Source organism: Aptenodytes patagonicus, chromosome 2, assembly GCF_965638725.1.
Source record: "Aptenodytes patagonicus chromosome 2, bAptPat1.pri.cur, whole genome shotgun sequence".
Classification (NCBI taxonomy): Eukaryota; Metazoa; Chordata; class Aves; order Sphenisciformes; family Spheniscidae; genus Aptenodytes; species Aptenodytes patagonicus.
The window spans coordinates 160,842,886-160,987,064 of record NC_134950.1 but is presented as its reverse complement, the minus strand read 5'-3'; the positions used below and the strand labels follow the sequence as shown (position 1 = coordinate 160,987,064).

The 144,179-nt window shown below is 39.8% G+C and overlaps 1 protein-coding gene across 2 annotated transcripts; it reads right to left on the bottom strand.

Annotated features, from left to right (window-relative positions):
• Positions 1-25,465: 25,465 nt before the first annotated feature.
• On the bottom strand, positions 25,466-93,609 carry VIPR2 (vasoactive intestinal peptide receptor 2). 2 transcript variants are annotated; one of them, XM_076331905.1, is made up of 13 exons: positions 93,521-93,609; positions 90,210-90,312; positions 76,630-76,737; positions 68,701-68,798; positions 52,287-52,384; positions 47,688-47,829; positions 44,589-44,739; positions 43,604-43,664; positions 42,230-42,299; positions 36,795-36,886; positions 32,846-32,975; positions 32,718-32,759; positions 25,466-31,811 (listed from the first exon to the last, which is right to left on the bottom strand). In XM_076331905.1, the coding sequence occupies exons 1-13, from the start codon at positions 93,569-93,571 to the stop codon at positions 31,638-31,640; spliced, it is 1,320 nt and encodes a 439-aa protein (XP_076188020.1). In that variant the 5' UTR covers positions 93,572-93,609; the 3' UTR covers positions 25,466-31,637. The 2 variants fall into 2 exon arrangements, with proteins under 2 accessions (XP_076188020.1, XP_076188021.1); XM_076331906.1 differs by having other exon boundaries at positions 47,688-47,727.
• Positions 93,610-144,179: the final 50,570 nt, after the last annotated feature.

Below are 144,179 nucleotides of genomic sequence, written 5' to 3'. Positions count from 1 at the left end.
GATAAAAAAATGACAAGGCAGAACTCTCTAGAACTAGAACAAATTTCCTAATCATCTTTCTGGGATTTTTTTTAAAAGTTCAGTGTGGATATCACTGAGAAATTATCTTTCTTTTCTTGTATATTTATGCTAATGCCAATATCATGGTGTTGATGTATCTGTATGCTGGCTTATTTTTATATATGGCATGTTCTTTACTCAATGAATTCACTCACTCGTTGATTTTCTGTACAGCAGCATATATTTCATTGGATGTTTTTCCCTCCTGCAGAGATAGACATCTCTGAAGAAACATTCATCACTGATTACTGCAGAAAACATTCTTGAATTGTGAGCTGTGTACTGAGTTTCTCTTTCTTTTGATTTCTTGACTTAGCCTATCTGTTTTCTACGTAAAAGTTATTTCCAAGACAAAATCTCTATGTGACCCTTCATTTAATTACAACTGATTATTAGGTTCAATTCTTTTTCTGCTATTAAAGATGCTGCATTATTTTGTTAATATTTCCATTAATAGAGACTATGCTGCAACTTGCTTTTTTATCTTGAAGAAATTATGACTCAAGAGGCCTTACTATTTATTTAAATGGACATTTTTCTAAACAAAAAGGAATAAGAAACCATCTGTTGTACGTAGGTGGTGTTTTTCTGTTGTTAAAGGGAGTGTATGTCTGTATATTGTGAATATACAGTAATATATACGTATATATAAAAAAAAAGTAGAACAGCATTCTGCATCAGGAGCTTAAAGACTCGTATTTCTGTAGCTGTTTATGGAAAATATATTTGAGATATTGATACTTTACTTCAATGCACAGAAATTTGCATCGCCTTGATGGATAACAGACTATCCCATCACTATAGGGTATGTGCTACAACATCCTTGCTAAGTGTGGGGTGCCCTGGTTCAGGTAGAGCACATGAGTTGGCTGTTGGGTGTTCTGGGGAAAAGAGGTGGCAGGGTTTGGAGTGGTGCATGTTGGAGTCCACTGCAACGTAGTCATTGATGATATGTTGCAAGTTTAACATTCCATCAGAACTTTTTTGTGATTTAGTACACATCTTCTCAGCTGCCATCTTTTCTAAAGTGTCTTCTTGTCATCAGTGGTACCTATGTATCTGGAAGGATGAGGTTTTTCCTCTGGGGTCCCAGTCATCCACTGGCATCTGATAACATATTTCTGTCTCTCCAGGGTCACACTGTCAGACTCCATGCCAAATGGCGTGATCAACAAAGTTGCTGAGAAGCCACAGCAACTTTGCTTGACTTGCCTGGTAGTGACCAAACTCAATTGTTATTTTCAGGTTATTAAGAAGAATAAAGATTTTTACAGTTAAAAAAACCCACAAAAAACTACCAAAACAACACAGTGAAACAGTGATTTCGAAAGCTGACCACTGCCTAGACAGCTTCAGAGTCAGCAACAAGATAAAAGACCTTCAGAAAGAAGATCACTATGAGAGGCTGTGATGAAAAACATTCCCATGGTCCCATACATCCAGTATAGGACTATTTTGGACAAAATGGAGAAAAAAGTGTTTTGTCACTCCTCTGGTCTACAGTAAGCCTTGGCTCATTGGGCAGCACCTTTCGGTGATCTCTCACTCCTTTTGGACCTGCCGTGTCTCAGTCTGCAATTGCACATGGGCAGAGAGTGACCTCTCAGTCCTCAGCTGGACACTGAGTGGGCAAAATTTTGCTCTGAACTTTCATTAACAGAAAACCTTTAGGAATATGTACATCTTCAGAAAGGACCTGGTGCATAATGAACTACTCAGGACCAGTGAGAAGTGCTATGGGCCTCAGAAAAAAAACAATTATTCACTCCCTCATCTTCTCCTTGCTCTATACCCTAGACATGACTCTGGACAGCCCACTCCTACACTAGTGAAATGTTTGCCTCCTGCCCTTGGTACAGTGGGAGTGTCCCTCACCCCACATTTCATTTGGACTGCCAAACAAACTATAAGGCCAAGAACAAAAGGTCTTCTTTCTGTCTGATTTTCTGTGAGTATATTTTATTCAGTAGTTTCAAAACTCTGCATATTTTATAAACATTAGCTGGATTTATTGCCTGTGACTTCATGGTCTTCTTCCAGGAATTGGCTCTTTGAAGTGCTTTCCCAGAGAATATTACAACTCAGATATGTCTGTTCCATTGTAAACTTACTAAAACTACTCTATCTTTTCAGATAGATAACACGACCAGTTCCCAGGCTGCTAGAATTTAAACCTGTCTCTTAAGCATGCACCAGATCAGTATAGTGAATAGGTATCCCCCATGTCTTCCCATGCTTTGGAGACTCCAAAGCCAAAGGTTTCTAGGAAAGGAAGAAAATATCTCAAGCTAGTACCTGCTCTAAACCCTGTGAATTGTCTATCCAACTGCAGATGTCATTGCTCAAGGAGATGGTGGTCCTGAGTGTAAAAGAACCCAGTAAAATTGGAGGATGGAAATGAGCCCAATGAATATTGATAAACACAGAATTTCTTTGAAGAAGTATAATGCCCCATGAAGAAAAAGATGGGTCCAGGGGTTCCTGTTTTCATGAGGACAACAGAAAGGAGACAGTCCTAGAGTCACAGTCTTCCTGTCATTCCTGTCCCTGGCCAACTACAGAAGGAGCTGTAACTGTAACACTGGGAACCTATTTCGTACAGCACTGATTTGATTTTAATTAAACAGTTATTTAGACAATTCAGTCACATAAGTAAGTGCTATCATTCTCTTGCTTCAAGACTAACACCAGATTATAAAATGTGGCAGCCCTTCATCCCTCCTAGTGAAGCTAAGCCACTAGACTGAAATGGAAAGGGAGAGTCACAAAATAGGAACCAAAGTGCTGCTTCTTGGTGAGTAGTCTTTCTGGGAGAAGGGGCTTGGGGTATAGCAACACGCAGTCACCCATGTATTTTAGTCAATGGTCTTTAGTACAAAAAACATGAGCAGCAGTGGGAGTCAGGACTGGAGCCCCAGTAACTTCTAAAACATCAGTCTCCGTCTTATTTTCTCTATTAGCCTTTGTGCTTTGCAAAAGGAAATGCGAAAATTCCCTTGCAGAGAATGACAAAAGAAGCCTCTCCCTCTCTCCAGACGGCTATTTGAAAGCAGCTTTTCAGAAGGTGATTCACATCCCAGTCTCCAGTTTAGGTTAAAGAATAAGGGAGCAATGGCCTATCTTCATGACTCCAACCTGAAAAACTAAATTAACAACCTGGGTTCTTGCACTAAAAGTTACTGTCTTGGCATATCTTCTGCTTCTTCTCTAAGTGCCTGTGGTTTTTGTGTGTTTGGTCTGCCATTGTAGAAATAATCACAAAACACTCTAGCTAATTGAAAGAAATGATGAAAAGACAACCCCAAAAGACATTAACAGTATGGTATTGAAATATGCTTCTGGACTGAACAGCTGAGTAAAGTGTAAGCCAAATAAGATCATTTGAACATTATCACTTTGCAGGGTAAACCCACTCTTTTTAAAAGGGAATAAGTATCACTAAAAATGTTTGAGAGTTTGGTTTCAGAGGTGGTAGAAGATGTTCTTTGTACCTCAAGACACTGACACAGAAGTTAGAAAAATGAAAAACATTCACAGATTTGAAAAATGTTAGGAATTCAGTCTTGATTTTTATCCAAAATGCCATAATCCCCAACATTGTTTAACATGGTTTTGCTACTCGTGTAGGTGCCCTTTGTGTTGCTTTCACTGATAGCATCATTATTGCCACAAAATGTATTACATTTTGTTCCGTAATGATTAATCACTCCACTTTCCTATTAACAAAAGCAGCAAGTGGGATACTAGCTTCTTTCCTCCCTGCTGAGCAGAACATTTAATGCAGTTTCCTTACAGTAGACAGTAAGTAGAAATAGAGACTGCTTACTGTGAATTGCTGCGATGGATTCAAGTTTCTTACCTCTGTCACTGTTCTAAGACTGCACGGAGTGCTTGTTAGCGTATTAACTAAAAGGCATTTAATACTGCGTATAGCTATATTGCGTTAAACTATACTACCCGTCTTGTTTTGTTGTAGTCCATTCTGCAGAAACAAATGTCAAAGGTCCATTTTCCCTGTAAATTATAAAACTTCAAACTAAGACATACAAAACCTTTAGTATAGATGTTACTAAGAGCTGACAGACAGCCTCACAAGGTGCATAAAAAAGACCAGAACTGACTAAAGAAGCATTTCTCATACATATAAGCCTTTACCAACAATATAGCAAACATTGTCAAATAGCTCATTAAACAAAATTTGGAGGAAATGAACTTCTGATATTCTTTGTATAGTGTTCCTTATGCTATTGCTGGCATATATGTAGGTCAGTGCTATTTCATTATACAACACTAAATAGCACCTCTTGCCTAAAGACATCCATTTCTGTGGATGTCAAATATCTCGAACAAAACTAGCAAGATGAACAGACAAATGAAATCAATTGAATTCAGCAGCATAAGGATGTGGGTTGTACTTACCAAGATTAAATAAATGGACACTTAAATGACTGCTGTGCGTGAAACGACTTGATTTGTTTCACACATACACTCAGTGTTGTGTTAGCAACATATCTCATGTGAAGAATAACAAAGGAAGTAACTAACTCTTGCATTTGTTATTTGCCTGTGGTAGAAATACAATACCACGGTTACTATTAGTGAAATGCTCTTGACGTCCTTCTGCAACTCTCTCTGATTCTTCTTTCATTTTAGGCTCTATGAAGGCGACATATTCAAAGGCCTTCAACCTTGAGTCATGTGAACTATGCAAGTGGCTATTTGCATGTGTAAACTGTGCACTAGCACACATAAAAGCATGTATTATAACTGAGCTGACTTTTCTAGTCTGCTTGAAAAAATCCCAGCTTGAGTGACGTGTACACTGAACCTTTGTGCCCAAAGAACACTTCAGCCTGTTCTTGAGTGTTGCTTTTAGTACCAAACCATAAGCACAAAGAATTGGAAAATAGAAGCAATGGAAGATAATATTTTTAGCAATATGTAATAATATTTTGCAGGACCAGGAAGTAGCACACTAATACTTAACTTTATGGACTGTTGTGTGCCCTCTTTTCACTCTGTTGAGTTACGTAGCTCTTACAAAATAAAATTTCAGGACCTTTTCAGGTTCTTAACGGTTAAGAGAGTGTTGTAAGGAACTAGACCACTGCAGTCTGGGACTTGATCCAAAGTCTATTTAAATGTCTTGAAAAACAGGTGATGACTGGTCATACTGTATCTCAGGCACATGCTTCATGTGTACAGGATTCTTAATTGAATACAAATGTTTTGCCAGTGAAGCAGGCGCATGAGTGATTTGCTTAGTCAAGGTCTATGAAAAAAATGAGACTACCCTGTCGGCACATAATGGTGATTATCTAATGCTGCTTGGCTTCTGAAGCACTTCCTTGTAACTTGAACTAATTCAATACTAATTCACTGAATACACTGAACCAGTGATATTGTGCCATTAAATTAACTTAAATAGCTTTCTAGCAACCCGGCAGCAACTCGGCTGGCGTTGCATAGATCATAATCGGTTATCCCTGGTGTCTATACAAACTGATGGTTTTTCTGGGACTTTTATTGCTGAGGATGCATCGGTTTAAGTATGAGCTACTGAATGTGAGATTAACAATCCGTATATTCCACTTGTTTTCCTCAGGCAGCTAATGAAATAAATAAAAAACATTAATTATGATTCTTCTTCCCTGGATGTTTGATCTCACAATAATCTTATTAATGCTGAGATATGAAACGATCATAAAACCAAGCCTTGTTTTAAACTCATTGAGCAAATTTTGAGGCTATCCATGAAGAAATTTAATTACCTGCTCTACAAATGGCACACAACAAGCACAATTGCAGACCGCAAGACACTGCACAAATACAGGCTTTGTTTAAAAACTGTCAGAGCAGGCAGATTTGGATTTATCTAAATGGATTTATTTACTTTGACAATTTATGCCTTGACTCAGTTCATCGAAGTACTTAGCAAATTTCATAGATTTCTTTTGGAGTAACCACGTGCTAATATTCACAGATAAATGTCTGCTGAGAATATGTTCACAAACACGTTGCATTTTGATGGAAACCCTCATCAAGCAGACCCACACCCAGGAACTCTTGCTATGTGCATAATACATGATTAATGGGCAAGTGAGAATGGGCCTTGAACGCTGTGAGTGGTTCTTAATGAAGAACACTACAAATAATTTATATTAAGAGGGAAATTTATTATCTGGCATTGTTCAAGAATAATCCTTACTAAATCCAGAAAAAAAAGGTTGTCACGGCTCTGAGAGCAGCCCTATGTCAGGGGTTTTGGTGCTGCTGCCTGGGGCTGCGGGTGTCCCTGGCCCTGGGCTGGGGGGAGAGGCTCCTGGCTGTCCCTGTCCCCAGGGAGGTGCCCGATGCCCAGGGCTGGGGCTGCCCCCGCTGTCCCCCCAGCTTTCCTGGCTGGGGGTGGGAAGGGCCCTGCCTGCCGGGCCCTGCCTGCCCAGGGGCCCCTCTGGCCCCCCAGATCCCCTCCACAGGGAGCTGCCGGCCTGCAGGGCCCCAGCCCTCTCCCTGGAGACCAGGCCTGCAGGGGCAGGTGGGAAGAAACAGCGTTTTTCGGTGATATTTTTCAAGATTTAAAGACTTTATTTAAGAATTAAACACGAAAAAGACTAAGCGCCCCAGAGGGATTCCAGATAACCACATTTTATTTAAAACATCAGTATAGCATTCAGATTTGTTTCACAAATAACTCAACCACTGCTAAACCCCACAGAAACCAAAGAAGTACCTCAAAGAGTCAAGTGACTAAAAGGTAAATTAAAACTGCCAGTTTAAAGTTGCTTTGAGGATTTTCACCACAATGGCAAAGATGGTAGAAAATCATCTAGTGTGGGGAAAAATCGCAACCCTGCTTCATCGATAGCAGCAAATCATTTATGTCTGCGATGAGCCTGATGACAAAACACTTCCATGGCAGAAGTGTGGTATGAAGTTAGGTCCTTCAGGGACTGCAAGGAAGACACACTTCCTCTGAGAAATGCTGATCTGAGTGTCATGCTTCTTATCCCTGGACTGAGGAATACTCTAGAGAAAAATAACCCATTATCTCCTTAAAATGTGGGTTTTGAAAGAAATATTTATTGCAAAAACACAGAAGAAGAAATAGAATGTTTTGTGTCAGAGAATTTAAAGTCACTTGAGTGTACAGTACTAAAATCTCATCTTGTTGAAAGTTGAATTGCTGTAGGTGCAATGGCAAAATAAGCAACAAACAGTTAAATAAAAGCAACAAATGACTGAAGTGTCCCCAAATAAAATTACGTGAACTGTTAAGCCAACTATATAAAAAGGTGAAATTAAAGGCTGTATTCCTCCCCCTCAACGCTCCTGTAGAAAAATGACCTTTCCATCATTGCACGTTTGTTTTTCACAAGTTCTGAAATTATGAAGTATCATAATTGTATGTACACTGCAATTATGAAAAAAAACAAAGTCAGAATAGCTATAGGAAATGCATGTTGGAATGACCATCAAATCAGTATTAGATATAGGAAAAAACAAAGAGCAAGGAAAGAATCTGTAACATGGAAGAAAGGGTGAAGACAGAAACAGAATGGAAAAAAACACTCTTTTCATTATTAAACCAGACTTTGGGAGGACTTGGCAAGATGGATACTGGCTAGTCAAAATAACAGTGATTAAAGAGGTATCTCCTCACCCACATCAGTGCTGGCTCTTGCAGTTCAGGGGCTCCAAAGGTAGCTGTTGCTCAAGACACAGCAGGACTTGGCAGAGAGGGGAAGCAACCACAGACACTCATGTACCATAATATTTTTCAAACTGATCCTGTCATTCAGTTAAACTGAGTTTGGGAAGCCTTGCTTTAGGCTCTCAGATGTTCCTGAAGATAAGACATAGCCTTATCTTATTACCTATTATTAATAACTAGATATTTGTAAAGAGAAAAATAGCAGGATTTCTGTTAGGTTTAAAACTACTAACAACCATTTAATCTGTGTCTCTCTAGAAAAGTCTTTCATTAGATTATTTTTATTCACCTGATTTAATTAACATAAATTCCATGAGATTATTCACCTGTTCATATTTTCCCATTTTATAAACTGTTCTGATAATCCATGATAAACTAATAAGAATGACTTCCTTTTTACTGAAACTCCTCTCACCATCTCTGAACCATTTCTGATCATGACTGTTAGTGAAAAGGACTTCTAGCTAAAATTTGAGAATTAGAATTTCTTCTTTTTGTTCATTGAGATAAAACCATTTCTATTGAAGGAAGGGGCATTCTGTTACAAGCTCTCCAAATATAGCCATACCAAAAATCTGTAGCTGAAGTAACTGCTTTTAGTTATTTGGTTTCTGTTTTTTTCCATTTCCTTATGAATCAAATTATTCTAATTAAGGGCTGTATTGATTTTACTTGACTGTAATTGCAGTATTTCCTAAGACAGGGCAAAATCATGTGAGAAAAGAAGTGAGAGGCTCATCAGGAGATCGATGTGAAAAGAAATGGATATCAAATTCAGCTTTTTATGTTCTGTTTTCCACTGCTTATAAATTACTTTTCAATCAACTCGAAATACTCCTGCTATGCCATACAATGAAAAGAGAGACCAAACGTTCCAGAAAAGAATATTCTGCTAATAGAAGGATTCAGATTCATGTTCAACAATTCTTTTTTGCTCAAATATTTTATGTAAATCCATCGGACTTCTGTACTGTAAAGCTTTCAAGGTAGGGCATTCTGAAAAGAAATAATTGAATACATTATGGATGGTGTTCAGAAATTTCTGATGTATTCTTTTCTGAGGTTCATTTTGCTTCAAGTAAGTTTTATTCTGCAAGCTACTCCTGACAAAAGAATGCAGATGGGGAATAAAACCCCTAGCTGTATGCATATATGGCTACAGCCACATATACGTGAACTATAGCCACTCAGAAAGGTGCCTTTAGATAGTTTTGTGAAAATGCTGTCTTGGTGGTCAGTGGTAGTCAAAAGTCAAAGAGAATATTAAGTAAGGATCTTTAATTAAGATCCTTTAATATGTATTTCTTAACAAACAGAAATCATCACTAAGTCATTGTGGAAATCAATGGTGCACCCACTTCTTTATCGCTGTGTGCAGCTCTGATTCCTATTGGAAAAGGGATGCAGCAAAGCTAGAGATGATACAAAGAGGGAGGAATAACATCTACCATATTGGGACAGATTAAATAGTTGTTGTGGGTTAACCCTGACAGGCAGCTCAGCCCCACACAGCCACTCGCTCACTCTCCCCCAGTGGGAAGAGAGAGAGAAACAGAGGGTAAAAGTGAGAAAACTCATGGGTTGAGATAAAGACAATTTAACAGGTAAAGCAAAAGCTGCGCACACAAGCAAAGCAAAACAAGGAATTCATTCACTCCTTCCCATGGGCAGGCAGGTGTTCAGCCATCTCCAGGAAAGCAGGGCTCCATCACATGTAACAATTACTTGGGAAGACAAATGCCATCACTCCAAACGTCCCCCCTTCCTTCTTCTTCCCCCCGCTTTATAAGCTGAGCATGACGTCATATCGTATGGAATATCCCTCTGGTCAGTTGGGGTCAGCTGTCCTGGCTGTGTCCCCTCCCAACTTCTTGTGCACCCCCAGCCTGCTCGCTGGTGGGGCAGCATGAGAAGCAGAGAAAACCTTGACACTGTGTAAGCACTGCTCAGCAGTAACTAAAACATCAGTGTGTTGTCAACACTGTTTTGGTCACAAATCCAAAACAGCACCCTACGGGTTGCTATGAAGAAAATTAACTCTATCCCAGCCAAAACCAGGACAATATCCTGGCACTTCCTGGTGTAGAAGAGTGATGACTGCAGAGAGGTACCCTAGAGTCAACTCATGAATGGGGCAACAAGGGAAGCATTATTCATAACTTCTCATAACATAAAACTTAAGGGACACCCAATTAAATTATTAGGTTACAGTGTTAAAACAAAAATAATTACTTTTTCAGACAATGCATAGTGAAATTGTAGTACTCAGACTTTAAGGATGCTGTGGCAGTCAAAAAGATATAATTGTGTTCAGTCCAATTCATAGAGGACAAACCTAACAGTGAGTATTAAGCAGTAAGCAGTTGCTGGATGCAGCTTTGACTCAAGATATTCCCAGACTACTATAAGCTGCAAACGGGGAGAACACACAGAGGAAAGAATCATTTTATCCGTAGTTTTCTTCCCATCACTTTTTCCCCTGCATCCACCACAAATTCCTGCCAGAGACAGACTAATCACCTGGGCTTATGTCTGGATTGATATAGTATGGCATTTATGTTCTTATTCTCAGGGAAATTATTCCCAGGTGAACACAAACCAAGGCTGAAGAAGTGAAAATCATCATGCCTAATGTGAGCTGGTATGGCTGCTGCAATCTCTAAACATCACAGTCCAGGACATTAGGAGGTTCAGGTCACACTGCGCATAAATAACATCTTTATGAAAAGGTTAAAAATGCATCTGTAAAAATAAAGCTCTTTGGAGATGTGAATTAAACAGTGTCATCTTGGCAAGCAAATATTTAGAAGAATGGAAAAAACCCTCAACATTATTCATACGTTTATATAAGCAGTAAATGCCGTTTATGGGCAGATGTTATCATAACCTATGCTCACAATCACTTTGCTGTTCTCTGCAATTGCCAGGGCAAAACATTTCTGCAAGAACATAAAGATAATGGCACAGTTAAATTTAGTTGACTATTTTAATCTTAAAATTCAGCCTCTAAACACATGTAATTGATAGTATATGAATGAGTCATGGAAACTTGCTTTTTATGAAGAAAATTACTAATGTTCAGTTCTTGCTCTTCTCATTACTTTTTATATCACCAGTTTCCTTCCAGTATGCAGTTTAGTGATCATTGATCCACAACATTTATAGTAATTTAAATGTATTGCAGATGCCAGGTAACATGGCTCCTGCCATTTCAAAATGCTCATGAGTTTCCAAGCTATTCTACTTCCATTTTTGTTCTTTATGAGCAGGTCATTATTTACCAAGTCTTTAATGATGAACTCCTGCTTTCCTCAAGCTGGAACGCATCCCTTTCACAGACAGCTTGCCAAGTCCTCTGCACCTTGCTTTCAGTCCAGCACAACTGGGAAGGTCAGCTACGACCAGCAGAGAAAAGGCACCGAAACCAGAAAGGCAAAGGAGGTTCTGGGAGATGCACGAAGGGTACGTTGATGAGCTCAGACACTAGCTGATGTTGTGCTGCCCTGCAATTTCTCCCATTCTGCCTTGTAAGGCTGCACTGTCATGGAGAATCATGCTAGGTGCATACTTCCAGGTATACTTCCAGTTATACAGGCCTTTGACTTTGCTCAGAGTCAGAGACAGGTAGAGCTCTGTATATTTTCCAGTTGAAGCAAGCTGAGAAGGAGGACAAGTTGACATTCAAATATTGTTTCAATTAACTTTTAAAATGATAACCTGAACTTTCAAAAATTATGATGACTGTTCTCAAGCTGCACTCAGCCATCAAATCATTTGAGTGTGCTTGCATGCCAGGACAGCCCCATGGGACTGCCAGGAGGGCTGGTAGATAAACCGAGTGGCTTTCGGGTGGAAATGAGCCAGCCACAGCCAGTGGGGCTAGTCATGATGTTGTCACAGGACCCTGAAAAGCCTCAAACTGGATGGAAATAGGGGAAGCCATGGAAGCTGTTATGATCACACCCATTCATATCATTTTTGAGATCCCCTTCTTTTTAGTTATCTAGCATGTGTGGAATGTTACTCAAGGCTCTTGACCACATGAAATATTTGGTGTGCAGCTCACAGGGTCAGAAGCATTGCCACAGTTCAAGTATTCCAGCAAAATGCTCCCATTGCCATAGCTGCATGGGAACTAGTAAACCAAATCTGTCCTCATTTACGATAGTACACATTTCAGGGACATCTCCACTGGTTTTTATAAACAAGAATTGGAAGCTAGAGACTTAAAAAATGGCCCCTTTCTGGCCAGAAAAGAAACACAAATGCATTTCTAGTCAGTTAAATAGTTACCAGTATGTAGCTATACATGTTTCTGAGAACTAGATTTGAATAACTGCATTAAATCAATTGAATTAATTCATCAGCACAGGAGCCAGCTCATGGTCAGAGTGTCACTTGCCATTAAAAGTGCCAACTACAAATTCATATCACTAACTGGCACAGAAAACTGTAAGTCCTCCAGCAAAAAGTCTACAGTCCAAAGCACCAAACTTGTATCACATATCTAGAGAATAGCAGACGTAGTAACTATATGTATGGAAGGAAAGGACATCAGCCAGCCAGCGGCAAGAGTAGTGTGACTTGAAAGGAATGCAAAGGTTTAAAACACCTTTTTTTTTTAAGGAAAAAGTAACTTAAGAAATGAAATAGAAAATGGGAGGAAATCAAATATGAGTTTGCCACAGCTAACTGTGCTGGAAAATCCAATATCCTTGTTTGATAACAGCTGATCTCTTAGGCAAAGAGAGTGCTATACGTACTTGAATTAGTGCAAAACATTTGGCATGTGACTGCCTAAAAATGTGAGTTAGGCAGAGAAGATGGGAATTAGTATAAGCAGTGTAGGAAAAAAGCTGAAATGGCAGGCAATTCTATTTAGGGTAGAGGGAGATATCAGAGGAGTTCCTCAGGAATCAGTCTTGAGACTAATCTTATTTAACAGTAATCATGAATTAAATTCATAAGGCTGTGGTCCAGAAATGTAGGAATTTACTAATGAAACATGCTGATGACACAAAGTCAAGAAAAATCATCCTTATAGAGGGATTTGTTGTGTAAAGAAAATATAGTTACATGGCACTTGAGGAACAAAACATTAGAAATGGGATTAAACATAACGTGAGATGGAATCCCATTGTGCAAAGGGCTGCTACTATAAACTTTGGCTATGAACCAAAGTGCCATCGTTGGAGTTTCCAAGGCTTGACAAAACTAAAGCTGTCATCATCCAGGGTGCCAACAGTTTCCCTCTGAGAGGAGGACTGGACCAGGGATCCAGACATCTTTTCCAACCACATGTCTATGGTTCTATGAGAATGAATGAGAGAATGAAAGACTGATGTATTAGTAACATCATTGACTATGAACTGCCATTGCTACTCTGAGGAAGAACTTGCAGTCCCAGGTGTTTGGTAAGGTATTTCCTGTAGAAATAAGAAGTGATTTGGGAAAATGCGGGTTTCCAAGTGGGATGCTTTATACAGTCGTAGTAACCTGTGCTCAGGAAAGATGATTAATTTTAACTTAAAAAGGTGCTAAAAGAACAAGATAGGACTACAAGTCAGCCAGGATTTGGGATGCATCTGCCTAGACCTTTTAATTCTAAGTGCGTCATAAAACACAAAACAATTGTGGGGGTTTTAAACACAAAACATTTGTGGAGGTTTTAAACACAATATCAAACTTTAGTAGAAGATAACCTAGACCAATTAACATTTTCAAAAATAGGTAAGATAGAATAGAAGTAGAAGATCAAGAAACCTGATACAGAGGGGATTCTGGGGTGGCTGCAGTCTGGACTGCAGGATACATTGCAATGTTATGGTCTTACTTTTTTTCCAAAGCTCTGAATGTTATACAGTTTGAGAGACTCCATCATGCTTATACTGTGATAGCCGGTAAGGAGGGAATGGAGAGTAAGAATTTTCAGCTCTCGAGAAAATCACATTGCATAGACTATCTATCTCCTCCAGAATGATTTCACAAGAATAGCCAATGGGCAGTCTACAATGGTTTTAGTAAACTTGCCCATATTTCTTGAAAAGGAGAATATTGGCAGTCAAATGGCTGATTTGACCTTGTTGTCATCCGGAAAAGGAGTAGGTGGTGTTAATGACAGCACGCTTCATCTTAGTACACTTTACAGGCAACCTTGCAACATGTCAATTTAAAACTTTCAAAAATGTCTATTCTTGAAGTGTCTGTGTTCTTTCTTCCTTATTGGTGTCAAGCCAGCCTGTCTGCTGGTAAATTTGATGCTTGTCTCCATGCATATTTTCACCAAAAGTTCCTAAATCCACTCCAAAATCGTACCCTTAATCCTTTTTGAATTAAAACTTTGGCAGGGGAGGAGGCTATTTCAGAGTATGAGATGTGACTCAGAACAACTCAAGTCTAAGGAAAGCTGAATTCATAGCTAAATAGCAGGGCTGGGATTCAGAAGGTCTGGACTATATCCTGGACTGCCACACACTTCCTGTATGAACTAAGCATATCTAAAACATTCAGTTTTCATCCTAGGAAAAATGTGATTAGTTCTATCAAGCTAATAAACTGGGAGAATTTATTAGCTGATATTTTTCAAGCACTTTGACACACTTGTTTGAGACAGTATACAGCTGCAAAAGATTAATACAAATTATATTTCATCACTGTGCATTACAGGGTGTCTACACCTGGAACTTATTCTGTTCCTTGGTAGGAGACTAAATTATTCATGCACTGCAGATTTTAAACATGAAATATTGGCATAATCTTATCTTTCACTTGATAAAATTAATTTTCTTTGATTTCTCTCTTCATCATTCATTCTTCAGTCCCTTCTCTTTAAGCTACTAAAATTTCCCTACATTCATACTTTACCAATTGCTTCTGCTCTAAGAAAACTCAACTTGTAGCTCCTCTGAAAGGCCACAGGTAGGATCTTATACTATCCCCACACATGGGCACAGTGTGACAAACCCTTCTTTCTGGTTTAAGCAGCCTCTGACCCCCTTTTCCCACCCCCATTTCTTTGCCTACACCAACTCTCAGTGTGCCAAATTAACCATTTGCAGGGCAGCATGGTGAAACTGAGCTGGGAACTGCTCTAAGCTAAAAATAACCATATTTTGCAAGGTGATTTTCTTTTTGGGATAGATATGCACAGAGGCAGAATCATACCTTTGCCAAAGTATCAGAGAGAGAAGGTCAGATTGATTAGCAGCACACCTCATGTCTGTGCTAAAATACTGCGATTCCCTTCCCCTGCCTGCTGGACCAGGAACTTGAAGATTGCTCTGCACCAGCTATTGCTGCTGGTTTCCAGGAGAGAGGCAGAAACCAACCCCTTAGCTCTCAACTCCACTCCAGTGAAACTAATCTAACAAATAATGTGAACTGACAGCCCCTGCAGTATCATAAACAAAACACTTTGATTGCTTAATTAACTGCCTGATCACAGTCTTGCTCCTTTCCAACAAAACCAGTTCAATTGCTCTTTCCAACTCCGTACAGAAGTAAGCTGTGCTTCCTTACACAAAATCACTCAGAGCTGGCAATATACAGGGTATGCTGCATTATTTAAATTCTGGATGTCACCCTCAGAAATAAATACTGTGAGCTGAAACCCACAAATACTGCCAGTATGTCCATGATTGATTCATGAATGGAATAGGATACGAATGGAATGGAGGCCTGAACACTGTGTATTAGGGAAAGGGATATTAGTCAAATTAAGTAGCTTTGTTCCAGTTTCACCACCTGTGATAGCATCTTCAGAGCTTTTTACAGCATCACAGGGAGAAAACAGCTTTGAATCTGGAAAAAAAATGTGCTCTGAAAATTATTCATATGATGATGCAAAAGGTTTTACTAGAGCATTTTCAAAAGGACATGACAGATGAAAGCAGAAATATGTGAATAAATGTGTAAAATGGGCAATATTACACAATTTCAAGGAGAAAATTTTTCTTATTGGAAAAAGAGGTATCACAAAGTGTTCCCTTGCAACAGCAAGAAACAAAGAGGCAAAGTTTTATAACAGACAAATGGGCACAACAAGGCTTTCTAGCCTGCGTGAGCACATGAAAATTCTGGCTTTTGGGTCCTGTCCTTAAAGAGGGAGAAAAGCAAGGGAAGGCAGGAAGAAGTTGCTGCTTTGGACAATCTTAAAACTTCATCTTAACATCACAGAGTTAATTCCACCTTGGTTGAAATTGGGATGAAAGCAACCAAGGAAGGTTTTTATTATTAAATAGTCTATTGCTGTTTTGCAATTATATCTGTTCTTGCAAATCTGTAAGGTTTATGGAACAGTAGAGTCTGAGAAATTTGATGTGTGATGAAGCTTTCCATCCCTCTGGGAGTGGAAATCCTGAGAAAAAGCATTGGTACATCACAGTGTTTTCTTCTGCGTAAGCAGCCTGGAAATTGCTATCTTAAGGGCTGGGGAAGGGGAAGGAACATCTTCCAGTGATCAGCAATAGCAAGAAAATCTCTTGGTGTGCAGCAAAGCAGCATGGAGCAACACAGAGCAATGCTTGAGCCCAGAGGCTCGAAGCCAATAAGGAAATGCAATGTCTTAGTTTGGAAACTTTAGACTGCTGGAAGTATTGTATTATATAGCATGGAAACACCACACTTAGAAAATGCACTGGTCAGCTCAACAACCATAGCTGAAAAGAAAGTTACCCTTTAGAAAGAACAGTCCACGGTGGGGTGGCAGTGGAAAAAAATAAGTCCTGGGGGAGTGTTATGGAATAGTTAAAATGCAGCACAGGGAGCTGGGTGTTGCATGTGTCCAGGTATAGATCATGAACACTTTGCGTTAGAAAGAAACCAAGCAGAGGTTGTTCAGTAACAATGTTTAGATGTGTTTTTCCTGAAGCATGTGGTATAGGTGACTGTAAGATTATTGATTTGATCTAGTATGCCACACTATACTATCTATGATATAGCAATGCATTCAGAAATTTTTGTAAATAAGTAAACAAACAAAAAAATCCCTCTTGAAAGCTAGCAGACATACACACACTACTCAGTTTATAACAGATAGCTGCAGTCTTCATCATTGTTTTACACCGATTATTTCCCTTTGCAGGGACATCTCATAGGATCCAGTTGAATGATGTGTGGATTAAAATGGTATTTGAAGTAAATTTATGAGAATCTGACACTATGCAGACAAATAGAAAGTCAGCCCTCACTTACAAGTTCACATAGCTGTCTGTTCCTGGAACACTAATTTTATCTATAGGCACATCTGTTTTTCAATCACTGTTATTGCTGTTGACTTGGAAAAAGTCACAAGTTCTAGCTTTCTTACTTTTCCTCATCAAAGACATGACTTTAAGTATCTCATTTGGATGGCGTGAGACTTACTGGAGATTTTTAAGTACTTTAAATACACTGTACCATTCTCAAGTACAATCATTAATTGCACAGAAACTTCTGCACTAATTCAGTGTCCCATGTCATTGATTTACATCCTATTTTTTTCAGTGTCCAGTCATCACCTCTGGGTTTGTTAATTTGGTACTAAAACAGCATGTGATAAATCACAAACAATTTTGCTGTGTGGGGGAGAAAAGATGAAAGAAACTACGTATGAGAAACAAGGCTGTAGGAAGAAGCAGGAATTACTGTAAATATCATTCAGAATTACTCAGCTGTACAGGACTACTATTCTTATTATGCATCCAGAACATACAACTGTTTTAAAAATAGGATTGCATTGGAGGTTAGAAGGAAAATCTAGTGGGCTCATCTCTCCGCTTGTTTAAATTCCTCATCATTAAAAATGATCTCATCATTTTCCAAATTTAAATTTCCAAATTCATCATCCTCATATAACGGCTGATTTTTAAGGAATGATAAGTGATACTGGGACCTAGATGGACTTGCATAAGTGTTTACTTGTTTAATGTCAGTTGAAATTCAGTTAGAAGCTAGCTCCGAGTTATTATTCACCAAGAAAAGAAGAAACAAAATCTGGCCTAATGGCCCTCTGCATCTTGGCTGGTCATTCTTATATCTCATGAACAGCACAGTGCGTCCTGTATCTTCAAAATCTGAAACTGTTCTTAATTTACTCAAGCTCTGTCCTTCCACTGTAACGTAGTTACAGGCCTGGTAGAATTTATTCCAAGTAGTGCTACATGAAATCTCTCAAGTTCTTAGTAGTTAACTATGATAAAAGCCATCTTGATTTAAGTAACTCCCATGATATTCTCAAGCCATACATCAGATCCATAATTAACAGTCACCTCAGTACTTGAAACACCATGTCAGGACTTAAAACAATATTTGCAAGAAGATATCTGAAATAATAAACAGAAATCTTGAGCAATGATAGCGAGCCTTTCTGATGTATGAGCCAGAGATCCTGCTGGAATCCACAACTGGGAGGTTATACTGCAAGTTTGGAGCTGTCTGCACTGCTGTCCAACAGCCCCAGATGAGATTGCTGTCCCTTAAAATCAGCCACTGAAATAAGTCAGCTAAAGCCTTCAAAAGAGCTCCCTTAGCACTGGTGCAGCTGATCCAAGCCCTCCCCTTATGCTCTTCTAGTGGGGTGTCAATTTATGTCAACACCAAGATCACCAGGAAGGGGCTTCAGACCCCTCTGTGGGAGGCTCTGGTCGGATGGGTGCTCAAGGCTCTTTCCTGCAGCATGTTGACATGCTCTGGTCTTCCAGCGTTCTGCCTTGGCATTCGCCCTCTTAGCGTGATGTTCCAGTCTCAGTTTCCTGCCCTGAGGGGTCTCATGACTCTTTCATCTCAGCTGTAGCTCTGATCTTGTTTTCCTCCTGCCATAACAATTCTGAAAATGTATCCAGAGACAATAATAAGGTGCAGACCGATGCCAGCAAACAAGTAATGTCTGTATAAATTAAAGGGAAATATGTACAACATCATAAAGTTTTCACAGTATTGCAAAAGAAGAAACTGCATCCTGGAGAAATGCAAAAAATGAGTTACAAACAGATGTTATGAGATGGGTAAGTATTGGTAAGGGATTCTCAAGATCATATATAATTTACATAATTGAAACCATGAAGCATAAGCAGCGGAAGAACAAGTGCTGTTGCTCTAAACTGTGTTTACGATCAGCAAAACCCCGGAACAGCTCCTTAAGATCCGCTGATGTTTTAGGACTTAAATATAGGTTTAAAGCTCAAAATGTACTCAGCTAGATATTTGAATGGGCCTGAGAAAATGTTCTTTTGTAGGAGACGGGCACATATTCCTAGCTGGTACCACACTGTCACTTGTATGCCCCCAGCGGATACAGTAGAGAAGTAGTTGAAAATTTGAATATTTAAAGCAACAAAACTTTACGGTAAACGGATATCCAGATGCTTTTGTTGCTTTTGTTTTTTGTTCATTGCAGAAGCTGAACTAAAACATATTGCAGAAGACTTATTTTAGAGCAGCAATTATTTTCCTGCAAAGAACTACTATGATACCAGGACATCGTGGGTCCCACTTGATGAAGGGCTGTACACAAAGCACAGGTATTTCACCAGTCACAGCTTGTGACAAAAAACTGAAATCTTGATGGGATTTCTGCCCAGGGAAGGTTGTTTAGTCCCTGTTGCTGAGGAATATGAAGAACAGTTTGAATGAGTATGTCAGGAATAGCAGACATAGTTGAGGTTGGAATAGGCAATAGGTTACCTTGCAGGAATTTGACTCTGCATGTCTGAGATTTATGGCTTTACAAAGGCAGATGGCAAACTTTAAGCTGTATTAATAAAGAAACAAAATGTTAGCTATTCACAAGTAGAAAACTGAAGGGCAAATTAATGAGTCATCATAAAAAACTGGCATTCTGCTTAGCTGGTTTTGAGCTATACTTTGATGGTTAGCAGCCTGCTGGCTACTGGGATTAGTGAGTCATTTCCAATTTAACGGGTACAACCTGAACACTAGTGAAAGAGTGAAAGCCTGAATTATTGCGTTTTGGTTTGGGAGAATGGAAGAATAAAGCCATGCTGGGTCCAGAAGAAAATCTCTGATAAAGTGGAAATACTTCAAGCCATATGAAAGCCTAGAGAATTTAATTTTTCCATTACTGATTTTGGCTTTGGGAATCACAGCAAACATAATCCTTCAGCTGACACAGTTAATACCACAGTGTTTAAGTTTGGTGATGAGACCAAGAATCATGATTAATATTAAATGCCTCTCAAATATATTACCTTTTTTGCTTACTGGTGTAAAAATGCTTTCTTGGTCTGGTGGTGTGAAAGGTTTTTGCCTTTTCTGTCTTAGAAGATGAATCAGTGTTAGAATCATGGAAGAGTTTGGGTCGGAAGGGACCTTTGAAGGTCATCTAGTCCAACCCCCCTGCTGTGGGCAGGGACATCTTCAACTAGATCAGGTTGCTCAGAGCCCCATCCAGCCTGACCTTGAATGTTTCCAGATGGGGCATCCACCACCCCTCTGGGAAACCTGTGCCAGTGCTTCACCAATCTCACTGTAAAAAATTTCTTCCTTATAGCTAGTCTCAATCTACCCTCTTTCAGTTTAAAGCCATTCCCCCTCGTCCTATTGCAACAGACCCTACTAAAAAGTTTGTCCCCATCTTCTTTAGAAGCCCCCTTTAAGTACTGAAAGGCTGCAATAAGGTCTCCCCGAAGCCTTCTCCTTTCCAGGCTGAACAACCCCAACTCTATTCTTTACTCAGAACAGTTTTCACGTTGTCATATGTAGAGAGCCAAAAAATGGCCTTCATGTCACTGAAATTATGTAAAATTTCTATTTAGGAGGAGAAAAAATATAGACCATCAGTTGATAGGTGGATTGTACCTGAATACCTCAACTTTTCAGTCTGTATAACTGTTGTGGTTTAACCCGGCAGGCAGCTAAACACCACACAGCCGTTTGCTCACTCCCCCCCACCCAGTGGGATTGGGGAGACAATCGGGAAAAAAAGTAAAATTTGTGGGTTGAGATAAAGACAGTTTAATAGGACAGAAAAGGAAGGGAAAATAATAATAATGACGAAAGAATATACAAGACAAGTGATGCACAATGCCATTGCTCACCACCCGCCGACCAATGCCCAGCCAGTTCCTGAGCAGTGGTCACCTCCCCCCCAGCCAGCTTTCCCCCAGTTTATGTACTGAGCATGACGTCCCATGGTATGGAATGTCCCTTTGGCCAGTTGGGGTCAGCTGTCCTGGCTGTGCCCCCTCCCAGCTTCTTGCTGGCAGGGTGTGGGAAGCTGAAAAGTCCTTGACTAGTGTAAGCACCACTTAGCAACAACTAAAACATCGGTGTGTTATCAACATTATTCTCATGCTAAATGCAAAACACAGCACTGTACCAGCTACTAGGAAGAAAATTAACTCTATCCCAGTCAAAACCAGGACAATAATTTAGCTGCAATCCGGAGCAAAACTGCTCAGGTTTTATATGCAGTGCACATTTCTGAAAATTTAGCTTCTAGTTTAGCTTCATACCTATACAATGGAAAGTTTTTTGGAAGACCATTCACAGTTCCCCATGAAAATGGTCCCGAGGGAGTGATTCACTCAAATGGGCTCTTCAGCAAAGCTCTTGACTTCCTATCACAACCATTTTTCCACCTACCTCATACTACATGTGCCCCCCCCAACCCAAGCTTCCCTTTGTTCTTCCATCTTCTTAGAGTACAATCTTATTTCCTCAAAGTAAGATCCTAGCTTTGACCTTGTTTTATTCCCCAACTTCACATCCTTTTTCTGTATGTTTTTCTTTTAATTTATCATTTTGAGTTAATCCAAATTTTGAAAATGTACTAAAGCAGTTGACTGCAAGTTAGTTGTGAAGGTCAGAAGCCACTTTCCACCCTATGAGCCAACCTAACGCTTCAGTATCCAGATTGTCCAAAGAAACCACTGTTTTTTAAACCTGATGACACATTGCGTGAGGAAAGTTAAAACCACTCAAAAACATTGCCAAATGCTGAGATGAATAATTACAACTCAGAGGAAATAAACTATTCAGCCCAGACATTTGGAGAACATATATAGAAGTACAGTTGTACTATTCATGGTTCACCATATGAATAGGTAATTGGAAGAACTTTTCTAGGCTAGGGATGAATGCAGAGCACAATAGAGGGAGAAGATGAACTTAGACTAAAAATCTCTTTATAGTACTCACATTTTCTTCCAAAGTATCTGTCAACAGCAGTTTCTGTTCATCCAGGAACAAAGGAGCCATGTCAGACTGAATCTACAGCTGAAACAAGTGCCTGAAATAGCATTAATAGAGAGTTTTATGACAGCAATTGACAAAGGATCAAAACCTAATGATTTTTGTGATTCATTTATGTATTTAAACTCTCAGATTTGGAAAAGTTTGTAATTTTTTTCTAACTTCTCCTGTTTCTTTCCAAAACTTTGGACATATTAATGCAGTTAAGATCCCATAGTCTTATGGGAGTGTATGAAGTGCAAGTACATGGGTCATGAGGTTTAATCCCCTGCTGTTTTAGACTCATACCATATTACTCCCTCTAAGCCATATAAACAGGAATCTGAAAGTGGAATTTTCCTTAGATGCCATGAGGCTTTTTCAAAACCTCACTTCTTTGGTGATTACAACTTTCTGACTTCCAGCCTCAGTTTATGCGATGCCAGTCAATATTTGACTTTTCTATGGAAATTTGCACAGGTAGCAGGACCATAAAAAACTCCTTCGGCTAACATTTGTGCATCTAAGAACAGTTGTTACTAATCCTTTTAAATAAACCCCTCCCACTCCTCATTAGGCTGTTTCAAAGCATTGCTATAAATTCAGTATTTCACTGCAGTGAAGCTAGAGAAAGTTGTAAAGTAAGTATCTTCCTACTGAATGTCATGGGAGTGGGACAAATAAAACTAGCGATCACCTGGTTTAAGTTAAGATTCAGATTTCATAAGCAGCTGAAAGAATGGGAAAACCTCAACATATCTATAGCACAACGCTGTCAGACTGCCAATGAGAGGGAAACGTATGCGTGAGGGGCAGCAGCACTGTCAGGGCTTGCTGAACCCGCTGCGGGGACAGGGGTTTCCCCGCTGCAGCCCCTCGCAGGCGTCAGGCAGGTCCTTAGTGCAGCCCTCCCTTGGGGCAGGACGTGAGATATCCCAGAGGCAGGATCAGCGCTCGGACTGGATTTTTGGCTTTGCGTTCAGGCAAAAAGGGGATTTATAAATAGAACACTTAACTGAGATGTTTAAAGTTAGATAGAAATGAACTGGGCCTAAATGACAAAAAACCAGTATTGCCTGCATCTTCCAAACTGTAGTCAGCTCATATTTGGGGCATCAGGACGAGTAACCGGAGCTACACCCTGAGCAAGGTACATGCTGGGCTTTTAAAGGATTTTTAAAAAACTTATTAACAATATTAATTCCATATGTTACAAGACAAAATGGTACTTTCAAGTGTCTAAATTGATAAATTATTGTCCTAATCCAAGAAACAGGATGTTACGGTCTTTATAGGCAAAATGAAAATGATTCTTTAAAGATGTTGTGTATTTGAGGGAAACAGTATTTTTCTTCATGTTTTTATTGTTGATAAGGTCAAGTTAAGTGTTTTTTAATAGAGGCCATATGGTTTGGATACTTACCTGAATAACAGAAGCTAGAATCTGCAGGAATGATTAAATTGTCCAATTCATCACCTGGCTAAGACACAATCATCCTCTACAGCACAATTTTCTGTATTACTCAGATTATATTTTAATTTTCAAATTGCTTCTCATGAATACAGCTCTGTATAACAAAATGTCCCCTAGTAGTCAGGATCCATTATTAATTATATTGTTATAAACTTGCTTACTGATTCCCTCATTATTTGCAGAGTATTTTTTCATATCCTACAGAGACAGGCAGCCAAAGCCCAAGGCACTAATTAAGAGCAGGTGAAGAATGTAAGCAGGAAACCAGGGATAAGCAGTGGCTGAGGGCTATTGCTAAATAAAGCCTTTCTGAACAGAGAATTTCACAGCTTAACAGGATTGTGTTGAGAAGCAGTCTCCATTACAAAGGCACCAGCTCAGAAATACAGAAGGGCTTCAACATAAAGCACAGCTCTTCGTTTTGATTTTTCTTCCAAATCCAATATTCATATTTAGTTGAATATCCTAGGGCACTGGCTGTATACTGTAGGATATTACTGGAGAAATATTTCTTTTCCTATGTGAAAAATCTATAACTAGTTTGATACAACGTATACTTACTTATTAAATGGTTTGATACAATAGTTTAACCTAAATTGCATATCAGCTAGCTCACAATATATTCCAGCCTACGTTGCTAAGGAAAGTTGAGAGTATTAAAATACAGTCAGTTATAAATAATAGAACTTAATTAACAGAAAGCTTTTTTTTTTATTCAGTTGGACACATAGGGTCTGATTATTTGGAACTTTGTACTAACTCAATAGCATCGTCCAGTCCAAGCAATCCCCTTTGCAAACTGGAATGGCCTCTGTCCTACCATGGAGTCACTGCAGTAGAAGTCAGCCCCCAAATTCCACTGACAACGCAGTGTTGCAGGGAGGCTGCACGCAGACTCTGCCTTTACACAGCAGACTGCAGCTTGCGGTGTAGATTGCTGCTTTTCCTGAACACAGGCTCTCAGGCCTCTCACCGAGCGCCCGGTTCCTCCTCGTGGACTGTGTAAGTCTCCTTTTAGACCGTCACTCTGTCACCTAAGGGCCGACCTCTGCCCGGGTACAAGCAAACAGAACTGGAATTGGGAGCTAGATTGGGATTTGGCTTATGTGCTGCCAAGGGGAAACAAGACGTCCTATAAAAGCAACCCTTACTCTCTCCCCTCCCCAATACACTGATTTTTGCTGTTATTCTGGGGACATCCATTTCTCTAGCTACAGGAGTCTGTAAGCATTGATAGTATTAAAACTATCCAGGATTTTTTGAAGGGATCCATTCTTTGCATTTGACAGGACTCAGACTTGCCATGGGAACGTGCAGGTACTGTTGCCAGCACTGATGGGAATCAGTCCAGCTGCCAGCCCCCCTACTCACCTGCACCCTGGCTCTCCTGCAGGTTCAGGCTCATCAGCCCTAAAGCACCTCTCTTGCAGACGTCAAGGTGATCTGGTTGTGGAGCCACCCAATTAGCAATGGGGGAGAGAGGACATGCATGTGGGCAACGACACTGGAGTGCTTTGCAGTCGTGTAATTGAATGTAAAAGGGTTCAGACCGATATGCAGCTCATACAGGCACACACATAAGGTGGGAGAGGATGAGAGCTCAGGTCTCTCAAAGGGTCAGAAGACCCCTCCTGGTGAGGTAGCTTCTGTGATAACTATAGATACACACAGAAGGGGACAGATTCCCTGGTCCGTGAGGGACAGCAAAACAGCACTCCCTCCTTTGTCCCTGGGTGTTGCTGCCAGGGGAAGTACGCTACCCCATGAGGTGCCACCTCCTCCTCCGTGTGCTCACCGCCCTCACTGGCCCCACCAGCGCGGCACCACTGCCAGTCTTGCCCTGCTGTGTCTCTTCCCTCTGCCCATTCCCATGGCAGGAGGAGCCTTGGCCTTTCGTTTTCCATACAATACAATTCAATTTTAATTACATTGCCGAGGAACCCTGAGCTGCCAAGGCAGGAGGACCATTTTCAGTTTTGAAAATATGGTTTGAGAGTGCATCTCATAAACATAAACACATAAACCACATAAATAAAAGAAGTTCTGTGCAAAACCTTTGAAATTTTTATTCTCTGATTCCTCTTCAGTCCATTATGGTGTTATTAACTACTACTATCTCTAATAGCATAAAGATGTAAATGCTTATTTGTTCACAGCTTTATATATAACATATCTCAGAGAAGGCCGTTAGGTACGTGACACTAAAAACTGAAAACACAAAAGAACAAAAGAACGAAACCAGAAGAAACGTATAGTGAATTACAGTATGAAAAGGAAATCTATTTACACACATTAATCTATACAACATCATAGTCTGTACATTTTGTAAAAATTAATCACATTCATTTACATCATCTTTAATTTTTACCATACTTGACAGATAAAAAGTTATTGATAAAGATGACAAAAGAGAATTTCAAAACAATACTCATACTAATATGCCAGGAAAAAAAAAGCTGCAGGTTATCATAAACTTATTACAGTGCTTTGGGAAATAAGGGGGGTTGGGACATTTCAGCCACTGGTTTAGCTGACAATGGCAATGTTACTGACTTAGATTTAACTACATGCTGTTATCGTTGGGCAGAACCAGGTTCAACACGGAGTGGTTAATCCATATCACAGAATGCTCCTTTTAAATGTTATCCTGATGTACTCTTGTAACATACATGTTAGAACACATTATTATTATTTTAATATTGCTTTTTCATCAACAGAATAGCACTGCATACTAACTTCTGCTATTTGGTTATGTCAGGGTAGTACTGACAGCCCACAGCTTATATAGGCACTCATGGTAACATGAAGGTACTTTTGTTAGTAAAAGTATTTCCTGTATCCCAATGCACAGACAGTAATTGCTCGGACAATAACCCTTATATACATAGCGGCTTTCTCTGCAGGTTACTTGCTGGTTCTTCTTTTTTATCAGACATAGTTAATGCTTGATTTTTCATTGGAGATGTCTGAAAAAACTTCTGTATAAAGGGAATTTGGACTTTATTCACAATCGCTTTGCTGAAATGGACAAATTCACAGTCAACAGATGTTTTTTAGAACTCACAGAAACAGGAGACACATAATACAAATGACTCATCTTAGTTCTTATGCATGGAGTGTGAGACGTGCACTTGCCAATGGCCTCATTTCATAAAGCCGTCCCAGGCAGATTCTCTGGTTTCCTGAGGGTCTATGCCTGTCGCTTTCCCCTTCACCATGTTAAAGGCAGAGGGAAGCTTGTCTGGGCCGCATCAGGACATGAAGTAGATGCTACAGAGTGGGGCAGGCTGCCTCCAACTTGACTGCAGGCGGCTTTTTGTAGTGCTTGTTGACACCAATTAGTTATTGCCGCTATAGTACAGTTCCAACGTATGCTTGAACTGGGTAGTTCTGCAGCTGGCTACCTGCAGCACCCATCACCATGCCGTTCAGGTGCAATCTGTTGGGCTCTTGTGCACTCCAGCATGGAGTGCATGGAGTACTTACTTAAATACATGTCAAATTCTTAAAATTTTATGAAAGCCAGCACTGCTTTCAATGGCTAAAAGGGTGCTCTCCATATTCCTAAGGTTATTTTGCAAAGCACATTAATGCACCTGACCCAGACACCAAGGCCAACATATTTTAAAAAGGTACTATTTTATATGGCAAAAAAAATGCCAGCAATAATCTCATTGCATGTCACTAGCCAGTTCCTGGTCAGTTAAAATGACTATGTAAAGTCAAATTTTTCAAAGGTATGACCAGGTGAGCTGCAAGTGGGAGTGAGAAATACGGGCAATGGTGTGTGCACTCCTGAAGGAGGAGATACTGAAATACTTTCTTTGCTTCTCTTGGCCAAAGCTATTACGAATGGAACAGGGCACAGAAGAGAATCAGGAAGAATATTTCAGAAAATGCCTCGCTGTTAGAATTTCAAAATTTTGACATGTTTAGTTTCTCAGAGAGGAAATCAAGACATGATTTAAAGAGTGATTTTCAAGAGACTTCACAGAAAGAAAATTTCTGGTAGTGTAAAGCACTTTGTTTTAGCGTATGACCCCTCTACAAAAGACAAAAAGCCAACCACCTAACCCAAAACAAGACACAATTGTTGAAAGCTGAAGCCAGGCAAATGAAAATGGGACATAAGGCTATTAGCTTTATCATGGAAGGCAGTCAACCACAGGGACACCCTACCAAATGAACTGAGGGATCCTCCGTTGCCTGAACTTCTGAAACCTCCTGCACATTTTTTGGAGGGTAACTTCGGCCAACCCAAGTCACTTGGCTTAAAAAGGAGTATCTGGGTACTATTAGCCAGAAAATGGAATGGTCTTTTCTGGAGAGATTCATCTTACCTAATTTTAGATGTAGAGTGAGAAATCTAAGTACTAGCCAGCTACCCTGGGCTCATTGTATAGTAAGTATAGAGAAAAAGGTGATTCAGCTTACCTACCTTAGATGCCCAGCAGAACATCGGATGAATCATCTTCAGCTAGTGCCTATTTCTCTATGATGAGTACAGAAGGCACTTAAAAAGAGTCTTTTGCTCAGAGACAGACATCCAGCTTTTAGATACTGAAACCAGGGCAGATGAATTTCACCTGAGTTTATCGAGCACCTAGCTGAAATCGACTCTGCAGAGGAAAATTTAAGTCAATCCTTGCTATATATTTAGATTTTGATCACGGTTAGCAATTGGAGAGCAATCTGTCAGTGTGTCCCTCAGGGATCAGCAGCAGGTAATGCTGATAAAAATCACGCAGAAGGAATGGTGCCTCCCTGGCAGCTCCAAGGAAAATAAAGTACAACAATTAACCACAGTACGAGAGTGACTTGTATTACCGTTCTTGTTCAGTAACTTTACATGATGTGCTACTGGCTTTTCAGTGGGGACAAAAAACCAGGTTTCCTGCTCTGAAGACTTTACAGCTCAGTTTGGACACTGATACAACCAAAGGGAGAAAGGCAGTAAAGGAATAAAGAAAGGGAGGAGCACCATGTGACAAGGCCCTGCCGGGAAAGCATATGCTTGTCTTGCTGCCTCTACCTCCTCCCCTGATGCTGCCAGGACTGAGTGAGAACTAGGTTTAGGGATGACAGAAGGCCAAATGATGTTTTCTTACGTTGTGCTTTTGACTCTTAGAGTCACCACAGCGCAGAGCAAGAGCATTTAACTCCACACCCCTGTGCAAAATGCAATGAAAGACAAAGCCGTGAGAAGCTATCTTGTTTCTGGGTGTCGCAAAGATGCAAAACATCGATCAAGTACTAGATTTGTCAAACTGTTTTGCAGCTTTTACATACATTTTAACATGATGTGTATCTGTGTGTGAAAAGGCAGCTGAAAGTCAAACAGGTGATGATGGGGCTGATGCTGTAACTTTGCATAAAATTATTTGGAAATCAGAATTTTCTGGGAGTACAAACAAGTGAGCACAGTGCCCTCTGGGCCTTTACTGACATGAAAATGCTTGCACAAAGCATTATGAAGTTAAACTGTCTCACAGAAAACATATTTTCTGTATTTATATTCTATGCTTTTTAATAGAGGGATGAGGTTGTACAAAGTACTGAACTTTTCACTGGTTTGAAAGAAAAATATATGCAGCGCCTCTCTCCCTTGTGTGCCGTTCTTTGCATGCCCAGATAGTCCTTTACAAACTTAGTGACACCACTATCTTCTCTCACTGGTGCAACTTCATTGTCTCATATGGCATTACTCTCTACATGAAAAGTAGCATCAAGTCCAAATGCATCTGCACCCTATTAAAGGAAACTATGCTGTTTCGTTGCAACTTAAAATGTATTTTCCTATTTAAGCTTTTCTGTCTTATAATCCAGAAATCATTAAAATGCAGATTTTCTCCATGCTCACCTAATTAGAACAAACATCGTTTTCTCTAGGATACAATGAATTATAAACACATATAATTGGTGATGCATCAGGCAGAACAGACTGATGGAACTGATTGCTTGAAATCTCTATTTCTATGCCATCACTCTGTCTGTGTGCCAACTCACTCAAAGAACCTCCTTTGAACATAAAGATGAGTACGCTTGAATGCTTGTCAAGCGTGCCTTTCTACCCTAGAAATTTGGGGAAAAAAGTACATCCTGCACGTCACATCTCAGGGAGCTGAGCAGTCCCAATACCACTTCAGACAAAGAAGCGTAAAGTGCAGATGTATTTAATTTAGGTATAGGAGCAGCCCCCAAAGCTCCAACGTGTCTTCATATATTTGCAGTTAAGAGTTTGTTGATAAGGTTGTTCAGAGATCCAGGAAAAATACTAAAGTTTAGCAGTGGTTTCTGAGTCTAAAGCCTTTGGGAATATATTTAGTTTCAGTATGTGTGTAGGGGCGTATCTTTAGACCCCATGGGACTGTCATTGGGCAGCCTACTTCACTCCAGAATCTCATAGTTACTCCACCACGTGACAGCAGAAAACACTCTGAATGACTGGAGGTGATCAATAGCTTCTTTAAAGTCAAATTTGGCAAAGTAACAATTCATCAAGTGATTATTGTTTAACTCAAATGATACCTACTGTGTAAAGTTTAGTGTCATGTAACATTCACAGTTACCTGTTCTGCAGTACTCATGTGAACCATGGGGCCTTTTCTATCTTTGGTCTGACGTAACTTTGTATCACTCCGGGGTAATCCCACTAAAATAAACTGTGTTTGACTGATAAATAGCTAAATTAAATCAGCCCAAGAGGTGTATGGACACTTCGACAGCTGCCAACAATGTTCCCAGCACTGGTAATATTTTCAAGAATGTACCTGTATGCCTGCCAAGACATGCCCTTGCTGCTGTTCTTCCCTTCACCTGGTAATATTACGGACTTTGGATTCTGCTAGCTCCATACAATCTGTGATCTGAAACATCAGGGCAATTGCTTTTATGGATCAGAGGTACTCATGCAAATACATATTATTCCCACTTGCTATTTAGAGTGGACATGGTTAAACGTGACATGGGAAGTAAACATTATTGGGTTTATTTCTTTCAAAGAGTGCAAATGTTCTGTGCATATTTATAAGAATCTGTCAGTTCTGCATCTTTTTTTACAAAGTGGCTACATAAAAGGCTTGGCGTTGTTGAGAATTCCTTCTGTTTATGCCTTCTATGGTAATTTTTAGGGATTCTGTCTAATTTTTTTTTCTGGAGTCATGGTCAGGGCTAAATTTTAAATCAGCTCAGATAGATACAGAATAGAATTAAGCTAAAAGAATTTACATTAGTCCTTAAACGGGAGTTGTAACTTTATTGCAATATTCCTTGGTTTAGCTGCCAAGTATGTAGTTCTAGAGACATATTTCAATGAAAACATTATATAGAAATGATATTTTCAATGGGTAATACACTATCCAAGGCTGTTTATCCTATGCCAGACTGCTCTAGCAATAAAGCACCTCTTCAAAAAATTCTTTAATAAAAGATCAACACAAATCTCTGATTTTAAACAGAAGAGAACAGCTGGTGATTGCAATAGCACTATTGGAAAATGCTGATGTTTTAATCAAAACTATTACAGTAGCCTTTTCTGTATGGACTGCAAAGGTAGCCCTACTTTCTGCACCTAAACATAAAACCAGGCACTTTTGAAAGGAACAACAGCTTGGAATCAAACTCTGTAGAAAGTAATCTCTGAAATTTATGCAATTAGCCGAGAAGTACTACCTTTTTTCCCTCTGTATTAATAATGTTCGTGATTTCCTGGATCAGCACACTAAACTCCCAGTGCAGTTAATTATAGTCTTACATGTCTCTATTTTTATTTTGTTTTCCATAATTAGGAAAGAATTTCCTAATCCTTAAGGAAAGAAATGTTTCCTTAAGTATAAATAAAGTGTAAGAAATTTTCTTGCTTCGCATCTTAACCTTTTCAACATGTACCAAAGCAGTCTGCGTTGAACAGGATACCAGACATCTATCTTGCAGACGTGTTGGGAGGGTAGAGGGACCATTATAGTAAACGAGTTTTTGAATAGTTACGGCTAGTAAACAGCAAGAGAACATCAGAATTAATATGAATACCATTCAAAAAATCCAGAAAGCATCTGTGGGGTAGGTATCTCTGTTTCTAACTGGTTGGCTGCATAAACCAATTTCCCAAATACCAACATGTAGAAAAGCAAAGCACTAAACTGTACATTTTATAAAGTATCACACCAAGTTGCATAATGAATCATATATCCCACAGTTTTTCATGTTTCGGGGGACCTAGCTAATTTAAATCATGGTGGTCTCTGTCTGCATAAATGACTGAGCCCCTGAATTCCGGTGGAGCTGAGAAACGCTTTCTGATCCATTTCGAGAAATCGAAGAGCTGTGGAGTCTGTAATCTCTGCCTGCTGTCTGCTTCCAGCACAAACTCCGCCATTTTCTTTTCAGCTCCCCTTGCACCTGTGTTAAAAAGAAAATGCACAAGATGAGCTGAAAATGTTCTTGTACGTGAGGAACTTTTCCACGTTTATTGGTGGTCAAATGGGGATCTCTAGAAATAGAATCATGGAATAGTTTGGGTTGGTAGGGACTTTTAAAGATCATCTAGTCCAACCCCCCTGCCATGGGCAGGGGCACCTTTCACTCGATCAGGTTGCTCAAAGCCCCATCCAACCTGGCCTTGAAGACTTCCAGGGATGGGGCATCCACAACTTCTCCAGGCAACCTGTTCCAGTCACTCCACCACCCTCACGGAAAACATTTCTTCCTTACATGCAATCTAAACCTACTCTTTCAGTTTAAAACCATTACCCCTTGTCCTGTCACTACAAGCCCCGCTAAAAAGTCTTGCTCCATCTTCCTTATAATCCCTGCTTTTTATACTGAAAGGCCACAATAAGGTCTCCCCGGAGCCTTCTCTTCTCCAGGCTGAACAACCCCAACTCTCTCAGCCTCTGTTCACGGAAGAGGTGCTCCAGCCTTCTGATAATTTTTGTGGCCCTCCTCTGGACTCACTCTAACAGGTCCACGTCATTTCAATTTTTGGATAAATTTCTAGACTTGCTGCACCTCACTTGCACAATCCACATTGCTTATAACAGAGCTAGAATAAGATCACGTTAGGTAACAGAAGACACACTTACTAACACCTCGGTTTGCAAGGAATTATATTTCAAACAGCTCTTAACTCTTCACCCAACTACACTAATTTCTCCTGTTGCATAGAAACTGCCACATATATATTCTATAAATAGGAATGCAAACGTCTTCTAAAACAGCTTCATGTATCAGAGTGGAATTATAGGGGCACTTATACATTTACTGAAAACAATATTTAACATCCTCAGTAGGAAAGGTGAGACTTACTTCACTGTTCAAAAAACAATACAGGACTGCAACAATCAACCCCTGGAAAGAGACAATATTCCTTAGTTAGTAGGCAGCACCAACCTAGGTCAATAAAACTTCTTTTGAATAAAAACTTTAAAATTTACCTGAAAAGATCCCAAACACAACTCAAAGATGATTTTATAATAATTGGAACTGCGGTCAGGAAATAGAGCAAACACTGTGTAGTGAACTCCAAATAACGGAATAAGCAACAACGTGGATTTTGCAAGTCTCCTGGGTAAATAAAAGAGAAAAGAGTTTAATGATAAGCTCTTCTTTTACTAAGATAAGAACCTGATGCAACGTCGTTTACATAAACCTCGTATGACTTCAGATTTATAAACAGTCTTAGTAAGAGTCATTTATTGCAAATTGTTTTCCTTTCAGGCTTGCTATGAGATTAGCCACATAGTAACCTCATAAATTAACGTGTGGAATTCCGTGTTATACTTGATCTTGCTGACCTCGCACTCTTCCAAAAGGTGGCAAAAGGCTGCAGGGCCTCTCTAAACCAAAAGACCCTTTTCCCGTTGCCCTCTGGACAGCAGCAGGGTGTATGCCCTCTGCTGTGTCTCTTTGACACACATTCAGTTCCCAGCCTGGTTTCATGGCACGGTTTTTGGGGGTGGGGTTTTACTGCATTATTCCACAGGACCACATTCAACAGAGTGCCACAAGCTGCCATCAGATCTCTCAAGATATTTTCTACCTGGCATAAATGATTCAGAGTGGAAAGGAATCATGCCTTCCTGCAAAGTCATTGTTGTGGTTTAACCTCAGTTGGCAACTGAGTACCACACAGCTGCTCGCTCACCCTTCCCCTCCCCGGTGGGATGGGGGAGAGAATTGGAAGAGTAGAAGTGAGAAAAACTCGTGGGTTGAGATTAAAAGTTTAATAATTGAAATAAAATAATAGCAGCAATAATAATAATAATGTAATAATAATAATAATAATAATAATAATAATAATAATAATAATAATAATAATACACAAGGCAAGTGATGCACAGTGCAGTTGCTCACCACCCACTGACCGATGCCCAGCCAGTCCCCGAGCAGCGGCCCCCCCGGCCAGCTTTCCCCAGTTTATGTACTGAGCATGACGTCCCATGGTATGGAATGTCCCTTTGGCCAGTTTGGCTGTGCCCCCTCCCAGCTTCTTGTGCACCTCCAGCCTTCTCAGTCGGTAGAGCACGGGAAGCTGAAAGGTCCTTGACTAGTGTAAGCACTACCTAGCAACAACTAAAACATCGGTGTGTTATCAACATTGTTCTCATCCTAAATCCAAAACACAGCACTGTACCAGCTACTAGGAAGGAAATTAACTCTATCCCTGCCGAAACCAGGACAGTCATACTGACTTGTATAGAAGGTAAAATCTCTCTCTTGAAATTAACTGATGTTAATTTCCTTTAAATGTGCAACCGTATGGTTAGTCTGTACATTGCACATACACAATATGCAAACAGTACCTAGGAAATGTGATCCAGAATAATCTCAACTGTGAGATTTTCATGAGCAATTTCAGATTTACCCCCAAATACCAAAATCTCATAACTATACTGATGGTATTAAACATATACCATGAACTAATTTTTAATGTTGTCAATTACATAATACATTTTAGCACAAGACACTACTGAAGTTAAGGAGAACTTTAAATTATTAAGCACAGCAGCTCTGACAAACTGCCTGTGAAACCACTGAAATTATGAATTGCTAATTATCCCTTATCTGTCACTTATTTCACTCTAATAACATCAGTTTTATATATTATACAGGGCAAATCATGCATGATTATAGATGTCTGGTATCAGATAAAATTCAAGAAGTTATAATCGAGTCCCATAATTCATCACTGTCTCGATGAATATAACTTGATTCAACAATGAAAGGGTGCTGTTGTGAATTCACCTATTTTAACAGAAAAGTCAAGGTATTTCAAGCAGTTTGTTTTTTCTGTGTCAGTCTGCATGGCCTTCCTTTGTTCATAATGTCACAGAGGCTGCATCTGTTTATGTGGAAATAATCAGTTCTGACAGCAAAGTTTCTCAAGAATAGTAAAGCCCTCACATCTAAAGGTGATACCAGTAAGCGGGACACATAGGATTTCCTTAGCAGAAGAAATTCATTTACAACTGGAGGAGATGAGGATGGCAGCAAATTTCCGGTTCCCCAAGTGAAATGGAAAACTGATTTTATTTGAACTTAACCTTACCCACTGCAAAAGTAAAACGAGCAACAAAAAGGATGGAACCAGGTACAAGCAAGTGGGACAGAGGAAGGGAAGAAAAATGGTGACTTGCATGAGTAGTATTCATTTTAGACTCATATTTCACTTTCATTCCATTCTTGTTTTAGTAATTTTTGTCTAGCTGATGTTACTTTCTCTATACTGCACTTACATTTTAGTGAAGGAAAGGGACAGACCAAATAGCCTTATTCTTCTCTGTAGTTTAGAAAATGCATTTGCATTTTGAAAAACGAGCCTTCCAGACCTTTAATTTGCTCTGTAGATGCAGTATTTCTTGAGGAGGTTAATCTACTGTTCCCATGGGCATCAGCTAAACACCATCCAATCCAAACTTAATCAGGCAATCAAATGCTAAAAGCAAAGAATTCACAGGGCTGAATAATGAAGGACAAGGATGCTACTATTGAACATTTTATACTATGAAGCGCTACAGTAAACTGTGGAAAATGATGGGACTGATAGGAATGCCTTGTTTTCATAAAATACATAAATGCCACACAGAAACAAACAAAAGTTCCTGTCACAAGAAGTAAACTTGAGGGGATTTCCAGCCCAGAGGTCGGTCATTGTGCTAAACAGTAATGTGGCAACCGCATAATTTCATCTAGGTTGATTTGGTTCTCCCACATGTTTAGTTAATTCAAGCAGCAAACACAAAAAAGGACCCTTGTAGCTCTACGAAGCAAAGCCTTATGTCAATCTAGTCGTGTCATCTTTTCCATGACACATCAGAACTCTTCACTTTTTGCATCAAATGTGTCACGTTGTTTACAAAACTCATGAGGTCCTCGTTCTCTTCGCTTTAAAGATATGCTTTACTTTAGCACACTGTGTTTTATCTGCTTTTAGGACAGGAATTCAGTATTTTTTAAATGAAGAAAAGGTGTTATCCAGGAGCACATTTTCTAAAGCCACTTGCATGGTTTTGAATTTTCAGTGTTCACGTTAGGTTTTGTCATTGAAATATCATATTAACATCCTGAAGTGTCAAACTCAGTGTCTATATCTGGGTTTTAAAGTAAGACCTACTACAACAGACTCTTGATTCTGGATTACAGTATCCAGCAGCTATTATAATAAACAACAATAAGTGATATGGCAATATAATAAAGAACAAATCCAATTTTAGCAATGTATTTAATTTGCCCCCCAATATTCCTTGATTCTAAAGCTGGGGAAACAATGGATGTTAGGATTTGGTGTTCAAACCAAAACACAAAAGAAGAAAGCCTAAACAGAAATGAAGTTGATCTACAGCAGAAACACTTGTTTTCCTCTAGAAAAATAAAGATGCTATTTTAAATCAACATAAAACATTTTTTTTTTTTATTTTTTGGGAACAACATCACTTCTTTCCAGCTCTTAAAATATAAGTATGTATTACAACAAAAAGTATTTTAGAAATGAATTTTTTTTTAAAAAGTGTTTTTAAGGAGGCTGAAGCAAAGTGTTTTGATCTTGAAACTTCTGTTATGTCAAAATGAAATATTTATACATTAAAAGAAAGATATTACTCTCCATATTGTTTGTATCAGCATATTCATTCATGGATTAAACTCAAATTCAAGAATAGCTTGTTGGTCTTTATGAAATTGCATATTTTTTATTGAATTTAGACAAAAAAAATTATGTTCATCTCTATTTCAGCATAGTGATAAGATCTTCATTAAACGACATCTAAAAGTACTTCTGAATTAAATGTAATTCCAGTATCACAGCAATTGTTGGTAGCAGGTTTCAGAGGAAATCTTACAGAGATCATTTTGGTTCTGTATATAATATCTAAAAATATGACTCACTTGTACTGTGACTGGTCATTTCCTCCAACATCTGGAGATCTTAACTTCTGCAGTAAGATTCTTATAATACTAATGAAAAGTATAAAATTCACCTGCAAAGAGAACAAATATAATGGTGATTTCTGACTTCTCCACTCAGTACGCAGCACAAAGAAACGCTTATCAAGTCAGACAAATCACCTCAGCAGTGGGTGTTGTGTACCTCCTGCCAGAACACATCAAGCTCTACACTGTCAAACCTATTGTCTAGTTTCTGCCTCACCAGGTTTGTTACGTCCCGTGCATCTCTGCATGGCCACCAGTTCTAGTCTGGTTGGCAAACGCCTTTGAAAGCCCCAGTTGTCAGAAATGCCCTCCTTCCAAAATCTCAGCTGAAGACAGGTTTCCTAGCAGGATGGGACATTGGATGTGATTTGGTGCAATCAAGCATTGTCCTAAATTATCATGTGGATTCACGACTGGAAGCCCAAAGGAAAATGTGACTCCCATACACAGTTTTGACCCCCTCTTGCCTCTCGCCTTGACTTTTAATATATTCTCTCTGAATTAGGGGAAGAGAAGATTGTTGCACAGGTGATCTCTCCACTCCAAACAAGCACAGAAAGGGCCTCCTCTCACAAGTATCTGTCTGTCTTGGGAACTGATGCAGACATTGTCACTGAAGGAACTGAATCCTTGCAGTCTAATTCTTGTGACAGCACTCTGAAATAGAACAGTAGTATTATTTTATTTCATATTTTATTTCATAGAAAGGCACTTGCATAAAAAAAGTTATGATCAGACCCTGATCAATCTAGAAAATTGAAGTATAAAACTCAGTAGATCCTAAGTCTCACTCCCATTATTTCTTCATCCTTGGCTTTTGGCACCTTGTGTTCACCAGCCCTTCTGGTGCCGGATTGCTTGGTGCGGTCTAGAAAAACCACACACTAAATATAGCATGCCCATACTAAAGTGAGGAAACACTTGGAATCTGCATCTTCACAGCAACAACGTGAGCTAAAAACTACAGCTACAGCTACATAAATAGCTGCATCAAATGCACACATTTTAGAAGAAATCAACCTAGAGAAAAATTTCTATCACTGTGAAAATGAGCATTTTATTGTTTTTAACTAACCCCATCCCGAAGCCCAAAATCAGGAGGCTGGGTACCCAACCAGACAGTGCCTGCCTCACTGCTATAAACCTTCAGTCTCTGCCTTGATGTATTGCTGGAACTCTTCTTTTTCCAGTCTTAACAATTTGGTTGTAAGCTTTTTAAGTTCAATGAATTTCTGTGTCTTCTCTGACATACCCAGTACAATTTGTGATGTCAATAAATAAACTGTGATCAGAGCAACTGCATGCCCCTCTGTATTTAATATTTTGTTTGAAATGACGGGTGATGGGAAGTGACAGGAACTGACAGGGATTAAATAAAAAATTAGGAAAATTAAATCTAATATTTTTGAAAAAAGAACAAAAAGTAATGTTAGAAAATATAGGCCTTTACTGAACTTAACATACATTTTTCAGGCAGATGATGACTTATAAGTTTTCCTTGATGCAAGTCTCCTATAAAAGTAACAGGCAGAAGCCTGTTATTGCTGATTGTATCTACAGACTTACCACAGCAGAGTATACAGACCAAGGGATATACATTTAGTTTGCCATATGCACTGGAGCCAGTATTAGTGGACAAGGAGAGAGCTTCCATTTCATTGTATATTTGTTAGCCACAAAATAGGAGAAGGAAAAAATCTTTATTCTGTATTTGCAAAGGGATTGGCAGAATAACTTCTTGTTCTTCACAGGCATCCCTAGTTTCTACTGTAACAGAATAAACTGTCATCCATTTGGCTTCTGAAGCATCAAATCATCTGCAAAACTACATTCAGGCGACTCACATTCTTGACTGACATTCATGTATTACTGTTAAGTCTGTTTTCAAACACACACCTTTCTGTCTGTAAGCACAATCTTGGATTAATGAAAAACATACATTCTTGTTTGGAGTTTGTAACAGCCCTTGGCATGACTGAGCTTGTAAATCCAGCCAGCTGAAACTGGGTATTAAGATCTAAAGGTGGCAACTGCCACTGACTTACTACAGTGGAGCAAATTAATTTCTCTAAGAGTATTATTGAATTGATAATTTCTTAAAATCTTTTAAAGTATACATCTGATTTAGAATAGTATGTTTCAATAAAATATGAAACGAGTAGTGCCCTGGAATTTTACTTTGAGTATTGTAGCTTTTCAGTCCCCTAAAATCGTTTGAGCATAATGTCTTTAAGTAAAATAGAATATGCATACTGTTCAATGAACATCTGAGAAGAGGAAAATGAGAAAATAATGTGAATGCAGAGAAACTGCAAGAGAGTGATGACAAATGCTGCCTCTTTAGTGGAGTAACAGCAAGATGCTGCTGGTACCCTTTTCTACTGGTTGACTGCTTCTGACAATAAGTTTTTGAGTCTAAACACATTGCCTGAGCATGTATCATTTAAACTGTCTTCATGTTGCTTCTTTCTTGCTATTTAGTCTCTTACACTACCTGCAATGTGAGATAACACAATAAACATTCTCAGTGACTTTGATGTGACAGAAGTACTGTTTCCACCCAAACACCACTCCTTCCCAAACGAGAGCAGTTTAGGCAAGTGGAAGTATGGAGAAGGCAGCTGTGGAGGCATTTGCTAAATGGAGAATACAGGTAACACCACATTAACTGTTTGGAAGAGTCACCCCCAATTAAATAACTCTGAAATTTGTACAGCGTGAAGCGTGGAAGCCTGCCAAATGACTTTTCTCAAGCCAAAATTGTCAGGAGGAGATGCCAGGGAAGGTTTCTGACACATTGAATTAACTGAAGCCATTGCCACTTTGAGAAGTGACTTCAGAACTTGCTCTCACAGTACTGTTTACTGTTGGATAATAACCTTATAGAAAGTATAATCTTCTAAGCGGTAAAAATGTTTGGAGTTAACACAGAAATCAATGGAAGAGAGTGAATACGGCATGAAGGCTGAGCAGACTTCCTGTTAAAATCTAATGCAGTTAAACCATTGTTCCTTAAAACCTTTGCTTCTGTCTTTCAAAAGTATGTTCATGGCTTCATCCTCACAGTCAGGCTCTATTCTACTCTTCTTCACTCTTCTTCCTCCTCTGAAAGATTTTCAATGTCAGCCATACCCTGGGCTTTCTTTCATGCCATTACATAAGGCAGTTGATGGCAGTTCTCAGCTTAGGTGTCCTGCTCTCCTTTATTTTCCTGAAATTCAGCTTCTTTCAGAGTTTTCCTGTGTTCACCTCATTGACTACTTACGCAGATGTCCTTCCTACTACTGAAGCCATTTGTTATTGCTGGTCATCCTTGTCACCATTCTCTGTGGGTCTTCCAGTCTCTCTACATTCTCGAGCAGACTGAAGGCACTGTGTGAGTGAGTATGATGTAAGTACATCATACTTTTATTGAGAAACATCATGACTCGTTCACAACACCAATCCAAAGAACTTGCAATGATCTATTTTCACTATTGAATGGCAGGCAGCACTGACCTCGTTATTCAAAGATTTGAATCTTCAACTTCTATTTTTTCTAGAAGGTAACAGGAAATGTTGAGGCTTATCATGGTGTATATATATTGAAAATTATGTTCTCATGAATGTGGTGTTTTTCCCTCATCAATGACCAATTTTACGTGACATTTCATTAGCTCCTCTTGCTCTATGAATGCACGCTCTACTTTGCACAGCAGTAAGTTTGCATAGCATCCTAGCTGCCACAATGAACATGCTGGTTGTAGTTTGATGCTCCAACAAGATATGTTACTTATCCAGCAGGAAAGGGTGAGTATCACTGCTTTTATAACTCCCTTTCACAGCTTAAATTCCCAAATGCAAAATGTAATTGATCAAACAGCTGAAGAATCATCTAATCGGAGAAGTAAGCTGCTTCATACAGTACACACTGCAGAATCGCTTGGCCATCTTTAGTTGCTCTAATCCCTAAAACATGCTGTTTAAGACAAGAAACATATCTGGAAGGAGACAGCAGTTCCTAAACATGTACACCCGGCAAGCCAAAAAAGGTCATTTGCAAAATGTTTCCCTATGTCTTACAATCCCTTTGTATCAAATCAGTAATAGAACCATTAAAACAAAAAGGAGAATGACTTCCTTTGCCTCAAACAGTGATTCTGGTCCACGTTTTGTGATATACTGGACTTTTGCTGACTGACTAGTACTCCATTTTCTTAACTCACAACTCATTTCCCAGTCTTTGCTAAGATCCAGCTGCAATTCAAGTCTGCCAATGAGTACTTGGGTAACTTCCGTTTCCAGGTCTAGGACTTCTTTGGAGAAGCACTGCTTTCTGGCACATGAAGGCTCAGCTGTCCACCAGATAGCTGTTTAAATTGAACATCCAGAGAACAGATTTTCATATCTCTGTAAACACCAGGTGGTTTGTTTTGCTTTTATCTTTCAGTGTATTTTCTTCACTCTAGACCATCCCCCATTCTCCAGCTCCTTTGAGGTACATGTATTCTCTTTGTGCTGTAGTTCTGTTGCATGCCCATTTCTTCATATCATAAAACTTCTTTTCTGTTGAGTCCTTACCTTACGTCATTTCACACATATGCCTACTCTGCTTTCTCTTTAAACACTGTAGAATTCACTCTGATGAAGATGATAGTAAGTTCTCTCAAAATGATTTTCAGCAGGCACAGATTGAAAGGCAAGCCCAAGTGTAATGTGGATTCTTGAAATCTTGTGTAATCTAATAACGCCCTAATTTTTCTGACTAAAATGTTAAATATAAAGCAAATGTATCTGAAATGTATTAATTTGCACTGTGACTGTTTTCAGAAATGGACATATAACCGTAATATATTATGCCCAAAGTTAATTACACAATCATTACAGTGAACAGGAATTTTATTATGCTACTCCAGTAATTCTAATGAGTTCCACATAGGAAAAGCCCCATGAAACATTCTCAAATGGTATTCTTTTGCAAATACTTCATGTTCAATATATATTTCAGTAGGCTACCAATTAAAGAAAGATATACACAGCCATAGTTTTTTATGGCTGCAATAATATCGGATTCTCAATTGCAGGGCTATCTATTTACACGCAAAATCAAATCTGCAATTCATTGAAAAGTATAATTAGATTTTTGCTTCCCCCAGGCTCATAAACAGGAGAGATGTTAAAGAAAGAACAACACACAAATAAAAGCAACTGCTCATTTAATAGGAGGCAGATAAATTTTGCAGGCAACAAATTTAATGGCCTTGGCATCTGTTTAACATTTCTCCTACAGCGCAATTTCTTTTCATTAAAACAGAATTCTTGCCTATCTGTAACTAGCAGTAAAGAATAATGGCTATATGCATGGCACAATGCTGAAGTGATCTATAATTCATGCTTCAAAATTTACTTACTATAATAGAAATTAAAATTGGTATTCGTATAACCCACCAGGGACCACCATGCTCATTTGTATCCCAGCAACTATAAAAAAAAAGAGGGAAAATGATGTTGACATTAATATCATCTGGCAAGCAAGACCTATGAGGAGAAGTATTACTTATATACAAGTCAAAGCACACTAAAATAATGCCTATTCTAGCCTAGAATTTGGCATTCAATCTTTTTCTGCTTTTAATTTTAATTCCCTGGTTTTAATATTCAAATCAGCTAAAACATCAGACACACTAGACTGTACCATTAGACATCATGGAGGAAACCAAGCTTAGTGTCACTTTGTGTAAGGACACTTTTCCAATAAGCACTTAACACCAGCCGCTGGGTAGGAGGAAGATCTAAAGCAATGGACAGATACAATTGAAATGACATCATTCCTTGTGGGACATTTAGGTTACAGACGACTGGAACTGGTTTAGGAAAATGTGAGACTGAACCTGAAATTTTGTCTGAAAAATTGAAAATTTAATTTTCACTGTGGGCTCAGCACTTCTGGTCCAAATACTCTGAGAATAAGTGCTCTGAAAGATTAATCTTAAGCAAGGGCAATACCCTTCAGAGTTCCTCTAACTGTGATGATAATGAAAAAGGAAAGAGTTAGCCTTCGGTTTACACGTTAGAGGTCTTGCAAAGAAAACAGTAATTATGTAGGACATGATTTTTCCAGTTTAATTACAGAATCAATTGAAAAATATTAGTCAGGTTGAAAAAAAGGAGTGTGAAAACTGTTTGTCCCACTAACTAAGAATGCTCTCCCATTCCTTGGGGCCAGCAGAGGCAGCAAGTCTGATCTTCCCACAACATTCTTATCTCAGTTCCCCTTCCCATGCCAGGAGCCAGGCCTAGCTCTAGTTACAGTTTTACCTGACTACGTGCATCTTACATATGTTTACATCACACTGCTTCACTTCTGGGAATGTAATTTAGACATACCCAAGGTTATCTATTTCAATCTTTTGAGCTGCTAGTTAGCAAATTAGAATTCCCAGCATCTTACTGCACTGTATTGCAGCACTGAATTCAAGACTCCCATTGCTATTTTAAGTATTATTTTGACTTCCAAAGCATATAGCTCTAAATGCAGGTCTCAAAGGGTAACATTAGTCATAACCTCTCCTGCCCTTAGAGTTTTTCAAATAAACAGCAAGCATAAACAGCATGCTGAAGAGCTCCTTTACACCTGTCCCTTTACTGCCATATCTGCAATTTCAGTTCTGTGCTCGTCCCCTTCAGAACAGCAAACCACTTTTGTGTGAACACCACCATATCCAAGGCAAGGATTGTATTTGCACAGTTGGAGGGTTTAAGCTTTCTCTCCCCCACACACTTACCCAGTGTCCTCTAAAATGATCCGTGTCACTGTCCACGTAATAATGAATATGGTAGGAATTCCTGAAAAATCCCAAAGAGGTTTAGAGGATGATCACAAAAATATAAGTCCACTAACAAAAAAAGTTCAGCCCCCTAGTAACCAATTATTCCTCAAATATACAGCATATAGTAAACAGTTTAGTGAATGGAGGGAGAGGCCTATCCGACGAGCTACATGATGTAAACAATGTATTACAAACAAAGACTGAAGGGAATTGGGTTTATTCCTTATAAAAATGCAGCCATAATGACTAATACACAAAGAATGTGCCTTTCTTAGGTTTCTTTCAAGCTGTCAGAGTGACCTACAGGGAGACAGATACAAGTTATGCATTCCCAATGCACTTCCAAGGACTACAATATAAAACCACAGTGTAAATCATTTCATAAGGAACCATTCCCACACACTGGTTTATTCCCATTTCCCAGCAATACCTAAATGTTTTATAACCACCTATTACTGGAAGCTTTAAAGCGCTCTGTATAAATATCATTGCACTTTCTGGAAATGAAAGGAATACATGTATTTAAAACCAGATGGACAATATTATTGGGCTTTTCAAAAAGGCAAATAGCATAGCATAGCCTGTGGCTGTGCAGTTAAACTTCCTTTTTCCTCCCAAATAAGGACAGCCTGAATCATATGTTTTGCGGTGGCAGTCCTTCCACCACCCTATATCCTGAGCAACCCCTGGGCATTGTGCAGATTGGCCCAGGTCCGAGCCGTGCCAAGGAGCAAGCTAGCAGTTATGCTTCAGCAGTTTTGTGCCCGCTATCTCCCACGGTACAGCGGCTGTAACCTATGCTGGAGCTGAACTGAGGAACTAGTGAGTCTGAGGAGTCATCCAATAGAAATGGCATGACTACCTTGGTATGAAATACTGAACCTGACTAATACATACATACAGAAACAAGAATATTATTGGAAGATGTTTAAGTTCTTACCCCATCCAATCAGCAGATAGATTGTGAAGTGTCTGTTGGGGGAGAATATTAGCACAAGGAGGATGTGGAGGTAAAGTCCTTCAACTAAGAGCCAGTAAAAGTTTGCCATAACACCATACTGAAAAAACACCAAAATAGCCTTGCAGCCCACCTGAAATTTGAGAATAGGGATCAAAGTTGTTGCAGGAAAGATGCTGTATTATTCTGTTATGAATATATCCTATAGGTCTTAACTCTCCATGTAATACTAGTAACCCAGGTCCAGTAGAAATTTTGTTTCCTCAGTCAAGCAAATTGAGACATTGTAAATGTTACTGTATATATAAAAAGAAAACGAATTAAAAAAAATTATTTAGATGGCTCTCATAGCAAATTCACTCAGAAATTTTGAAAACTTCATAGCATAAATATTGTAAAAGGTGGTGGTTATCAATAAATGCACACATTCGCTATAGTTAGTTAATGAATGGCTATTAGATTAAATGATCATCTACTACAAGGCTAATAAATATATTAAAATCCCAGCTGGCCTCCTAACATAGTAAAAATTAACAAAGAAACTGCTTTATGAATTTTTCAAGGCTAAATGGGAAACTGAGTGAAAAATAAAACTTTACATGATGAATACTCTTAAGTAGACTTAGAAGAAGAAGTTGACTGGACTTTTTAAAATTATGTTCTGCCTTTAGAAAATGCTTTAGTGTTTCTTAATTAACAAAACACATAAGCATGAAGTCCCAATATACTTATAGTCTGTGGGCTGCTCTTCAGAATTAATTTTCAGATGTCTGTGCTGCTGACGGTTCCACAGTGCTGGCTGCTGCTACTTTGGTACTTCCCAGCAGGAATCTGGGATGCGAGAATTGAACATAAAAATGTTTCTGCTGAGCCTGAGCTGAGAAATGTGATGATACGGTGAATGTAACAGACTAAACAAAATGGACTAAATAAAACTTCTAGTTTCTGCCTGCTTTGCTCCCTTCCCCATTTTAAATACCCTTCATACCTCCACTGTTTCTGTTAAAATTCCAAGTACACCAAATGCCCAAGTAGGTAACTTACTCATTTAGAGATTGATTCCTCTGTCTAAACATAGGTGTCTATTATGAAGGGAGATGCCCTCAGGGACCCCAGTCACCAGCGGCTAAGCCAGAAGGGCACAGACCTCCTAGAGATACTTCTTTGTATCCATTGGCCCCTTGTGGTGTCTCAGGTATCTCAGTGCATTCCAAGTAACATACATGCCTATATTTATGCCTGTGTACATACCTATATAGACAACTAAGTAAGAGCCCAAGGGTTTGAATTCATTTCACCTAATTTTAGCTGCCTGCAAGCAAGGTTTCTGGTGAAAGTTAGCCACCTACTAGCCAACTAGCTCCTTATACAGCTCATGAAGAGAGACAGGCATGTCCAGAGAAAGTCTTAAAGCAGATGAGATAAACTGTCCAGTGAGAAAGACAGAAGCCCAGAGAAACAGCTTAGTTTGGTCATCTCGTTTGGTAAGGCTAATCTTACCTCTGGACTTTGTATCCACTGAAGGGATATCCATTGCAGACCAGTAATGGGCCAGAAAATTTAACACAGAGAAAATTAAACATTTCAAAATGCAAGCTGGAATTTGCTTTTATGCTTATGACTACTTACAACCAGATTAGCAGTCACAGTCTAAAATTTTTGTAATCTCTTTTAAATTCCAATATTCTCCTGTATTATAATCTCGATTTACATACCAGAACCCCGCATGAAAATATTTTCCCTTCCTCCTGCAGCTAATCCTGTATCAGGTGTATTTCCAGACGCTGAACAGCAAATGTATCTGTCAGTAAAGAGTTAGCCAAAATTATGGCTCTGTGTCATTCAGATCCAGGACCTAGTTACATTGCATTTTGAATTGTGTGCTTTTAGACATCTGTGTGTGCAGCAGAACTGTGGAACATCACACACATGTGACAAAAGGGGCAAACCCCGCATGCTGTTATGTAAGAAAGGCAGCATCCAGCCAATGCAAGGCAAAACAGCCTTGCCAAGCTGGTGTCAGATCATCCCACATACAATGCAACAGAAATTACTCAACAGTCCACAGAAGTGGACATATTTAAATAGGAAAGTAGGAGGCTTTGCAGCCAAGAATAACTGGAAAATAAAAGAAATTGCAGAAATCAAGTAGTATTTTGAGAGTCCATTGACTAATCTTTCAAGGACCTAAGAACTTTTGATTACCCCCGGCAGTCTGCCTACTAACTACTTTGGGTCTACTAACTCAGAGCCTATTTGTCTTCATTAGAAATATTCCAGATTATGAATTCATATATACAGCTTGGTAGTCACTGCTAAGAACTTTATGCTTTGAGACAATATGGCTTCATCAATATAAAAATATCTTCCTTCCATTTTTTTCTCACAAGCTTAAACTGTAGTAAATTAAATTCAGAAAGTATTCAGCAATATTTGTAGGGTTCTTCTGCAGCGCTTTTGACTGAAACAACGGAGGCAGAGAATAGGGAATATCATATAGTGGTCAGCCTTTTAACAGCAGGACTTGAGATTTTTTTAACCCCTGTGCATGAAAATGCAGTAAACATACTAGCTTGCCAAGAATGCAAATGACAACACTTCTGTCATAGCCAGAAAGTACAGAGGAGTTAATAAAGACAACTCCTGCAAACATTTAATTCCCTGACTCATTTCTCTCTCTCCATTGATACCTGTTCAATTCCTGAACCCTGATAAAGCTGCTGGAACATTTCCAGAAGAGCTGCCTTTAATCGTTCCCAGCTGATAGCACTCCTGTTTGTCTTAAACTCTCCCAGCTGATTACTGCAGTGGCCATATTTATTCTGAGCTATAGCTGGTCATGATTTGTTTTGGCAGATGACATGTTGTCCCTTCATGGACATGCAAAACAACATTACCTCCTCTTACTTGTGCTGTAACCTTCTTTCTCTGGCTAATTCTAATAGACCATTTTGCTAGGCATTATATTCTCTACAGAATTGTCTACGCTGACAGCTTGGTATTCCTAAATATTTCAAAGGATCAGGAGGAAAATTTAGTGACACAACAGTATTATACCAGGTAGCAAATGAGGTTTATTACCCATGAGGTTTGATCCTCTGGACAGTGAGCTGTGTTGGAGCTGGAATAGAGAATATCATCCTTGACTAAAACAGAGATTGCTCTTAGAATGAAAGAGAGGAACAGGTTCAGATGGATGTAGTTCCGAGTACAATGAAGTTTTCTAAGAAGACATTTAAAAACAGGCATTTTAGATTTCGAGACAGAAAGCTCTTGAACAGACTTCTATTACTACCCGGTCATTTCTTAGTAATATGAACCTTGAGTAAGAGCCTACCCTTTCCTCCTCTGTCATATTGTCAGTGCTGCCTTGCTGTTTTCTTTTATCATCATCATCATCATCCTCATCATCATTACAGGCTGTCCAAAATATACAAATAAAGTATCTCTTACTCCTTTTCAGTATCACAGACCAAAAGATCCCAGTGCTCCTTCTCCCACGCTTTAATATAAGCTGACAACAAACACAGATTAACATATCCTTCTGTGTGTGCACTCATCCCAGTGTTTTTCTTGCAAATAAAAATTGATTATCCTGGATATATATCAGACATGCTCTCACCTATTATTTTCTGGTTTAATTTCTTATTTAACTCTTGCATTTTGCTATGTAATGGCTTTTCATCCTATAATGTGAGTGTATGCAGGAACAATTAAAAAATGCATTCAAAACATTAGATCGCCTATCCTTTCTATGCAGTGAGATGTAAAACTTCTCTTCTTTAGTCCATCAGCCATGTGAAAGCCTGACAAACAAATGACAAATTAAATATTGCAAGTAAGTAAATGAGTGCTCAGGGGAAGAAAGTTGTAAGTTGAGGGCTTTTCACTTAAAAGACATTCCCTTCAAGATCTTCCCATTTCACAGAATGTTTTTATAGCAAATCCCCAGAAACCAAACTGCTAAGAGGTTTTTTTGGTCAAAACCAGCACCTTGAACTGCACCTGGAAATAAACCAGAAGCCAGGGCATTTTAGCAAGTACGAGCAATGAAAGAATGAAGACGCAATAGGATGTTATGGTGGTGTGCAATGGCAGCTTCCAAGTAGTCTTCACGTCTTGGTTTTTACCGAAGAACACTAAGTAATCCATTCTGAAACTACTAAAGCAAGGATAGTTACAGTGAGTGTAGGGAAATAAAGAACAGATCCGTCTCGCTAGCCCCCAGTTTGGCAATCGACATAATACCAGGCTGAACTTAAAGCAGTTGTCAAAAATCCAGTGATTGCTGTGGCTATGCATGTCCTTTGCTGAGATAGGCTCTGAGAAAAACTGAAATACTGCTGTTACATTGGACTGCATCGTATGTTCCTATGGAATTCAGAGATACATGCAAGCTGCAAATAGGAGGAAAATATTTTTCTTGAGTAACTTGAGTAACTAATTTAGATGATCATCCCATTCAGTAGCTGAAATAATAAATGTTGGATATATGCAAGGCTGTCAAACCAACATTTTGGAGGTAGTGGGCAGGAAAGTATTTTATTTGGGATATGTATGATGATTCAGAATAACAAAGAAATGCTGTTCTTTAACAATGAAACAAAAGCTGTCATGCTTATTGACTTTGATATGACTACCTCATGATACAAAACTACCATGTGAGGAACGTTTACAGACAGTTGATGCACATGAGCGCACATCTTATAGAAATGATGGAGATTCATAATTTTCTCCTTGCTAAGAAACACATATCAGAGAAATTGACATTTTTTTGGAAGGTGTTGTTATACTGGAGTAACCCCAAAGGAAGTATAGTAAGATCTATAGTAAGATCTAGAATGTCAGTGTTATGTAGAAATATGCAGTTCTACAATTTATCTTCGCTCTGAGTTGGAACAAACCAACCTTTGTTAAAATATCTGACAAATACTATTTATTTTCAATCATTTTGATTTCCACTTTTCTAAAACTTTATATCTTAAAACTTAGACATTCAAAATGAAGAAATAGAAACTTGCATTCTAAGAAGGGTAAAGCAACTTCTTTTGACTAAATCAAAGTTATTCACTTTGCTGTTTATAAATTAAGTTTGCAGAAGCAAGAATGAGCCTGACAAATTGGCAACCTCCAACAGGAAAATATTGTGCTGGCAAGTTACCAATAAGCTTTAATTATAATAAGTACATAGAGTATTATGTGGGGAGTGGCACCATAGTAACTTGAAAAATGCTGTCAGCTTAGTCGGGCAAGGTATTTACAGATATTCACATTTTATGTCTTTGTTTTGAGATTAAAGGATTAGCCAGATATAAAAATCCTTTCCTTTTACAATGCTTCTAAATGTGTACTTCACAAATATTAATAATGGGAACACACATATAATGTTTCTGTAAAGATTAAAATCAAGTCCAGTTTTTTGGAAGAAATGCAAAACAGGATATTGCAACTGCATGGAAACTTTCAGAAACAACTCTCCTTTCCCCACCCAACAGTTCTGCCTTTCATGTGCTTATAGCTGATATTGTGAACAACTGCAAAGCCCTGAGGCTGCATCTGTTCTGCCAGACAGTACATAACAATATATAATGGACTGCAGAAGTCAAGTCGTACACTTAAAACAGAATTTCCACTTCCTTGTCATGAACACATTACCTACAATTAAATTAAAGTCCATGTTATTCCATGTTTTCTTTCATTAAAAATACTGCACGTATTCAGGATTAAATGCAGTATAATTTGAAGCATACATACACAAATCCAGCAATGCACAATTTTAATAATCTCCTGTGTTACTAATATCCAGAGTTCAAATCCTAATCCTGCTGGATGAAGTCAGGATTTTGACAACCCTACTGAGTTAGTAACTTCTGATTTTTAACTCACTACTTAACTACCAAATCTCCTTTAGATAGTTTCACTTACAAGAGCTGTTCTTTGCTCTCCTTTTTAAACACAGCAAGGTGAAAGTTTGCTGGTTACATTCAAAGGTGAATGTGTTTCAGGGGTGAGTGACTGATCTTTATAACCAGTATATTGGCATTCCTTATAAAGAACCCTGGGATCTTTCAGGGCAAACTATGTTTCTTGGATAGGAGGTACCAGCTGAGTAGCGAAAAGTTAAAACTTATAGAGACATTCTTATTTTCCAAACTCTGTCCTTAAAAATGACCGTAATATACGGGATGCCCTACAACATGTCTGAGAGACAAACAGACATAAACACATAGCCATTTGCATTCACTTCTATTATTGATAATTTACAATTGCTTCAGCTGCAGCCTTCCATAATAACTGGCTGCTTGCTACGTGCTTGGGAAACTATATACTGAACAAGGTATTTTTATAACTTATTTGGGTTCCTAATTCAACTCGCTATGTTAGGAGGCCCCTAGATAGATAACAGAGGCCCTGTAGATAACAGAGAAACAGGCTTCTTTAGGGGGAGACTGAGAAGACCCTATGTCACCCCCCCTGCAAAAAAGCCTGGGTCTTTCCACTGACTCAACAGAGAGACTGGGGAGTTCTCAACTTAGATATTTAAACTGAAGTTGAAGGTTTTGAGTACACCTCTGAAATTCTTGATCTCTTTGTTATAACTGACTTCTGGTGATGGACAACTTTCAGATGTCTGTAACACACTGTCTTAAATGTGTTATTAGGTTTTAGCAGTTTTGAAAATGCATGATCTGCCTCTAGCATTTGCTGGTAGGAAGAAGATAACTATGAGTGACTCAATTCATTTTTTTTCAAAGATATTCCAAAATACAACTATGGGTTATGTATCTGCTCTGAATAGTCTCTGACTATTTAAATATTGAGAAAATTTGATGGCAGCCTGACAGGCTTACAGAACTCGCCACAGGAATAGTTCATCAGAGGAATGAGGCTCTGACAAACAACATGCTGTCCTCTACATATTACATGTACTTCTTTTCTACCAAATCTGAGAGATGCATTTTCTTGTTTTTCTTGGTGCAGAGCGGAACGGAAAAGTTGTGTGAAGTTTATAATGGAGAATATAAAGGCTATTCTATTGACAGGTAGAACTGATACATAAAGGCATGGAAGTGGACAGACTGAGAAAAGCTATGATATTGATAATACCATTTTGCTATTTCTTTTACCAGTTGGAGATTGCTTTCAGTCTCAGAAAACTCCCAGCAATTAGGCAAAACCAACAGACAGTAGTGCCTTTCCTAGCACTGCGTAACAAAAACATTGCACACCCAGCACTATCCTTCAGCACAATTATCCATACCTTTACAACCCCACTTGGACAAATTAATGATTACCTTCGATTATAGTACCCCTGGAGACCACCCAGAAGCTTCTGCAAAACATAGCTGCCCACTTGTCCAGTGTTGAGACCAGCATCCTAATAATTTTCAAGAGCAATTCAAGGTGTCGATTTTAATAATCAAATAGAAAATGCTTTATATAATCCATTCCTAAATGACTATTCTTTCTTACATGGGCTGTAATGTCTGTAGATTTGTGAAGTGCTTTGAAATTTTTCAGTATGACTGGTGCTAGCAAAAATCAAGTTAGCATTACATTATTGTCAGCTGTTTAATTGAGAAAAGTGTAAACCCGATGCATTTTCTAAATATCTGAGCAATCAGACAACAGTTAAAACCGTCTTATCATTATTCATATTTGCTCAGGAAAAATACCTACCTGAAAAGGCAAAGAATTATACTTCCTGTTGTAAGAGCAATCAGAGATACGCTGTGTCCAAGGGTATAAATTGTCTTCACCCTTACATAGAAGTTGACCTGCACAGAAAAATGTATATGCAGAAACCACTTACTGATATGTAAAATTGACTGTGAAATGATATAATTTTCCATTAAATAGCTCTGAAGGCTAAATAAATAGCATTATTTTCACTCTTTGCTCTACAGTACGTGATGAAAATGTTGTATCTTTATTCCAACATATTTTTGCAATGCAACATCTCAAGCCAATTGACCTCAGTAGAAAATTCAGCCTCAGGAACTCAAAACTTAGGCACACAAGCTGGTACAACTTCAGCTGATTATTCCATGTCAATGAGGTCAAAGAAAATATCAGATTTATCAACTTCCATAAACACAATCAAACTGGGAAGAATGAGCCACAGTTTGAAAGAATGGATTATCTCTGAAAGAGAGAATCTCTCTCCGTCCTTCTGCTCCAGTGTATTTTGTAATGCATTTATACATGAGTTTAAAGACATATTTAAGTCTCATTAATTTCCTAATCTAAATGTTCAAATACTTTATTAAATTGTGACCCAAACAACCCTTTCTCTCTTTAGTAAAGTTATTTGCTAAAACTTGGAAAGGAAATTTTTCAACAGAGGAAAAGAAGACTGAAGTGCACAGTCCACTGATTAACTGCAGTTATCTGTAAATTTACCAGCTACATATTACATTAAATCCTATTCTGAATGACAACATCAAGAAAAATAATGCTAAATACTCTCAGAATTAAGCTGCTTCTTCATTTATGCCTACAACAAAGTCATTAGACTGACATTTTCCACTGAAGCTAGATAAAATATTACAATAGTAAAGTTTTTTACTATGTTAGGAAATTAAAGTTTTTAATAGTAGTGTAGAATGTGCTATGTATAACAGACAGAATTCCAATATTCAGTGCACATGGTTATATCACTCACCTTCTCAAATGAAGTTTGCAAAAAGTAGCAAGGAAGCAATACTTTTAAATAAACTAAGATAGCAAAAGGAAAAGCAAATCACTTAACGTATTTATTTTTACAGCATTTAAAAGGCCAAGTAAAGAGGTAACTTTAGCAATCCCAACTCATGATGAATTCAGCTGGACATTCACTTAGCAAATATTATACAGATATGGAAAAGACTAAATGAAATGTTAAATGAAATGAAGAATCTTGAAACTGCACTATTGTAGTTATGGTTAAAGGGGGAAAACAAGGGAAACATAACTGCAATAGACCTTAAGTGTATTCATAGCAACTGTCACGCTTGCTAGGAGCTAAAAGTGGTATACGAGGTGTCACAGGAAACAGAAACCTCTTTTTTTAATTAGAGAAGTAAGCTGTGACGGCCTTTTTGACAACAGTCCTGACATTTTAATGTTTTGCTTGCTTTACATAATATTAATTTACTGCGGAGATAAAGAAGGAAAATATGGACTTAATGAAGTTTCCAGTGCCATTAGAATGACCACAAGAAAGTTCCTCAGTTAAAATCCTGAATAAATATTGGTGTCGCTGGGTGGTTAAAATGGTAAAACCTAAAGTATTACTTTATTGCTCTCTCTAGAGTCTGCTGTGTATTTGCAGAGCCCCACTGCATTTCTAGGGACTCTCTATGGGCATAAATTGTAGGCTCTGTTTCACCTAGTGTTAGGTGTCTACACTGCAAATATAAACATCTAAGGCAATGTAGGGTCTCTTCATTGGGCCTTCTAGGAAGCACTTCTTGTATCTATGTAAGCAGTCAACATAGACTTCATTGGATATATTTCTACAGACAATGAAGAGGCCCCACAGTGACATTCAAGTGTAGCTACCCAGAGTGTACAAATGCTTGCACTTAGATGTATGCCCCAAAAAGATGCTGGTTTTCCACATGAATCCTGTGTTTGCTAAATAGGATTCTTAGTAGTCCAATGTTTCTTAAACAATGTTTCTAAAATTGTTTTCAAATATAATTCTAATTTTTTTTTCAAAATTAACATAATTTCACATAAAATCACTTCTGAAGAACTTCCCTTCAATTCCCTGCAAGAATGGCAGAATTATACTCCCCAGTTTGGCTTGGTTTTGGACAGCTCTAAGAACTATGCCTACAGACAAGCACTGCAGAGCACCCCTATGCTCCTTTAATTTGGCTTCTGTCATAGCAAAAGGAACATCAGCCAGTCTCCAGGCAATTTTCTAGGAATAGAGTGATAAACAGTTTCTCAGCAGCAATTACAACAGCCCATGGCACCAAGAACACTGCAAATACTTTAGGCACCCTCCTTCATTCATTCAACCTGACCTGCTCTGCAAAATCATGGAAAAAGGATGCTCTGATAAATGACTTAACAATTTGGCAGCCTCATGTCCCCATCATCAGTATTCTGGAAGAAAATGAATTTTATTTCCTGACCTTGCGCACACTGGGAGTTGCAAATATAGTGTAAAGCTTAGAAATGATGCATAGCAGTTCCACAATATGTTCTATTTGTTATCAACTTGTTGGCATTTGCAGACCCCACTAAAACACATTTCTACTGAGCATACAAATAGAAGCCTGGTCTCTATTCAATGGTCTATATAGAGAATGGTCTCTAAATCAAAAATTCTTAACATCCACCATGTAAATTTGAGGGAGATAAATGTCATTTGCAAAAGAAGTTGCAATGACAATGAATCTGCATTGTTTAAATACTGAGTGGAAGTTTTCCTGTTCACTTTCATGGAAAAAAATGATGAGCAGAGATACCATTTTAATAGTAACAGTGATGTTCAACATCACATTACTGTAGAGCAGAGACAGGGGTCTCCCCGGGTATGCTAAAGCCTTGCACACAACACCTGGTAAGAGTGCACACAGGGACAACTTTACACCACTCATCATCTTATCCTGGGAACTACCAAGTGGTTTAACAAATCCTAACATGTTAAAGTAACCACTGGCCTCCTGTAATTTGTATTGTTAATAGCCTTCAAAAGGAAGGCACTTAAACCAGGACTTCTGTTGTAAATTGTGTCCTGGCCCTTCACAGCGCCCAGTAGAAATGACTTCTTCCCTCCTGTTCAGGTTTCTCATTGTGCTAGAAAATCTTAAAGCAGCTGTAAGGTCCCTTTCTGCTAAGAGTTGGTTGTAAGATCTGCTCCAAAGACAGTCTTAGGTTTGCCTAAGGAACAGAAATAACTCTGAGACAAGAAGTGTGTGAGTTTGACACATGCCAACTCATGCATTTGCTGTTAAACAGATGACTAAACTGACCCAACTGTATACTTTTCTGTAAGTACCATGGTCTCTATACTCCAGACTTAAGGTTAGTTCCCTCTGGCTAGACATTAAACTTCCTCCTGTCACCTCCTTGCTTCATTCAAAAACTCCCTTGTGCTGACTTTCTCACTGCTAACATTTGGGTTAGGCCTTTGTACTGGTTTTGGCTGGGATAGAGTTGATTTTCTTCGTAGCAGCTCGTGGGATTTTTCATGAAAACAGTGTTGATAATACAGGGATGTTTTAGCTATCGCTGAGCAGTGGTTACACAGAGTCAAGGCCTTTTCTGCTTCTCACCCCACCCCACCAGCGAGCAGGCTGGGGGGGCACAAGAAGTTGGGAGGGGACACAGCTGGGGCAGCTGATCCCAGCTGACCAAAGGGATGTCCCATACCATATGACACCGTACTCAGCAATAACAACTGGGGGAAGGAGGAGGAAGGGGGACGTTCGGAGTTAGGGTGTTTGTCTTCCCAAGTCACCGTTACACGTGATGGAGCCCTGCTTTCCTGGAGATGGCTGAACACCTGCCTGCCGATGGGAAGCAGTGAATGAATTCCTTGTTTTGCTTTGCTTGCACATGCGGCTTTTGCTTTACCTATTAAACTGTCTTTATCTCAACCCACAAGTTTTCTCACTTTTACCCTTCCAATTCTCTCCCGCATGCCACTGTGCGGGAGTGAGTGAGTGGGTGTGTGAGGCTGAGCTGCTGGCCGGGTTTAATCCACAACAGCCTTGAACCCCTTTTTCTGCAGGTCTTGTAAAGAACCCTGCACACATATGATACACAGGAATTATTAGGAAGCTGACAGTACTAGAAATATTGTTATTTTGATGCAGGGATTCTTAAAAATATTTGAATTAATAAAATACATTTAGCTTACAGCAAAGATATTAGCGATTTTGATTATATAATTCTGTTGCTAGTGACTACTTGTCCCTTATTTACATGAAAGATCAAAGAGTCCAGCAACTATAAGAAGTAATTTCAACTTGCACATTTCCTTTCAACAATAGAAAGTAGCTATTCTTGAACGTTTGACGTTTTTGACAACTCATTACTCAAGTCCTTGGCTTCTACGTGACACTGAATATAACATTAGTTTCTCAAAAATGAGTCATAACACCCTTTACTATTAATTCATGCAAAGGGTTTCTGGATCTACTGCAGGGAGTGGATTTCAAAGACTGTACTATGGGAATATGTCTTTATTGTTCTGAGTAACTAATCCAGGCTGTACAACATACACAAACGCAAACATACTACGTGTCTTACTATCACATATAATGAGTCAGTTAAGCTGTATCAGCACCTTTACATTCAATGTCTTAAATGTCTTAAATCCCAGTAAGTCAAAAGTGTGCATTCAGCTCATCAGTATAGAATATCTCAACTCATTGATATTCATTCTTTCCTTTCAAATACATAAAGGAAAACCAAATAGAGAATAACATCATTCTAGCTATAAAATATCTAAGCAATAAAACCTCATTATCAAATTGCCTTTTTTTGCTGGCCAGACTAAATAAAGTGAAGCTACAAACTCACTACACTGAAATGAACATGCCAGATTTAGCACCAGCTAATTTCAGATCAGTACATGAGCTAAGAACAGCTTTGCTGGCTATCATGGATGAGAATTTATTACCAAGAGAGGATAGAGATGTGTTCTCATCTGCCAAGATCCCACTTGCAACATTTTACGTTACCAGAAAGTTTGCCCAACTTTTCTGACTTTTATAGCAACAGACATACTAGCTCCCCTCCTTACACAGCCAGAGATACTGATTACAGAACCAAGACCTGAAAAAATGCAGCCAAGAGAGACATTCCTTTCACCCTTAAGTAGACATCACTGTTTGGTCAACACAAGTTCCACTGACATAAACCGTACCTGCTAGCGTAAATGTAGTCATCTAGTACTACTTGAAATGCCCTAGGGTATCCAAGACAGCTGCATGGCAGATGTGACAAAGGACCTCTTTGCTGGAATGGCAGTGGCGACTCAAATGGCACTAGATACCTATGTTTAGGCAATCACATCAAGCCCTGTTTCCACACACTAGTAATTAGACACCCACATCTCAAGTAAGTATCTAACTTCAGGAATTTTGATTTGTAAGTTAAATTTCAGCCTTCCAGGTTTTAAAATATGTAGTAAGTATGTGAATGTAAATGACTGGAAAGAATTTGATGTGGTTGACTGTGTTGGCACAGACATGACTGAGAGACCCAAGAAATTTGTTCCAGCACCTGCTCTGATGTTCTGAACACAGCCGAGTCAGTGCCCAGCAGGTAAGAAAACTTGACGTGTAAGGTGAAAGGTTTCATATTCGGCTACTACTCTGAATGGGTAAGAACAATTCTCTTGCCTTCTGATCACTTCTTCTGATGCAATTATTTACAATTCACCAAGTTCACTGCTTACAAAACAGTCACCACTTGTGTTATCATATAATTCTCTCATCTATGTATTGTATTTTTATGATGTTAATAATCCTTTAAAAGGCCCAAGCATACCAGAACTAGACAGAGATTGTATATTCTCCTTAATTCTTGTCTTGCCTTGGAAGTTTTTGTTTAGGAAATAAGTAAATTGTTTGGTGCCAAGTATATCTATGTTTAGTCTGCATTGCCTTTGCTCACTTTTTCCATATTTTTGCCCATCTTCATTTCAGAATGAATTGCACTGCTCCCACATTCTTTTCCACCCCTCATTCCTGTCCTAGACCCATTATACTTGTATAAATTAAGAACACAGAATCAACTGATTTACAGACTCTAACAAGCCACAGTCACTATAGTCTTTAGATTTTTATAGGAATGATTCTGGACAAGAAGTCATTATGGGGAAATTGCAGTCAGACCAATGTTCCCATGGGAAAGCCTTGATTCTGCTTATATGTTCCTCATTGCTTCATGTCAAGAACAATTTGAACTCAATATATTTTTTACTTCCCCTTTTCTTGGAATCCATCACACTGAGTAACAACACTGAAATTTATCTGGTTTATGTAATTCAACTGAGTATTTTTTTCATTTTTTGTGGAATAATTTTTTTTGAGATCTCTATAAAGTTGATTTTAGGATAAGCAATTTTGCCTTCCTGTAAATGTTTTCCATGCCCAGGAATGCAGAGTCCCTGTTTACTTCCTCAAAACAAGTTAGAATAAAGTGCAGGACGGTACAGTAAAGAAACAGATGCACTAATAGCCACTGAATTTTGCAGGGATGAGGCCATCTGAGCTAGGTATTAAGATTCTCTTTATAATCAATGAATAGAAGCAGCAGAGTGTTATTCATGTCATCCTAAGACAGGCATCTGAAATAATTTAGAAGGATAGTGAAGTAAAAACACGTACTTTTTCTTCATTAAATACGAATGGAACCTAGAGACACTAGTGCAGATGCAGATGACAGATGTCTAAAGTTAGACAACATGACTCTGTCCCAGGCATTGCTCCACTGATTTGGTCAGCTTTCCATCGGGCAGTAAAAGCATTACAAAACTTTGATTTTATTTCCATTAAGATTTTTTCCTTTATTATTTTTTTCCATCTTGTTTTGAAGGCCAACATTTGAAGTCTGGCATTTGGTTTTGCTTTTATTTGGAATTTTTCCAACTGAGGTCCAACTCTCATGGGATTTCTGATACCACAAGTCTGTTTTCTCAGTAATAATATCATGAAAAAAAAATAACATATTATTTTGAAACCTTTCAAATAACTACTGGTAACTAGGTGAAATGAATAAGGTAAGACTCATTTAGCTTAATACATGTAAGAGTGGGATATAATCTTTCTAAAAGGTAAGCAACTCAACAGAATTAGTCATTGTCTCCCAAGAGGGGGGGAGTCAATGGAGAAGAACAGACTCTTCTACACTATGATTCATGTGCTTCATTGTGGTTTTAGCAATTCAAAGAAATTAGGGTGATATGATTTCCACCCAGGCTCCAAAGACTAGATCTCCTTTGACTGTAGAGAAGGCATAGGCTGTCTGGATTAAATGCAGATGAGTATATTGTACAATCTAGGCAGATGAAATTCAACTGACTTGTAATTCTAGTCATGCAAAAGCACATATTTTTTGCTTATTGTGAAAAAATCTGTTTTGTGATGCATCCTTACATTAGCAGCCATCATACTATTACTAATAACTGCACACAGTCCTAGTGATGCCAGCGCGTAACATAATGAACATGTATCTCAAAGTTGCTAAAGACTAATGAAAAAGAAACCAGTAGTGCTTGGTACAGAGAAATTACAGGGAAGTGAGGGAGGAGGCATTTCTGAAGGGTAATTTACTAAATGGTCAGGTGTCAGAAGCTACTGATTAAGCTATGCTTTAAATACTGTTTTCCTAAGAAAATATCTAAAAATTGTGGATTTTAAACTTGTGTTGCACCATTCTCACAATAGATAGGGGCTTTAATACGTATCTACAGCTATGTATGCATGCAGATGATGTATAGTTTATAAGTCAGTTAGAAATTAAGGTAATTCAAGTAAACCTAATTTAAATAAAATTGAATACAATGTTCATCAATTCAGCTTACTTCAAAACCACATAGTTAAACTGATTAAAGTTTTTGTGTAGCCAGAGTTTGAGCCTTAGTCTTTCTAATTAATTTCTTCTGTTGTAATTTACATTCATTCAAAGCAAGACACTGGTCAAAAGGAGTTGTCATTCTCACCAGATCTAAAATGAGCACAGAGCACGTAGTGAGCACAGCTCCAATTCTAGCTGCTGTAAATTGCAGATGTTATTTTTGTTCAAAATATCCTGTGGTTTTCTCTTAAAGCATATCTTGCAGAAGACAGTACTGCAGAATGATTTTATATTATGTTAAAGAAAACCAAGATGTTCATTTCAAATTTGTTGTTTTTTAATAATAAAACATTGAGTGAAAAGCCCTTCTCTAACACATTTTTTATTTTACAGTCAATGTCTTAGAGCTATGTCTCCTCTTAATACCTCACCATATAATTTGCCTTTTTGACTTGTACCCCCTATTTCCTGAGATGTGAATCTAAACTCAAATAGGTAAAGGGAGAGAGAACAATATCACTGAAACGTATTTTTTTGCCTGATGGACTCCTTCCCTTATGAATAAAATACTATCTGCTGGTTTTACCAATAAAGTACACCGCACAAAGTTCTTGACTGACCTGTCTGTAATAATGTCCTGGAGAGTTTAAATCTAATTCATAACCCCTCGGTGCTCATGGTTAAGTGGACAAATTGTTCCTTTCGGGTCTGCTTTTGAGTGGCCTGGCTATACTATGATCTGCCATCATGCTGCCAAGTTAACCGACTTTGGAGGCTGTCAGTTTGCAAAGGCATCGAATAAACAGACAAAAAGAATAACATACGAAGAAAAAAGTGAAGGATATTATTTTTTAAAATTGTTCATAAATGTTCAAAGAGAGGGAAAGCAGCATAAATGGATTTGCAGGCAGTCTCAGAATTCAATATAAATTTATCTAACAGCATTTCTGAGATTATTTTCATGTGTAAGGACTAAATTTCCCAAGTCAGTAGTAAAAGCATCTGCTAAAGGGAATGGTGAATGGTCCAGAAATCCCCTGAAGGCAATAAAGGATTCCCACTAGAGACATCGTTTACTCCAGTTCTCTCATGTTTTAGCTATTATCAACTTGCAACTGAGATGATGTCAGTCCTTAGAAAGCATCTAATGGCCAATTCTATAGCACTGGCAAGAAATACAGGAGCCATTATATTTACATTCTCCCAAGAGTCATGCCCTCTATATACAAGCTGTGTGTCACCTCTTGAAGTAGATGGAACTATACCAGCTATATTCACTATGTTCATAGAATTCAAAGCTGAAAGGTCCTTCACCTTGTCAATTTTTGAAGGCATCATAAAATTCAAGTTGGGAGCTGGACTACTGTCTAATAACTCCAAATGTGGATGCAGATGCATAAATTGCATTCAACTGCATAAACTTACCAAAATCGTTGCCGCCTATAAACAAACTTGCATGGCAGGTGTTGATATTACAGAATTGAAAATACTTCTTCAAATATTTTTCAGGCATTAGACTGTGTAACAAGAAAGTGTTTTGTACTTTGGCATAAAGAAAGTAGCTGTGGTTCAAACAGCATTGGGTCGATTGAAACATGCCCAACAAAAAAGTTGGACTTGTTTCATTTTTTATCATTCCATACCATCTTGAAAAATGTGTCTAGATTTGATTTCAGAAAAACTCCATTGGTCGAATCTTTTGAAATTGGACCCATCTTACTTGTATCTGATTTCAGAATTCTTAAATGAAGGAAAAAAAGGTGAAACCCTGCAGGAAGTTTCTAACAAAGCATCAGTTGTCCAGCCACACTGATGTAACTGCGCCTCTAATTTAGCCTCTAGGTATGTACTCTGAGCTTGACAGTAACTGTCAGGCAGCCTGGATGTAAAATGACTCCCATCGCTTCTAACCACTAGGGAGAATAGAAGAGGTTGTCTTCCTCCAGAAAAAACATGTTATTTAAAACAATGTTTCTGGCATTCTGTACACAATGAATAGTCTGACTAAAATCAAAACAAGAATCCTGTGCACTTTTAGTCCAGCACAATAGGTGTCAGTGTCAGCAGGACTGAATCTACCTGCCGGCCATTCATCTGCCAAACAGACAAACATGAAATAGCTACACAGAGGTATAACTCAGGACTGAAGCTAATCAGCCAACAGTACTTTGACATTATCTTAATACTGACCATAGTAATTTTGTACAACCAAATAAGAAATAATTACGCAATTGAAATTATTTTATCATACAACACAGGTTTTTAATTATTCTCTATTCTACACTTGAAATTGTGGCTAATGAGCACATTTCCTTCTTTCAGACCATTTTACTGGTCTAGTGTTATAATGGTCAGAAACCTTAAATGTTTGAAAATTTTCTACTGATCAAAAATTAACCCTGCTTCTCAAACTACTGCAAAGCTAAGCAAACACTACTACATTTTGAATCCATTACATCAAAAATTATAATTATTTAAATTCAGGTGCTATGATTTTCAAAAACAAGCAAAAATTTTAGATTATTAGCATGAAGCATTTTATCAGACCCAGCATCAAAGAAGATGCAATCATACTGCTACTTAAATTTCCTGTATGAGCATAAATAGAAATGTCTTAATTTGCCTGTAAGACCTCTGTAACTCCTAGTGACTCAACAAAAAAATTGGCAAATGGTGTTCTGAAATTATATGTTTATTAAATATACACACAACCCCCATAAAGACAAGGAATTAAATTCTGCATTGTGTTGTGGTAGTTGAAAACCAGGAAATTTGTTTAGATTAATACTGACTTAGTTATAGCTATTAAATATTTGTCACTACTCTGCATCTTACATAGTACAATTTAGAAACAAACTCTTTATATTGTATTGCTGCAAAAGAAACAGGCAAAACAATACCACATCTGACAGCACATAAAAATCAGTATCTTTTATGTAAGATAGGCATATCTGATTTCTTATTTACTATTCTGTGTGAACCATAATTAGCCAGTTCTCAATTAAACTTCAGCTTTAACCTCTGGACTTAATAAAAAATTTGCAAGATTGGCAGGAGTAAAATGAGTGCAAAGAAGGTATGGATTGACCAAAACAGAATTTAAAACTAAATTATATTTTTAAAAGATTTTAACACAGAATAAATATCCAATCCCGTTTAGATTTTGTAACTGTATTCAAAGCATAAACTGATTCGAGTCATGCATATGCAATTGAAGTGCCATTATGAAATTGAAATTACATGAAATTTTCTGCATGTCTAACAAAAATAGTACTTTTGCAACAGTAGTAAGAACAGCTGGACTCTGCAAAATATTCACATGATTATCTGAGCAATACTGATTCCAAAACTGAAATCCAACAATTTCCTTTTAAAGTTTTGAGGAAAATATTCAAATTACAGTCACTAAGCTAAACTCAATAGGTAGTTAGGCACAGCAAAAATCAGTGGCTTATGATTTTCCAAACAATTTTATGGAAATGTTTACAGAATCTGTAACTGCTTTCTAGACTATAAAGACCTAATCCTAAGATGTTTCCTCTTTTGTTGTGGCTACCTAATGTTAACAGGTTTTAAAAAAGTACAAAACCCCACACATATAAAAATAAATTGGATTAGTACAAGTTTGTGTAATTAGTGTTATCTTCAATACTTTTTTGTAAAATCTATTCTTATGTACACTTGTGTTTTGTTTTCTTAGAACAGACACCTTTTTCTGCTGTTTCCTTTAACATTAGTTTCATGTTATTTTTACTAAGTTCAGGAGACGGAAGTCTGTTTATTTACAGAATAGACATAGAACAGAAGCTTCCTAGGCAAAGTCGACAGTTACCCAGTGGATCTTTCAACCTCAGCCTTGGTTTGGAAGGACCTCTAGGGGTGAGAAGGTAATTCAGTGCTGAAGGACAAAACGCTCTGAAGGTTTAGGTCTTGATTCTTTGTCCAAAAGAGTTTTACTATTGACCAGATGTCATCCTTAATGTAAAAGAAAAATGCACACCTCTTTATTCATTTAACCAAAAATATAATTGATCACTTCTAAAGTATTTATGATCATTATCATCCCAGGTGACTCTTCATTTTGTTTATTCTGTGGGCTACATATACTGTATGTAAGAGAGTCTAGTATTCACAGATATGATTACTTACAAGTATATTAAAATTTGTGGTCTTACATTTTCATGATACGTGTCAGAGTACATTCCATAATATCCAAATATTCATACTAGAAGAACATATCAGACAGCCTTAAACTGTACAAACACTGTAAAATCAGAACTGGGCCTAGCAAATGAGTTCAGTGCTTTAGAAACACTGAAATGAGCAAATGTCAATAGAAGTGGAATAAAAAACCCTAGTTCTTTCCTTTTGCAAAATGAACTTCAACAGCACAGTAGCCATTTCTAAAATCTTGTAGTACTTACTTATAAGAGAATAAATATAAACTGAGATAAAAAGATGGATTACATGTTGTGGAAAATTTACTTTTTTCTTATCAGGCACTTCTACACTTTATTAAATGGTGCAGAGCAAAATAGAATTTACTAAAAATATATGTAATAAAATTGGTATTCCTCATGGTATTTAATAATCTTTATGCAAGTAATTAATTATATCCCTTTTCCGACACATTTCCCCTTCAATTCACCTTAAGCCTAAACATTACCCAAAAAAGATGAGACCAGTATTGCCTTAAGTATCTCTTAATAATAGTAGCATCATTAAGTAATGAAAAATGTAGCATGCAATGTAAATAAATATAGCATGACTTACGGGCACGCAGAAAAAGCACTGGTAGATGGCTGCCCTGCATTACATTTTGTTGAGAGGGAAGGATTCAATTTAGACTCAATACAAACAATCCGTTAGTCCAGTGCAATGATCCACTTCACAGACAGTACTAATGCATCTGTTTTCTAAAGGTAGCTACAGACATTCAAGACAGTGTTTGTTTGTGTTTGTCCTGACCTCAATGCCTTGACTCCACTTGTCTTGGGTAGTGTATCTGTATTGCGTAGTGGGTAGCGGGTAGCACACCCAGGATGCTATCTCTGACAGCAGTCTAAGAGTGAATGCTTCAGGAAACTGGCCAAATAGGGGAATACTTCTTCCACAGATGATGGTTCTACTTATGCACAAGCTGCAACAGTATCACCACATTTAACAGCCCTGAGGATCTTTCTCTCCATGAATTTGTCTTTGCATTCAAATCACATAGCCTGTAACTTGTATGTATTGTTTTTTGTGTGACCTAATAAACCTCAGGCCAATTCACGCTAAGATTAGACAACACTGACCCAGTCATTACTTTAAGTAAAGTGGACACATTTCAGTCCTTTACATTCACCAGGCATCTTGCCGTATATTAATAACATTGACAGAGAGTTTAATACCCTCTGAGGACAGCTAGGACACATCTCTAGCTTGTTCAGTCTAGATAGAAGATAGCAAAATATGTCCATGTAAAAGGAAAGATTGTGGTGAGGCTTGGATTGGGTTAGCACACCTTGACCTGAGTTTCTAGCATGGTCAAATCAAGCTATTCATTTTCCCATTGTGCTGCCATGACCTCAACAGAAATATAAAAGGAAAAAAAAGACACCTCTGGTGAATCTAAAACTTGATCTTGAAGGTTAGCAGTAACCAGTTTACTTATAGGAAAGAGACTGGAAGTATATAATAAAGGTTTAGATCTACAATTTGATGTGATAACAACATACAGATAGTTTGTTCAGACACTCATACTTGTCAAATTGGTCACCTATAAATACAGACAGGAGCACTAAAGAATACTAATAGAAGATCTAACATTAAATAAAACATTCTATTTAAGGGTGCTGTACCAGAAACTTATAGTTAATTTCAAAATGTTAAGCAAATCATTTCTTTTTATAGAACCTGCTAATATACCATTTGACATAGAATAAAAATTGAACGTTTTAACTCTGAGTAAAATCAATGCAAATTGTGGAAGCAGACAAGCTCTTTCATACCCTGAACAGTATCAGTGAACTTGGCAGAGAAATAATAGATGACATGCTTACAGTATTTTTAAATAAGCTTTCTCATTTCAGCACATTTTCAGCATAAGAATTTGGTACCTATTAATAAATTGCCTGTTCAATATTTGCTCACCAATCTGTATCGTTTAAACCTTCTCTAGAATATTCAAACCTGCCCAAATTAGATGCATGTCTGGAGAGATATATATGTCTTTGTGTATGCATATATATATAGAAATAAATATAAAATATGTATAGAAGTAAGTCCCTTTTGAAGTAAAGATACAAGTCCATATCCTAAAAGACAGCAAAAAACAGGAATAAATATTTAATTGGATCTATAATGGAAATTCATTCGGCAGTGAAGATGCAGGCACCAAACTGACACCAAAGACAGTTTCTACCTACTCCTTTAACATTGTCTTCAAAGAAAGCATACTGAAGAAAATTTAAGACTTACCGTAAGAAAAGTATTTTGCCACCTTCCCTAAAATATGATCTCCTTAGCTACTGTAACTTTGAGGGCAACCTCACACATCACCTGCAAAGCATATTGTTGCATGATATTTTTATGTCCAAAATATTTCGTATGCAAATACTTAGGATTTAATTTTTAGTTCTTTTTGTTGAAATTCTAGGTCAAATAAAAATGAACTATACTGATTTATGCTGAGTAAAGATTTTTTGTTTTGAGGTGCTACCACTGAGCGCTAAGGAAAACATCTTTCTGTGTAACACTTGGCTGATGCAGAACCTTAAATGCCTCCTGAAATCTCACAACTGCATGATACTTGCATTTTTTGTATTGTCTCCCATGAAGAGATAGATTTAAACATATGCTTTCCTGTTTCCCTTTTCAGATTTTATTCTGATAGTTTTTGTCCTTTCTTTAACTACAAAATATATAACATTTGCACAGGAACAGCTTATCTTCTGACAAGCCACCACTACTGTATCACCTTTTTGACCTGTCAACTTTAAGGTTAGAAAAGAATTATTGCCTCATCCCACTGAAATAACCAGTTTATGATCTTCAGGCAAAGAATATGGCCTGAGCAATGACAGTGGTACTTGAGAAAAAAGGACAGGGACCTCGGGTCATGTTGCTTGAAATGTAATCAGTGTTTGCATTTCCCCCTTCCCTCCCTGCAACATGCTATGCATTTATTCTGTATACTATCTATGTTAGATAACTATGATATTCTATCTATCTATTGTACTTTTGTTAACCATTTTTTCAGTACCTGCTTTCCACATCTCTTTTCTGATTTTTATCCTCACTGGTTTATTATTTGCTCTTTTCCAGGCTTTGTAAATGTTGCTACTACTTCCTATTTCCAGTTTCTCTACGTTCATTCCTGCAAGTATAGGCAATTTGCATTTCATTCTTCTCCTTCAAATTACTAATGAATATGTCAAACAAGAACTGGTTTTCTATAGTACTAGTTCATCTGCTAATTAAGTACTTCTCACTACTTGAAATGTTATCTTTTGCTTATTTGAATTTTTAAGTCTTGACCCATTTTCACTCCACATGACAACGTCTGGGTTGAACGACAGTGTTTTAAAATGGCTGTTTTAGCAGTAATGTGTGTGCGTCCCCAAGCTGTCAGATGATACCAATGTTTTAGAATGTGTCTTCAGAAAAGTTGGGAAAACAACATATTCTATCCATTTTCTTTATTACCTATTTTCAACTACAGCAATGGTTGGGCTTTTAAATATAGAAAGAGATGGCAAGAATTGCATGTCTTAGCTAGAATGCCAGCACATCTCTGCAAACCAGACAGAACAGGTCTGCTAGAGCTATTCCACACATACTAAAATCCAGAAAAACCCAACCAGCCAAGTATCTTTATTCATGAGAGGACTTCATCTGTTCATGATAACAAGAATTTTACTGACACTGTGAGCTCATCCTTGTAAACAAAATCTTGCTGTTAGCTTCAGCAGAAAAACAGATAGAAAATAGCTAAAATGTGATGGAAAAAGTACTTTTCTCAACAAAAAAACAAGAAATAGGATCTGCAAAGTGAACTAATTTGTTTTTCCATTTATACTGTATTTAAGATCTCTTGATAGCTTTTTGAACCACTTCTAATTGCTAACACAATTTGAAGTCCAATATAAATTTACAATAATTCCAATGACCTAAATTCATTCTATTTTACTTATAACTTAAACACATACCAGCAATTAAGTGGTGCATGTATTATTAACAGATTATTACAGTATTAGGATTTGTTATAATAGAAACTCCTAGAAATAACACCATGAAAAACATACTGCGCATAAGCCCAGTAACACTGCAATATTAGAAAAACAGAGGTATTACTGCAATTACCGTTTATAGACTTGAGTTTCAAACAGTTACTGAATTCTACATTTCTGATTTTATCTTATTATGACATTTGCAATCCAAGCATATGGCAATCAATGCTATCAAAAATTACTACATATTTCCATTAATTCTGATAGAGTAAAATGGGAATTATTTAGAAGCAGAATATGTCTGATAGCTGTATTGAACACTGGCATCTAAATAGAAAAAGTATTTTTCCTACCTTATAATCATCCTCATAGTCATTATATCCACAAGTACTTAAGATGTCAGGAAAAATATCTGACCATCCATTAGTCGTACAATTTTTGCTAATATTTCCTGTAAAGCAAAATTTGAGAGTTTAAATCAGAAAGATTCAAAAGTTTCCTCATCAATGAATCTTTAGACAACCTAACTTTGTCATTCTCTATTAACATGCTGTATTTCCCAGCACTCCTGTTAGAGCAACCCAGCCATTTCCTTTCATGTGCTCTTCATTCATATTACTTTGGCTTTTACTTTTGCTCTGAATTGTCTTTGCACTAAAGAAAACCAAAAGTAATTCCAAGCTGTGATGGCAAGCTTCTGCTTTGGTATAACAGCTATTTCTGTTACATCTGCAAAAGCCTGAAATATTTTGCTGTTTTATCTAAAGTATTCTGGAAGGAGTCTTTCAGCTTACTCTGTAAAGGGGATAATTTGTAGGTAAAGTAATCTGATAGAAAAGTAATTTAAGTAAGAGTTGTTCTAACCTCCTATTTAAGCTCTTCTGAGAAGGTAATACCAAATGATCTACCGAAGAGTTATAAAAGCTCTTAGATACTATGGTGACGAATTACTGCTACAGCAAATGTTGGTAAAGTTGGTAATGCACTTTAAAGGCCAAATTATGTGATAGGTTGCAGAACGAGGAAATAAATATCCATGCTCAATCTCACTCTTTGAACCAATCACTGAAACAATGTAGTCCAAGGAACATACAGGAGATGTGCAAGTATGGTTGGAAAGGAATTTTAAACATCTATGAATTTCAGAAAGGATTTTTTGGTTGGAACTGAGAGAAGTAGTTGACTCTTTCCCAGATGAAGTCACGCAGATGAGATGGGGGCAACACATGATTCTACTCCTTAATCTAATTAATATGAACTAATGTTCATACAATATGGAACAACTTCAATAGGAGAAAACTGAAGAGTCTGATGTCAGAATAAAGAATAGTCATTAAAATTATTATAACTTACTCTTACATTGTTATATCATAAGCAACTTCCCCTAACCTTTCTTACAGCAATTTTTATATCCATGATACTTGAAATATATAACAACACACTGCTTTGGTTTGGAGTTTACCACCAGTCCTTAACTGACTTAAAGATGCCCATTTTTCACCGCAGAAGAACAAATTTATGTGTCACAGATCAACTTTGACCAAGAATCATAGAATCATAGAATAGTTTGGGTTGGAAGGGACCTCTAAAGGTCATCTCGTCCAACCCCCCTGCCGTGGGCAGGGACATCTTCAACTACATCAGGTTGCTCAGAGCCCCGTCCAACCTGACCTGGAATGTTTCCAGGGATGGGACGTCCACCACCTCCCTGGGAAACCTGTGCCAGTGCTTCACCACCCTCAGCGTAAAAAATGTCCTCCTTATAGCTAGTCTAAATCTACCCCCTTTTAGTTTAAAGCCATTCCCCCTTGTCCTGTTGCAACAGGCCCTGCTAAAAAGTTTGCCACTATCTTTTTTAGAAGCTCCCTTGAAGTACTGATAGGCTGCAATAAGGTCTCCCTGAAGCCTTCTCTTCTCCAGGCTGAACAACCCCAACTCTCTCAGCCTTTCTTCAGAGGAGAGGTGTTCCATCCCCCTCATCATTTTTGTGGCCCTCTTCTGGACCTGCTCCAACAGGTCCGTGTCTTTCTTATGCTGAGGGCTCCAGAGCCGGACACAGTACTCCAGGTGGGGTCTCACCAGAGCAGAGTAGAGGGGCAGAATCACCTCCCTCGACCTGCTGGCCACGCTGCTTTTGATGCAGCCCAGGATACGGTTGGCCTTCTGGGCTGCGAGCGCACAGTGCTGGCTCCTGTCCAGCTTTTCATCCACCAGTACCCCCAAGTCCTTCTCAGCAGGGCTGCTCTCAATCCCTTCATCCCCCAGCCTGTATTGATACTGGGGCTTGCCCCGACCCAGGTGCAGGACCTTGCACTTGGCCTTGTTGAACCTCATGAGGTTCACACAGGCCCACTTCTCGAGCTTGTCCAGGTCCCTCTGGATGGCATCCCGTCCCTCTGGCGTGTCGACCACACCACTCAGCTTGGTGTCGTCTGCAAACTTGCTGAGGGTGCCCTCGATCCCACTGTCTATGTCATTGATGAAGATATTAAACAGTACTGGTCCCAATACGGACCCCTGCGGGACGCCACTCGTCACCAATCTCCATCTGGACATCGAGCCATTGACCACTACCCTCTGGATGTGACCATCTAACCAATTCCTCACCCACTGGACAGTCCACCCATCAAATCCATACCTCTCCAGTTTAGAGAGAAGGATGTTGTGGGGGACCGTGCCAAAGGCCTTACAGAGGTCCAGATAGACGATATCTGTAGCCCTTCCCATGTCCACTGATGTAGTCCCTCCATCATAGAAGGCCACTAGGTTAGTCAGGCAGGACTTGCCCTTGGTGAAGCCGTGCTGGCTGTCTCGAATCACCTCCCTGTCCTCCATGTAGCTTCCAGGAGGATCTGTTCCATGATCTTCCCAGGCACAGAGGTGAGACTGACTGGCCTGTAGTTCCCCCGGTCTTCCTTTTTTTCCCTTTTTAAAAATGGGGGTTATGTTTCCCCTTTTCCAGTCAGTGGGAACTTCACTGGACTGCCATGACTTCTCAAATACGATGGATAGTGGCTTAGCAACTTCATTCGCCAGTTCCTTCATCCGCGGATGGATCTCATCGGGTCGCATGGACTTGTGCACCTTCAGGTGCCTTAGATGGTCTCGAACCTGATGTTCTCCCACAGTGGGCGGCTCTTCATTCTCTCAGTCCCCGCCTTTGTCTTCTGCGGCTTGGGCGGTGAGGCTCAAGCACCTGCCGGTGAAGACCGAGGCAAAAAAGTCATTGACTACCTCCGCCTTCTCCATGTCCCAGGTAACCAGGTCTCCCGTTTCATTCCGGAGAGGGCCCATATTTTCCCTTGTCTTCCTTTTATCCCCGACGTACCTATAGAATCTTTTCTTGTTGCCCTTGACGTCCCTGGCCAGATTTAATTCTATCAGGGCTTTAGCTTTCCTAACCCGATCCCTGGCTGCTCAGACAATTTCTCTGTATTCCTCCCAGGCTACCTGTCCTTGCTTCCACCCTCTGTAGGCTTCCTTTTTGTGTTTGAGTTTGTCCGGGAGCTCCTTGTTCATCCATGCAGGCCTCCTGGCGTCTTTGCCTGACTTCCTCTTTGTTGGGATGCATCGCTCCTGAGCTTGGAGGAGGAGATCCTTGAATATTAACCAGCTTTCTTGGGCCCCTCTTCCCTCCAGGGCTTTGTCCCATGGCACTCTACCAAGCAGATCCCTGAAGAGGCCAAAGTCTGCTCTCCTGAAGTCCAGGGGAGTGAGCTTGCTGTGCACCCTCGTCGGTGCCCTAAAGATCTTGAACTCCACCATTTCATGGTCACTACAGCCCAGGCTGCCCTTGAGCTTCACATTCCCCACCAGCCCCTCCTTGCTGGTGAGAACAAGGTCCAGCATAGCACCTCTCCTCGTTGGCTCCTCTACCACTTGGAGAAGGAAGTTCTCATCGACGCATTCCAGGAACCTCCCAGATTGCTTATGCCCTGCCGTGTTGTCCCTCCAGCAGATGTCAGGGTGGTTGAAGTCCCCCATGAGGACCAGGGCTTGTGAGCGTGAGGCTGCTCCTATCTGTCTATAGAGGGCCTCACCCACTCTGTCTTCCTGTCAGGTGGCCTGTAGCAGACCCCCACCATAATGTCACCTGTCCCTGCTTTCCCTTTAATTCTGACCCATAAGCTCTTGGTCGGCTCCTCATCCATCCCCAGGCAGAGCTCCATGCACTCCAGCTGGTCATTGACATAGAGGGCCACACCCCTTCCTTGTCTCCCCTGCCTGTCCTTCCTAAAGAGCCTGTATCCCTCCATCCCAACACTCCAATCATAGGAGCCATCCCACCACATCTCCGTGATGCCAGTAATGTCGTAGCCCTGCAGGCGTGCGCACGTCTCCAACTCCTCTTGTTTATTTCCCATGCTATGTGTGTTTGCATAGAGGCATTTAAGTTGGGCCCCCGATGAAGCTGTCATACTGGCTGGAGTTCCTTTGTGCTACTCTTCAGGCGCTCTCCTGCTGACCTGTGATCCTTCTCCAGGCTCTGGGCATCTATTGCTGGCCCTGGCATCAAACTGGTAGGAGTGGGATGGATTGAGGTTCCCCTCCCCTGGCATCTCTAGTTTAAAGCCCTCTTCACCAGCTTGGCAAGCCTATGACTGAAGATGCTCTTCCCCTTCTCTGACAGATGGACCCCGTCAGCCCCCAGTAGACCAGGTTTCTCAAAGCGAGTCCCATGGTCTAAGAAGCGGAAGCTCTGGCTGTGGCACCAGTCCCATAACCATTTGTTGACTCGCCAGATTTGACTGGCCCTTTCAAACCCCCTCCCTTTGACCGGCAGGATTGATGAAAAAACTACCTGCGCTCCTGAGTCCCTTACCGCCGCTCCCAGGGCTCTGTAGTCTTTCTTGATAGTCCTCAGACTGCTCCTGGCTGTGTCACTGGTGCCCACGTGACACAGCAGCAGCGGATAATAGTCAGTGGACTGTACGAGGCTTGGAAGCCTCTCGGTGACATCCCTGATGCGAGCCCCCGGTAAGCAGCACACCTCCCTAGAGAGTGCATCTGGTCAGCAAATGGGTGCCTCCGTACCTCTCAGAAGAGAGTCACCTACTGCTATCACCCATCGCCTTTTCTTAGTTGCACTGGCTGTTATACAGGGGCCAGATGGGGCTGCATTACTCAGCTCCAGCGCTTCTCCTGGTGTGACAGGACTTTACTCTTCGGCCTGCAGAGCGGTGAAGCGGTTCTGCAAGGGCACCTCAGGCTTTGGGGGAAGTCTCTTCCTCCTGCTGGTCCGGAATAACCAAATGTGTTATATACACTCCAAACTAAAGCTTTTGTGATTTTCATCTTGCTGATTGGTTACTGGAATTTCTTCTTTGTATGAAGTCTTCAGTGGAAAGTTGTAAATATCCTACAAATGGTTGATCAACCAACAACGAAATCTTTCTAGCTTATAACAAGGCCTTGACCGCAAACCACAGTGTCTCCTCAAACAACAGGACCACTTCTGCCATTTGGCATAGACATGGCATTTTTTGAAGAAAATGTAACCTATTTATACACTCTGAAGAGTCTTCACTTTAAAAGTACATCAAGATGCTCTGACTAGGCAGAGCAGAGGAATGTGTTAACAGAACCACAAATTACATCAAAGCCAGTTTTGCAAGAAAAAGACTATGTACTCAAGATGCTGATATATTTTCTACTATAAGTACTGTAAGGCCTTCTAGCTTAAAGACAGTTAGGAATCATAGAATCATAGAATCATAGAATCATTGAGGTTCGAAAAGACGTCTAAGATCATCGAGTCCAACCGTCGACCCAACACCACCGTGCCCACTAAACCATGTCCCTAAGTGCCTCATCTACTCGTCTTTTAAATACCTCCAGGGATGGGGACTCAGCCACTTCCCTGGGCAGCCTGGTCCAATGTTTCACCACTCTTTCAGTAAAGAAATTTTTCCTTACATCCAATCTAAACCTCCCCTGGTGCAACTTGAGGCCATTTCCTCTCGTCCCATCGCTAGTTACTTGGGAGAACAGACCATCCAGCCAGTTTTTGACCCAGCGCAGAGTACACCTGTCTAAGCCGTGAGCCGCCAGCTTCTCTAGGAGAATGCTGTGGGAGACGGTGTCAAAGGCCTTACTGAATGTTCTATGGAAGACGCTGTTTATTTCTACACCATTGTTCCATGCAATTAAGTATTTCAGATGGCAACCTCATTTAAAACCCATAACTTGACACATACATTTGAATAAAAAATTAACAGAATAACCTCCTGATAGTCATATACTTACATCGTTATGTACAATACTTAAAAAACATTATAGGATAATATGATTGCTTTTACAGTAAGAAGTAATTTAATATAAAGTTACTAATATTCAATAGAGAATTAATTATGTGGTATGCTTAAACTATAACCTTGACCATCACAGAAGAAATTAAGAGCCAGTTCTCCAAAAGTTGTAAAGATGAGAAGACAACTACTTTTTTTAATTCACAATTTAAATTAAGAAATCCTTTAAAGAATTGATGCCTACTTATGATTTGGAACATTTCCATAAAAAATAAGGTAGTCTAGATCATCCTGTAGTAGAATTTTAGTTACTCTTAAACCCTGAAAAAACTAAAACATACATCTCGCATATCTGGCTAAATAAAAAGAGTTAGATTTCTTGTTTAAAGATATTTTTATAATTTCCTGCCGTAAGAATTAAGTGAATTTGAAATGTGTTGTGTATGAATTAAATAAATTATATATTGCTGAGCATAATCAAATTATAAAGGTGCTGAGATACTTAGTTAGATCTTAATTGAATCAACCATGCAAGATGTTTGTTGTCTTCCTTCTCTGAAATTATAGAAAGACAAGATTTAAAAAATCCTCTTAATTGAACAGGTACCTCTAAAAAACCACCCTGTTAGTTCCACAAGCAAGAAATAAACAGGTAGCTATGAAAAAAGCTGTATACGGGAAAATTGTAGAAAACTATAAAAAGGAAGTAATCTTTCAGTCTTGATGACGCCATGCCCAATTGAGATAGACTTGTAATGCATTTTGAAGGTTTCAGACATAAATATTTATTGCAGTTGTTTTATAGGAAAATTAAAATGTTATTGTAATATAAGATACCAACAGTTGTTAAATATCAAACATCCAAACTCCAGAGAGCGCGTGCACGCTCCAGTTTTTGGCAAATAGACAGAAGCAATGTGATTTAATTAAGATTTTGAATTTTTGATATTTATTAGTTTGCCTTGTCTCATGACAACACCTTGATATCTTCATTTGAGTCATTTTATAGATTTCATCAGATTTAGTGAAGATTACACATACTTTCCCCTTTATAAACTGTTTAGACTATCCATGATAAACTAATCAAGATTCACCAGCTCCAGGAATGAAAACCTTTGCTCATCTGTAGATTGTTTTAGTTATCTATTTTTTACTGGAACAAGACTTAATCAACAGTTTTGAGAATAAAGGTATTTCAGTCATACCCCAAGTTAGCCTCTATGTTAAAAGTAATATTGTTAAAAAGCTCTCCATAGAGACCTCAAAAGCAGAATTAAATCACTGTAATAAGTTTTGCATCTTTCACCAGCTCTTCATAACAAAGGTTCTCACCTGAGCAATGGGGATAAGATTTTTCCTGCTGCATTTTGAGATACATATGTGAAATGCTATGTATGCATCATCTATTTTTAAAACCCCACTAACAAGCCAAAGTGCAAAATTAAACCACAGTATGATACATTGACAAAATGGTGCAGAAGACAGCAGACTTAAAACAGTTAAAAGTTTCAGCAGTCTGAGACACTGAAGAGCTCTTTTCAAGTTCCATTAAAAAGCAGAATCAAAGGTTTCATCATAACTACCTTAAATGGCAATAGCGGTAGTTTTTAGGTATTATGTGTTAATGTTGGCTCATTATTCCCATGAAGGCAAGGCACAGCTCCCCTCCTAAGCACAGAAGGAACAACCTGCATGTGACCTGCTGGCAACTGTTAAAGATGTCAGTGAGGCTCAGCTGCCTTAATAATTAACATAAATAGGTCAAAAAGAGCAAGGAACCTCTTCAGCCATGATGAGTGTCACTGTATCAGAATATATATTTAGTATCTGTCTCAAAGAACACCGTATGAACCACAAAGACAATTATTTGGTCTTTTCATGATGTATCATGAACAGCTCTGTTAAGAATCTATTATTTTAACTCTTTAAAAAGAAAATAAAAACGTTAAACTGCAAAAAAACCCCAATTTTTAGCATATTATGTTATAAAATACCAAAGAGAAGCCAGCAAAAATACACCTTAAAATGAAATACCTGGTTTGCCAGAAACAAGGCTAAATACTTTTGGACAAGGGACAGTGACAGTCTCTCCAATCTTCGCAGGACGCCAACAGGTGATGTTATCCCAAACTCCAACACATCCTGAAACAAAACCAGCAGTAACAGACTTGAAAGCTCAGCCTGGTCCAAATTACCCTACTGTATTTACCTTATAAAGACTTGGTGGAAGCTTTGGATGAGTAGTTCAAGAAAGATTAGACTCTTTCAAGAAAGTTGCAAAGATGGTATTTTGTATAAAAATGTTAAGGGAATCGTAAGAGTCTGTTGATTAACCAGATTATTTTTAGCTCAGTTAATACATTGTTTGCAAAATGTCTCATTAAAACTATGTCATTTTGATGGGATCATGCTAAGAAAAGGTAAGGAAATGTTAAAAAAAGTAAAAGTAGTTCATTGGACTCAGCATCACAAATACAATGGGAGCGCATCATGACCGGAGAATTTTTGGAACAATGGGCATGGACTAACAAAATCACCTCTCCTAAACTAAATAACAGAGATTTGAACAAAGAATGCTTCTGTATATTTATTTCAGGAAGGGGGTGTGTCATAAAATGTTATAGGCATGTTTTATAGTAGCACTAGTAACAACTTGTTACTAGTAGATAGTAACTACTTGTTATGGTTTTGCCCATGCTGATGTCTCTATAAATGTGGCTCAAAAGCAGTATCTTGTGAATGAGCATAAATCTTCCTATAGCCCGCTACAGGCACTTGGATCAAGCATGCTCTATTTGTTTAAAGGTGACTATAATGCATGCCTTCTAAGCTAAGTGAAGAGTTATGAAGGTTTCTGAGTATAAGCCTTATGAAGAATTATGAATACAAAGTAAGGAAATGTTACTCATATTATCTCAGTTCAAGTTCTCTCCAAAAAAAAAAGATCACGTCCAAAATTCTGGGTATTTATGTCTTCAAGTAAGGCAAGTGACAATCAACAATTTAAATTTGTAATTAACGCTAAAGAGAGAAACAAAACTTTTATCCTACCAGTATTATCTCCAAAAGATTATCAGAAAGTATAAGGGACAGTTTGTTCCCTTCAGTAGAGAATATGAAACTTGGATTAGGAACTACTCACGTCCATGTATAATACTATTCTTCAGAATATTTATAGTATTAGCAATTCACTATTCATTTACTCCGTGCTAGTGAGGTCATGCCCAAAATCAAGCCACCTGAGTTAAATGAAGCTGGAAAAGGAACATTTAAAAGTTCTGCATTTGCGTTAAACCATCTTAGTGCAATTAAACTTGGACAGCTTGTGTAGACTTAAAGTGTCTAGCATCCTACTTTCAAAGCTTAAGTTACTTTCAAAGTACACGTAAACTAGGGAACCCAAGAGTGTGTTACAGAACTGGCAGTTGGATTCGCCCTGGGGGTATGTCCTAGCTGCAGCTTGAAGGAGAGCCAGTGGCATAGCATTCCCATGGGCCTTGCTTTCCTTTGGAAGACATCTAAGTGTGATAGTCAGGAGGGAGCCTCTGTGCTGTACCAAGAATAGGGTTTGGAGATGAAAAAAGAAGATGAGAGGAGGATTATGGGCTAAATTCTGCATTTGGTCACCAATTCCATAGAGTCATCTTTATACAGTTTCCCAAGGAAATGCTATTCTCCAGAGGAGGCACTTGTTCATGGGGACTGGGTCTTTCTTCACTCCTCTTAGGATTATACAGCTCTAAATGCAGCATCTGTTCTATATTCAGAAAGATGATGCCAAAAATAAGGGATTACTAATGGGAACGCTTCACAAAGTTTATCTGTGTGGGTAGATAACAAGTAATGCCTTATTCTCCACTGCCTTGTATGCTGTATCAGCCTCCAAAGAGGTATGCAACAAATGTAATACTGTTCATTACCTCACACACTCACCCATACTCACTTCAAAGCCTTTTCCAGTCAAGGACCAAAAACCTCCAAAGAGATTTGGAGGTTCCAAATCTCAAATCTATCACAACCTCTCTGGGCAACCTGCACACACGCAACTTCCTGCATGAAGAATTTTGCCATGCATCTGATTAGGATTTCCCTTGCTGCAGGTTGCTTCCACTGCTTCTTGCGGTTTTTGTTTGGTTGGTTTTTTTCTGTTCACATCTGAGAAGAGTCTGGCTTCATCTTCTCTATAAGCTCATTAGGTAGATGAAGATGCTCTTCTCTAAGCTGAACAAACCCAGCTTTCAGTCAATCGTTACATGCTGCATATTCTAGTGCCGTCTCCATGCTCTCTGCTGAGCCGATTAATGGCTTTCCTTGTACACAGGAGCCCAAAACTGGACACAGTACTCTGCTGAGATGCAGTCTCACAAGAGCCAAATAGAGATAGACAATTGCTTCTCTTGACCTACCAGTTTGCTAATGTAGCACAGTATATGGTTAAACCTCATCTCTGTACGGGTGCACTGCTGACTCATGTTTAAATTAATATATTTCTAAAGCAAACATCTAAAATGGGTCAGAAGAATTTCATCCTAAAAAATGCTTATTTCTTCCCAAGAGAGCCTGAAGTTGTTAATTCAGTTGCAGAATCTAGACTGTAGGTACCTGTCTTTAATCAATCCCACCCTTATTTGCTTAATACTGCGTGACTAATCTCAGCTTGTCAAGTTCTCCAGCTACCTGAAGAGGACTAATTGTTTTGGTTCCTTCAGTAACTTTGACTCCTAGACCAATATATCAGATTCCTTCTTTTAGCCTTACCTTAGGGTAAGGGAGATTTACTTAGGACTAGGAACTGTGAGAGTGGCATTCTTTTTATCTGTATTCCACAGTTGGCTGAGAAGTTCCTGTTCCCATTGACAATTCACTCTTTCCAGGTTTCTGGTCCTTATCCCTTGAATGAGTGTTTTTAGCAACTGACTCAGAATGTAATACTCTTTGAACTCTGTAATAATTCCTTTTTTCCTGATGATCATGCAGAGTTTGTCCTTTCTAGCGTATCTGCCCCTACAGCTGGTTCATACATTTCTTTAAGAATTAACTCATGAGTTTTATCTATGCTCTGTTTTACCTGACTACCTTCTACTCCCTCTGGCACTTGTGGCTTTTCTTTTAGCATTAGTAATGATATCTCTGAGGTGATGTTGACTTGGCCATGTGTATATAATTTAAGAGGTTTACATCTGAGCAAGCCATCTTCGTACCCTTTGAAGTCAACGGAACTTAAACATGCTTAGGTGCTTCCTGAGGTGCAGCACTGGATTAAAATCAAGTCCTACATCTCTATGGTGTACCACCAGGGCTTATGCAAAGTAAAAGAACATTTACTTCAGCCAATTCAGGTCATGCTTCCTTCCCAAATGATTTTAAGCCAGAAACAACATCAACAATGTGACATACAAGAAAGACAAAGAAACTATTTTCTTCATCTGCCAGCACTCAGAACTATAGTGACAAAATGCAATTCTTTTGGCTTTGATGGATGTACCGCCTCAGCCAGCATAAACAAGCTCTGTAGTACACAAGAATAATTAGCGTCTTGTGCGACTTCAGACCTTTTTAGTTCATCCCCATTTCCACTAACAAGCGAGAGCTGAGATGAGTCATGAAAGTGTTCATGCACACCCATAAAAGCTGATGACTTTCACAAATCTTCCCTTTTGTTCAGTATATGCTCTGTAAAATGGTGGATTTGCTACAGTAATCTGCGAACAGTTCAGAGGCCTTTATAAATTTTTGCTACACTGCTATATGGACTGGGCTAAGGTTTTGCTAAAAAGACAGCTGAACAACATGGACTTCAGAGCTCCATTAGTACCTTTTCCACAAAAAACCACAAAACTTTTATTCAAGCTTCACTTACATGAAATATTATACAGAAAAACAGAAGTCCAAGTCCTATTCCCACCAAAATTAATCAACACAATTTGTATCAGATCTCGAAGCTAGCTTGCAGGAAGGAAACCAGTATACAAGTTTTTGACATTCAAAACATTACAAGTCACTAATGTTTTCTGGGGAATGTATTTTTTACCTCAGTTTTTCCTCAGTATTTTCGGACTTTACAGGCATCTATGGCACAGGAGAGAATGATACATTTTCAGACTCCTTAAATCAAATAGATGAAATAACACAAAAGATGTATTTCCTACATCTGGACTACATTCAGGTGCATCAACAATCATGAGAGTGAAACTTGAGTGGCTGTCATCAGAATTCCAAGAACAACATTAAGCCTCAATTTATGTATATTTACAGGTTTATTTATTATGGTATAGGAAATCTGAGAAAACTGCTGAAATGTCCTGGAAGCATTAATAGTCACTGAATGACTATAGTGTGCTTCTGAGAACTGGTCTAGGGCTGAATGCTGAAATGATGGTGTTACTGGTACGCTGCTAGAGGCTGTTAGAATTACAGCTGTTAAACAACATGCACTTTTCTGGGCTTTCAACTCACACCTTTCCTCATTTCCCCCTCCTCCTATTACTACAGATTTTTGACAATATTGCAGTCATATATCTTCTTCTTCTCTTAGCAAAACACACTCTTATGCAGAGGTGGGATACAATTAAAAAGTCCACTCTTACTACACTTGCATCAATTTGTCTCTTCCATCCCAATAACATATCTCTATTGTACAGCACAAGCTTAATTGTGCACAATTGAAACTAGCAACTAATTTCCCACTGATCTTGGAAATTCAAGATATGGCATAGCTGGAGAACTTGGTGAGTTTCACAGGTCTTCAAGCAGATATTGCTCTTTACCCACCATAGTATCCTTTTACAACAACGACATATGCAATATTAGCAGAGGGTGACAGAGTATGATTCACTGCATCCTAAAACACATAAAAATAGGCCAGATTAATTCCTCCCAACAATTCTCCCCAGTGACTATGGAGCAGCCTACAGCACTATAAATACCTACACTGTTGGAAAATGAAGGTGTGATAAATGCTATGTTAAATGTGTCTCTTTCTGCACATAGGGTATCTAGCTTTATCAAGCTCGACATTCTACTCTCTACTCACTCTCTACTACTCTCTGTCCAGCCATTAATTCATTCAGTGTTAGGATTTCTGGACTTCACGGCCATCACGGCCTCATTTCATAAAATCATTATGTACGCTCTTATTCTCTGGAAGTTTTACCCATCTCCTGCATATATAAGCCTGTTTCCTATAATCTCCAAAGGATATTAATCAATTAAGATACAAAACATATTTATCTGGAGCTTTAAATAAGGTTTTACGTTTTCGTTCTAGTAACAATTCTACCAATAATTCTATAGAAAATATCTCACTTTTAAAATAAAACTTAAATTGCTCCAAAGTTTATTTTTGTATGTCTGCAATTTTATCATATTTAAATTTTTTTTGCTAAGTACACAGAAGTATTTTAATGTACATTCATATCCTTTTATGTTCATTCATTGATTTAGTCTCTGTTTGCATCCAGCTTCAATAAATTCTCAAGCCTTGAACGTTTTTGTCCTTTCACCCTGATATGTACACATATAAAACTAGTCCAGCTCTTGATATCTTAGCTCCCCAACTTTTCCCGTGCATCTCTACTACTATACTCTTTACCTCCTTCTTTACCTCTTAATAAAGCTAGCAAAGATAAAAAAAAATAGGTTCTTCATCTCTATTTCTGTGGTGTCTAGAAGAAATCCCCTGCGTCCCTACATACAACAATCTCTTTTCAACCTCCTCATTTGCATCATTTATTTTTCTGGTGTCTCATTCGCAGCATATGCAAGGAAACAACCAATCTTCCCAGAAAACCTTTGCTCAATGACTTGCTCAAAAGTGTGGCCACGGTGTTACTCCTCTACTGCTCTTCCCTCCTGTTCCTCCAGATGATATTGCAGATGCTATTCTTAGTTAGTTAGTTTCAATGAGATCACTTACTTTATTTGAATGTTTAGTCTTTAATGCCTGTGATGCATTTGCAGATACTTTATAATGAAAGGAAACGTAACAGACTATAAAATACGTTTTGTCTTTCTTTTTTTTCAGCTTACATAAGTGTTGCCATCACATTCATCATCCTGCTGAGATCCAGTCTTTGAGCAACAAGTTTGCTTACCTTCATGTGCTTCTTCATCTATAAAAATGTGCAACACTGGGTTTGTATTGGAAAGTTTTGTTTATATATACATTTTATCCATATATAAACCACTAGGTGGCACTTTGCATTTGGATTTAAAAAATTGCCAATTCAGACAGGTTTAGCATTTTTTAAACTGTCTGGGCGTGCATGATACATGAAACAAAGAGAGAGTGCTTTGAAAATCAGCCAGAAAGTTGTCAGCTAGTCCAGGGTTTATTTTTCGAAGAGGGAAATGTTTTGATTTTTGTACTTAACCTGACAAAGCAGAAGCAATCTCACCTCTTATGGGCAATGTTTTCTAGACTGTAGGTCCGAACACCACAGCGTGTAATTTAGGCCACATGGGAATTTATGAACATATACAGACGGAAATTCTTTCTGCATTTTCACATACGTAATAAGAAAGAAAGGAAAAGGAGGAGCTAGAGAAATCGTGAGCTAGCAAACTGGAAGCAAAGCAAACACACAACAGAACTGCTTAAAGCAGTAATAGGAGTAAGACAGTAGCAAAAATACTCCAGGCTACTTTGCTAAAGTTATTTGCCGTCTACTTTTGTCAGGGCCCTGAGTGCACTAAGAGGCCTTAATGGCCCTGACCAGCCTCACGCCCCCTGCTCAGGGTCCCATCTAAGCTCAGGTCTGGGCCTTCAGCGATGTTGTGGGTGCACCTGACTTCAGCTTCATCACAGCAGTGCCTGGAGCCTGCCTCTGCCTGGGCCCCGACCCACCACTATGGCCCTGCCTGGCCATCCCAGGGCTGTTTCTGGCCCTGGTTCCCTGCACCAGGCCGGATCCTGACCCCCCACCTGCAGGCTAATGTCCTCAGCTGTCCCTGCCCAAGGGAGGTGCCTCATGCCCAGGGCTGGGGCTGCCCCTGCTGCCCTCTCTGGCTGCCCTGGCTGAACAGGCCCTGCCTGCCAGGCCCTGCCTGCCCAGGGGCCCCCAATCCCCCTCCGCGAGGAGCTGCCGGCCTGCAATCATGTGAAAATGAAAACACTGGCTGCAGAACAGTCAATAAGCAGCTCCAATATGCCTATGTTGAACTAAAGCACTGTTGTGAAATTGTACAGAATGTATACAAGCTCTGATTACTCAGACATACTGAGGATATGTGAATGTAAACTTTTTCAATTACTGGTCAGCAAAAACTACTCATACACAGCAAGTAGAATTTGGGAAGGCTACAGTATACATCAGATCTAACTAGTTAAACATAATGATGAGTTTATATGATGAGTTAAACATAATGTTTGCAGTTTATAGGTTTTCAAAAGCCAGTCCTATTACCAGGAATGGCAAAAATACTGAGATTTCTAGGGGATTATTGGCTTTTCACCAAATGAAACATTTCAGAAGAAATGCCTTATTTACTTTCTGAAGAACAGTTTCCCATCAAAGAATCAAAAATCTATAAGTCAATTTTAGTTTTTAATGTAATTTACATATTTTTAGGGTACTGTAAGGAAATATGGAAGTTGCCAGCTAAAAACTTTGAATAAAACTCTCCGAAAAAGAAACCACATTTCCATCTGAATTTTCTACCAAGTAAATCCTGCTTTCCATTTGCTCAAAATGTTCTTTAGAGACAACAGCATTTATTTTTGCATGGCTGCACAGCATTCTAATCTTACCATAAGAACACCGTTTTCTATTATACTGGAAAGATATTCATGGATGTATAGTCAAAGCTGAAGAGGTACCTTCATCTTCATGTTGCCCCAATTTAGACAAGCTGTACATTCTTAAAAAAAACCCATTAAATATCAATCTCCTGTTCATATAAACCCAACCACAAATATTAAAGTCTCTGTAAAGTATTGGGACCATATATTTCTGTTAGTTTGGATTATGTCTAACCTGCATGCTATTTGTTGTATTAGTTTTATTAGTTGTATTAGCTTTTTTACTACTTTGGTATTCAAGATTGCTTCCTTGTGGTATTTGAACTTTGGATGTCATGGAGAGTAGACTGCCATGGCCACAGCTATCTTTATCAGGACTCAAGCACAAAACAATATGGGGCAGTATTTCTTTCAGAATTTTCTGAAAAACACAATAAATTAACTTATGGCTGTGCACTTTCCTTTTTCAGGGCTCCAAATGCCATTTATTAATGTCGACTGCTGAATTTCTATTTATGTTTGGGAGGGGGTAGAAATTTCAGACTTTCAAAATTGTAGAATGTATCTGTGGCCACATGTTGCCTCTCTTCTTTCCAAAAACATTTGTTATTGTCACTCTTAGTAACCTTTATTATGTGAGATTTTTTAATAAGGATGATCGGGACATTTTCTTGGTCTTCACCATTTATTTCCTGTTGGTTATTTTTCAGTAGGCAACTCCTTTTTCAAGGTTCTTACTCACCTATCGCCCAGCCTCCTCAAAAGATGAGCCAGCTCTGCCTCTCTTCTGCCTTCAAATATTAAGTATAGCTTCCACAAAGCCCAGACATTGTCAACACCATAAGGATGATCAGTTTTATGTGGTGTCATCAACGATGACACTTCAATTAATGTAAGCCAAAATAGACAAACATTCAAAGCAGCCCCTTCAGCTCCACTCATAAAAAACCTGTGTGAACCAAAAAGTAGCAGCATGTCTGTACTACAGCTAGAATAGCAGCAGCACAGAGATTCAAGAAAGCTAAAGTTGTCCTGCCAAGAGCTACTGGTGCTGCATGAAAGAAAGTTCCGTGATCCCACTGTCTCATTTAATTCTACCTTTAATGCTACCTCGGGTAACTCTAAGCAACACTGCAGTCTGAACTACTGACTCATTTTACAGAGAAAATAGCTGCAAACAAACAAAAACTGATGGAAGACCTTGATGAGATTGGGAAGATTAAGAAAGTGGGAACCTTGAAGAGATTCCTTTTCACATAGCAAAAGAAAGCCCTCATCTGGCTTTGTGTAAGTCTCCCGTTTACTGATGTGGAGGAGAGAGTGATTGTCAGATTGGCTTAGTTATGCTCACAGTCAGTCCTTCTTTTGCGCGAGGCAGAGATACATGTGTGTGTGTATTTGTGGGTTTGGAATGCAAAGTAGGCACCTTTCTTACTGGAGAAATAACCTGAACAGCAGAGGTTAGTTGGATAAACTAACTTTTGGACATCTTACCATGGATCCAACATTTGAATATTCATCCCACCGTTCTGAAGAGTTTTCAGAAGGATGTGCTCTGTTTCATCCACAAGATCATGAGCTCAGTGCTGGAGTCACTGAGTGAAAATGTATTGGCAGTGTAATTTGGGAGATTAGATTACATAGTGACATTGGTCCCTCTTGCTTTAAATTTATGAATAAGTGAGCTTATCATTTTGGTAGTCCTGTCTGTTTTAATTTCCCATTACTAGCTGCATTATGAAGCCTCTCTTTAAGAGGTTTATGAAATTCTTTCCAAAACCATTTCTCTTTCCGTCTACATCCCTTCCTCAAAGTTAAGATGCCATATCTAAAATTAAAAATGTTGTCTGGCATATGGGTGTCACAAACACATTTTGGAAAGCAAGAGCTGAAAAGACTCATTTAACTGTGCAGCCACTCAGTCCAAAATGAAAAAAAACCAAACCCCAGACTTAATTTTTGCATAAGATCTTTTTAGAACTTTTTGTTGTAGAACCCTGTTATAAAGTCTGCTGATTGAGTTTTAACATTTTTGACCATAAGATTTCACTTTTCATTTAAAGGTGAACAGAAATAAATCAATTACTTTAAAAGGTAAAATTCTAAATACTGAATAAAGACAGAAATTGCAGTTGGCCATTTTTTATGCATTTTCAATCACTTTTATCGGGAGCTTTCTATTTTTTTAAGAAGACAAACCATGGGTAGTAGGTAAAAGATAAATTAGTGTTTCCCCACTCAAAACCTGTACCTATTATGAGCTATTTAGAATGGAATTAATCTGCCCTCCAAAAATGAGAGTGCAAAAAAAAAAATCCTCTCCTAGGCTTCCAGCTAAGGTGCATCCATACCTCGGGTGTCAAATTATAGGAGGATAGAAGAAAACAAATGTGGATGGAAGCTAATGCAGTCTTCATAAAATAAACAACTAAATTTACTGGAGAGCACTACAGAGAGGAAGGCACTGCCACAGATCTTTGGAGAGTGACTTTCTTCTCTAAATGGAGTGTAATGCTCTCTGCTAATGGAAGAGTACATGCTAATGCCTGAAAATCCCCCAAAGAGTGCAAAGCAGGAGGTCCGGATGTCTAACAGTTTGACGTTGGCAAATGAGCAGAATTTAGACAAACTGGGTCCTGTGGTTTTAATATATCCTTAGCATTGTTCAGAGGACATTCACACAGTATTTATACAGTGTTTCCTTGCAAAACACACTATTGCTTTATTAAGCCATGAAGTAAGCAAGTCCTTTGTAGACTTCATAGTCAATGATTTTAGGTGCACTACAAAAATTACTCAGTGAAATTCTTCAGCCCGCGTTATAAGGCAGCTCAGCTAAGATGACTATAACATCATTTTATTACGTCAAAAAAAAATACCACAGTCGCCTTTAAATCTTTCCTTCATGTCTCCCTAACTGGGACCTGAGAAGTATTAGATAAGGTATTCCATACATAATTGCTATCTGCCTGTCCCATAAAATTTGGATCCTCCAAAATTCAGTCACTGTGCATGCCAGCCAAATTCTGGAGCATGTTACATAGAGGTGTGAAGGCTTCTCAGGTGCCCAAGTAGTTAATGAAAAAATTCCCCCTGATTTTGATAATGGAGGCCCAAGCCTCCTGTGGAAAATCTCAGTGAACCTGTATTTCCAAATTCTAGACAGGACCTTCTATTCAATTTCATTATAGCTTTTGTGAGGCAGGTAGCACATACTGAAGTTAGGAAAGTGTGGTAAGAGCTGTATAACCATCTTTCCCATTTAGGAAAAAGTGAAATAGGTTTTGTGAATTTATTGTAATGAATTATGTTTCAAGTGTACTACAAGTTTTAGGTGTGGAGCTAGGACTTGGACTAGTTCCAGCTTGCCAATTTTCATTAGTAATTCTTCTTTATCAGCAGTCAGAGTATCACTGTGACAATCTGCAAGTCTCTGTTCAAAATACTCATTACATCTTTTATGAATACAGAGAGTTTATTAGGAAAATAAGGATGCATAGAGAATGGATATTTTTGGAAATGCATATATTTAACATGGCCTTTCTGAACAGGTTCATGGTAAAGGTCTCTGTTAACATGAAGCATAGTAAAAATTCTCCTATAACATTAAACATACAGTTTTTAAGGGTTCATTACCACAGGGGCTTTATTCCAGTCTCCTACAAAATGGAATATTCCCTTAGTTTCAGCCAGGCATTCAATTACATGTATAAATCCTTCCACTGCTGTTTTATCACTACCTGCAGGGCTGAATCGACACCATCAGACATACTGTCTCCTTCCAAGACATGAAGTTCTTACACAGCAGTTTGCCTTCAGGAGGCACCCCTCTTCCAGTGAAAAGAGGCTGTGAAGAAAATATTGACAGAAAACCTCTTTCTTCCCCTAGGGAAAAAAATGGTGTGCATCACAAGGATACCCTTGGAGCAGCCCAGCATCTGTATCACAAAAGTGGATCTTGAAAAAAGCTTGACTTTCAAAACTGTATAATAGCTAATACTGAATTTATTAATTCAAGATTTAATTCATTAAGCTGTGCTAGCAATTATTTCTCCATCTGGCTTCACACTAGTATTATTTATGTAACAGCCGTCTCTCTTCACCACTCATAAATAAAAAAATCTAAATGTAGATCAATTATTCCAGTAAGATTTTGCTTGGAAGAGATATCCATGTAAATTATTCACTGTTATTATAATTTTCTAATTACTGATCTGGATTAATCAAAAGGAAAAATTATAGTAAAATACAAACTGTTGATGATCCTTTTAATTATTGTATACAAATTGATATTAGAGTATGCACTGAGGGAGTCACATTCAAATCAAGAAGAGAGGTGGAGAAAGCATCACGAGTTGGGACTCATGTTTATGCTCAAAGGGCACTGCAGATGGCAGGTCCCCGAGATATCATAATCATCTTCACAGCGCATTCAAAAAGGACTGAATATGAAAAAATAAATACATTATGTATCACCTAGTTCAGCCAAGGGAAAACAACTGCACTGCAAGAGCTGTAGTATTCCAAGGAGCCCAGTTATTCTGCGATGATACATACCTGGACTACCATATCAAAAGGCAGGACACTGATGAGGCTTATGGCTTTGTAGAACTAATTTGAAATTAAATACTTCAAGCCACTTAAAGATCGTTTAACAACACAAATTTAATGATTAGTTTTAGATGTGACATTACTTTGTAAAAATCAAAATTGTATTTTGAACTGAAAAATGTTCAGTTGCCTTTAGTTCTAAAATTTCTTTCCCCTTTTTCTAAGTCTCACTGAAAGCCCACCCTTCCCTTCAATATTTTACATGTTACCAGAGGAGTGCTGGGCAGGTAACATACGCAAATGAAGCACTCCAAGAAGCACTTTTACCTTTTCACCAGTAGGTGCATAGAGACTGCTTTCTGCTCACAAGTTCTGGCATACAGTTTACAAAAGATAACTAATCATAAAACATTAATATCTTTGTCATAAAAAAAATTTAACATTAATAAATACACACTTCCAACTTTCTTAAAAAGCCAAAAACTTTTAACCAAGTTCTGCCCTAGTTAATGTTACAGATTTGCTTTTCATTTGGCTGTCTGGATTTATCTGTCGCCTTTGTATTTTGCTTGCTGAACAAATGACTTTATCAGCAGCTCCAACTTACAAGAAAAATGTCATTTTTACATAATCTTATGTTCTACTCACATGAAAATGTAGCAAGGAGATCTAGTAAAATCTAAAATTAAAAAAATAATGAACTACATCTCCTCTTCCTTCTTTCTGCTATTAAATTACAATTGGCCATATCTGTATCTATATATTTATCTTTCTATGTAGAGAGAAAATAAAAACAATAAAGTAACAGAGAGAATTTGTTTTTTGAATGTAACGCTACTGTCCAGTTTTTCCTTTGCATGACTCTATAGTACTCTGGGTGTGAATCTGATCTTGTCTGAAACATCTTCTGCCTGGGAAACCCAGAGATCACTCCTGCCACTAGTACTTTACTTTCAACCATAGCTAGAGATGCTTGGATGCAAGGCTTTCAACTTCTCCCCAGACTTGTTCTTTCTGCTGGTCCTGTCATCACCAGCCTGCAGCGTCTCTGCCAGTCAGAAAATACTAGCAGCAACAGCTTAAAACATGAGAATGCATTTGCTCCCATCTAGTGTCCCACCCAGTGCACGCCTAGCACCTGGCACACCTCTCACAACATACTTGCTGCAGACGTACCTTTAACACAAAATCTGCGTAAATTCTAAAATACATAAAATTATAAGCACAGTACAGACAAATACGGCAACTGCAACAGCAAAGAAGGTGAAGGGAGAAAATCTTGAATATTCCAGTTGTCCCTACATTACAGCTTATCTTTTCTTACCTTTGTAGTCCACTGGCTTTGCATTCTTTAGAAGTTCCATGCACCTTGTTTCCTCCTTGTGAATCTCCAGCTGAAATCTGCATTCTGGATGGACACCATTCACCTGTGTCAAATTAACAAACAGGCCAGGGTCTTGAAACACGAATTAAAATGCTTTATGAAGGATGCAACTACTAATAATGAAATCCACAACTTTAACTGGCACTGGTTTCGCCCAAGTATGTGCCAGGCATTTTACAGACACAGTCATTGCCCATTTTAGCTTCTCACACACCGACTTCTCAAAACAAAATGTTAAAATAATCTGCTAGAGCATTCACTGGCTCCTTCCTGTACCATTTCAAGGCCAATTGTCATTTACAAGAAAATATTTAACTTTCCAGTGCATTCACCAATATTGTTTCATGAGACTTTTTCCTCCAGAAAAACTGAGTTAAACTGAAGCAGGAAAGTAAACACATTTGCTTTTTTTGCTTTTGTAGTAAGTTAGGAAGCTGAAAGTTTAATACGAATCACAGAACATGAAAACCAATCAAACTGCATTCTCTTTGACACAGTAAATTTGCTTTTCTTCCCTTTTCCACCATGCATATTTTACCTCCTGAAGGCCCCAGAGCATAGTTATTTGATTCAAGCAAGTGCTACGCAGGAAGAAAACCCCACTCCTTTAAAAACGAAAGCACTATTGCCTTTACTCGTTTATAGCCCTGCCCCTAGTTCCTTGGTTTTCAGAAAGGGTTATTTATGTCCATGGGAAGAGACAGGGTTGTAGCAGTATTGGGGAGAGAAACAAGACACGGGGAAGTTGTACTGAAGTCAGTTGGATTCACAGAGGCAAACAGAGCCTAATAGAGTAACATGCAGAGTCCATAAGAGACTGCATGGGAGAAATGACCGTAGTAGGTGACAAATGGGAAAATAGTAATCGTCACTGGAGCTGAAGGGACGGTGAGATTAGCTCACATGAAATAACATCATAATGAAATAAAATGTGGCTGTGCTGTTCTTCAGTCATCCTCACACTTGTAGTACCAAGAAAAGGGTGGTCTCTCTCCAAGCTTCACTCTAGCCTTTTCTTTCTCTTACTTTTCCTAGAAGACATTTAATAGCAGAATCTGATAATAGTACCTGATTCGTGAGACACTATTTTTTTAAATGGCAATACTTAATTAATCAAGCTGTGATCATGGACCCAGAACCTAGGACCCAGAGTTAGGACTGAGAACCTGGTTATTCTGCAGTCTCCTTGTAGGCAAGCCACTTGCGCAGCTTTTAACAATACAGCATAATAGCCATAAGCATAACAGCAGGAGCTGCTATGAAAACTCATGAAATCTGTCTCTTCTCCAAATGTCTCATTTCACCATCTACAACATCAGAACCTTACTTCCTTTTCCCCATCTTTTCTCTATATTCACTATTGAAATTGCATGTTTGCAGGGCAGACATTTTTTCTTTTTAAAGTGGATTTGTACAGATCCTTAACATAAATTAGGATTTCTAGCACTTATAATAGAAAGTTCAGCATTATACTGAAAATATCTGTTTTGTTATGTATTATCTACTTTCCAGATAGCTCCCATATAAAATAAAGTCCCATGTATACATAATGTTTTTAATTGCATTTTCCTTTCACATAACAAATTTTGAATATTATTTTTTTTTCCAATTGCAAACATTCAGTAACTGAGAGTAGATCTCCACTCATCAAAAAATATTATAATTACTGGGTCTTGGAAAGGTAGGTTCCAGTAAATGGAAATGTTAACTAAATGAGGGGTTAAATCAAAGCAGCTACGGCAATTAAGAAACCTGCCGAATAAGTGATGTCTTTCTCTCATACTTACGAAAGAACTGCAAGTTTCTCAGTATTGGTGATCTAATAGCAAAGGTTACTTTGAGAACATAAACTTGTTAGTACCCAAAGGTAACGCAACATTACTTTTCAAAGCAGGGATGCATGCCAAACTGTAATATACTTTGTTCTAATACATAAACCAGTTTCATTCAGATGTACTTCACCAAGCTAAAGACATTTAGGGTCCAAGACTATGTGGCACTGACCATGTCCTGAAACACATCAAGAACCCCAAAAAGGATTTTGAGGGCACTCAGCACCTTTCAGGGCTGGTGCTCATCCATCTTTTCCCACTGCTTTACCAAGAGTAGGTTATCCTTTGTAACCACTGAATACAGAACCGTGTGCACTATCTTGCACATTGTAAAGGTACACAGCTAGCTGGAAATCCAGCTGAGGAGTCTCTCTGCGTTTTTAGTGGCTTAACAATTTTTAAGGCATCCAGAACAGCAGTTTGACTGGAAGAACACTTCTTCTGACAAGCAGCTTACATTTACCTTCAGCATGGTTTCCTGACTTTTGGTGGAAATGATCTGTTATTTTAAATTTACAGTAAAAAAACCTGGAAAGATTTAGAGGGCAGATTTTTTATTTTTCGTAAATCACGTTTCCAGCAACATTACTGACTTTTACAAACAACTGAAGAAACGCTTAAAATATAGAGATGTTAAAAGCAGACGCCCTAAATCTGAAGACTTTTAATATTCTGAGCGTGTTGTATGTTGTTATCCGGTTGCATGTATTAAAGAGAAATTAATCATGCAGGTTTTTTTCCCCGTATTATGATTGCTAACGACCCTCTAGACCGTACCAGGGCAGTGCTCTGTGAAAACTCTTGCAAACTAGTGGTGGCCACCGGCTGCTGCGGAAAAGAGCGGGGAACGAAGGACTCGGCGACGAACGGCCCGGCGCCGGCCGCATTCAGCGCCGCTCCGCCGGCGATGGGGACCGGGCCCGGCCCGCGCTGCCCCGCCGGGGCGGAGCCGTCCCGGCCCCTGAGGAGCGCCCGGGGGGTGCAGGGCGGCGCCCCCCGCCGCCTGCGCCTCCGGCCCGGCCCGCCGCTGCCTGTGCGGCCAGGGAGCCTGTCCCAGGAGCGCCGGAGGGGAGATGGGCTGGGGGTCCCGGCGGGGGCGGGAGCCCCCTCCCCGCGAGATCCCCGCCCGGGGACACCCGGTAAGCGCGAGCGGCGGGAGTCACTTGTCTCCTGAAGTGAGTGCGGCGGGGCCGGAGTCTCCGCACCTGCTACGGCTACCGCTGAGCCCCCCGCCCCCGCTCCGGAAAACGGGGGAAGCTGTGAGAGAACCGCCAGCCCGGGGGGTTCCGCACAGACACCTCAGGGACGGGGGCGGCGGGAAGAGCCGTAGGGGTCATCCCGTCCGCCGTCTGGAGGGGCGAGTTTTACCCTTGTCCCGGCGACGCGGCCGGGGCCGGGGGTGAGCGCGGGGAGACTTACCCGCCCCAGGCTCCAGCAGAGGGAGAGGAGGAGGATCGGCAGGTTCCTCATGCCAGCCAAGAGCCGGGGCCGGCGGGCTCCGCTGCCCCGCGCCGCTCCGCGGGCCCCTTTCGAAGGCGGCGAGCAGGAGCCGGGTCCCGCCGCGGCACCATAGGGCCCGGGGGCCGCTGCCGCGCTGCCGGGGCACCGAGCCCAGCCCCCCCGCCCCGCGGGCGGCCGCCACCCTGCGGCTGTAGGCGGCTCCCGCACCTGCCCCCGGCCGCCTCCCGCCCGCCTGCCCGCCGCTCCGGCCCGACTTAGTCCCTGCTTGCCGCCGCCTCCCTGCGCTCAGCTCCTCCTCTAGACACCGGCTCCCTTCCCTCCCGCTTCTCCTCAGCCCCTCTCCTCGGCTTTCTTTTTTCCTCCTCCCTCACCCTGCCGCGGTTGCTCCCCCCGTAAGAAGTACGAGTCGTTCCCCTCAGCCGGGACGCCCCCCGCCCATCCCGGCGACCCGCAGGTGCTCCCCCGCCATCCCGGGCTACTGCCGGGTTATGGAGAGCATTTACCCCGCCCTGCCTGCCTCGAGGTACCGGAGAAGCCCCCTCTTCTCATGCATACGCATCCAGAGGGGCCTGGGTGCCCGTCCCAACAGCGTACCGGTGCCAGCACTGGGATGCCTTTTGCCCGTGAAACCATTAAGGTAATCGAGCATGGTCCCCCCAAGCCAGACACATACAGTATTCGAGGTGCGGCCTCCCCAGTGCCGAGTACGAAAACCCACACACAGATGTGGGGTAAGTGAAGTGATCCCTGGCAGGGTCAGATCACTGGGCAGATCAGCAGAGCAACAACTTTATTACAAAACTTTTCTTCCCCTCAGGCTGGTTTTTTCGAGGTCTCAATAGAAGACCAACAGTTTAAGGCAACTCCGTATAATTGCCTGGCAGTTTACACCAGGCATGGATCTTGGTTTTGCCTCACAAGGCGTATAAAATATATAATTAAGTGACATTTATGTTAGCCCATGCCTTTTGTTATAGAAAAAGCAGAGTTTACATGCTGGCTTTTAGCTGAGAATGAGAATAAATTAGAGTTGTCTTTCCACTGTCTTATATGTGCTATAATTTAAGTATTATGTATTAAAAGGGACTGAGTGGGCAACATAAGACTCTCCTAAATAGCCTTATGCCACCCAAAATAACCAGCTATAAGCAAACCAAGGACACTTCTAGGAAAAAGCTGAAAGGAATTTTAATATTTTTTAATGCATGTGCAAAAATTGAGAAGAAAGACCTCATCATAACCTCTGTGATACCATTAAAAAGAAATACTACAAACCGTAATGAGCAGTGTTATAACCTGCATGCTGAGAGCAGAGGGAAACATTAATGTAGAAAGAAAAACTTCTTGTTGGATGGCATATGATCAAGTAATGAAAATATTTTCATCGTAACAGAAAATAGTATCCCTTTGGATTGACTTTGATCTGTATGTGACAGGTGGACTGAAATGCCAAATTGCACCTACTTCTAAAACAGCTGGGTTGGAGAAGAACCTGGTTATGCCACCAGCCCTGAGACTCCTGGGCAGACTCTCAGGTCAAACCTCTTGGAAATGGAGAATTGCACAGTGCAACCTCCCTGATTCCTGAGACCGGTGTCCAAGGTTGCTCTTCGGGCTCCTGGTTATTGACACATGCAGTCTGGGGGTGCTCTTAGCAATTTCTTAAGAGCTATAGGTCTTTCCAAAATAACAATCTCAAAACCATTTCTCTAATCTTATATTTTACAGGAATCTGATGTCTTACCATTATTGCAAGGCTTTGGAAAAATCCTTTCTGTCTCGTCTCTCTTTAGAAGTTATTTCTTGCACTTTGTGATGACTGGCATCCCGCTAAGAAAGCAGTCTTTAAATCCAGTCACTCTCATGAGTGAAATTTTTACATGTCAAGGCTCTTCAAGTACTTCAGCAGTAAACCCAACAGCAGTCCCTTTGCAGAGGAGCTGTCAGGCAGACTGTCCACCAGCTGGACCACCCCAGCAGCTGAGGACACAACAGTTGCCAGACACCAAAACCCAGTGTTTGATTCTTCAAGCAAATGATTCATTAAGCTGTTGAAGCTGAGTAGCCTGGGAAACCAATTAACAAATTAGTGTTAACATTCTGTGTAGAAACAGTCTTGGGAACTGTCATCATTATTCCTTCTGTGGAATGACAGAAACTAGTATCTCAGGTAGTAGGCAGTCCACATATCCCAGAACTGGCAAAGAAGTTTTGAAACTTGTATCTGTTCTATCAGAAGATTGCCCAGAGTCAGATTTTTGTAATGTTTTGTTTTCAATGAATCAGCATTTTAAGGCGAAAAGAAAAATCATCAATTATTTCTCACCTATTTCTTCTGTCGCTGTTCCCAGTGACTCTTTGACATGAAAGAGACACCAGATGAAAGAGATGCATCAAATACTAATATTTTTGTTTAGATATAGCTAAGTCGTATTTTTTTTCTGAAAACAATACAAATTATTGATGGATGAAGCCCAGAAAACGTGGTTCAAGTTCTTTTTGCGTAAACATAGCACAGTTCAGTGCCCTGTTATAGCAGATGTAGAGGGGGAAAAAAAGAACAAGAATGGAACTAAAACAGCTGTTGATATATAGAGAGATATACGAATGAGACTGATACTCTTATGCAGCAAAGAATGGATAGGGTTATGAAGGAACCAAGGAGTCATATAAATTTAGACAGTCAGTGTAGATTTGATGCCATTTCCAAGAATGGCCTGTCAAATTCAAGGGAAAGAACAAAGAGAGAGATTTTGTGGAGCTATCTATGAGGCACAGAAGGACTGCACAGACATGCAGGAAAAGGGTGGAGTCCAAACACAGAGACAAATTCATCCCCTCTTCACAATAGAGGTGGTAGAAAAGTAAATGCAGTTTGATTGCAATAGGTATTATTTTGAATCAGCGGAACCGGGGTGTTACAGAGAGGGCAGTAAAAGTGGAAATGGAAAGTTCAGCAGCAGGTAATAGACCTTGCGGCAAGCAGTGCCAAGGTACTGCAAGCTCTCTGCTCCCATGGCACATGCAGGAGCCAAAAGGTTTGCTCCAATTCCAGCTGTTGGAAAAGTCTGCCTACCAAGGAAAGGTACATGTCAGTAGAGTTATAAGTAACAAGTACCTTCTGCCTGGCCATCTGTCTCTTCAGAGCCCTCTGAAACACAGTGTTGGCAATAAGTAGCTGATGTGATTTTGGTCAGGCCCATGGAGAAGCAGCTGACAGCTTTCCATACTGAAGCAATGACATCAATCCCCTTTGAGCTGAATCCTTATTTAAATTGTTTGTGGAGTTCAAGATGTTTTGACAATTTGTATTCTATCCACAAATCATGTTCTTGTCATGTATAAAGACTAAAATAACATTGCTTTCATTGTTTAAAAGGAGATTTGCTTTTGTTCAATCATCTAACAGTTATTGTTTACACAATGCATAACATACAGTTGCCAGAAATACCTGAACCGCATGAAAAACTTAGAAGGATTTCCCTCAAAGCATGCGTACAAGGCATCTTGGAGAACATGCCTCTTTCAAGGGTGGGTACCTCTTGAGCTGCTCAAGCTATTTCACATGTTTTGAGTCCTGCTTTTGAGACCACAGAGAGAGTTTTTGCTTTCACTTTATGCGGAACACTCTTAAGTCTCATTGCCAAAGGGATGCTCTTTCTAAGTCTTCACACTTAGCGAAGATACTAGGTCTTCATCAGATATTCCTAAATCTCCCAAAGGTTCTTTCTACTGTCATCCTGCATTTTGTTAGGCTTTTTTTTTTTCTGCAGTCCAAATACTTAAGGGAAGATTTTATCAGCCATGGAAACAGATATTAGAGAGGGTTTCCATGGAAAAGGAATTGTGACTTTAATGTACATGTTGTTTGGACCTTTTATATCGGAGAAGATTAAGTTCCCCAAAATTTTAGCATCGGTAACTATTAACATAGATGATCTTATTGAGCCTCTTTCAATGACCAGGTGGAAGCACAACAAAGAAGGTGCCAGGCCTGAGTGGGACAAATTATATGTGTTCTGCTCATGACAATGGGAATTCAGACCTTGGACAGGCTCCAGGGAACATATGGCTACAACACCATCCTGTGAGAAGCAGCACAGTGCTGCTACTGTCCAACAGTTGACCCTCCTGCACCAAATGTTGTAGTAGCTGCAGTAAGAGGAGAAGGTGAAATGCAGAATCTCTGAATAAACAAAAGAAACTCATCAATGTATTTTATCTGCAGCTCCAGCAGGTGTTCAACAAGTCCCAGTTATTTTGAACTTTTGCTGTCGTTACTGGTCATCTTATGTCTACATAATCTCTTGAACCCTATGCTTGTTTCTTAGACAAAGAAGCAATAGCATGCAGAGGGAAAGTTTTCTAAGGAAAGGCTGTCCTTACATGCCACCTCAGCTTTTTAATTACCTTCCATTTCAGCATAGACAGCAGTGCCCTGCTGTCTCTAAGCACGAAGAGTAGCTTTATGCCGTAGCTGAGACTGTATCTTCTAGTGATGATGCTCAAACTGCTCCACAAACTGCTTTTATACAGTGGCCTGAGAAATGGCACTTTACCACCATCAGCGTACCAAATGCATCCAAACAGCACATATTCTGAACCAACAACATAGTGATATGAAGAACTCTTCAGAGTGGTCTTTCTATAATGTGCAAGTAGCTTGGCTACTCAAAAATATATTTCTGCAGATTAGAAATAAAAAGAAATTCTATGAAAACAAAGAGACTTTTCTTTTTGTTATGTTAAGCTCAGGACTCACAGACTTTTAAATGGCTTGATTAAGGAGATGCCTGTAACTGTGAAGTCTTCAGTCAGGGTATGGCACAGGGACATGTTCACCAAAGACACAGAGTGTAGTCTAAAATACTTAGTGTAAAGTATGCAATTTTGTCCTCTCTCCCTCAAATTTATAAGACTCCTAGGTCTTTTGTAATTTCAAAAGATTGGGAGAAGTGCCTTCAGTATAATGAACCTTTCCAATTTCTTGGCCAGGGTATTCTATTTTTCATATTTCCATTATAGGCAGGTCCTTTCATTAATACTTATTGAACACATTAAAATAATAGGTATTCTGTTACATTCATATGTATAGATGAGGTAGAGTCTGATCTTTTAAATTTATAAATTAAATCTAAAATAAATAATTTGGGTATCTGGCATAATGGAAAATACTTGTCTAATGTCATTTTAGCTATGATTTACTACAAAGCTCCAGGTTTGATCAGCGATTTTTGAGTCTTTTACTGGACATGAGAAATCAAATCTTTTTATTCTGAAAATTATTTTATTCTGATACAATGAGAGGAAAATTGTCCCCATTAGTTTTAGCAGTTTTGTAATGGTTAGTTATGATGATGATGGTTTCTTTGGTACAATTTAAAGTAAAGGATAGACTTTGGCACAAAACTCTAGAAGCAAATTCAAAAACTGCAGAAAAAATGAGCTGATAAAGTGGCAGGCAAGGCTTTAGAAAAGTAGAGAAGACTAAGTGCAGAAGGGAAGACAAATGAAAAATAGCATAAAATAAAAGTAGTATTTATCAAGAGGAGTCAGTACCAGCTTAATCCAATACTTTTCTTTACTAAGACATATTTTATATACAAAGAAAAGACATTAGATTTGTTCTAGATAGCTGTCAGTAAAGCATTTGATAGAGTGCCATAGAAATTGCTAGTTAAAATTGAGATAATGGAGCTTAATGAAAAATTTATTTGGCCAAAATGTGGTTAAATGAACCTGACAAATAATGCCAATGTATAAATAGGAGGATAAAAGGAAATAACAGTGAAGTTCCTCAGACATCAGACTGGGGTCCTATTTTATTTATTTTCAGTAATGATTTTCATTTTTGACAAAACAAAATTTGCTAATGATTCAAGGTGTTGTCAATAGTAAGCAGTATCTGGATATCTTACAGAACTGGATCAACTGAAAATGAATTTCCAACTAGAAAAAAGTTGGAAATTTAATAAAGCAAAATGGAAGGTCATGTGCTAAAGAACAACGAACAAGTGTTTCCACCATAAGCTAAAAGGCAAGAGCAGGAAGTCCTGTGTGTACAAGTCAGTGTGTGGCAAATATGAGTATTAATGTGACATGTCTGTGAAAAATAAATGTGATCTTAGGACATATGGGAGAGAGATTTCCTGTAGAGATAGAAAAGTAATGAGGCTAGGTAACACGCAAAGGACTGGTCAGATCTTATCTGGAGTGTTGCATATAAATTTAGCAATCCACAGTCAAGAAAGATGAATTCAGCAGGTGCAGAGCAAATAAATGAAGACCTAAGGATTTTAGAGAACGCTTTCTTCAATAGCCTGCTAAAATATAAACCAACATGAAATATATCACCAGGAAGGGAATTATGTAGACTAAAGGAAATTTGGCAGAAAAACAGGTGGATTAACCTAGGTGAGAGTAAATGCATAGATTGATATCCAGGTAGCTGTTCTGGACAAATATTTTAACAGTGAGGGCAAAGAAAGAAATTACTTTTTAAGATAGAACTTGATCAGCCAGTAAAAAGGATTTTATACTGTGGCTCTGTGCACAAACAGTAGACCAGGCTTTTCTAGAGGTCTTTTCCAAGTCCCTATCCTACTTTGTGATAATAGTCCCTCTCCAAACTTTTCCAGCAAAATCACTGTTCTACCGAAAATTGGTTGCTGGATTTTTTGTCTTTTTACACAGAAAAAGTAGTTTTCTATACAAAGTGCCACGTTTGTGGAAAAATTCTATTTTCCATCAAAAATATGACTATTTTTGGCAGAAATACAAATATTTAGCTTTTGGATAAATTTTTCCATTTGCGGCTTTTCAAAACAACCATAAATTTTTCTAGATGAGAAAAAAAAGTCTCTACCAGGCTCTACTTTCTGAAGATTTTTTGTTCAGTGGAACCTTTTCTTGGTACAAAGCAGATTGTAGGCCAATTTACAAAAGCTGGATCTGGACCTTCATTTTTTGGTAATCTGGGAGTATTTGTATCAGGAACCCAGTACGAGGCTCTTCTCCAGAAACAGGGGAAAATGAAACATTAAGACTTGTATGAAAGGATGATTAAAAAAGAGATGAAAAATCCAGGCCACCCTTAGTCTTGGTAAAGGGAGAGGGGAAGAAATTGCATTAATATAGTCAAAAGATTGAGTGCTAATTTTGCGTTATTTTAAATCTTGGAATAGAGCCAAATAAATATATAGTGATTTTTTAGTCAGAGTAAGTTACAGCTTGAGGTTGTTTTGATTGTTAAGGTTTTGTATCTTTAGGATAGAATATTGTTTACACCATGTTTGGGTTTTTTTTCAACACTTCAGGAAGAAGACTGAAGCTCGGCATACTTTAGAAATTCAGAACGTCATTCTGTCAAAAACTTTGAGTAACTGTCGGCCTAATGGGATATACATAAAGCAAGAATTTTAGAAGAGAGATGAGATTTCAGTGTAGTTATCAATATGGGGCTTGATTTCTGTTGCTTAGCTGAAGTCTACTGAGGAGATATGAAAGGAGAAACCTCATCTTTAGTGTAATCAAACTTCTAAACACTCCAAAATGTCTGTCTCCATTAAGAGAAAAATTCAACAGCATAAGGTAGTAAGTGTAGCCTAATTATCTGGCGTAATATGATCTGAATGACAGTCTAATCAGGAATGGATTACTGAAGGCTGTGTGCAGAATTTTCCTACGTAACAGGAGGGTAAAAGAAATGCATGTTGACAAAACAAGCCCCTGTAATCCACAGGAATGTTCCATAGACAAAATCAATACCACCCACTTCAGGTGCCCAAGTTAAACAGAAAACGCCTGAAAAGCAGGAAAAGGCAGGGCAATCGTGACACAGGCTGCCAGTGTTAGTGGGTGAAGAAAGACGGGCATTTGGGTGAGCAGGCATCTGTCTGCAAAATGAAATATTAGGAGCAAATGTGTGCTCTGTCCTTCTCTAGAGATTAGGTGCCTTTGTCCATTCAGGATCCAGAAAGCTCTGTGAAAAACAAAGGCCTAGTTGAGCAGGATTAATTCCTTTAAAAAAACACTCCAAAACCAAAACCCAACATTAAAGTATGAGAAAGTAGTTATGAATCCTTGTGGCACAGTAGCCTCAGGGTTGCTGAGGACTTAATTTCCACATTTTCCTTAGTTCAACCTGAATCAAGGCCACCGGTTGTGACTGAGCAGGAGTGTGCCCTGGTTACCAACCCAGGGGCACGCTGGGACCAGAATAGGGTTGAGATTGTGCTGTTGTCTGTCACTTGATGGTGGTGACAAAAAAGGCTCTCTTCTGTTTGGTCATCCATTTTCATGAAATATGGGGGGAAATCACATCTTTGATAATTTCTTTTTGGTTGAGATGAGCTACCTGGTTTCAAAGTTGTTAGAAATAGATGGATAGAAAATGACAGCCAGATTTCTGGCTACATAATGGCCCAGCTTCAAGAGGACACATGGAGGACATCTTTGAGCAGAGAGCCTGGTGGATTGGACAGCTAGGAGTTGTATGTTCAAACCCTCTCAGGCTTACGTGGCCCTGGAAACCCACATTTCCCACCTCCTGGGAAAGTGCATTTATTGCTGTGGTGTTATGCAAAAGATGGCTATTAACAACTATGGCTTTGAATAGGTGTAATAAAGTGCTTGTAGGCCCTAGATGCTTACATTTTGCTGGAAAAATGTATGTCTGTGGGCCGGATCTTGCCCCATATTTCCTGAATCATTCTTTAAAAGTGCTAACTAAGCCCTGAGACTCTAACTCCGAAATCTCTTGCTCTGATTCTAGAGACGTGTTGAGTGTCCTTGGGTTTGTGTAGCAGCAGTGGATATTGAGGAAGCTCAGACTGGGATCATTGAACCCTCAGGAGAAACTGAGTATTGCCTTGTTAGCCTTAGTCCTGCATTTGTGGTCCAACCCTGTTGACCTTGAGATCAATGATGACAGTCCCATTGGCTTCAGCTGCGAACAAAATCAAGCACTTGGCTGTGAAACCATGTGAATACTGCTCAAACGTAAAATTTCTATAAATCATACTGCTCTTTTTGAGGTGAGCACATAGCTGACTGGGCTTATCATCAGAGAAATGATGGCACAGTCTCCTCCTTTTTTAAGTATCTTGTAGCAGCTATGGTGTGGGGCACCTCATATATTGAGGAATGATATGCACTAACTAAATATGCCAGCAATTAGCTAACCAAGTCTCCTGAACTGAAATGCCAGTTCAACTTTTCCCAAGTCGCAATGCTATTTTGGGTTGGAAACTTAGAAATTAATCCTAAGAGATGTAATTTCCTTGCTTTAATGTATACTGTTTTTAATGGAATTGTGCAGAATGATTAGTGAGAGGCAAATGTCAAAATACCAGACAGAAACTGACTCACCAGTCATAGGATTTAATATTAAGGTCAGGCTATGGAAATACAGTGGTGCTCAGTCTTTATTGCCTTGCATCTTGTGTAGTGATTTACATTGAAGCAAAATGACTGGATTGGATGTAATGTCCTGTTTCTCCAAATTTGATGGTATTTTACATATTCCTTCCACAGTTGTTACCGATGACACAGGGCACAAAGCAGTTAAAACAAGACAAGAACCTAAAACAAACGAACAAGCTCAGAATATCCTAGAAAATTATTACGAGCAATTGTCTGCGGAGATTTTAAGGTTTATGTTTGGGGGTTTTTTTGAGGCTAGATTGAAATATTGACGTTCTGTCCAAATAGAGCATAGCAAGAGTACACGCAGTGCATGCTTTCCCTTCCTAGCCATTCTACTTTTCCCCCCTTTTTCTTAATGCATTTGCATATGCCAATTGGTAACAAACCTTTAATGTTGATGCTTTTTATCTGAAAAACAGCTTTCATCACAGAGCTGTGGTTACATGGACTGCTCTAAAGTAAATGAGCTCCAAATTACATTATGCTTGAACTAACTGCATCTATCCACTAGAAGTATCTCAGTCCATAGTGGCACAGGAAGACATGAAAGATTGTAAGATCAAATGCTTACATCAGCTTTCATGCAATACTAAACTTACACGTTGATGTTACTCATTTAGCTCTTCTCTGTTACTGAAACAGCCCCCAGCTCACACATCCTGTAAGTCTTTGCTGCAGTTCTGTCCCTTAACTGCTAGTCATCACCCTATGCCACTGATTTGCATTTTGGTTGTAGTATGATGATGAATTACAGGGCTCAGATTCGAAGTGTCCCCTACTTGTGTTCTCACTGTTAATTGTTTTGTCTTCTGGCCTTTCTGCACTGCTGTCTATCTGCCTTGTACTGACTGGACACTAGATAGCATATGGTAGTAATTTCACTCTTTTTTTCCTCAGCAGCTTCTTAAGGTCATTTGCCAACTCCCACTTGTCAAGCCATGATGCTAGCTTACCTGGGGAGTGCAATGTTTGGTCAGTATCTGGATTTCAAAACACCTAGCGGCTATGATTTTGACCACAGTAGCCACAGCAACTTTGTTACTATTTCATTTTGAATATATTGCTCATAGAGGTCACTTACCTAACTGAATTTGAAACTAAAAGCCTTTCAGTTATCTCTGAAAAGAATTATGTGTTTCTGAAAATGAATGGTATGTTTTTCTGTTTTCTTGTAGCTACTTTGAAATACGAGGGGCTTGCCATTCTGCCAAGGGCTGAGAGCATTGATTATGTTAATGCTGATGGGAAGAAAGATGCAGACATGACGCTGCAGAAAGGATGCAAAAGGGAAGAATCAGATTCAAGAAGGTAGCACAAAGTTGGAGAAACAGATGGTTGTTCATGGAATGATGAAATGCAATAAATGTTCATGGAACGATAAAGTATGGAAAGGTCTATAGGATGATACTTAACAGTCTGCCACTTTCTATGGAGTATGAAGACCCAGAGCGTCATGGGTTAAAGGATCAATGATGTCTCTGGGAAGGGCCTAGACATTGGTGCCATTTTAAATTGTGGCAGGAGCTACATGAACAAAAATGCCACTCCTCCTATTTTCAAAAAGAAGAATTGCATACAGAGGAGGAAGCTCAATAAAAGGAATAGTCAAAAGGTAAACTCTGGCAAGCAGCAAGGAGGCTATTCAAAGACACCATATAGAAATTCAGGGCAAGTGCATCCCATTTTAGAAAGACAAAAAGAAATCCAGCACAGCTGAACAGAAGGGTAGGGGAGGTTATTAGAAGAAAGAATGAACCTTTGAAAAGCTGAAAATGTGCCTAAATGAGGAAAACCAGAAAGATCATAAAACTCCACATACTACACGTGAAAAAGCAGAATAGGACAGGAGATGAGCTTCCAAATGGCATCAATGCTAATAGTAAAGTCTTTCTCAAACACACCAGAATCAGCAAGCCTACCGGAGCATCAGTGCAGCCAATAGAGGATCAAGATACATCAGCATTTTAAAAAAGATAAGCCATGGAAGAAAAATGAAATGGATTCTTTGCACCTGTGATCACAATGAAGGAGTCTAGAGAGCTCACCTTGGAAGGTGTTTAAATGTTTCAGTAAAATCTGTCTCTAATCAAGATTTTGGTAGAAGTTACGGAACAAACAGAAAGAAAGAACAGTAACTGCCAGGTCTGACAATATTCCCAAAGGATCCTAAAGGAATTCCCGGGTGACAGAACTGAGCTGCTAACAATACTGTGCAATTTCTCACTTAAATCTTTGGTGCAGAAGATTGGCAGTGAGTTAATATGGCACAAGTTTTTAAACGGTATTCCAGGGGAGATGTGTGGGTGGCATGAAGATGAGTAATGAAAGATTGCTGGTACTCTCTCTCAACACAAAGACCAGAGGAAATGCAATTAAACTGCCAAGCTACCTTTTTCACACAATGCACAGACAATGCATAGACCTTTCCAGAGGATGCTGGGGTTCCTGAAAGTTTATACAGGTTAGACATTGAACAAATTAACGGAAGAAAAACCCACAGAGGATTAAATACAAAGATATTACCACTGGCTTAGGAAACACTTTAAATGCAAATCACTGGATTTTGGGAGAATACTTACGAAAGACCAACTGTCTTTGTCCTGTTTTTACACTCTTCTCTACATATTTGCTGTTTGCTGCTGTCAGAGGCAGGATATTGGATTAGTATGGAAGTCCTGATGGTGTTAGATTTTATGTTCCAGCAGTTTCAATAAGAAAATGTAAAAATACTTTTGCTGGTTCTTCTGCAAGTAGTTAACAGGACAAGGGGAAATTTCTTCTCCAGAATCATCCTCAGTAACCTGCAGCTGCACAGGATCTGGGATTAGAAGCGATTCCCTGGGAGATGAAGAAATGAGGCAAATATTCCCTGTTTACTTAACTTCTCTACAGTTCTACCCAAAATGTGTGAGAAGAAACTGAGAGATAAAGAAGCGAAGAACAGGAGAAGGGCGGGCAGCATCAAAACACTGCCTTTTTGTTAATTTATTTTCACATTAGTTTTAGTTTTAATTTGGTCTTTGGATTTTCATACACTTTGTGTAAGTGTATACACATTAGTAAACACCTTGTTTACTAGTTTAAAGTGTACATTTATTTCTTGTTGAAAGGCAAGATTATTAATAATTTTTTATAAGAATATATTTGCCATTTTAAGTTTATGTAAGCACTTTTTGGTGTCCACTTAATTGTAAGGAAATGGAAAGCTGAAATCATTGTCGTGGTTTAGCCCCAGCTGGCAACTAAGCCCCACACAGGTGCTCACTCGCTCCCCCACAGTGGGATGGCGGAGAGAATCAGAAGAGTAAAAGCAAGAAAACTCATGGGTTGAGATAAAGGCAGTTTAATAGGTAAAGCAAAAGCCGCATGCACAAGCAAAGCAAAACAAGGAATTCATTCACTCCTTCCCATGGGCAGGCAGGTGTTCAGCCATCTCCAGGAAAGCAGGGCTCCATCACGCTTAACAGTTACATGGGAAGACAAACGCCATCACTCCAAACGTCCCCCCCTTCCTTCTTCTTCCCCCAGCTTTATATGCTGAGCATGACGCCATATGGTGTGGAATATCCCTTGGGTCAGTTGGGGTCAGCTGTCCCGGCTGTGTCCCCTCCCAACTTCTTGTGCACCCCCAGCCTGCTCGCTCCCAAACTAGCGAGCACAGAAAGATCCATTTAGATTGAAATTTTATTCGGCAAATAAATTGATTTTTACACCACTTATTCCATAAATTAATCAGGTACAACATACCTCATACAGTCTAGGAGTCCCCTCATCCTTGAAGTTTAAAATAATATTCACAACAGGTGCTCCAAAGACTTGCAACGTATCAGGAATGACCCACAGTATTTCACTACTTCCAAAACAAAATTTACATTAGCAATCAGTTACTGTCTGCAGCATGGCTTGCCTGTGTCAGAGGTAGAACTGAAAGATCTTCCAAGATGCTCTTTATTAACTCTTGGCAGCATAAATCTGATATTCCTGTGGTATATCATGTTCTCTGAAGCCAAACAAATGCAAGGAATGTCCATTTAACACAACCCGTTACACAGGCTGAATATTACAAAGTGATGGAACAAAAAGTAGGCAGAATATAAAGAAAAAAGACAATATACCTCTCTAAAGGAAAACCAATGTACTGTTTTGCAAAGGGACAGAGGGAAAGAATAATAAATGTACATGAGGAAGAACAGAATGATACTCTGAGGTGTAATGCTACAGGCAAAAACACTTACGAGAAACAGGTTTCCTCCCAGCTCAAGTATAGAGCACACAAAGGAGGAATGTCTTTTGCAGGTACTGTTAGGACTGAAAAGCCTCTGGCTCAAGAGCATGAGTGTGTATATATACATATCCACAAAGATTGTCTCCTGACGGGGAGCTATCCTCGTATGAATGTCATTAGTGATTTGGGATAGTCTGTGAACGTCATCCTTGGAAATCTTGTTGTTGTTGTTCTTCCCAATAAATGAGAAGTAACTAATTTAAGCAACACCAATTAGTTATTTGGGAACGTCTAGTTTTCTACAGTGATCGGTAAGTAACTTGATAGAAAGAACCAATTCCTTCCATGTTGGTACGGGAGCATGGGATACTTCTTCACAGACTTTAACATTGCTCACAAGTTTGAGCTGGTATGGCTACTGCAGCAAAGTACGTATGGAGTGTTTTGGAAAAAACTCTGTGCACACAGAAAGGACTATTTACTTCCTTGAATCTCATTAGGCGTGTACAGATATGGCGTTAATTCCTGTAGAAACACTGTATGTCAGGGCCGTCTTAAGATACATGATGGATGTTGTTTAATGGTCATTTTTAAATCTTCATTATGACGGTATGGCTGGCTTTGATCCTATTATTTCTAAAGACTATCCAGATCTCTCTCACAGTTAATTTTCTTTTTTTAAATCAAGAAAAATCTGGCAGAGGCTAAGTTTAAAAAATATTGGCCAAAGAATGGCTAAAAGGGAAGTTTTAAAAGGAAACAGTCCTATAAGCCCCAACACCAATTGCTAGTGGACAAAAGAAAAATGTGTTTCAGAAAATTCTGGGCTCAATCATGGTACTTGCAGACTGCCCTGATGAGAAGAGTTGCCAGCTCCTGTTCATGTTCCTGGAAGACTGTGATTTCCAAAAGCATGTGTCAATGTGTTTCTAGACTTTGGCTATGGTTTTAGGATCCCATCCTAAAAATGTGCTGGAAGGTGAAGACTAAGCAGCCTTAACACCACAAGGCTGGATTGAGTCCCAATACAAATGCTCAAACTGTTTAGTTAACTCCAAATATTTATACTTATAAAATGTATTTCAGTAACAAGCTGTGTATTATTTAGTAAAGTTTTCTCTGGAATTACCCAGAAACAGAAACATAAATTAATTTCCTGCAAGGTCAGTATTGCTGAGATGAATACATATCCTTGTTTATTATTTCTGTTCCAAACTGCTTCATTCCTCTATAATAACTTTCTCTGAAAGATAAATCTAATTTCCAAATCCTTCCTACTGCATTATAAACAAATCAGATAAACAGCTATAAACCAGTTCCATCCACAAAGAGAAGATGGAGAATTTATCCCCCAGATTTTAAAACATATAATTGGGTATCAGGTCAAAGAAAATTAAATACATTCCTGAATGCTAGCACAGGTCTTTGTTTCCAATTCCTCGTTCCAGATGAAGTGAAATAGCCCAGATACTCTGTTTGAAGGCTTTGGTACCGATGCTTGATAATGGGACCAAATATTAGCCACTGGATAGCTTTCATGCCTTTCTATCTGATCTGCACTCACCTACTTCACATGAAGTTATGACAGAATGAGTATTGCAAAATTTTCATTTTAGCAATTTGCTCTATAGTGCTCCAACTATTTAATTCATATAAAAAAGGCACTCCTTTAAAACATTTTATTTGTCTAAAAATAAGTCTGACTATAAAGTGACAAAGTTCAGGTTCTCTTTTGTCCTTCCATGTGCAATGTGTCTCATAAGAAAGTTTAAGAAGTGCCTCCAAATGGGTACTGTATGCACTGAGCACTTTGTAGGGAGTGCCTACCAGAGTAGAAGATAGCAGTCCTAGGAGAATTCATTTTTTACTTTGATCTCTGGTCCTTCTCTTTAGCTGTTTGGTTTTCTTCTTGACCTCTCTCCAGTCTATATACCTAATCATAGACTTCTGCAATGCCAAAAGTTTTGATCAAGTCATTCTTTCTTCTAAATACCTCCAGTGCAACTTCTTCTATTACATCAAATACAAGCTTTCATATCACTTACAGAGCTCTGTAAAGCTCTTTCTTCTAGTTTTTCCTACTCATCCTGAGTCAAACTGTGCCACATCAGTTCTCTTTGTCCCCCGTTATAAACATCTCTGGTGGTGTCTCAGACACATGTGCATTGCTTTTTCCTGTCCCTATCCATTAACCAGTAGTATTATGAAGTAATAACAGTCTCTCCCTAGTGCCTATGAAGTGAATGTGGGGAATTGTCACATCTCAGAAGAACTGCAACAGCCAGCACTATGAGTGGGGACAGCCCAAACCAACCTCTAGAAAACACTGAAGAGAGATCTGTGATGTAAGGCTTCTCTGTCGCTCTAGCATGTGCACTGGAGCTCAGGGTCTCAGGCATGCATTTCGTCGCTTGGACGTCCCTTGGATAGAGTCCACTGAGAGGAAAAATTGTCATTTTGCTTGATTGCAAGAGCCTTGCAATTAAGAGTATCCAATCAGTGTGCAGGGGAGCAGAGTTCTTCTTTACCTAATGGGGCTTAAGCTCATCTCTCAGAAAAAGTTTGTTCTGCGGGGTAGCACTTGTCATTTCTTATGTTGAAGTTGTACCTCTGTGCGTGGCACTCACAAGACCCCAGCCAGCCCAAACAAGCAGCGAAGGTGAAGTTTCTCAGATGATGTGGCTTTCCTGAGGTCAGTCCGTGGGCCAGGGGCTGCATTCCACTCTCCTGAGCCTGAAGGCAGCATTTGATCTCCTAGGCTGCAGAAAATGAAGAGATGCTCTTGAGATTAAATTGTGGCATCTGCTCAAAATACTGAGGAAAGCCTGAACAAATATAGTTATTGCATTCCCAAGCAAACCAGTAGGGCAGGAAATATGCAATTCTCTTTTGTGTATATTCCAGTTGCTAATTAAACAAAAACTAAACTTTCTTTTAGCAGTTTCTAAAATGAGGTTGTAGTATCTCTCATTTACTGCCTTTTATTTCTTTACTTTATTGTATATGCATAGGCACACTTGTGAATGAACTTGGTATGTGAGATATCCTCCACTTCCCACCCCAGCTAGTAAAATACCTTCCACCACTTCCTGCCCCAAAATGCATAAAGATATGAAAACAAGCTGTATTAAAATAACTTGATGAAAAAGATGGTATAAACTTGTTGAAATACTGTGTCAACGTAATTTTGATTAAGGTTATTTCAGTTTCACATCAGCTGACCTCAAAATAATAATAAAAATTGTTTTCATAGTTCAATTTCTAGAGTATTACCCTGAACTTTTCATTTTAGACTCGTATTTGTATACACATTTCTTTATAATATTTTTATTTGCTGAACATGGAGAGAAACATCTGTTCAGTTATAGTCTGTAAAGCATATGTCAGCTGGGGTCTCAGCCTTTTAAGTAAGAAAACTTCTCATCTCTCATGAACTCCCATACTAAGATTTAAGGTGAAGGGGTTTATCTGGAGATGCTTGGCTCCAGATTTGAAGCCCTGGCTTAAAGGTGGTCTGCAAAAAATTGTATCTGGTTTCCTAAGGCTGTGAGCCCTTTGTGATCACACTGCTGGCATGTATCTGCTATCTACCATTTGTAAAAAAAGGGGGATTTGGGAAGAAGATTGTTTGGGGGGTTTTGTTTCTCTTTTTTTTTTCCCCCCCTGTAACTTAAAAACCCCCATAAATATAAACCCTTATCTTTTTTTGTTGGGTCATTATTTTGAGAAAATAAAGATGTTTGTTGTAATCTGGTAATACCTTTTTTCAAATATGATGAATGCCGAATATTTTTAAAAGGGTTAGTTCAGTTCCTGAAGTTAAGTAACGAATAATAAAGAGCCATGAAAACCCAGAACATTTTCGTTAGCATGAGGGAAAACCCCTTCTATTCTGAAAAGCTCTAGTTTCACTGCCTTTGGTCTTGGGATGTCACTTCTCATCTAGGATATGTCACTATTCTACTAATCTTTCCTGACAGACTTTCAAGTCTGCCCATATAAGAATAAAAGGGTTATTGTATTTTTTTTAGTTGCAACCTCATTAAACCCCATATAATACAGAGAGAGGAAATTGTATTTTAGCTTGTGTTATCTGGCAGAGCAAACCTACAGGAAGAGCTGAGGTTTTCCATAAGCATCTAATGTAATTGATTCAATTGCTTAAAAACTTGCTACTGAAACCGGCAACCAGATGTTCCAAAGTACAAAACTTTTATTCTAGAGAAAAGTATAGGCTCCTAGAATTTTAAAATCTAAATAGGATCAACCACAAAAAAAGTAATTGCAGGACCAATGGAAGAGAACAGGGGTTTTAAGGATTTGTGTTTAGCTTTAAGTGAGAACGTTAGTGCAGGGAACTCCCATGGAAGAAAAATCTTGAGGGAGGAGTGCATTCATCAGTGCCTAATAAGGTAAAGTTCCCACTGACGTTTTCCCCATAGTTAGAACATTTCTAACATTTCTGTGTTCCATGAATTCTCTTCTTTGTAGCAAGGCCTCCACTGCTACTGCATTCTTCTCCTATGTGGGGATTGATAGACTAATGGAATTCTTCCCTTTTTGATTCAGCTATTTTCATAAAATTTCTGGCAACTTAATATCTATCTTTCCATAGTAACTAAGGTGGTATGACTTTTGGGGGTTTGTACTTGAATGCATAAAACTCTGTCCTCAGTATACTGCATTATTCTGCATATAAAAGTCCACTGTAAACAAAGAAAAAATGGAATTAACCCAAAATATTTTTCTGGATATTGCCTTTTTTAGGTGAGAGAATTGATTTATACTGCTCTAAGAATACACGTCCTCAGCTTTAGCTTTATTTTAAGCATCTACCTTAGTTATATGATCCTAATGACAACGATAATGACTCAAAATCTGTACAGCCTTTGCTTTCAGAGCTCAGCTGGTAGTTCAGGTAGGCCCATCCCCCTGGTTTCATAGATGAGAGACTGAGACACAAACAGATTAAATGGCAAAAGAATAAATTAGTAAAATAACAACAGAAGAAAAAAAGCCATTGCGTGGAAAATAGAGGGCAAGTACAAAACTGTGATCCCCAAAACTCTGACTCAGCCATTGCTTACTGTTGGAGGAGTCAAAACCTCACAGATGCTGCATTCTTGATTCCGAGCTTCCCTGCTGCACGATGCTTTGTTTCTGCAAATGTCCTGTAGGATCTCGGGTCTTAACAGAGTTAAGTAGCTTGTGGAGAGATTGTCCCAAAGGCCACTCCAGATTCACGAATTAGACCTATCTTCACCTGTTGCATGATAACAGCTTAAAAAATCATTCATATTGCCCAAACAATTTTTAAAGAATTTTGGCACATCAGGTGATAGAGCTAGCTGGACTATTTCTGTCTTAAAAGAGGCACCTCTTTGCAACCCTGAGCAAGGATCTAGCATGAGGCAGAATTCAAAATATGCTCACTATAGCCTGTTGACTAATCCAGGCAGCCCCCTGCTTCATGTGTTGCCAGTTACGATCCTGTTTGTGCTTTCTTTGTGCACTGGAGAGATCTAGAACCTATCTTTGTGTTACTGACTCCTACTTTGAAGGCCAGCAACTTATGAGTTGGGCATTGCAAGGCTCAGCAATCAGGCTATCAGAGCCTTTCCTACAACCGAGACCCAAACGACGTGTTCAGAGTTATATAGGAAGTCTGTGCTGAAGGAGCAAATTGAACATCTGTCTCCCAAATTCCACATCAAGATCAAGCTTTTCTCCTTTTTCTTGATTCAGAGGCAGAAGAACTCCCTGGAACATCACACATTGCTCCAATATTCAAGCAGAACTGGAAGCCTTCTGGCTGTTGGTCATCTGTGGCCTTGAACAGAGTATATTTGTTTGGGGTTTTTAACTGAGAAAAAATAGTATTAGTCAAAGATAATTTATTATCTCGAGTTTTTATATTTTTCACCATGTTTCTGTTTTTCACATAATTTTGACTATAAATATTCACATGGAAAATATTTTGGCTTTGGTACAATCATCATATTGCCGCTCAGAACCTGGGATTCCATTGCAATTGATATTTCCTTTTTTTTCTCCAATGATATACTATGCTTCTTTTGAGATGAATAGAGACCACCGTGCATCTTGGAAGTTGTAATTCAACCAGGTAACCTTGCTTATGGAAAAGAATGAAAACAAAATTTACTTGAACTGCATTTCCCCAGCAACTCTGTGTTGGCTTTTCCAAGTGGAATACTACCCCCACCCTCAAATTACTTTGTCAGTGGAAAAAGTATTTTCTGACCAGTGCTAATAACCATCTACTAAGTAGCTTATTTAAGAATGGGATAGATATCTTTAAATAAAGACAGGTGTTGATCTGATCAGATGTGGGTTTTTTTAAATAAATGCTGTAGGTGAACTGAGATTTGGTGAAGGAATTGCACAGAGAATTTTAGTCACCTCTATAGGAAGCCAGACTATATATTAATAACAGTCCATTCTTGTTTTAAAACATATGAACCTGATTTTTAGTTATCATTGTGCTACCATCAATATTCTTAAAGTGCTCACAAAAATACATGGGAAGAAGACAGGACAAGAAGAGCTAGTCTTCCATGTAATCATTTAAAGAAAAACAACCAGATTTTGAGAACTGCTGAGCTCTCACCAGCTCTTTCGGTGTAAGGTGCTTCATTTTCTGTGACATGGAAGCCTTAAATATTTAGGAAGCATTACTAGTGGTTTGCAAATGCAGCCAAACATTTGGAGAAAGGTTCGGCAGGGCTGTAAAGTTAATAGCGAGTTGTTGTGTTACTATAGCACCTAGAGACCTCCTGTGATGGCCCTAGCTCTGGGCTTCATGCTGTTGGGCACTGTTCAGACACATACTTTCAAGAACTGTGGGCAAAAAGAAATGAAGTGACTTCTCCAAGATCACACAGCAAGTAGATGCTCTCTCTATATATCTGTTAATACTCAGGGTAGGGGTTGGGGCTGTGGTTTTGCTGCTCAGAAGTGGTAGTCCCTGAAATGGCTGTGCACGAAGTGTGCTTTGTCTCCTGCCCGCGTGGCTGCCTGGCAGAGAGCCTGGAGCCAGCCTGTGGCTGTGCCTGCTGACGTACCCCACGAGTGGGCACGAGGTGCTCCTGCTGTGCCTGCCTGTCCGGCCGGGCAATGCAGAGATAACCATACAGATCACGCTGCACAAATGAGCTTATTATAGAGCAGACACAAGCTACAAGCTCATTTTTCATCCCACCCTATATCTCAGTATTACAATATTATCTAATTCTTTCATCACTTTGCCCGTTAGCCCTGTGCAACTGGTTGCAATTATAGTTTTGAAATATTGTCTAAGCAACTCAATGTAGCTATATGGATCAGTGGCCTCAAATCTCTCTTGCTTTAGGAATTTTATTCCTTTTAAAACCTAAACCAACAAACTTGAACTGTCACTTCGGTCTGTTGTTCTCTAAGTCCTGGATACAAGTTCTGCTGGATCTTGGCACACAGTAAAGATGAGTTACATGCTCAGCACAGGTTAGAGCAAACACATCTGAGTATTCTGATTTTTTCTGGATGTTATCAAGCTCTAAAAAGCTGGGAAAAATCCAGTCAATTTGAGATGCTTGGAAGTATTTGCCTTCCAAAAAGTTGTTAGTTGTCTGTGTAGAAGGCACTTTCATGCTGGCAGAAAAGGTACTACATTCAAAAAATGCTATTCTAGAAAGAGGAAGAGGGAAAAAGAGAGGGGAGAAAGGAAGAATGGAAATAGAAAAGAAAAAGAAAGAAAGGAAAAGAAAGTGTACTGGGTTTGGCTGGGATAGTTAGTTTTCTTCATAGCAACTCATATGGTGCTGTGTTTTAGATTTGTGACCAAAACAGTGTTGATAACACAGGGGTGTTTTAGCTATTGCTGAGCAGTGCTTACACAGCTGCCCTGCCAGCGAGCAGGCTGGGGGTGCACAAGAGGTTGGGAGGGGACACAGCCGGGACAGCTGACCCCAACTGACCCGAGGGATATTCCACACCATATGGCGTCATGCTCAGCATATAAAGCTGGGGGAAGAAGAAGGAAGGGGGGGACATTCGGAGTGATGGCGTTTGTCTTCCCAAGTCACCATTACACATAATGGAGCCCTGCTTTCCTGGGGATGGTTGAACACCTGCCTGCCGATGGGAAGCAGTGAATGAATTCCTTGTTTTGCTTTGCTTGCATGCACGGCTTTTGCTTTACCTGTAAAACTGTCTTTTTCTCAACCCACGAGTTTTCTCACTTTCACCCTTCTGATTCTCTCCCTGATCCCACCGGGGGGCAGTGAGCCAGTGGCTGTGTGGGGCTGAGCTGCTGGCCAGGGTTAAACAACAATGGAAAGAAAGGAAAAAAGGGAGAGGAGAGGAGAGGAGAGGAGAGGAGAGGAGAGGAGAGGAGAGGAGAGGAGAGGAGAGGAGAGGAGAGGAGAGGAGAGGGGAGGGGAGGGGAGGGGAGGGGAGGGGAGGGGAGGGAGGGAAGGAAGGAAGGAAGGAAGGAAGGAAGGAAGGAAGGAAGGAAGGAAGGAAGGAAGGAAGGAAGGAAGGAAGGAAGGAAGGAAGGAAGGAAGGAAGGAAGGAAGGAAGGAAGGAAGGAAGGAAGGAAGGAAGGAAGGAAGGAAGGAAGGAAGGAAGGAAGGAAGGAAGGAAGGAAGGAAAGGAAGGTCGGTCAAAAGAAATGATGCACTAAAGCCACAAAGCCAAGCATTCAAAGGTTTCAGAACAGAAGTCTTAAGGTTGCCTGTAACTTCCTTTTGGCCCTCTGGTGTGTGCATTACAATTCAGACCTTCATTACATGATCATATTTTTCCCTCAGTATCTCTGCCTCATTCAGTGCATGGATATATAATATTTCCTTTTATTTTTATTCAGTATGTGACCTTAGAGATCTTACTTAATTCATGCTATCCAAACCCTCCTCAGAACAGAGATTTGTCCATTTTCTCAATGGCTGTTCTGATGTGCTGTTTCGGAGTATTTGGATACTTCACAAATGTAATGGATTAATTTTCACAGCACCCAGCTGAGGTGCTACATTATTATTAGCCCTTTGTAGGGACCTAGAGATGAAGGTCAAAAGCTAACTATCTAATTTTGTGTTCCAAGCTGAAATGCCTGGAGCCTAATTGCTTAGGATTTCCTACAGTACTTTCTAGCAACATGCAAACTGCAATTTTAAGAAACTTTGGTGAGAGTGCTTCAGACAGTCCCAATGAAATCAACATCAAATGCCAGACAGATACTCCCAGAAAGTCATCTATCCCACTACCTTTCTACCATCCTGCAAGGGCTTTACAATGCTCATCCCCCTCATCTCCACACTGCACACCCTGTGACCTGCCACGCAGCCTGGCATAGCCGGCACAGCCTCCTACCTTTGTCATGATCAACCAGACTTTTGTAGCAGAGAGAGGGAAGCCAGACTGAACTTCAGCCTCTGTGATGCCGCTTATTTCCACTTTACCTCCAAGGGCTTGTCTGCCCCTACAGACTACTAGCAAGAGGGTGACAAGCCTTTTCCTTCATGGCCTCAGCTCTTTTGAAGGACAGCATATGGAGAACTCCTGTGATATCCCAGGCCTTCAGGCCAGGCCTACCAACATGACCCATGTACATCATCCTCTAGGGACTGGATGCCACCTCCTGCAGGAAGCCTCCGTGCCTGGCTAAAGTCAACAAAAAACACATAAGCACCTCGCGTGGTCCCTTGGTGAAAGCAGTCAGGCAACCTTCCATGGGTTTTTACGTATGTGGGGGGTATATCTGGGAGATGAGCAGTTATTACACTAGCCAGGACAGAACACTTCTGATCTCCTCAGTCACAGGTGACTGTAGAAAAAGAAGCCCTCATAACCATCTTTAAATGTTAATTGATGCTTTGCTGCTACCAGGAAGCTACTTTCCTCTGTTACCTAAGGCAACAAAACAGACAACCACCAAGTCCTAGCTCAAGCCTCCCCTTCCTTGTAGTTCAGCCTTCAGCTCAAAACAATGGCTTCTTTCCTCCCATAAAACTGAACTGGGTAGAAAAAGACAAGGCAACCCACTCAAACAGGAAAATAGCAAATGAACTACAGCACACCCACACCTCTAGCGTGCAGCAGCCTTTTCACTGCTGGCACCCTTGCCCACCAGGTTGTTGCAAAAACACAAACTCTTGATTGTCCTCATCATTCAGCTTACATGGCTTTGGTTTCAGAGGTGGCATAAGAAAGGTCTGGGAAGGTCTTTTGGCCAAAATGTTCCTGTGATAAATATAATGAAGGGTCCCTAAGTGATTCATAGACCTTGTCTCATCAGAATGTAAGCAGTGAAATGGAGAAGAAACCAGCATAAACTTTGTATAAAGAGAGGGCCTTTCACTCTCTAGCATGGTGATCTTGAGAAGTCCCAAGACAGAGCTATCTGTGATAATAACAATTTTAAGAAGAGCAAGGGAAGAGAAGTTTGTGGGTGGAGAGTTAAAAAAACAATGAGACCAGACCCAAAGCAAAGGCAGAGATCCTTGCCCTCTTGTCTGTGTCCTTAGAGCATTGAAGCCACCACTGGTGCGTGGGCAAGTGCTCCCACACCAGCATGGGAGGGAGATTACTCTGGGTGGGCAGTGAAGGTCGTGCACTGCTGGGCTGCTTTGCCGTATACTGGTAACATAAAGTCTGGGAAATGGGAGCTTAAGAAAACAGATCAGGAGGGACAGAAGCTTGTGGGTATTTTGTATCCACGCAAAGATCACTCCTATTATGCTTTTACAGCTGCTTTCTGTTAAAGCATGTCACAGTTACCTGGAGAGGCACTCATGGAAACAGGAGGGCAGGAGGCAGGGAGAGAGGACAGGAGGAGGCAAGGGAGACAGGGAAAAGGAAGGGGCGGGGGGGGAGGGAGGAAGGAAATTCAAGCGAACAATAAATGGAGCCAAATGTGTAAGTATAAGGAACACAATAGTGAGGGAATAGCCGTCACAGTGATCATACAGTTACATCCTGAGCATGGAGGTGCTTGACTACAGGGTGGGTTCTGCCTGCTTGGAGGCTCCAGCCTCAGCACCCTGCCACTAGTGCCAAAAAGGGCTTGTGAAAACCCTGGGGAAGGACATGCGTACATGTTGCTGCCATGAGCTGCCACTCTGTTGGATGAGTGAGCTCTCTTGGGGCCATTTGTTAGTCCAGCAATAATGAGAGTTCAGTATTAGGTTCTTCAGTGAGATTTAGGTCTCCTGGACCTCACCATAACACCTGTGCATGTCACCTATGCACATCTTGTATTTTTTATCTTCTGAAAGCTTGATTTTTCAACCACTACATTACTTAAGTTAATTTTGGATTTCATTTCAATTTGTGAAAATGGTAAAATAACATCAGTATATATCCTATTGATATATAGGATTATAACTTATAGAATCATAGAATCATAGAATCATTGAGGTTGGAAAAGACCTCTAAGATCATCGAGTACAACCGTCAACCCAACACCACCATGCCCACTAAACCATGTCCCTAAGCGCCTCATCTACACGTCTTTTAAATACCTCCAGGGATGGGGACTCCACCACTTCCCTGGGCAGCCTGGTCCAATGTTTCACCACTCTTTCAGTAAAGACATTTTTCCTTACATCCAATCTAAACCTCCCCTGGCGCAACTTGAGGCCATTTCCTCTCGTCCTATCGCTTGTTACTTCGGAGAAAAGACCAACACCCACCTCGCTACAACCTCCTTTCAGGTAGTTGTAGAGAGCGATGAGGTCTCCCCTCAGCCTCCTTTTCTCCAGGCTGAACAACCCCAGTTCCCTCAGCCGCTCCTCATAAGACTTGTTCTCCAGACCCCTCACCAGCCTCGTTGCCCTTCTCTGGACATGCTCCAGCACCTCAACGTCCTTCTTGTAGTGAGGGGCCCAAAACTGAACACAGTATTCGAGGTGCGGCCTCACCAGGGCCGAGTACAGGGGCACGATCACTTCCCTACTCCTACTGGCCACACTATTTCTGATACAGGCCAGGATGCCATTGGCCTTCTTGGCCACCTGGGCACACTGCCGGCTCATGTTCAGCCGGCTGTCGACCAACACCCCCAGGTCCTTCTCTGCTGGGCAGCTTTCCAGCCACTCTTCCCCAAGCCTGTAGCGCTGCATGGGGTTGTTGTGGCCCAAGTGCAGGACCTGGCATTTGGCCTTGTTGAACCTCATACAGTTGGCCTGGGCCCATCGATCCAGCCTGTCCAGGTCCCTCTGCAGAGCCTTCCTACCCTCGAGCAGATCAACACTCCCGCCCAGCTTGGTGTCTTCTGCAAACTTACTGAGGGTGCACTCAATCCCCTCATCCAGATCATCAATAAAGATATTGAACAAGACCGGCCCCAGTACTGAGCCCTGGGGAACACCGCTCGTGACCGGCCGCCAACTGGATTGAACTCCATTCACCACAACTCTCTGGGCCCGGCCATCCAGCCAGTTTTTGACCCAGCGCAGAGTCCACCTGTCTAAGCCGTGAGCCGCCAGCTTCTCGAGGAGAATGCTGTGGGAGACGGTGTCAAAGGCCTTGCTGAAGTCCAGGTAGACCACATCCACAGCCTTTCCCTCATCCACTAGGCAGGTCACCTGGTCATAGAAGGAGATCAGGTTGGTCAAGCAGGACCTGCCTTTCATGAATCCGTGCTGGCTAGGCCGGGTCCCCTGGTTGTCCCGCTCATGCCTTGTGAGCGCCCTCAAGATGAACCGCTCCATAATCTTCCCCGGCACCGAGGTCAGGCTGACAGGCCTGTAGTTCCCCAGATCCTCCTTCCGGCCCTTCTTGTAGATGGGCGTCACATTGGCATGCCTCCAGTCGTCCGGGACCTCCCCCGTTAACCAGGACTGCTGATAAATGATGGAGAGTGGCTTGGCGAGCACCTCCGCCAGCTCCCTCAGCACTCTCGGGTGAATCCCATCCGGCCCCATAGACTTGTGAGTGTCCAGGTGGCATAGCAGGTCATTGACTGCTTCCTCTTGGATTATGGGGGGTTCATCCTGCTCGCCGTCCCCGTCTTCCAGCTCGGGGGGCCGAGTACCCTGAGGATAACTGGTCTGCCTGTTAAAGACTGAGGCAAAGAAGGCATTGAGTACCTCAGCCTTTTCCTCATCCTCAGTGACAATGTTCCCCCTTGCATCCAATAAAGGATGGAGATTCTCCTTGGCTCTCTTCTTGTCATTAATATATTTGTAAAAACTTTTTTTGTTGTCTTTAACAACAGCGGCCAGATTGCGTTCTAGCTGGGCTTTTGCCTTTCTCATTTCTTCTCTGCACGACTTAACAAGATCCCTGTACTCTTCTTGAGTCGCCTGCCCCTTCTTCCACAAGCGGTAAACTCTCCTTTTTTTCCTGAGTCCCAGCAAGAGCTCCCCGTTCAGCCAGGCCGGTCGTCTTCCCCGCCCATTCTTCTTACGGCGTACAGGGACAGCCTGCTCCTGCACCTTTAAGACTTCCTTCTTGAAGATCGTCCAGCCTTCCTGGACCCCTTTGCCCTTCAGGACCGTCTCCCACGGGACTCTCTCAACCAGCGTCCTGAACAGGCCAAAGTCCGCCCTCCGGAAGTCCATGGTTGTGGTTTTGCTGCCCCCCCTCCTTACTTCACCAAGAATGGAGAATTCTATCATTTCATGGTCGCTAAGCCCAAGACGGCCTCCGACCACCACATCTCCCACCAGTCCTTCTCTGTTTGTAAACAGCAGGTCGAGCGAGGCACCTCCCCTGGTAGGCTCAGTTACCAGCTGTGTCAGGAAGTTGTCTTCCACACACTCCAGGAACCTCCTAGACTGCTTCCTCTCTGCCGTGTTGTATTTCCAGCAGACGTCCGGGAAGTTGAAGTCCCCCACGAGAACAAGGGCTAGCGATTGAGAGACTTCTGCCAGCCGCTTATAGAACGCTTCATCCGCCCCTTCATCCTGGTTGGGTGGTCTATAACAGACTCCCAGCAGGATATCTGCCTCGTTGGCCTTCCCCCTCATCCTTACCCATAGACACTCAACCGTACCATCATCACAATTGTTGAGCTCTATACAATCAAAACACTCCCTAACATACAGGGCCACCCCACCGCCTCTCCTTCCTCGCCTGTCCCTTCTGAAGAGTCTGTAGCCATCCATTGCAGCACTCCAGTCATGAGAGTCACCCCACCATGTTTCTGTGAGGGCGACTAAGTCATATCTCTCCCGCTGCACAATGGCTTCCAGCTCCTCCTGTTTGCCGCCCATGCTGCGTGCATTGGTGTATATGCACTTGAGCTGGGCTATCGATTTCGCCCCCGGCATCGGCACGCCACCCCTAGGCTCATCTCTAGCGAGCCTGGCTTTATCCCCTTCCCCCTTCGAACCTAGTTTAAAGCCCTCTCAATGAGCCCCGCCAATTCATGAGCCATGATCCTTTTTCCCCTGTGAGACAGCTGAACTCCGTCTGTCACCAGCAGGCCCGGTACCATGTAAACCTCCCCATGATCAAAAAAGCCAAAATTCCTCCGACGGCACCAGCCCCTGAGCCACGCGTTGATCAGGTGTGTTTTCCTGCTCCTTTCGGTATCCTTCCCTGCCACTGTAGGGATAGAGGAAAACACTACCTGTGCTCCCGATCCTTGAACCAGTCGCCCCAGTGCCCTGAAGTCCCTTTTGATCACTGCAGGACTTCTCTCTGCAACCTCATCACTGCCAGCCTGTATAACCAGCAGCGGGTAGTAATCAGAAGGCCGTACCAAACCAGGGAGCTTCCTAGTGATGTCTCTGACCCAGGCCCCAGGCAGGCAGCAGACTTCCCTGTGGGACGGGTCCGGTCGGCATATCGGGCCCTCTGTTCCCCTCAGAAGGGAATCGCCTATGACAATTACCCTCCTTTTTTTCTTAGCAGCGGCAGTCGTAATGTGTGGGGCTGACTGCCTCACCCTAGGCGACCTCCCGGATGGACCTTCGTCTACATCCTCGTTCACCTGGCCCTCAAGTTCCAGGGCCCCATATCTGTTGTGTAAAGGCAACCGGGAAGGTGAGGGAGGCCGGGCGGGGGTTCGCCTGGCACCCCAAGCAGGGACCCATTTCCATCCCCCCCCGTCGCTTAGGTCCCCTCTTTCTACCTGGTGGCAAGAAGGCAGGGGATCCTCTGCTTCTCGCGGAGCCTCCTTCTGCTGCCTCTGCCTCAGGGACGGTAGGGTGCGGCTCCACCAATCTATCTCCCTCTCACACTCCCGGATACTCCTCAACCTTTCCACCTCCTCCTTCAGCTCTGCCACCAGGCCGAGCAGATCATCCACCTGGTCACACCGCACACAGGTGGTGTCTCTGCCGCCCTCCGGTAGAGCTGACAGGCTCAGGCACTCCCTGCAGCCAGAGACCTGGACAGCTGTATGCTTGCGTGTGAGCTCTGTCTGGGTCGCCACATTCCTTCTGGCGACGGCTTTCGGCCGAGTGGAAACCATAGCCGGTCCTCTTCTCGGAAGCCTACGATTTCCAGTTGAGTTGGCCTCTTTTGGCAAGGGAGACAGGGAATATCATTGAAGTGTTTGTCATGGATTTCAGCATGCTCTTCTGGCATGTGTTCAGGATTCCAGGTTTTGCTAACTATGCATCATTTTTATATTATGCCCTGAACATTTTTTCCTCTATTTCTTCTGTTTCCTCCTTCTGTGCTTCATCAGACTCCCTCCCCCTGTCTCTCCCATGCCATTACTTTTTCTTTCATACAGTTAAGTATGTTGAGAAAACAACGAAACCTTCTTAATGTTTTCGGCACCATCAAGAGAAAAGAGCAATTGCAAGGAAAGAACAGCTCAAACTGTGCAGGCGTGGATTGCAGCATACTGAGTACAAATAAAATCTCAGGAGAGTTACCTAGCTATTAAACACTAGCAAGTTTCTATTGCCGAATGATTTTTCAGAACTTTGCAACATACCCAAATTTTGGAAGATTTACTTAGGAATAAAGCCAGGACAATCCTCCAAACCACAGAGGTCCCCTAATTTCTCAGTGGAATGATTGTTTTAATGTGCAATTGTTATAAGCGCGCGCGCACACACACCCCTCCCCACGCCATGCCTGTCAGTGTTTAAGAGGCATTTGGACAATGCCCTTAACAATATTCTTTAACTATTCAGCCCTGAAGTGGTCGGGCAGTTGGACTAGATGATCGTTGTAGGTCCCTTCCAACTGAAATATTCTATTCTATTCTATTCTATTCTATTCTATTCTATTCTATTCTATTCTATTCTATTCTATTCCATCCCATTCCATTCCATTCCATTCCATTCTATAAAACATTGTAGGCAACCTCAGAGTCTTAAATGGAAAATGCTGGTCAACATTAATCAACTCCGACTACATTAATTTCTGCCAGAATAGCTATATAGAAAAAAATGTTTAGTAATGCTACTTTAGCCTTATCATCATGACACTGATGGGCTTTTAGCAAGCAAACCAGCTCATTTGCAGTATATTTGCACTTTTTATTAAACAGTTAATAATTGCGGATGTGTATGACAGAAAGGGCTGGAACTGTTTCTTTGAGTGTTACAAAACAATATCGAGTGAGTTTTATCTACTTTCTATGTACTCCTGTTTCATTTGAAATTGGTTACTTACAGAGAACTGAAAACAGTAAGTACCTTTTTGAGGAAGAATTAAATGAAACAAAATGGCAGTCTAGATGTTAAGAGCTTTACAGTTGCACATAAATTTATTCCATAAATGATTAAGCATGCTCAGCACCTTTTGAAGACTGCAGTGGTGAACCCAGATTAGATGGCAGCTCCAAATAGGAGCAAAATAAGGTTTTCTGTATTGATTCTGGAAAACCAACATCCCTAAAGCCTTCAAGAAAGCAGGCATTTTCCTGTTTCAAGGGTATTGCACGGAGTGCTCTCCTTTGTTTTCACTCTGTTCTGGTTTGATCTCTAGCTGATACTTTCTGGGTTTCAAACCATTGTCATCAAATCTGTGTGGTGCCAATGAACTCAATGAGGTTGCCAAGCACACAACATTTGTAGTCAGTCAAAAAATCTGTACTGAATATTTCTATTCTTTATGAACAGAGAATAATAATCTTTCTAAATTTATCTAAAACTTTCCAGAGACCTCTACAGTAGAGATATGCTTAGCGAATGAATTTTGTAAGCACTTGAAATTATGCACAATTATTTCATTCTTTTCAAATTCTATAATTTAAAATTTGTTTTATAAACCTATTTAATTCACATAACTTCCCCTCCCATTTTTTTAGTTGTAATTAAATTCAATGGAACTTTTCCATAAAGGTTGCTGTGCTAATTCCTGAAAATTCCTTGTTAATTTACTCTGAGGAAGTAAAAATGCTTTTTAACCTATAGTTAAGTCTACAAAACCATGGCCTTAAATGACTGACTTCAAGCACATTCTTATGGAGGGATCATACATTTCTAATTTATCACTGTAAGCCTGTCAGTCTGACCAGTGTTATTCTAGTAATGCACTTCCTTTACCCTTTCCACCTCTACATTGACACTGAATACATATGTATGCCTGATGGATGGTTTTGCTTATTTGTTTTAAGCTGATGGAATATTTGTAAATATATACAGAAGAAAAAAAATGTGTCTGCAGTGTCATGGCAGGACACAGATGCAACAAATAAGAAATGGTGCTATATATAGGCACAATGGAGCAGCACTTTCTCCAGCTCCAGGTGCAAACCAGCAGGACTTCAAGCACTTTCTCTCACTACCTGTCCCAGTCCTGAGCCCTGGAGTGAGAGTGCAGTTGGGGATGGAAGAGGAGGAGGATGCAGAGGAGCAGGACCACGTGTACACAGTGCCAGTGTGAAGTGGATGCTTCCTGTGAAAGCCAGCATTCTGACCGCTTTGTATGTCCATGTGGCAAGCCAAGACTTCAGTCTTCATCATTGGCCCAGTAATACCAAAAAGCAGAGCTCAAGTGGTGGACTCAAGTTTTGAGTGAACTGATGACTTTCATGAAAGACTACAAATCATTTTAAAGCACTTTCTGGAGTTCAAGAATGGGCCAAGGTATTTGTACGGACACAGCCAATGTGTTTTGGTTTTTTCCCCTAAGTGTAGGTTTATATGAAGACATCTGTTAGCTGGCCCTAAAATTTTGCTCACACAGCCTGTCTGAAGTCAAAAGAAGGGGTGTAGGAAGAAGACAACCTGGCAAAAGGAGAATTAAATAGATAGCCTGAAGTAGTATGAGAAGGCTTTGTTGCAAGACATTGCAAAACTCATTTTCACAACTTCAGGCTATAGTAATCCTTCTCAAAAAAAAACCCAAAACCAAACTGATTTGCGGGATTGCTGACTGCTAGAGGTTATTGGTTGCTGTTTCATTAGTAGCGTACTATGTTTTGACTGCCATTTTGTATAGAGTAAAAAACATTTTCAGATGCTCTGAAATATTAATGTGGAATATATCAAGAAACTTCTGCAAAATCTCAGTTGCACTGTGATACTATAAAAGAAGTCAATGCAGCTGAGCTTTGCTGTCCTGTGTAAACTCACAGCTACAAGATGTTTGTTTAACTACTTTTCTGCAGCACAGTCATCATCATGTTTCATCTGCAACATGAAATCATGAAGAGTCCAACAGCAGTCTGAAAACATCTTAGCTAAGGGAGAATTATGTTCGTCTGTAGCTAATGTTAGCACTGGATGACTTTTTCCACATGAGCCATTTATTAACTAGAAAATATGCTTTTGAATAACCCCAAACCACTTGTAATTGTAGATTGAATTCAGAGAAAAGTTATTAATGAAAATTATTATTCATTATACACTTATTGCATATTATAAAAAGTTATTAATAACTTATTTTCTATTTATTTTAGAGCTAATCTGATCAAAACAGTGAAAAAGAAGTCATAAGTTAAATTCACAAAATGCTGGAAGAAGTTGTATCCTTTGATACAGCAGTTAGGCTTTTACCCAAGGAATGGAGAACATACATCAAATTCCCCTTTCTCCTTAAGAGATTTGCATCCACTACTCCCACTTTCCAAGTATCTCACTCCCCTGTTGATAGTCTAACACTAACTATAAAGTACTAATCACAGAAATGAAGTCACTGAAGCACGACTACACACAGGAAGGGGCAACAGCAGTCCTATAAAGTCACTCTTTGTCTCAGTGACAATACTGGTATTTTATACTTCATACAGAGCAGGGCAGGAACATGGTGGGGAATGTGGGAACCTTTTAAAAAGAGCAGAGAAGTCAGCCTTAGGGTTCTAACCAAGTGCGATGACCTACCTCCAGTTTTACAGAGGCTAACGTCGCACTCATCTTTTCATTACGTCACAGTTGAGAGTGATGCCTGATATTCAAATGAAACATTTTGTTGATGGACAGATGAAAGCATTTTGTTTAAATTTTTATATTAAAGAAAGAAAAACCATAACTTTTTGTCTTTTTTTCCACTGATTGTTCAATTTTAACAGATCTACCAAAAAAGAATTATGTTCACAGTAAGCATTTATATCATTGGTGTCTTCCCCAGCAAACAAGAGCAGGGGAAGTGATCATAAAGAGAGCTGGTTTCAGGAATGAGCAATTGCCTTTAGTCCAAGATCACAAGGAACTGAGAGACAGTCACAAGGACAGCTGAGATTACAGCGTAAATCATCTAAGGAAGGTAGGAGGAAAAGGTGAGAGTATGCTGTAGCTTCTGGCCTGAGTCTCCAGTGCTCTAATTCAGATACTGCTCACCAGAGTGCTTATTCCTTTGTTAGTAAAATAACTGCAAAAGGATTTTGTCAAACAGATTAACAACATTAACAAATTAGCAGCATTTGTATTATATTTGTATTACAACAGCTCCTGTCAGAACAAGATCATCTTATCATGCTAACTGTACAAACAAATGTTTCTGAACTGTAGAGCTAACAGTCTAAATTCAGACACAATAAACAAATAAAATAAATGGAGAGACTGGAGAAGAGGACAGGAGGGAAACAGTGATAAGAACACTTAGTTGCATAGACCATGTACATGCATAATTGCGGCTCTATTTATAAGCTAGGACTAAACATGAGATATTAATGAGGTTAGTAATCCCTGCTGGCCAGCTGCCTAGCCGTTATAGGAAGGACAATTTGTCTGTAAGAATATTCCTGCACCCCACTGTGTTGCTGAGCGGGATTTTACAAATGCCGTGGTGTTTATTCAGTTTCTTAATTCTGTTGGCCTTACCTTCTTGAGTCAGCTATGCAAGGATAGAAGTCATACCTCTTATGGCCACATATTCTCTTTCACCTACTTTAACACTTAGAGCAACTAGGGGAGTCCTCTCCCACCCCATTCTCTACTAGGGGACCACTTGACATATGAGGATAGAAAGTACATTTGTAACACAAGTCAAATGTTGCCTTCTTTTTACTGACAGGACTTTTTGTGATTTCTGTTTTACTAGTAATATAAACTGTTATAATATGCAGATATATTACATAGTAATAAACATGTTTAAGTAATAAAAACTTTGGATTAAGATCGACCAGTCTCCTCCCTTCTTCTCTGCTTCATGAAGCTTAATCCTGATTTAAAAGACTGTAATTGTTTCTTATGGCATTGGGATTTGCTGTTAACACAATGCTCCATGCAATTTTCCACTTTTCGTGTGGCCCTCAGCCCTAGGCACGGATGCTCTGCTGTCCTCAGGCTTTTGCTTGCACTCCCAGGGAGCAGCGAGCGGTGGCTGTAGGGCTGGGGTGAGCTGTGCTGATGGATGTTATGGGGCCAGCGTGTTCACAGGAAACACACACACGTGTGCCTGACTGAATACTTTCCTGACAGGTAATTCTGCCTCCCAATTGCCATAGCTTCCTCTCTCTGTGTTGATGCCTGTCTCCTGGGAGACAGAGCTCTCCTCCTGTTTTTGTTCAGACAAGCTAGGACCTGAATACAGGAAGAAATTAGCTGTTGTTGACAATGGCAGTCAATGGGAGGAAGGTTCATCTCCCATCTTTCCCTCTACCCTTTCCTTATTTCTCACAGTGGTTTTGAATTGTTTTCTGAGATGGTATAAATAACACAGATCTCCTCCCAATATTCTTTGCTGGTAAGATGCTCACACCCTGTGAACTGTCTGTTGTACAGGGAAAGATCAGCTCAGAGCAACGGGGATTGTTTGTGCCTTATGAGGAAAGCTGCTGGTAGGTGGGCAGTGAATTCACAGGTAGAAAGAAGATGGGCAGGAATTACAATCTCCCTGCACCCTGAAGGAAAGGACTGCGTAGCCCATCTCCTGAATAAGCAGTGCTCGGCACTGGGATGCCGTCACTGGCTCAAGAAAGCTATAAAACACAAGACCCTGTGAGCAGCCCCAGGGAGGTATGAATATGTGCTTGTCCTGTTCTTGTACTTTTAACTTGGCATCTGCTGCTGGTCAGATACCAGGCTAGATAAATCTTTGGTCTGAGTAGGGTTGTTCTTGCATTTTTATGGTCTTGTCAACTCTCATCCTAACTTCTCGTGTTCGGGGAGTCATCTCAGATCAAAAAACTGGCCTCGTCACCTACCTTACTCCTCTCTCCTCAACCCTCTTATCATGTACCTCTCTTTCAACTTCAAGCTTTTAGGCAATCTTAAAAATTATTTTCCATCTTTGTTTTCACACTGCCCCAGGTCTCTTGGGACTAGAATGGGAATAGCCAAAATACTATGAGAAAGCCTTTTCTCAGGCTATTTACAGCTTATCCAGGAGCAGAAAGAACTAAAAACAGTCATAAAAAAACAGTTCTCACAAGACTGTCCAACCCAATTTAGCAGATAAAAGGGATTCGAATAGCTTCGAGAACTATTCAGACTTTTGGATGGTTCTCAGTCCTGACCTTTTTCAACAGTTTATGGTTTACTGATCACAATCTGTATTTAATATCACTGTTAGGAGATCAAGATTTGTTTCTTGCTTGGGTTGCCTGCATGGAAATAAATTTTACCTTTTTCTTTGAACACAGTGAATTTTACAGTCAATGAAGAGAGATAGATGCCTGACTTATGCGCATTGTACTCTGCTCTAGAGCCATCAGAGATGACACATTGGACTTGGGCTCCTGATTTAGGCACCTGCTACATGCCTAAGGATTAGAGTGTTGAATATTCCCTTCAGCCTCAGTGTAACAAAAGTCTTGCCCCAAAACAGAAGAAGTCACTGTGGAGACTCTGAATACCGTGGTTCCATTCAACAAGTGAAACTTGCTTTTCAGACCATAACCAAAGCTACCTGTGGGGAAAAAAAGACAGTTTTCAAGCTTCTACATAGTGGCTTTTCAGACAGATGGCTGGGAGGCTGTCCAGAAGGTGAGAAGAGTGCTCATTTTTATATTTCATGCCTTGCTTGGAAGCTGAAAGGGAACTGATACTGGAGAGGATCCAGTACGGATAAGTGCTTTAGCTCCTATATTTTCCCTAACAAGAAATTTCTGATCAGATGTAACAAGAACAGATCCAACAGGGTAGTAAGATATCTACAGTCCTTGAGGTGCAACATTGGTCTCAGTAAATTCAGTGGCAAAATTCCCATTGACTTTAACTGGATCCAGGTTTCTCTCAGATAATTTTGTCAAGAAAGATCCTTTTCCCTGAGGTGCCCTTAAAGAACAAACAAAACTTACATTACAGAAATTTGAAGCAGTGACATGATTATAAGGAGAGTCCAACCTCACTCCCCGCCCCCCCCCCCCCGACCAGACAATCAACCCCAAATCTCTGAATCCTATACAAAAATGAGCTTTTGCTCCTAAGTTTTGAGCAGGGGGGTTGCTGCCTACTCAATAGCATTGTGGTACCCTTGACTGAATTAACTCTGGTATGGAAGACCTTAACAGAGGCTTATTTATCGTATTGAGAAGCGGCCTGCATTGTAGTTGTACCCATCACCTTCAATCATGTATCTACAAGTGATTAGAAGAACTGAATGGACTAGTAACAGTATGGGAGCAGTCTGTAGCTCTACAACAAAAGGATAGAATGGGAAACAGCAGTGAAGCTGATGAATTTTGGGGATTTCAGGATGAATTACAAGATACTTGGTGGTACGCAGTGCATTGTTTCTTACAGCCAAAACTCAGGCTGAAACAAAATCTCCTTTTAGGTTACAAGTCAGAACTAATGTATTTGCAGCTAACACTGTAGCTACCAACTGGCTCAGCAAGACAAACACAAGGAGGTTATCACAGATATTTTCAGCAGCAGATTTGGGGACCTGCTCTCTTCACACATCGCTTGTGTGGATAATGTTTCTCTTTTGTTTATGGCATAGTAAAATGATTTTCTGAGCTAAGTTAATGCAAAGTCCTCAAACTGTCCCTTTGTACAGTATGAATAAGTTGCACAAAAATTCATTAGACTGTATGAGAATCAAGGTAGCCTGGCAGCGAAAGAAGGAGTAAATAGGCTGGACAAAGTCTGCATTTGCAAAGATCTTCCATTGCAGATACAGCTAAAAGAGAGTGAGTTGCAGCCTGGAAGGGAGAGATGGGCAGATTCAATGGAAATTAATTGAGAATTAATGGAAAAATCCCATTGGCTTTTTTTTTTTTTTTTACTTTTTTTTTCCTTTCTCCTCAGTCATTAAGAATTGCCCTGGAGAAACAGATACAATTTATTCAGAATACAGGCAGGATTTTCCAAAGGTTAGGCAGGATTTAGGTGCAGTGGTGTAGAAGGGAGGAATGGCAAGGAGCCACCAGCCATTTGGAGGTGGGGAGGCAATGTAAGGCCAGTGTGGGTGATGTCAAGTAGTTGTGAAAAGATGGCAACAAAAACAAGGGGGTCATGGAAAGCTTAGGTTGCATGGGTGTATGAGGAGACCAAGACACATCCCATGCCTCACTCAAGAAGAAACTTAATTCTGTTTGTTGATCCCAGAGAAATCCTTGTCTGAATGATACAAATATCTGTCCTGCTCTGTTTATAGTACTTTCAGTCAAAAGAGCTGGGACAGGAGGCAGTCATGTAAGGAAAGCAGTTTGCTTATGAAAATGTTTTTTTCCTGTTTGTATATAATTTGTATACACACCCACACACTCACATGTGCATAGCCACATCTTCCTAAAGAGGCTCAGTAGAGCAACCACTCATAATACTTTCTCACAGATTTGCTTACTAGCAGTGTTCAGAACAAAGAGCCCGGTTCAAAGTCCATTGGAGTCTGTGGAACGATGCCCACTGATGTCTGTGGAAAGATGCCCATTGACTTCACTGAGATTTGGATCAGGTCCCAAGTCTTTCCCTATTTAGAAGTTGGAAAATAGGCTGCAATTTCTCAGCTGTATATGCTGGGCTAACTGGGCCTGAAACTACATGCACAGAAAAGCCCCACATACCCACGGCTGTACCTTGCAAATGAGTCTTTTGTTTCTGTCTGCTTCTGGATCGTTGAATTCTTCAAAGTCAGTCAAACAAATAATGCTTCTAGTCATTGGAGTTTCTGTCCTGACAAGGTTTGGCAGCTCTCAGAGATGTTATCTGCAAGATGTAACCATCCCTATGGTCATGCCAAAAGATACAAATTTGGGCTTCTGCACCAATGAAAAGTAGTCTTTTTTGGAAATTGGAAGAAGAAGAAATATATTTTGAAGAAAACTTTTTCAGATTCTCTTTTGCAAGATAGATATTCTTCAATCCTCCAATAGGCTTGAATAAAAAGAAGTGTCTGTGGTTTAGTCTTGGCATTAGCACTTAAATTTCTTCCTAAAGCACACTTTTATCAAAGCGGTTTTGCAAAAGGTTTAAATGAATGACTGGTGGAAGCTTTTGCATGGTGAGGGATGCATTGACGGTGCTGATTCTGATGCCCTTCGTGAGAATTAATTAATTAACTACCTTCATACCTTCTTTTTTCCAGGCTTAATTTTATTTTTTACTGTAATAATGTTTTGAACTAGCACACTAGATTTTTGTTTTGTTTTTAATCGAGACATTAAAATTACTACTTCAAGCTTAGAATAGGCATGAATAAGAATAACAGGTTAGATCCTGTCTTTCATCTATGAAGAGATCTGCATTATTTTGGGGCTTTTTAAAGTCAGTAAGAGTTTTTCCATTGATTTCAATGTGAATTTCATCAATTTCAGGCTCAGGAGAAGGGCTGATGGGGGACAAAGGTAGCTTTAAGCTGGATGTCAGCACTCTGATACTTCTGCACCAAGAGGAACCCATTCCAAGTCTATTGTTTTATGCAGTGATAAATTACTAAAGTGACATAATTATGTGGGTGGCATAAGATTTATGATCTCATTAACTATTCATTTATTTAAGTGTTTGGGGGTTGCTCCTAATGTGACAGATGTACACACTTGTCAAGGCACCAGCTGAACTGTCTTTCTTTTAAATAAGTTTATTTACTTTTGGAAAAAAAAACAGATGTAGATAGTCGTCTATTTTTTCAGTCTAAATTTCATTCAGACTCATAAGAGAGTTTGTTTAATTTTCTTCTCTTCATTATATTTTGATAACTTCATTATTTTAGAAAAATTAATAGTTCCTCCACTTCCCTGGGTTAAACACGAGGAGTATTATGCACTAATTATAAGGAGTGAACTGACGTCAACAGAATTTGTGTGACTGCACTTATTATAAATGAAATCAGAATATTATACAACAGCTGGAAGACAGTCTAAGAAATAACTTTTTGAATGCCATGTTAAGGAACATGCTGACTAACACATTCATTTAATTCAAAAATCTCTACACAAATAGTGTTCTTGTCTGCTGACTTTTGCGTAGCCTGGAAAATGTAAATGAACTGATTTCCATGCTCGTTCTGCCCAAATGTAGTGATTCATATTTAAATACATCAGTTGTAATCTGATTAGAAGTTGGTTTAAACTGCAATGAAGCCTGACATAGGCAGAGCCTGAAGAGCTTGAGATAGTAGTCACACCTATAGTCACTATGTGTATACAACTAGCTAAAGGCTAGGAAGGAAATTCATCACCAACTCCAAGATTTTGAAAAACGGGTGAAGTCCAACATCCTCCTACTTGTTGTGCACAGGAGCTCATTTTAATAATTTGTGATCAAAACAAAGAACACCCTGGATTTTGATCTTTGTCTGCATTTACCCCACTCCTTTCTGAGTGGATAATGGATATTCTTGTTTTGCGACACTACATGAACAGGGCCCAGCTGTGCGTCAGGGGAGTTCCTGCAGACAGGAATGGCAGGCTCAGAAGCAATCTGTGGCCCAGAAGACCATGGAGAAAACAGTGGACTCACTTCTAGGATAAGGAACTACTTAAAGGGCATAGGAGTGAAACAAAATTTCTCCATTCATATATCTGATCTCATAATCTCATAACCACAAACTAGCAGCGTTCGTTGCAGACTCTAATGTTAGTACACAAATTAATTTGTGCAGACGTTTGAGAGTAGACCTCTCCAAAGCCCCAATCTGTAAGCTAAAACAAAGATCACCAATAACATCTGTTCAAAGCGTAGATGGTAACTATCTAGAAATACAACTAGTCTCCTTTAAAGTCTTTACAGTCATTAACACACTGACATTCATGATGCTGTGGAGTAATATGTTGGTAAGAGAGTGGTAGAAACCAAATGAATGTCAACTGAGGATCAGCTCCTGCTGGACTCACTCAAGAAAATGGAGCATAATTGTCCATTAATCAAATGCCATTTGCACAAATCATTGGTGTGATTGACAAGATTATATTGGAAGCTTATTTTAGCACGTACGTATTAGTATTCATTATATTTAAGGCAACATCAGGGACCTTTGTTTTCCCAGGCCTTTTTGGGGAAGGTTTTCTTTTTTTGCTGCTGCTGTCCATTCTTTGTGCCTGAAGAAGGTTTACCTTGGTAGATTTTGAAGTTGCTTATGAATTTGATAAGGCAGTCCACGTTAAAAAATGATACTTTACTCCAAAACAACCTGAGTTTTACATTTGGTATGTATTTTTTTCTTTTATTAAACTGTCAGTGAAGACTACACTCTTACTCTGCAAAACTGTTAAATATTGGATACCAGAAATCACTTGTGCGTTCATGCTGCCGATATGATGATTCTTGGCTGCAGGTATGCAGATTGATTTTGTGTAACTGAAAATTTAGAGCCATACACTTGGTATTGCACTTGCATGTCATAGATCAGAGTGAGGGGAAAAAGAAAAGATCATCTCACTGAACATAGAGCTTGCCCTCAGGGGCTGAGATGTCTCACTATAGCCCTAGCTTGAGCAGCTCTTAGGAATCAGGGATTGTGAATGAAAAAATTGTAATCCTTCTTGGAGAGAAGCAGTCCTCTTGAATATATGCCTTGAGAGAGTAGAGTGTCAAAGCAGTGTTTTTTTCCTGAGTATATAGGTTATTCCTGTTCCCCTCATTTAGCTGCCAATAACACACAGCAAACACTGGGACAATAGTTTTCTGTTAATATTTCCTCTGATCCCTTGATAAGCTTCATGCTCACAAAGGAAAGGGAGGGAAAATGCTATTTGTCTTTGCTTTCCTCTATAAAAGTATAGAAGTTTTCTGGTAAGGAAGGAGATAAGACCACTTGGCATAAGGACTTCTAAGTTACACTGGACAACATTAGGACAAAGATAGCAATATCAACAAGTAATTGTTGAGGAAATTCCTTAACATCTGATGATATTTTCTCAGTCTTCTAGTAACAAAGTATTTATTAAAGATTCATTTAATGGGATGCAAATTTTACCAGGGCTTCAGAATAGTAATATAACATACAGATTTAGGTGTTGATATAAATACCTTTTGCCTATATCTTTTGATGGAAAATCTCTTATATGTCTATATCTTATCAACCCATACCTTTTAATACATACACACTCCTGGCAGCCAGGGCCAGACCACACACATCACCCCTGTGGTTATAGAGCTGCTTCTGTGCAATTTGTAGCTCAAATAACTTTGCCTTCCTCTTTCCCTGAGTGTATTGAAGATACCGAAGACAAGGTTTAAGCTGTTGAGCTGCAGTCATATTTGGATTTCTTTGTCTCACTTAGGGCTCTGTTCTCTAGAGTACAAAGGTGTAAAAGTAGGGAAATAGTACCTATGTTTAGAGAGAAAGAAAAGTTTTACTCAGGAAAAAAAAGGAAGACAGAACTATACATATCTTTTCAAAGAATGGTTACAAACTATAGAACTTGAGTATATAGCAGTGCTTCTGTACAGCCCTGCGAAAAGTACTGCAAGGCAGGCTGTGTTTCACAGGTAACCTCAGAGCTTACTCTTGGTTTGCTCGAGGGGTCTGTATGGTGAGTGTGACAAGAGCTGGGTATCCATCCTCAGGTGCAGTATGAGGATGAGTGCAGGGGTCTCTGTTCAAGGACCAGGCTTTAGTGGTTTGACATTAAAGCATCTAATCCTCAAGTTCCTAAATCTTTAGATGTATCCCTAAAGCTCAGGTTTCTGAATATTTACTTATCCCAGAAGGTGTGAAGAAATAAGTCTAGCCAACAGGCTAGTTGGGGGGAAAAGGGTCATTTGAGACTGAGGTTAAAATTAAATTGCCTTTTAAAGTTGTAACAATTTGCTATGTGGTGAAAATGAACTTCATTACAGAACATTCAGGAATTCCCAGGGTCTGGTGGGCTGTAGCTTTTGTTCACTGCTGAAATCTACCCAGTGTGATAAGCATATTACTTCAATCCAGTTTCTATTATATTTGATTCTAGAATGTTTCACGTGTGAATAGCAACTTAAAAGTTTTTTTTGTTCAGAGAAAGATTGCCATCCTGCTAGCACTGGCAGTCAGTCTCTATTTATCCTTCCAGCAACATACAATCTTTAAAAATTCCCATAGCTACCTGATATTTATAGGCACATTTATTATCCAAAGCATAATTTTATTTGTGGGAAGGCACACAAATGCCCTGCATTGCAGAACGTCTGGTTTGGGATTTTTTTCCCCCCCCTCCAATATTTCTTTAAATTTATTAATCTTAGATGGGATTCACTTCTCCTAAGAAGAAAGTATTTGAGTGACACTGCCAGTCCCCTTCTACCAGCAATTTACAGAAACAGGCACTTTGGAAGTGATTCATCCCAACAGTCTGGGATGTCTGTTTCTCTTCAGGAGGTACCTTTGTCCCATCACCGAGGTGGAGGGTGCTTAGATGTCATGCCTACCTTTTAAATGGTGAATACTAAGTGAGATGAATTCTACACTGTTTATTTACAAAAATACTTCACACATTCTAGGTAGTATTCTGACCGATATCAAAATCACGTATAACTTCTGATTACAAAGATCTAACTTACTTTTTCTGACATAAAATCTTGGATCTGAGAACTCGATTTTTGAAACAAAAATATTTTAATAGAAGGAAAAAAACCAGTCACTTCCAGAGCTAATGAAAATAATGGGTTCATGCAGTGACTTTAATTTAGTTGCACAAACATATAAGAATACCAAGAGTCTATGCAGTCGTTATCTAGGTTTTGTTCTGGCATTTATTGTGCTCAATTCCCATTCACAGTGCTGTCAGAGTAGTGTGCTCTATTCCTGTATTTTTAAATACGAAAATGCCCGTGCAGAAATCTAGGTATTTTGGATAACAACAAAATTTTTGTCTGCATAGGAGTATTACCACAAATGTCGGGCACAGCAAGAAGGAGCAGACAAGTAAATGAAGTAAATGAAGCAGAATTCCATTCCAGACAATGGAAAATGAAAAAAAAAAAAAAGTAAGTGTATCTGGCCCTCTATTTAACCAAAACTGGTTAAAAAAAAAGTTAGAGATTTTCTAATCACCCCAAAATCTTCTCCAGTGACAATGCTAATGTAAATCTGAGCAGTTCTGCAATGGCAGGAGGCCTGGACTCTATCTACACACAGATCTCAGCACTGACATTCTGGGACCTCACTCTGTGTTGCAGGAGAGAGGACGTTTTCATTTTCTCATTCTGTTGCATTTAGGGGAGCAAACTTCCCATCTGCAAAAGGCAAAGAAGCAAAGGGATTCCAACCACAATCTATGACAATGGCATTAATACAAATTACTCTGTTGCTCGTGCACCAAACCACAGCTATACTTCTACTTATGCCCTGTTTGAGGAAGGAAGAAGCAGTCTGAATACTCCTGGGAAGAATTTCTAGACATTTTGATTACATGGAAAATTCAGTGACTGAAGCAAAACCCCAAACAGGTTTTTTTTTAAATTTAAATTTTGACTCCATTTTGTGAGCATGAAGGCTATTGACATCTTGTGCTGCTACATTCCCCTTGGGTTACATTTTCCAATATATGGGCCTGTGTGCCCTTGGACTCACAAAATCTCTGACCAGGCAAGCAATGATATAACTCAGATCTTTGCTATTAGGGAAGGACCACTACAGTGGATTTTCATTACTTTTCAAGAGGTTGTTAAAACTCTTGGCAATCATTACTGGAGAAGCAGGGTAGCCAGTTCTCATTTTGCTGTTTTACAAATCCATTAATGCTTCATAGTAAATCCAGCAATGTTCAAATCCCTGAACACCACCAACCTTCAACAGCAAATGGATGAAGCAAGATCTTATGTTACCAAGACTTCATTAACTAAACAGACTATAATGTACCTTGCCAAAAAGCAGAAAAAATAAGCAAAATAAATACCCAAAACATTGGCTGAATTTTGCTCTGAACTACCCTGATGTAAACCAAAGAGAGCATGTACAGAGTTTTCTTGCACTTACAGTGGGTAAACATAATTTGGGTGCTATGTTTTGAGATGCATAACCAAAATGTTGTTTGAAGAAGATTGAATAAGAAGAGCACAGATTTTGCCATATTGATGCAAATGCAGAAAGTCAGAGTTCTGAGACACATTGGAGACAGAATAAACTCCTAAAGCTCTTGACTTCTGCCAGCTGTCCAGACTGTCAACAGAATTGCGGACAATATAGGATGTATGAATATATTTCTTCCTCTTAACACTCTTCATAACCCTCTTTGAGGGAAATACAAACACACAGAACATGAATAAAGTTTCTACTATCTTTCATCGTTCCAGTCTTCAGAAACTGGGCAAGCTTTCAGCCTGCAGCTGCCTATTACTAACTTTAGCTTGTTTGGTTGCTTTTTTGTGCCCACTTAACCGATTAATCATGACAGATGCTCCATGCTGGCTCCAGAGCTGGCACATCTGAAAATATTTACTTCCCCATTTCTTTTGTTATTGTTTAGTCTCATCTATTATTTTCAAAATCATATTACACAGGAGATGGGCTAGTCTCCCCACCAAAATATAAGATTGATATGAGAATATGCTTAAAGCATATCTAGTCTGCAATTTAGGAAGCAGATACTTCTTCTGCTGATTTTTTTTGTCCCAAATGTTTGTTATTTCTTGGATGTGAGAACTACCCTGAACTTCTTCATTTGCTTATTATGGTCAAGTTCATTCAGAGAGCTGCACAAGGAGATCCTATACCAACTCATGAGATCCCACCAGCATAGTTTGCTTTGTTGACTGGGACCTCACTGATTTCCTGAGCTAAGTGGTTCAGAATGTCTTCAAGATTCCTTTGTCCTATTCATTAAAGTCTGTACATAAAAATATTGTACAAATAATCTATTGTTACATACACATACTTTCTTTTGTTTAGATTTGATTTAGATGCTTTTTTTTAAGAAAAAAGGTTTTTGCTTTCAGAAAGCCTAGGATGTTAATTTGTATGACAAAATTATTTTGCAGATTTTTTCTCAAAAAGGAAGCTCCGTATGATGTACATTAAAAATGGTCCAAAGCTACCTGACTCGATACTGCAAAGCAACACAAACACAAATTTGTTTCTGATCGTCTGTGAACCTTCAGTTTTGGAGCATGTAGCAAAGTTTTAGATGAGATATTCTAGTACCAATTAATCTCTAAAAAAAAAAAAAAAAAGAAATATAAGACCTTATTGTTATTTTAATTCCCTCATACATATCTAGAATACCTGCTCTAACGTTAAAAAAAAAGGATTGTTTTTTTCCTGGAATTGTAACTTAGATCTGCCCTTAAAAGCAATTTATCTGAAGCAAGCTATCTCCTTTCTCCTTTCTCTAATCTATAATATCTAAATTAGTACATGAACAAACAGAATGAACAGGTTGCAGCTGAGGGAAAAAGATTAACTTGTTTATCTCTAAGGACCATACCTGACCCAGGCCATAGCCATTAAGGCCACAATCTTTAGAGAACCGCACAGGCTGATCAGGAAATTATAAACAGATTACAATAGAAATATGGTAGATACAGTCATGGTAGCTCAACAGTGCTTCTGAAAATTTTTTTGCTGGCTGAACTGCCATTTCTTCCTTCCAATTCCTTCTCCCTCACTTCACTTTAAAAAAGCTTAATGGAAAAGACAATTGAAATAACAGAATTCACTCAACTAAAAAGTAATATTTTCACAGGGAAAAAAAAAAATTAAAAAGCTATCAGGAAGAAAGAAAAACATTTCAAAGATGCCCTTTATGATGACCTCAATCATAAAATAAACAGTAATATCAAGAATGGGAAAATGAATTTTCACTCACTCAAATAAATAAATAAATAAATACGTATCATGTCTTTCCAGATTGGAAAAAGGCAGAATGAAAAAATAATCCTTTAATATTCAAGCCATATAGCACAAAGTGAGAAAAAGGATGCATCCTGACAGATTTATGGTCTAAAAGCACTGGGAATTTCCACATTTTTCAAGGCTAATCACATTCAGAAGTGACTTAGCTCTGGGGCAGGGTATATATATTTATAGATGTTCCATAGATTCTTCCAGTACTAAGTGAAACACTAGACTACTTTATTAGCAAAGCAAGAACTGATGCACTTAGGGCTGGCAACAGTAATATAGAGACAGAAAGCCCCTAAAGAAAGCAGAAACAAGATCTCTAGCTTTCTAGTCAGCATGCTCAAATGATTCAGTCCCAGCTCTAGGCACAGGTCTTATACAAGCATAATGCTTGAGTGGCTTCAGAAGAGGCTGTGGTACCATCCTGGACTTACTCCAATATAATTAAAAGCAGGCTTGTGCTCATCTACTTTGCTCTGTGAGAAATGCAATACAATTATTTCATCATATAGCAGCGTGCTGGTATAGTTGAATTGGACTTTCTGAAGCTCCTCTGTTGCTGCTCTGACCTGGCAGGACATAAGCTTCCTCCAGACTGGAAATCAATTTAGGAGGGCATACTCCAGCAGGCTTTTAATGTGGCTGGCCCATACTGGCCAAAGCCAGGCCTGGGCTCATCTGCATTACATGCACAGACATACTTTCAGTCTGCAGCGCCAGCTCAGGGTGTCTCAGCAGTGTAGACACCATTTCATTTTCATTTTCCTGCTCCAAGACTCAGGAACCAGGACCTGAACCCATCCATTCCTGCTGAAAAAAAAGGAAAGAAAGCATGATAAAATCCAAGCCAGAGATCAGGGGCGAGCTAAAGAACGGCCACAAATAGTTGCCTGCCAGCAAGAGAAGGTGGGAGCGTTGGCTCTGCTTCCGATGGAAGGAGAAGGGCTTACCAGCACCCGCTTCTCCTGCCATGTACCCAGCGGTCTCCTGTCCACGCAGCAATGACTGTAGCTTTTCAGAGCTCAAAGGCAAAAGAAATAAATTGTGGGCCCACAGTGGCTTTAGAGAATTGCTTGCTTCACCTGTGCCCAGAAATTACGCTGCCCATCAGGTTACCTGCAAGGCCAATTCTGCAATGAACTGGTCTGCATGCCCTGACTGATCCCGTCCACCAGCTGAGTGTCACTGTGGGGCTCAGGCACTCATGTGCTCGGCATCTATCGCTTCACCAGTGAAAACAACTCTTCTGGGCTGCAAGGAGAGGGGAGGGAGGATAAGTTCTTCATTTCCAAAAATAGTTCTTCAGAAGAATAAGCTAACCCTAATGACTTTCAAAAATTAGTACTGCATATAGCAAATAGAAAATAACTAAGAACTTTCAATAGGCATTCCAAAGTGCCACTTAGCACTATAATTCAACTAGCAATTCAATTTTCCAAGGTCTAAATTCAGGATATGATGTATAAAAAAGACCCAATTCAAGACATATGAATGAAATGGAAATGCAAGTGTGTGTGATTCATTCCGCCAGCATCATCAGCTTTATAAATGCAGGTTGAAAATACCCAAGGTCAATATTTCTCAGTTATGAAAGTGAAAGGAAACTGCAGAGAAACAGCAGTAACTTCGGATCTGTAATGAGGGATTTTGTGAGAGGTAACAGTTTCTTTCAAAAATGAGTTTTCCCCAAGGCATGAAAAGTAACAATAACAGTGCAGAGATCTGAGTGTCAAAATAGTCAATGGTTTGGTTTTTGTCTGAATCTGGATTCTCCCATACAGTCAAACAAGACCTAGGAAAAAAAAAAAAACCTTTTCTATTCCCATTTCTTCATCCCATTTATGTTCTCTAAGTTTCCCCGAACCTTGCCACCGCAAGTTACTTCCATTGGCCTTTTCCATATTTTCCTGTCAGGCAGTGATACACCCTGTATCTTCATTCTTAGCACATACTGGAATTACTGAACTTTAGGAAAAATCTATACATTTGTTATAAGTTAATTTCTGCTCAATATTTACTATTTTACTTTTAAAATTATGGAGACATTCAGATGTAAATTTGGAAATTATATTTGAAACAAAGATTAGTTTCGTCTTGAGTTCCTAAATTTGCAGTGACCAAATTTCATTTGATTTAATGAATGATACAACTGACTTGCCAATTCATAATATAATTAGTTTCCATCTGATTGCCAATGTGACGCCCATCTACAAGAAGGGCCGGAAGGAGGATCCGAGGAACTACAGGCCTGTCAGCCTGACCTCGGTGCCGGGGAAGATTATGGAGCGGTTCATCTTGAGGGCGCTCACAAGGCATGAGCAGGACAACCAGGGGATCAGGCCCAGCCAGCACGGGTTCATGAGAGGCAGGTCCTGCTTGACCAACCTCATCTCCTTCTATAACCAGGTGACCCGCCTAGTGGATGAGGGAAAGGCTGTGGATGTGGTCTACCTGGACTTCAGTAAGGCCTTTGACACCGTCTCCCACAGCATTCTCCTCGAGAAGCTGGCGGCTCACGGCTTAGACAGGTGTACCCTTCGCTGGGTAAAAAACCGACTGGACGGCCGGGCCCAGAGAGTTGTGGTGAATGGAGTTACATCCAGTTGGCGGCTGGTCACGAGCAGTGTTCCCCAGGGCTCAGTTTTGGGGCCGGTCTTGTTCAATATCTTTATCAGTGATCTGGATGAGGGGATCGAGTGCACCCTCAGTAAGTTTGCAGACGACACCAAGTTGGGCGGGAGTGTTGATCTGCTCGAGGGCAGGAAGGCTCTGCAGAGGGACCTGGACAGGCTGGATCGATGGGCCCAGGCCAACTGTATGAGATTCAACAAGGCCAAGTGCCGGGTCCTGCACTTGGGCCACAACAACCCCATGCAGCGCTACAGGCTTGGGGAAGAGTGGCTGGAAAGCTGCCTGTCGGAAAAGGACCTGGGGGTGCTGGTCGACAGCCGGCTGAACGTGAGCCGGCAGTGTGCCCAGGTGGCCAAGAAGGCCAATGGCATCCTGGCCTGTATCAGCAATAGTGTGGCCAGCAGGAGTAGGGAAGTGATCGTGCCCCTGTACTCGGCACTGGTGAGGCTGCACCTCAAATACTGTGTTCAGTTTTGGGCCCCTCAGTACAAGAAGGACGTTGAGGTGCTGGAGCGTGTCCAGAGAAGGGCAACGAGGCTGGCGAGGGGTCTGGAGCACAAGTCTTATGAGGAGCGGCTGAGGGAACTGGGGTTGTTCAGCCTGGAGAAAAGGAGGCTGAGGGGAGACCTCATCGCTCTCTACAACTACCTGAAAGGAGGTTGTAGCAAGGTGGGGGTCGGTCTCTTCTCCCAAGTAACTAGTGATAGGACGAGAGGAAATGGCCTCAAGTTGCGCCAGGGGAGGTTTAGATTGGATGTAAGGAAAAATGTCTTTCCTGAAAGAGTGGTTAAACATTGGACCAGGCTGCCCAGGGAAGTGGTTGAGTCCCCATCCCTGGACGTATTTAAAAGACGTGTAGATGAGGCGCTTAGGGACATGGTTTAGTGGGCATGGTGGTGTTGGGTTGACGGTTGTACTCGATGATCTTAGAGGTCTCTTCCAACCTTAATGATTCTATGATTCTATGATTCTATGATTTCTCAGATCTGCATATTGCTAATAAGCTACATGGAAAGCAAGTTGTCTTAATGCTCATTGCCCTCTAATACAATGCTGAAATTCGAAAATATTGGGTGCTCAGTATTGTTTTTATGACTGCTTATTAACCCATCTTTTTTTACAGTGCTGAAAACTTCTGTTTTGTTTGCCTGTTAGCTGATTGTCTTATGTAAGAGCTGTATCGTTAGTAAAACCCAAGTAATGTTCTGCTGTGGGACCACTCTGTTCTCCCTTTATCTGTCTGACTCCATCTTAAAAACTTGTAAATTCAGTGCCAAACACCATGTTGAGAGAACGTCTCTGGCATCAATGCTAACATCGTCTGTCACCATGTCTACTTTGTCTGCGCGAGCTATAAACCCATCATATATTTATTTTCTTTTTTTGCTTATATAGTATTCCAGGAAGGAGGCTATCATATTCTTTCTTAAAATCTATAGTGCATATTTTAAGTATTTGTTGTTGTTTGATGCATCTTTGATTAGTCTTCTATGGCTGAAAATGTGGTTGAAGACTGGTTAAGATTTACCATTCTCTTGCTAAGCTTTGTCTTTATTCTCTTTAAGATGCTTTTGTAGCATACTTGGTCTATTAATTCTGTTGTTGAACTTTTCTCAGGTTAAGCTTCATAATTTATTTAGCCCTTATAATTTAAGAATATTCTAGATGAATGTAGTAGGCCTTGTGATTTACTATAATCTCTTTCAACAGTTGTATCAATTTCCTTATCATTCAAGTAAATCCTCTTGAATTTTTGTGTACTGCTTTTATTGATGTGATTTTTATTGATTTTGCTTCACATGGAAGAGCTGTGGGCTTGTTGGAGTTTTTGAAAAT

Excerpts from the sequence above, each read along its gene's own strand:
- VIPR2 (XM_076331905.1), bottom strand. The coding sequence starts at position 93,571 with ATGAGGAACCTGCCGATCCTCCTCCTCTCCCTCTGCTGGAGCCTGGGG. Across the intron at positions 76,738-90,209 it reads AAAGCCAGTGGACTACAAAG|GATGTGTTGGAGTTTGGGAT; the intron begins GTAAGAAAAGAT and ends GTTTTGTTTCAG. Across the intron at positions 43,665-44,588 it reads CTATCTGCTGATTGGATGGG|GAATTCCTACCATATTCATT; the intron begins GTAAGAACTTAA and ends GGGATTTTTCAG.